Consider the following 144,179-nt stretch of genomic DNA (forward strand, 5'->3'; position numbering starts at 1 on the left):
CGCTTTCATTTCTTTTTTTCTTGAATAGAGAAAAAGAAAAAATCATATTTTTAATTTTTATTAAAAATATTTTTCTTTAATTTTTTTCTACTATAGTATTTACTTTTGTGTATATTTTTTCAAATTCAATTTTACCCCATCATCTCATTTTAGTCTACTTCAGTGTATTCATTTTTTCAAATTCTCATACGATTTCCTTTTTTTTTCTTTCCCCCTTCCCTTTTTTTTTCCTCTAATCTGTCAAACCACTTTCAACACCCAGACCAAAACATACCTAGGATCTAGCATCATCTATTCCATTTGTTTGTGTGTGTTTAATTTTTAATTTAACATTTTTTTATTTTAATTTTTTTAATTTCAATTTTTCTACCTCATTAATTCCTTTTCTCCCTTCAAAATGACAAAACGAAGGAATTCACCCCAAAAGAAAGAGCACGAAGAAACGACAGCCAGGGATTTAAACAACACAGATACAAGCAAGATGTCTGAACCAGAATTTAAAATCACAATAATAAGAATATTAGCTGGAGTCAAAAATAGATTAGAATCCCTTTCTGCAGAGATAAAAGAAGTAAAAAATAGCCAGAATGAAATAAAAAATGCTATAATTGAGCTGCAATCATGGAGGGATGTAGCGGCAGCAAGGATGGACGAGGCAGAACAGAGAATCAGTGATATAGAGGACAATCTTATAGAGAATAATGAAGCAGAAAAAAGGGGGGAGAACAAGGCAAAAGAGCACAATTTAAGAATTAGAGAAATCAGTGACACATAAAAAGGAACATCAGAATCATAGGGGTCCCAGAAGAGGAAGGGAGAGAAATAGGGGTAGAAGGGTTATGTGAGCAAATCATAGTGGAAAACTTTCCTAACCTGGGGAAAGACACAGACATCAAAATCCAGGAAGCACAGAGGACCCTCGTTAGATTCAACAAAAACCGACCATCAACAAGGCATATCATAGTCAAATTCACAAAATTCTGAGGCAAGGAGGGAATCATGAAAGCAGCAAGGGAAAAAAAGTCCCTAACCTACAAGGGAAGACAGATCAGGCTTGCAGCAAACCTATCCAGAAAGGAGTGGTAGGATATATTCAGTGTGCTGAATCAGGAAAATATGCAGCCAAGAATTCTTTATCCAGCAAGGCTGTCATTCAAAATAGAAGGAGAGATAGTTTCCCAGACAAAAATTAAAGGATTGTGTGACCTCTAAACCAGCCCTGCAAGAAATTTTAAGGGGAACTCTCTGAGGGGAGAAAACCAAAAGCAACAAAGATTAGAAAGGACCAGAGAACACCACCAGAAACTCCAACTCACAAGCATCATAATGGCAATAAATTCATATCTTTCAGTACTCACTCTTAATGTCAATGGACTCAATGGTCCACATAGGGTCACAGAATGGATAATAAAACAAGATCCATCTATATGCTGTTTACAAGAGACCCACTTTAGACCTAAAGGTACCTTCAGATTGAAAATCAGGGGATGGAGAACCATCTATCATGCTAATGGTCAACAAAAGAAAGCCAGAGTAGCCATACTTATATCAGACAATCTAGACTTTAAAATAAAGACTGTATCAAGAGATACAGAAGGTCATTATATCATAATCAAGGAGTCTACCCACCAAGAAGACCTAACAATTGTAAACATTTATGCGCCAAATGTGAAGGCACCCAAATATACAAATCAGTTATTTACAAACACAAAGAAACTCATCAATTGTAATACCATAATAGTAGGAGACTTCAACACCCCACTCACAGCAATTGACAGATAATCTAATCGAAAATCAACAAGGAAACAATGGCTTTGAATGACACATTGGACCAGATGGACTTAACAGATATATTCAGAACATTTCATCCTAAAGCACCAGAATATACATTCTTCTCCAGTGCACATGGAACGTTCTCCAGAATAGACCATATACTGGGACACAAATCAGCCCTAAGTAAGTACAAAAAGATCAAGATCCTATCGTGCATATTTTCAGACCACAACGCTATGAAACTCAAAATCAACCACAAGAAAAAATTTGGAAAGGTAACAAATACTTGGAGACGGAAGAACATCCCACTAAAGAATGAATGGGCTAACCAAGCAGTTAAAGAGGAAATTAAAAAGTATATGGAAGCCAATGAAAATGATAACACCACACCCAAAATCTCTGGGATGCAGCAAAGGCAGTCATAAGAGGAAAGTATATAGCAATCCAGGCCTTCCTAAAGAAGGAAGAAAGATCTCAGATACACACCTAACCTTATGCCTTAAGGAGCTGGAAAAAGAACAGCAAATAAAACCCAAAACCAGCAGAAGACAGGAAATAATAAAGATTAGAGCAGAAATTAATGCTATCGAAACCAAAAAAACAGTAGAACAGATCAATCAAACCAGATGCTGGTTCTTTGAAAGAATTAACAAAATTGACAAACAAATTGATAAACAAAATTGATAAACAAAAGCAAAACTGAACTACTGGGACCTCATCAAAATAAAAAGCTTCTGCACAGCGAAGGAAACAATCAGCAAAACTAAAAGGCAGCCAACAGAATGGGAGAAGATATTTGCAAACGACATATCAGATAAAGGGTTAGTATCCAAAGTCTATAAAGAACTTACCAAACTCAACACCCAAAAGAAAAATAATCCAGTGAAGAAATGGGCAAAAGACATGAATAGACACTTCTCCAAAGAAGACATCTAGATGGCCAAATGACACATGAAAAAATGCTCAACATCACTTATCATCAGGGAAATACAAATCAAAAGAACAATGAGATACCACCTGATACCTGTCAGAATGGCTAACATTAACAACTCAGGCAACAATAGCATTTGGTGAGGATACAGAGAAAGAGGATCTCTTTTGCATTGTTGGTGGGAATGCAAGCTGGTGCAGCCACTCTGGAAAACAGTATGGAGGTTCCTCAAAAAACTAAAAATAGAACTACCTTACAACCCAGCAAGTGCACTACTAGGCATTTATCCACGAGATACAGGTGTGCTGTTTCGAAGGGACACATGCACCCCCATGTTTATAGCAGCACTATCAACAATAGCTAAAGTATGGAAAGAGCTCAAATGTCCATCGATGGATGATTGGATAAAGAAAATGCGGCATATATATATATATACAATGGAATATTACTCAGCAATCAAAAAGAATGAAATCTTGCCATTTGCAACTACGTGGATGGAAATGGAGGGTATTATGTTAAGTGAAATTAGTCAAAGACAAATATCATATAACTTCACTCATCTGAGACTTTAAGAGACAAAACAGATGAACATAAGGGAAGGGAAACAAAAATAATATGAAAACAGGGAGGGGGACAAAACAGAAGAGACTCATAAATATGGAGACCAAGCTGAGGGTTACTGGAGGGGTTGTGGGAGGGGGGATGGGCTAAATGGGTAAGGGGCACTAAGGAATCTACTCCTGAAATCATTGTTGCACTATATGCTAATTTGGATATAAATTTTAAAAAATAAAAAATAAAATTAAAAAAAAAAGAATCTACACTATGATGGCTTTTCATGAGCCTTTGCTACCTTATATTTTTTCAGTAACTACCAGGATCCAGGCTAGGTGAGGGTATAAGTAATAAAGTGATTTGAACAACCTCCAGAATAATGGATAGGATGATCTCAGGTAAAACTATGACGTAGAATTTTCAAATAAAAACAGAACACAATTTCATAATACTGCCATTTAGATATGTATTTCTTACACATTGCCACATATACCTCCCAGAAGACTTTTTTTGATCTACACATTTCATTGCTGATGTCAGTGGTTTTCAAACTTCTTTCTCTCAGCATTGTAAGTTCAGTGTGAAAACCACTCAGTCCTGGGCAAACCACAGGGCTTGTCACCCTAATACCAGTGACTGATTCGGACATTGACTCTCAGTATGGAGTGCATTTATAGGGGTGGGGAGGACATAGAACTGTAATACCCATATTTAAGTTTCAGTTTTTGAAAAGAATAAAAAAAGAATTTTAGCACATAAGATTACAAAAACAAAATCCAATACTGTAGTTACCACTATTGTTCAATGAAAGAAATCAGAGTTTAAGGTTTAAATATGGCAAAATAGAAAAATATGATCTCAGAATAAAAGACAATCCTTAAAATTGAGAACACTGTATTTTCTCATTTTATCATAGGTGGCTGAAAATTTCCCCCACTGGAGGGAAGGGGGTGTCTGGGTGGCTCTGTTGGTTGAACCTCCCACTTCATCTCAGGTCATGATCTAAAGGCTTATGAGTTGGAGCCCCACGTCAGGCTCTGTGCTGACAGCTCAGAGCCTGGTGCGTGCTTCGGATTCTGTGTCTCCCTCTCTCTCAGCCCCTCCCCTGCTTGTGCTCTCTCTCTCAAAAATAAATATTAAAAATAAAATTAAAAAAATTCCCCCCTCATGTGACTAATAAGCTTTATCTCTCCTCCTTTCTGTCACATGAGCCTGTCCCTTCCCCTTAAGGATACACATCACATCTATTTTTTTTCTTTTCTTTTTGAAAATACAAGTAATTCTTCTTTAATTTGAAAGAATAAGAACAAGGTAAGTGGTCCTTAATACTTGAGGAAGGGAGAGTACATGGCAGTAATGCTTTAGGGTTTCAAAAGAATCTACTCCTTCTGAAAAAAAAATGCACACATGCACACACACAGAAAATATCGCCTATAATTTCAGGGACTTCACAAAGCCTCTGGAACCCAGGGATCCTGGGATCAGAGCTCTTGTTCAAACACAGCTGACAAATGTTTAATTATCTTCCAGTCAAATACAATCAAATGGCTTCCTTGTGCCTCACAACAGCAGTGATGAGAAAATAATTGTACTTCTCTGAGGCCTCCACTGACACACATCCCCAAGATCAGCCACATCAAATACACCAGCTAGGTGAAACTCATAACACCACGGAATAAGAGTGAATGAGACAACTGGCCTGGATAGATTTTTGTCACCGAGCAGCATGACAACGGAGGGACTTTATAACATTTAAATTTCAAATAAATATTAGTCTCAGGCATACAGAGCCTTTATGGGTTAACAGACTCTTGCTTTCTGGGGAAAAGATTCAGGTAGATGTTTGCTATTGAAATCTTCTCAGGTAATTCGTCCCTAAGGTGCCTTCCCTTTCAGCCTCCAGCTGTTCATGCTAATGAGATGTTACTCGGTGTCAGGAATTCCCATCCTCCAGCATTAAGTGGTTAACCAATAATGGGGTGCTTGAGAAAGCCGGGCACATAAAAGGAGGTGATGAACAACTTAAACTTAGTTACTTCTGCTTTTATCCACCAAAATAATAATAATAAGGCAGATTATATCTATAAAATTAGTATTAGTAGTAAGTCCTTCTCTGATAAAGCACGTATTTTAAAAGAGAAGAAAAGATAAAAGGTTAATATTTCAGCCACAACTGGAGAATATTTCAGCCACAACTTTAGATATATCACCTGATTTCTGAAAATATTAAGCCCGCAAAAGTGATTGAATGTTTCTAAAACATCATGCCTTGTCTCTCATATTGACAATACTTACGTGGAAAATTCTAGCTGGCCCACATAAAGGGCTGTAAAAAGTGAGTTATAAGCTTCACATTGTGTGTGCTGTGCTTTCACAACACTGTTGAGCCTGCCCTGGCCTGGCACTGAGTGCATCACAGTTTGAGAAACTGATCATCTGTGCGAAAAGTCTTGAATTTGATATTTAACTTATAATTTAAAGATAATGCATTGTCACAGAGACACATTTAGTAATTTCTAAATAGTCATATTGCAGAGCACATGCTGATCAAAATGCAATAAAAAAGAAAGTGAAGCTGGACTTAAAGACGTATGAAAAAACTAACATCAATGTTTAAAATACTTAGATGAATGAGTAAAACAAAATTAAAAACACAAAATGAAAGTTTGAAAAATAAAGTGAATTAAATCCAACTTCTGGGTATTGTGAAGGCTATGCTTTTATTACTAAACAGGAAAGTGTAAATAAATTCATTAAATTTTAAATAAAGGAAACAGGAACAAAATGAAAGGTTAAGAAACTATAATATTAAAGGAAAACTAACAAATTACAGTATATAGAAGAAATGTCAAAAAAGACATATAGCAATCCTCTAAGCTGGTTATAAAAAGATAATAGAAATTACACTGAAAATTACTCCTTGGACAGCATGCCCAATAGAAAGGATAGAGAGACAAAGACAGAGAGAGAGAAGGAGAGAGAGAGAAACTGAATTTACATAAGGATAGAGAACGGGATAAAACTAAATATACTGAGAAAAATAAAAGATTTACAAGTGGATAAAAGGAGAAAATTTTGTCAATAAATTTAAAAATATAATAAGTTATAAAAAGATTGCTCTACTGGGACACCTGGGTGGCTCTGTGGGTTGAGAGACTGACCTTGGTTCAGGTTATATCTCACAGTTCATGAGTTTGAGCCCCACATGGGTTTCTGAGCTCACAGTGCAAAGCCTGCTCGGGATTCTCTCTCTCCTTCTCTTTCTGCCGTTCCCCCACTTGTGCTTTCTCTCTCTCTCTCAAAATAAATAAATAAACTTAAAAAAAAAGATTGATCTACAGAGTATGAAAGGATATTTGTCATAAAATTAAAAACAAAGATGTATAGTTCAATCTACTATTAATTAAAATGTATTTTGGGGGGTGCCTGGGTGAGTCAGTCGGTTGAGTGTCCGACTTTGACTCGGGTCATGATCTCACAGTTTGTGAGTTTGAGCCCCATATCGGGCTCTCTGCTGACATCTCAGAGCCTGGAGCCTCCTTCAGATTCTGTGTATCTCTTTCTCTCTCTCTCTCTCTCCCTCCCTCTGCTCTCCCCTGCTTTCACTCTGTCTTTCTCTCTCAAAAAATAAAAATTAAATAATTAAAAAAAATAAAATGCTTTTTTATGTAGACATTGTATATATTTATGTGTGTGTGCAGATACAGATAGAGATGTATAGGCATAATTTTATAGACAGAAGCACAATAAAAAATAATCTTAAATTCCTGACAAGGTTGTAGGTTTTGTATTGTTTTGTTTTGTTTTGTTTTAAGGTGGTAGGTTTTGATATCATTGCCCATCATATTTAATTTTGTATTTTAAGTGGAAAATGTATTTTAAATTTAATCTTTACCTTTTTAATTTTTAATTCATAAAAAAGCCATATTAACAAAAAATAAATCTGAAGAGTTACAGCTATACTAGGTAAATATAAATTGAGTTACAATTTATATGCTTGGAGACATTATTCTAATTATTATTACCATCATTTTTATTGTTACATGGTTCCTATACTACACACAGAGAAGCATTAGCAAAAACCTTTAAAACAAATTAGAAATCTTTACAATAACACAATTTAATTTAAGAAAAAGTATACAGTAAAAATATAGGCATTCTACTCTTTCTTAAATAAAGGAAACCCCATTTCTGAATAATCAACTGTCATTTTTCTCATTGATAGATCTGGCTAATATCATGATGATGTTTGCTATAGAAACCTGTGGTTCATCACAGTAAATTCCACAAAATACCCCTGTTCAAAACTCTTTCAAATGTAAGAAAAATTACCTGTTGGATTTAAGGCCAAGAGAAGATGTAGATTAGACAGAAAGATTTATGTCTTACAGAGAGGAAGAAAAAAAAAAAAAAAGAAAGGAAGGAAAATATTCAGGTGTTAAATGCTGGATAATTGTCTTTTAACTGTCCTTCTATTAAAGAAAAAAAAAAAGTAATAAAATTCTGTCTTTGGGAAGCCCAGCATCACCATTCCATTCACTTCTTTGCTGGTTTTATTCTAACGTGGAGGGTTTCAGTCCTCTTTGGATAATAGAATTCAATGGGTAGAGCATAAGAAATATTTAGTTGAATGATATAAGGATTTTACTATTTCAGAAAAAATGAATACTCATTGTCTGACAGCTGATGTAAAAAATCACTGTTCTCTATTTTTCTTAATGGACTAAGACTAGAAATAATATATTTAATGTAAAAAAACAAATTGGGATGGAAATTTTCAGTCCTGTCTACAGTCATTGTCTACAATAATCTAGGAATTCCCTCCATTCTTTTTTTTAATTTTTTTATTGGCTTTGGATAATTTTGGATAGCCAATGATCTTTCCTTAGCTAATGTACCATCTTCAGCTGGCAAATCACTAACAAGGTAATGCACTACAGCTCTGCAGTTTTAGACACTTTCTGCTCCTTCCTAGCCAATACATTTCTCTGTATTTATGATCCTTTGGTTTGTTTCTATTTCAGAGTCCAGTTTTTTTCTGAAAAGCCATGTTTGCCTTGGTTCTTAGCTTTTCAGTTTTCTAAAGCCTCTGAAAATATTTGTCCTTAAATTAAAGATTGTTCAGGACTGAAAATTCCCATCCCAATTTGTTTTTTTTAAATTAAATATATTATTTCTGGTCTTAGTCCATTAATAAAAATAGAGAACAGTGATTCTTTTACATCAGCTGTCAGGGATACCTCAAAATATATTTTGAAAATATTTTCAAGCCAATCATTAAAATTTAGGTAGCACTCTGCAGAAAATCTTAAATAAAAGGGTGGTTCATATATAGATTTAGGAGAGCATGGAAGGGGAGGCAAGCTATATAAATAGGAGGTAAGATTAAAGTAGGGTATAGGATTTGGAGCAGAGGAAAGACATTTTAGATGATTTCAAGGCTAGTTGTTTCTTTCCTTTGGCCTTTCCAGAATTTCTCTGAGGGAGGAGATGTTGGATTTTAATTTCATGTTAAAGCCTCAGCATAATAATAATAAATAATGATAATAATAATAATAAGGCCAACTATTATTGCTTAATACTTCCCCTCCATTTTTTTTCTATGGCTTCTGTTAGATGTATTATACTTAAGATGCCAAAAGGTTCCCACAATAGCCACCAAAATTCTAAATCATCCCTATGCCATTTGCCAAGTCAATTATTGGAATTTAGATTACAGTGAAAAACATTTTGGAGTAGACATTCTATAGGAATAGGAGAGTGGCTATATCTTAAAAACAAAAAGAATCACTTTCTCTCTCACACACCCATGCACACAAACACATCATGATAGCCAATTTCTACTAATATTTCCTGAAACAGCAACTTGGATTCTTGATTATTTTTGTCAAGACCAGATGACTAATAACCAAAAAACCTATTGGTTCACAATGTATTAGGATGGAGAAGAAAGACCTTCAATGTTAAGGAGAGTAACATTTCTTTGAATGGGCAAGGCAGATAATTTTCTCATATTTTTTTACGGGATGTTTGTTTATAATTCATTATTATATGTATTTGCTAAATTCATAATTAACGATTACATATTTCATAATATTTTGGCATATGAAACCTATTTATTTGAAAAAATAACTTTTTTATTATAAAATGCTCACGAGAGAATATAAAATTATTAAAGTGATAATAAAAGTAATGGGATGATCAGAAATTCCAAGAGATGTTTCTTGAACATACAATAGAAAGTTGGTATAAATGAAAGAGAAAAATGGCTAATTTAGCAACGGCATAAAAAATTGTCTGCATACTCTCCCAGGAATTAAGAAAGGTAATTTGTGGGGCTCAGTCAGTTAAGCAACTGATTTCGGCTCAGGTCATGATCCCATGGTCGGTTCGAACCCGGTGTTGGGCCCTGTGATGACAGTGAGAACCTGGAGTCTGCTTTGGATTCTGTATCTCCCTCTCTCTGTCCCTTCCTAGCTTGTGCTCCCTCTCTCTCTCTCTCTCTCTCTCTCTCAAAAATAAATAAACATTTTTTTTTAAAAAAAGAAAAGGTAATTTGTAAAACTAACAAAATTATTAATCAGAAGAAATAAAAAATTGTGGAAATTGGTAAGAAATATATGATTCGCAAAAGAATTGTCATATGTAGGCTTGTATACCAACATGCCATCTTTCAAAAATTTAGAGTTTTTCCAATATTTCTTCTCATGCTTACCCTTCATAAATGTTTATGCCTAGCTATGAATAAATATTGATCAGATGTTGTGGTCATCTTTCTTTCTTTCTTTCTTTCTTTCTATCTTTCTTTTTTGTGGATACAGTAGAAAGTAACAATGTTAAACATACTATCCACACAGGGCAAAAATATTTGATCCTACCACTAAGAAACCAGAATTATGGTTAAAATATGGCAATTTGTGGGAACACAATATAGGAAATAAATAATATAATATTCCTTTATATATAATCTAATAAATCTATGTGATAGTGCCTTCTCAATCAGTGAAATACACAATAATCACATTATGTTTTCCCTGAATTTGTCCTTTGGGAACAACTCTGTCAACATGATATATTGTATCAATGAGAGTACAGTCAAGATATAAACCACAAAGTAATTCAAAAAGGGAGTGTAACTATAGAGCTTCTATAGGGGTCTAATGAATAGCCTGGAGATACCCTAGAGTACTTAAGGAAGAAACAAACTTGGAAAGGCATTATTCCCAAGGCTAGGATTCAGACCTCATTGGAGAAGTGTGGCTTTAACCACAGTTTAACTGGAAGACAGAAAAGCTTTCTGAGTTTCTCCTGGTAAGAGCTGGTGTGCAGTCATCAAGGAAGCAAGAAATATTTCTCTAGAGTGCAGTTGGGCTAAGGCCAGTGGGCATGAAACTAATTGGAAAATAGAAGACACCTTTTCAGGGTAGAGGTGGGCTGATCTAGGATACACTTCTGGGAGCAAGGGGGTCAGGAAATTATGGTGAGAGTGGCAAGGAGAAAACAGCCGTCCAGGCTGAGGTAGGCCGAGGTTGGAGGGCAAGTGTAAGAAAGAAACAGAAGCATCGAGAGATCATGAGCTGGCTGGATAGTGCACAGTTCAGATGTGTGGCATTGGTGTAGGAATGGCTTCACTGAGGTGGTCACTGAGCCAGAGCTGTAAGCTTATTGAGAGGCTAGTTTCTCTGCATATATAGCTGGGCTGTCCCACACCAACACATAATACTGTCAACAGTAAGAGCAGAAAAAAATAAAAAATAGAAGTACATTAGAACCAGAAGGAGATGACCTTTTCTCCAAGCCTGTACTTAACATCATCCTATACTGACAAAAATTAACATCTTGCTCTCTACAAAGGAGAAATCTTAGAGTCCAGATCCATTATTGCAGAACAGGAAAGAAAATAGTGGATTTGGAGTTGAGAGGTAATAAATTGATAGTTGATATACACGTGGTCCTTTTGGGATTCCAAACATCATGCTTCACCTCCTACCTCACTGGGATAAAAGCAAAAAAACCCTGAATATGGTTTTTGGGCCCCTGACTCTAGTCAAGCTGAATGTAAACTTGGCCTTGGGACGTCCACTCATACGAGTAATATTAGTCTTTGGCTCCGGCTAAACTGAGTCGTCTATTTGTCGTTTGTACCTGAAGAACTCCTAGTTGGTACAAAAACAATTTTCTAAACAGAGGGAAAGATGGTACTGAAGAAAGCAAGTCAATTTTAGGTCTAAGATTTTTTTCCTAGTGTTTCACTTAGAGACTTTCATTCCTTACGGGGAATTTCTTCATGAACAATTGAATAGAGTTTCATTATTCAGAATCATACTTAACAGATGTTAAAAAATCCTTTCACAGACTTCTCTGTTATCATATAAAGAGTTGGGAATTCATTATCCCCATCTTCACAAGAAGATAAAATTGAGAAAACCAAAAATTTTGGCCTTTTTTTAGATCCTCCAGAGAATTGAGACCATAGGACAACAGCCCCTCAGAAATCTGGAGAGACAGGCAAGTAAAGATGAGTACAGACATGAATAACTTACCTGGAGCTGAATTGGCTGGAGCCAGTAACTGGTAAAAACACTTAACCGGTAACTTTGATGAATTTCTGCAGGCTGAATGTGCACTGGCTTGACAGATAGAGACTCCTGGGGTCCAGTCCTAGTGGTGGTCCTAAATTTCTATGGGTTTTATCTTTAGTAACCTTACAAGGTACTCACTGAGAGTTGCAGAAATATCTCCCTAGTATTTAGTACAGGCAGAGGAGAGAAGTTCCCATTTTGAAATATACTTAGAATATAAGTAACCATTTTGAAATATGCCCAGAGCTGTCTCCATAATGAAAGTTTACCATCCAGGGGAGCCAATATTATCAGAGCATTATGTGACCTGCGGAAGGGCAGTTAGACAACTCCTTACCCCTCTATCCATTCTGTCTTATGTAAAGAGAGAAAAAAAGGTGGCGGTGGGGGGAAGGTATGAAGTGCTTCTGAGCCACAGCCCAGTGATTCAAGCTAACTAAAAACTGAGGTTTAACTCTTGGATTTTAGAATGTTTCTACTTCCCAAATTCTTAACACCATATCAACAAGGTTCTAGAAAAATAATGGTGGATTATAACTGAGCTGTAAGGCACAGACTCTGTTTAAGAACTTGTTATGGAAATCCACAGCCAAGAAAGAGAAAAAGTGACTGTGAGGACCCTGAAGCCTCTGGCACCCACAACTACAGCAAATATTAAACACAGTCCAGCACTTGGCCAAGTTGACATAAATCCTCACATGAGATGCCTAATTATTTCAGTTTCTATTACCCAACATAGCATGTCCAGTTTTCAACAATGACAACAAAATACAAGACATACTAAAAGACAGGCAATAACATGGTCTTAAGAGGCAAAGTAAGCATTAAAACAAGGCTGAGAGACAAATCAAATTTTAGAATAATTAGGTAGGAAATTCAAAATCACCACAATTAATATCTTCAAGGTGCTAATGCAAAATGTAGGCAGCGTGCATGAACAGATGCATAATGTAAGCAGAGAGATGTAAACTCAAAGCAAGTTTGAGAAGGACATGCTAAAAACCAAAGACTAACAGAAGTGAAGGATATGGATATGGACAAAGAGAGTATCAGTGAGCTTGAAACATGTCAATAGAAAATTTACAACCTGAATGCAAACAGATAAAAGTTTAAGAAGAAGAAAAGAAAGAAAAAATCCAAGAACTATGGGACAATCATTAAAAACCTATGGGTAATATCATACTTAAGGTAAGAACTTATATGTTTTTCCCCTAAGATCAGAAAAAAGGCAAAGATACCCCTCTTATTCAACATTGTACTGGAAGTCCTAGTTAATACAACGTGAAAATATACTGAGATATGAAGAATGGAAACGAAGAAATAAAACTTTTTGTTTGCAGATGACATTATTGCCTATGTAGAAAATCCTAAACTATCAACCAAAACATTTTTTTTAAATGTTTATTTATTTTTGAGACAGAGCATGAGCAGGGGAGGGGCAGAGAGAGATAGGGAGACACAGAACCCAAAGCAGGTTCCAGCCTCTGAGTGGTCAGCACAGAGACTGATGCGGGGCTCAAACTCACAAACTGTGAGATCATGATCTGAGCTGCAGTCAGACACTTAAACGACTGAGCCACCCAGGCCCCCAAAACGTTCCTGATTGTAAGTGATTTTTTAAATTTTTATTTACTTATTTATTTTAATTTCTTTTTTGAGAGAGAGAGAGCAGGAATAAGAGGGGAAGGGAAAGAGAGACGGAGAGGGAGAATCCCAAGCAGGCTCCATGCTCATTGCAGAGCCGGATGGAGGTCTCGATCCCACGACCATGATACCATGACTTGAGCTGAAATCAAAAGTCGGCTCAACCCACTAAGCTACTCAGGTGCCCCTCTAAGTGATTATGCATACAGGGTCACAGTACGCAAGGTTAATACACAAAAGTCAATTGCTTTTCTAAATGCCAGCAATGAATAATTCAAATCTGAAATTAAAAACACCACTGTATCACACTGCTCAGGCTACCATAACAAAATACCACAGACTAAGTAACTTAAACAACAGAATTTTATTTTCTCACAGTGTGGGGAGCTGAAAGTCCAAAATCAAAGTGCTGAGTAGGATTGGTTTCTGGTGAGAAGTCTCTCCGTGGTTTGCACACACTGTTTTCTCATTGTGTGTTCACGATACCTTTTCTTTGAGTGTACACAGTCCCGGTACTTCTTCATCTTTTGATAAGACATTAGTTCTATTGAATTAGGCCCACATCCTTATAACCTCATTTAGCCTTAGTTGCCTTCTTAAAGGCCCTGTATCCAAATACAGTCATGCGGGGAGTTAGGACTTCAACCTATGAGTCTGGGTGGGGGGTGGGGGGAGGGAGCTACAGTTTAGTCTATAAAACAACTTACATTAGGACAACAAAAAATGAAGTATGTGTAAATAAATGTAGGATTTATAGGTGGAAATTATAAAAACCCAATTGAAATAAATCAAAGATGGTCTAAATAAGTGGAGAAATATTTCACTTTCATGAGTAGAAAGACACAATATTATTAAGATGTCAATTTCCCCACCCCCAAAAAGATGTTAATTTTCCCAATTTGAGCTATAGATTCAACACATTCCAGCAAAATCTTGGCAAACTATTTTGTGAATATTGAGAAACTGATTCTATATTTCTATGGAAAGAATAGCCAACATAATCTTAAAGAAGGAAAGAGCTGGAATACTGACAACATTCAACTGTAAGATTTACTATAAAGCTATAGTAATGAAGATAATGTGGTACTGCTGAAAGAAGAGATAAATAGGTCAGTAGAACAGAATAAAGAACCCGGAAATAAAATAGAAGAACCCAGAAACAACATAAAAACCTACACATGAATGTTTACAATTCACAATTACCAAAAATTGGAAATCACTAATATGCCCTTCAATATGTGAATGAACTATGATATATCTGTGTAAAGGCATACAATGGAGTGTTTAAAAGAATGAGCTATCAAGTCATGGAAATACACTAATAAAACTTAAATGCACATTGTTATGTGAAGAAGCCAATAATGAAAAGCCACATACTGTATGATCCCAACTGTATGACATTCTGGAAAAGCAAAACTGTAGAGAAAGTAAAAAGATCAGTGATTGTTAGCAGTTCAGGGGAGGGAGGAAGGGATCAGTAGATGTATACATCTTATGTATCTTATTAACTCTGTCAAGGAGGATTTCAGCCAACTGAAATTTGCCAAAAATAAAAAGTTCAATTTCATAAGATACAAACAAGGAAGATTTATTATTTTATCTATCAGGGGTTATATGAATAAAGAGTGGCCACTTGAATAAAAATATTTTATAATAATTTATATTTTATTGTGACATTATGTGAAATATAGCCTTTTCACTCTAATTTCTTTTAAAACTACCTCAATCATAAATATATATTTGTCTCTTCCTTGACAAATTTGTACAGTTACAATGTCTATAATGTCCTTTATAGTAATCTCCTTATTTATTTTTGCCTCCAGAGAATGAACAGTGTTTTTGTTGACACACAGTTGTACCTGGTTTTCAGTCATGTTATTTCTGCAGTATATCTCAGTTGGGAGTGCCAGAGATTTATGGCAAAGGCATAACACGATTATTAAATCCATTCTACTTTTCTAAGAGTGTCGTGAGACTGCAGCCAAAAGGAGTAAAGTCTACATTGCTCTTCATATAAACATTTCTTTTTTTAAAGGCTATGACCAATGCTATTATTCCCCTTCATTCACAATATATTTTTATGCCCAGACTCTCAGGATAAAAATTGCTTCAGGTTAATAAATTAGAATTTTGGAAAACATTTCTATATTTCAGGTGAATAAAACCACAGTTAACTTCTATTTTTAAAATTTATAAGTTATAAAGATCAACAGAAAATCACTTAAAATCTACTTGTGTGAGTAATTAGTTTATAGAGCAACTATGATACCCTATCTTTTGAATCCAGAGGGTACCAGAATGCAATATGTATTATATACTAGTTACTATTCCAGACATATGTTCTCTTTTAAAAGACTTGAGCCAATTATTTTAAATTGAGTGCTATTTTAAGAATTATTATAATTTCTTATTAAGGTTTCCTGGGCCAGAACATAGATAGATCCAGTGATAGATAAAGGTGTAATTTAGAACAAATAATGTAATTTCTTACAAAATATGGTCATCAAATCACGAAGCATCATTTAATTTGGATCCCTAATTATAATGGGGGAAATCCCTAAATCACAGGAAGATTCCCTTATTAAAGATTATATTCCTCGCTATTATAATAGCTATAAAATAAAAATTATGTTTCTGACCCATTTTCAGGTTAATACCCTACCACCCCCCACAAGAGGAGAGTCTACCATACCGCCAAAAGAATACAGAAAACATATTGGTTTATGGCCTATAAGGGAATTTTCCAAACATTTAAACCGTCTTTGTTCATTGGTTGAGAAAATTCTAACTTACAAGGCTTTAGCCATATGTTTCATCATTTTTATGTGCTATTTCCTTTTCTTTTTTTTTTATTTTTTTTAATATTTATTTATTATTTTGAGAGAAAGACAGCAAAAATAGGGGGAGGGACAGAAAGGGAGACACAGAATCTGAAACAGGCTCCAGGCTCTGAGCTGCCAGCACAGAGCTCGACACGGCTCAAACCCACAAACCTTGAGATCATGACCCGAGCCGAAGTCAGACACTTAGCTGACTGAGCCACCCAGGTGCCCCACCTATTTCCTTTTCTATCTGCCTATCTCTGTTTTAATTGTCCTTGTTGGAATTTTGCAAAGGCGGGGTCCCCAGTAAGTTTCAAAAGTGATGTTTATAGAAAGGGATCTGTACACAAGATGTTCTGATATTTCTGGTGTCCTCTCCACAGTACTGGACACTAGAGACTTATTTATCTCTCTGAGGCATTGCCTTTGTGGTGGTCTCAACATCTTGACACCCTAGAATTATTATGCTTATCATCTATAAACATATAAAAACAATGAAAGAAAAAAGTGACATTCAACAGATAAAATTATCTGTAATATTTCTTATGTTGTGAATAATGTATTCTAAGACATAGAAATAATTTTTCTTCTAATAGTTTTAGGCTAAGCATTTCCTTTATTTTAATTGTAATTTATTCATGATAAAGAGAGTCAAGTCTATCAGAGAAAATGACTAAATTAAAAAAAAAAAGAATAAATTTTACCAATAATAAATGATATAAACAATATTATGTGGAATCCTTTCAATCAAAAGCTGTGAAGGGTTTGAGATTCAACCTTCTTGAAAGATAACAAGTTAGCCTGCCACCATTTTTTGGGTTCTAGTAGAAGACAAGACACTAAGGTTAGAGATGAAGGACAACACTTATTATTTGCAGAAAGATCCTGAGTGTCAGCATTTTCATGCAAGTACTCTGAACCCCAATTTCAAACAGTCAATGTGAAAAAGAACCAGATGACATCTGCACACAGTTGGTTGCATTGAATAAGAGGAATTCTGTGTCTAGAGAACCTGATGTGTATGTTTTTAATACCAGACAGTAGGCATGATTACCCTTTTCTCCAGAGAAACTATCATTCTTTTCCAAATTAGTTCACTATTCAAACATTGCTGAAAATAATTCAAAACTAAAAGCAGTCAGTGCCTCCCTTATAAAGCATGTAAAAATGTGTGGGCCAAGAGGAGAATTATCTTTTATCTAATAAATTTTTTTTAGGCTCTCTAAGGTAAAATAATTTTTGGAAACTTTTAGAGATGGATAGTAGAAAAGTCAAATAAGCCCTATTTGAAAATAAAGGAGTGTTATATGATCCTAATGAGGGGAAGTATAAAAGAAAAATAGAAAATAAAGCTCGTCTAGCAGACACTGGAATTTCTTTTACTCTTTATGTGTGGTACTTGTCTGGTTTCTCTGTAATTGTATGTCTAAGGGTCTGTACCAGCAACTCTTTTCAGAAAAACTTCCCTTGGAATACTTGCGCCACTCTGCCTACGCTTGCAGAGAGTTGAAAGAGGCTGAGTTTGTGTTTCCTGAGGGCTACTCTTGGCCAATGATTGATTGGTGATTGAATTGAAAACTCACTGCACTTCTAATCAAGACAAACACTGAAGTGGAGCTTACACTTCCAAGTTCTCCCGAGGCATCAGGCTGCATTTACTCTTGATGGAACTTTCTGGAAATAACGTACTTCTTGATTTATATTTCTTTTCTGTTTTTCCTATTACCTTCTTGCTTTCTCCTGGAAGCACTTTTTAAATAAGTCTTTTTCACAAAAATTCTTATCTCAGATTCTGCTTCTCAGTAACAATCCAAGAAAGGCTAGAAAGATAAAAAGAAAAAAACGATAGCTGCCACTATTGAGTGCTTACTATATGCCAGCATTTTATCCTTATGACAAACACTATGAGATAGGTATTGTCATTCTGTCTTACTTAGGAGAAACAAAGGTGCAGAGAGGTTAACTAAGCTGTCCAAATTCCATAGATAGTAAGTGGCACAGCCCCATGCTGGAGCCATCTCCATCCAAAGACTGTGTTTCTAAATATTATACTATAAGTTGTGAGGAAGGTAATCTCTACCCCCCTCTCTCTTTCTCTTCCCCCCTTCCCTCCCTCACCAGAGTTTAGGAAATTTTGTTCTACTTTTAGTCTTCTGAACTTTACTCTTGAACTAAAAGAGCAGCTCTGAAGATATTTTCATGAATCTTCTGGTTAAAATGTTAACAGTTGAAGAAAATAACCCATGAAGATATTTTAGCAGTGACATATTTATGTGGATAATGCTTCCCAGATGCTACTGATGTCACTCTATTCCATAGTCACATAGTCCATCTAAGAGTAACTTTGTAATCAGTGTTCCTCAAATAATAGGGTGAATAAAAATAGAAGAGTTGTTTCATCCACAGAGGTAGAAGTTACTGAGTCTAGTTATAGAAAATCCAGATCCATTTGGTGTCAACCCTAGAGATTTTGACTCAAGAAGTCTCTAATATAGCTCAGGTAACTTTAGTTGCATTATGGAATTGAATTATGGAAGTCAAAAGAGGTGAATGAGAAAATCAATTAATACTTAAAACATAGACATTAATTAATCCTAAGAGTGATATACTAGAAAATATCTCTAAATTCCTTTTTTAATATTCCAATATTATTATTTTCTTTTTTGTTGTCGTTGTATATTCTCATTGTCTTTTTTCCTTTTTACCTTATTTTCAATATATATAAACTTCAATTGGGGGTACAAGAGCGGATTTTTAGAAAATGTTAGATTATGTAACCTATTATATTCGAAAACTCATAATGAGGTTCCCAGTTTTTCTGCATACAGAGGGAGTAGAGGCAACTGAGATGAGCTACTCTAAATTGTCCAAGAATACAAGCTTTGTAAGGGAATATATATTTCCAGAAGTGTCTAGCTGGATATTTTGCTAAATTCTAACTCACCAGGCTGTTCGACACAGAAACAGATTTCTTGATGTCATATCTTTGTATCATAAGCAACTAATTGAAATGAATCCTGAATGAATGAGTCTTGTAGCCTTCCCCTACTCTCAATATAAGATTGCCTTTATTTGATTATGGTACCTGCGTGGATCAGAAAAGGAATAGAAAGCCTACGATCCAGTCCTGATGCTCCCATTCTACAGACAGGTAGAAAGTTCGAAACGCTGGATTGAATGCCACTTATAACCCAACTTATTTAAAATTAATATCCTTTTTAATAAACAAAACCATTACAAATGGCCTTATAAGTTATAAACATGTCTTAAGTTATAGTTTACTAATTAAAGAAAAAAAGCAAAGTAGCAACAAGGACACAGGAAAGAATTAAAGTCTTACTCTTTTCTAAGAAATAATATATTAAATTATTCCTCAGAAGTTTATCCTATCATTTTGATTGGTCAAAAAAGAATAAAAGGGAACATAAAATTATATTTTTAAATATTTGAGGTTATGTAATTTAAAGTTGAAAATTTTAAAAAATTGACTTTATGAAAATGATAAATTTTGAATAATTTTAATTTAATATGTCATCTTAGTAGAAGCATGTTAAGTGATAAAGAATATGAAATATTTGATCCTCATAGTATGATACTAAGTAAAATATATTCAGTACATTGAAATTTATATTCATTGTGAATTATAAAAGAACAGATATCTCATATAAAGTGAGACCTTTAAAAAAAAAGCTCTGATTTCCTTATGCCTATTTCCTGTATTGTTCAATGAGTGCTTTTGGGCTTATGAGTACCCACAATCATTTTTCATATGGTATAATATGTTAGTCTTATTCAGATTTTCTTATATAGTGATGTTTTGTCACACTGCTCAAATTCAACTGTGCCATAAATGATGATATTAAAAGATTCAATAAATCATATTTGTTTTACCAGAAAACCACCACCTCATCACTTTAATTGGATAATGTCAATTCACAACATGAAACTGTTTTATAGAATTTGATCCCAGCAGATGCCCTACAAATACATTCAAATTTCTAAATTGGTATATGAGAAATAGAAGTAACCCATAATAAATCGACTAACACTTGGTTTCATACCTAGTCAAATTTTCATGTATTTACAGTAGAGTTGGGCATCATTATAAAATTTAAAACTATTTTTCATAGTCTTTACAACCATGGTTCCATCTTTTTTTATTGTCCTTTCATAGAAATTCTAAAAAGTTTTGCTTATATATTCTTGCTAAATTTCTGTCTTACACTCAATGCAATATGGCCTCTAGACCCACCATTCTATTGAAATTACTGTATCAAAATTGACAAACAAAAATGACTTATGTCATTGAATGAAAAATGCAGTTCCTATTTACTTAACCGCTTAACGCTATTGACAACTCTTTCATTCTTTCACTTAAAACTCTCTTGGCATTATTTCCAGGGTACTATAATTCTCTAGTTTATATTCTAGCACTATGGACACTTTGTTTTTCTTAGTTTCTTTCTCCTCTTCTCAAGCTTTAAATGTTGTTTGTTATTTCCAGAATCCATTTCTCCCTTTATACATTCTCCCAGGGGCTAATCTTAAACCTTCTAGCACTTTAATTAAAATGATCAGGGTGATGATTTCTAAGTAAATTTCTTTAGTGTATGTCTCTTTTTAACTTTAAACCTGTGTAGTAATTTTTCCCCCCAAATGTTTCTATCTCAGAGTGATTAAATTCTTCATTTCATATTTTCTTTTTTCCTTTCAATTTTTAATGTTTATTTATTTTTTAGGAAGAGAGACAGAATATGAGCGGGGGAAAGGCAGAGAGAGGGAGAGAGAGAGAATCCCAAGCAGGCTCCGGACTCTGAGCTGTCAGCACAGAGCCCGACTCAGGGCTAGATTTCACAAACCATGCACGATCATGACCTGAGCCGAGGTCAGACGCTTAACTCAGCCACCCAGGCACCCCTTCATTTAATATTTTCTATAAAACTGAAAACCAACACAGAATGTGAAGCTAATAGGCTATTCTGTGGGATGCCATTATACTTACTTTCTTTGCTGTTGATAATTTACTTGCCAAGATTCAGATTTTGTTCTCAAATCTCTTTGTGCATGTTGCATTTATTATTATCACCACATAATTTAATTCAAGTTTATGTAAGATAAAGAAATATGAGTACAAGGAGAGTTTATTCCTGCAACAATGAAGTTTAATGCTTTAGAAATTCTAAATTAAGGTGAGTTGCTAAATAATTGTGTCAACTATGGTATTGGTATGGCAACGGAGTAAGACTGAAGAAAATAAGGAGTTAAAAGATATTTTGATTTGTTTATAGTGCACATTAAATAAACAAGTCTGGAAGTCGTGGATAATTTATTTTAAGTATAGACTTCATAAGAAAAGATAACCAATAACTTCAGTGGGTAAACAAATAGGCCTGGACCTGTAGTACAATATTGGTGAATTTCACATACAGTGAGACAATGTGACTTAATATATGATGTTTAAACTGTCTCAGTGTTTATGTATATCTTAATGTGTACTTTCCCACTTTAATCAAATAACTGACAAGAAACCAGTTCTGAAGTTTCAGATAAGAGAATTTCAACTACATATTAAAGTATCTGTAAAACAACTCTACCTGGATATACTCTGGGTGCTTCAAATATAATGTGTCTGAAAATTGAACATAGCATCTTCCATTCCCCTAAGAATGCTTCCAACTTTTGTGAATTTTCTTCCATTCCTGTCTTCTGTCTTTCCATACTTTGTGAATGACCACATCAACCTAATTGCCCAGGACAGAAGTTTAAATTTCATTTTAAAACTTCTCTCATTTCCTTCCAAAACTCCCCCTCTAAAGTCAACTCCTAAATAGCACTATATTATCTAACCTCTACTTTATCTAACATTGTTTCCATTTGCTTGCTGCATGTTTAAACTCCCTTTATTCTTCTAGTATCCTAAACACTCCCTAACAAATGCATACATACCGATTCATTCTTCCTTGTGTAATCCTCGCGATATTTCTAATCTGCTACTCTGATAAAAAGAGTTTAAAAACTGTTAAGGAGTATCATCCCAACTATAAAGTCCTAATCATGTCTCTGCTTTATTTTTCACCCTTACCTATACAAATTTCCCTTTCACTCCATGTTTCTTTATTGTAATGTCTCTCATAACATATTATTTATTATATTTATTGTATTCCACAACTCATCTTATTAAAATTGCTTATTTAGTAATCTATTTCCTTCTTTTGACTTTAAGCTCATTATTGATAGGCTTACTTCTTTTTCTCTCTCTCCAGAGCCTAAAGGTCCCTGGAACATATTAGATATAAATGATTATAAGAGATAAGTTTGCCTAAATAAGGTACTAGATTAAAAGAGTATCTCAAAGAAGAGAATAGTATAGTCATAGCCGGAAATTCTATTATTAGGCATAAATACTTTATTCCATATTCTCATCACTGATCAAAACTGAGGACAAACAACCTTGACTAAACATCTATTCAATAATTTACTGGAAGAGTTTCATGATATTTTTCATGGAAGAACTAAGGAGAGATGAGAATTATTGATGACATGAAAAAGGAAGCCATCATACAGTTCTCCAAGCAGTTAGGAACTATGTTTTTCCATCTTAGACTATATGTATCTAAGAATATATTCCATGCCTCCTGATTGTGACTGTGGAGAGACAGAGAGTAGCATCCTATTAAGAAGACAACATCTAGGTATTCCAGACAGTGGCCATCAGACAGGCAGGCCTTGGGAGGATGTGTGTGTGCGTGTGTGTGCGTGTATGTGTGTGTTGCACAAAGTATGCCTGGAGAATCCAAAACTTTTTTGTGGATTTGGAATACCAATGCCATGAGCTCTACACTCTTGTGGAATTAGGAGTGGCTACCATCTGAGAACAGTTCTCTCCGTAGATGCTAACGTTAACCGAATGATTTGGATTTTGGAAAATGTATTATTTGCTGAAGCAGGAATGGCAGTTAGTATCTCTTAGAATAAAGATGTGAAGGTGAGAGAAAAACAGCACACTTGAGGGCAAGTGAGACTGGTTGGTTACTAGAACAATAACCTCCCTATGGGTAGCTGAGTTTATTACCAGGGATAGTTGTATTCAGTGCCTGCTTTTAACTTTATAATCCCTCCACCCCTCAGAATGTCCCAAACCTTTAATTCAGAAAGTTCTATATGTAGTCTAGGAAGTCCTTAGGGACCGTGTGACACAGGCATAGTGTGGCCTGCTCCACTCTACCTCTTGACTGTAGTTGTAAGGAGAGAGAGAAGCATCGTCAAAGAATCATGTCCAGGAGTCCCAGGCAGTCACTAGCATGCAGTACAATGTGCACTCATTCCCGGGGAGGGGGGGGGACGGGGGGGGGAGGGAGAAAGCATCTGGTCCCATAAAACATGTTGCTCCTAAGCTTCCAAATAACTACTCAGGAGATTTAAAACCACAACAAAAACACTTCCCTCACTAAGCTCTGAGCTCACAGTGTACAGGTGAATTTAAGTTTATATAGAAAAATATTATAATTTGTTATTTTTCATGTAGACCAATTCACTTTCTGATTCCACCTAAAAGTCTATACTTGAAGCCATTTTTAAAAACATCTTTACTTTTAGTAAACCCATTTCCCAATAAAAATGCATAAGCTATTCTTGACATAGATGTGGACTCCCAACAACTTGACAGTTTTACTATAATGAGCCTTAATAGCTACCTGCAACTGTAGCTACATTTACCAATATGCAAATGAATTTCTGTAGAGTCCTTTCTATGCTGTTACATTTAGGCAAAAATTATCCACGTAAGAAAATAATATTATATGAATACTGGAGAAACATTTTGATTCTCAATTTCACAAATAAATCTTTGTTTAGCAATTAAAAAAGACAATGTCAAAGTAGTATTATATATTAGCACAGGGGAAAGGCAAGTACATTGGCAATCCTTGGGTATACAAAATGCAGTTAAAACCGCTAATATCTAAAATGTATATAAAATACTACATTGTGTTTGACTCTACCTAAGAAATAGTATGGCTTCATAAAGGTCATGGTCAGGACAGTTGCATTTCAGGACAGAAAATAGATTTCTCATATCAGTAGAACATATTTCTATCATTTTTGTTTTAGTACAACTGTTCTGGGGATGCAAGCCATTTAATAAAACCTATAATCAGTTTTGCTTTTACCATTTTAATGTGAAGATTAATGTCTTACCAACTTACATAAGTTAAAGTAGTAGCCTCTTGTAAAATAATTTCGATTAAAAAATACGCTGAAAATGTAAGCAGATTAGTTGAAACTGAAAGCATTAATTTGAAACTTAGTTTTCAAAAGATTGTTATAAATTTAATATAGGTTGCAAAACTGAGGCAGCTAAAATGTTGGGTTTTTTAAAACTCACTCTCTGTGAGTTCAAGAGATATGATGGGAATTTGTTAAAAAGGGGGTAATGGGCAATATAAGTCAATAAGCATTTAAGGCTTACATAATCAACTTAGGTACAGAGGTTAGCTTCAAGTACAATTAGGTGGATAAGACACAGTGTCTAGGTAGCAAGTTCAGGCAATGAAAAGAGGTTGGATCAATTGGGAGCAATACAAAAGGAAACCATACAAAAGCAAAACAATTGGGAGCACTATAAACACCAGGCAGCAGGAAGTGCGGACAGGAGCTTGGAAGGAGCCAAAGAGCTAGTCTTTTTTAAAGTGGATCATGGACTAAGTAGGGTATCCAATGAGCTTGCTTATTCATTGAGAGGGTTTGCCAGTTAGAAGTCCAGTTGTTGAACCAAGGCAGTGAGGCAGGGGGATGTGCTGTTTCATGCATGAACATTAGAATCTTTCTTCTAGGTCACTGAATCTGACTTCCTAGATGACTGTTCAGTTCTGAGAGTAGTTGCTGGTTATAGAAATTGAATATGGAAGAGAATAGGAGAACCTATTTGGAGAAGACTGAAGGCTAAATGTAAGTCCTGTCTTTAAAACTCCTTCATGCAATATATATACCTCTCAAAGAACCTATACTTTCTCCCTATATTACCAATAAACATATTGAAGAATAATTTGTATTCAATGAGGGAATTAAAATAGTCTTAGAGATAATCAGTACAAAAAAGATGGAAACAATATTAAACAGAAATTATGATTAGTTCAATGGCATGTGATGAGATCTATATTTTAAAATCTAAAATATATTTTAAATGCTGTGAAGATACTAAAGATATAGAAAGTATACTCCATAAAAATGTTAGAAAGAAATTTATAAAAAATAAAATGCAGCCATTAAAACCAGAACCCAAAAAAGGAAAATATTAGTAAAATATGTAAACAACATATTCAAAATATTACCACAAAATGGTATAATTGATAAAAATAATTAGGTCAATTAAAAGTAAGATTTTAGGAGATTAAAAAAGGAGAAAAGTCTGTTACATTACTAGTTTTTGTTTGTTTGTTTGTTTGTTTTTGCCCAGAGCTCCCAGGCTCAAGTAGATTCTAAGCTCATGTTCTCAAGTATTGAAGGCTCAGGGCAGGTGCTAGTATACAAGACACATCTATGAATAAATAAAAGGATCTTGCTCTAGGCATTTGGCTTAGTGAGCAATGTTGCCTTTGTGTGAAAAAACAAAAAACAAAAAACAAAAACAAAAACAAAAAACCTTTTCCTCTGTACCAATGCAGAGGATGCTGGGTGGGAGAGGGGGACACAATCCATAGAGCCGGCAGATGGTGGGGTAGATTTCAGTCATATTTGACACCTCAGAACAAATTGCACAGCTTTTTACCGCTAACTCTAAAGCAAACCCTGGGCCTCAACTGATGATATAAGTGAGCCTTAAGCCTTTATCTAATTTTATTTGTGAGAGAAAATAAACAGCTTATTGGAAAGCTTCCCTGATAACAAATTTCACTCCCAAGGACAGTGGCTTAGGTAGGCAAATAAGCAGCGGGTGTGTGTGTGTGTGTGTGTGTGTGTTGTGTGTGTGTGTTGGGGGGGGACGAGAATGAGAAATGGAGACTGACACACAGTGGGGAAAAAAGGGCATCAGTGAATATAAATTCAATCCATTTTGATAGACTAATAACATAGCAAACTGGATGGCTAAATATAAGATTTTGTATGTCTGTTCTTTTTTTTTCCAGACTTGAACATCTGAGTAACATGAGGGGTCCTTTTTGTTTCTTTATCCCCCAAATTTAGTGTCTGACACATCATGTGTTAATTCTTGATGACAAGTACTAAAAGAAATATAAGAAATAAATGATAGATGATGAGAGATAGATAGATAGATAGATAGATGATAGATAGATATAGTGAAGCTTGCGCCTTATTCCCGGGGTGGGGGAAAAGGTTCAAGTCATACTTTGATTATTGATTATAGAATTCTATTTGAAATGATTCTTAATTCCTTTAAAAAGAAGTTAATTCATACTAAATGGTGTCTTGAAGTTCTAGTTTGTGGAAAAAAAATACATTTTCATTTAAACTGTTGTAGGACCAGTTTGGAGTAAAAATGGATAACAGTTCTGGAACTCTGTAATGCAATCTGTATAGGCCTTAATTACATTTTTTCCAACTCATTTTATTCCCTCATTCAACAAACTTTTACTGAGGTTTTATTGAGTCACATGCTACATTGACTCAAGGAAGTCAATCTCATGAGTGTGAAAAACACAATAATATATTCAACACAGTGTTTATAACAAAATTTGTGCACAGCATGCTATGTGAGCCTAGAGAATAAGAAGCTAACTTATCTGGGGGGCAAAGGGAATCTGGCAAAGAAGGAACAAAGAAACTGACACTCAAGTGGAGTGTGACACGGTACTAGTTATTCAAGTAAAGAAAAATACGAGGAAGAAAGCATTCAGGATAACAAAACATGATCACACAAACTCAGAGATGATTGTAACTAAATCAATTAGAATGGATGGTCCAGAGGAGTGCTGGACTGGATGGTCCTGAGTAGAGAGGCTGACATCTAATTCACCATAGATTTCCCACGACATTCTCAGGGCTTTCATGCTTATTCTGAGAATAATTGAGATTCCATAACAGGTTTTAAAATAAGGGAGCATCTTAAAAGGTCTGCATTTTAAAAATGTATTCCTGGCAGCAGTGGAAACAATGCCTAGGAGGAACAGGAAATTGGGCAAAGAGACATTAATTTATAACAGCAAGTCAGCAATTCAGCTTATGGAATACTAGGGCTAGAACTATATAGAGTGTACAGACAGACAAAAAAAAAAAACTTAGAAAGAAAATAATTAAGGAAATAGAGCCAAAATGGTTCATTGGTTGATTTGATGTGGGCATGACACTCTGGCTTCTGATTCAGATAACAAGATTGTGTTTTGCTGCTGCTGTTGCTGCTTCTTCTTTTTTTTCTTCTTCTTTTTCTTCTTCTCTTTTTCTTCTTCTTTTAATGGCATTCACAGAGCTTAGGAATACAAGACAAAGACCAGGTTTCAGTGGGACCAATAATGAAAGATCTTGACTTTGAGTTTTGAGTTCAAAACACTTGGCAGATATTCAGGTTGAGATGTCCTATGGGCAGTTTGATATGCTGTTCAACTCATAAAAGAATTTGGAGATACATCTATATCTGTATCTATATAATTAGACTTAATGAAAGAGAGAGCGATGGTTGTCGAAGTGGTGAATGAGTTCCCTTTCTGTCATCCAATGTGAATCCTTTTGTTACCTGGCTGCAGTTACTTTCCATGTTCAGATTTATTCTATATTCCAAATCATTCATCTTTAAAATAACAAATATAGCAATGCTTGTAACTAGCAGACTAGAGATGGTGGGTAAGAGATAGTGTTGGAATTGTTTAAACCTCCCAATTGTATAGAATGTACAATAATTTGCACCTGTATAGGACTCGGATTTCAGCTCCAGAACCCATGAACAAGCCATCAGCCAGTGACCAAACCTACTTCCAGAGTATGGCTGTTACATATGGCTGATTCCTGCTGCCAACAATATGAGCATGACTGGTGGTCCTCTGACAGCCCCACTGACTATTGAGTCCACCCTAACTTAACCTGTCTGATTGCTTTGCTCATTGTTGATCTTCAGTCCATCAGCCTGATCCCCTTGATTCTGGGATTGGTGTTATCAGAACAGGTAACAAGTGTCTCATCATACATTCATTATGAGTCCTGGATGTATAACAGATGCTCCAACTATGTAAGCAATATCGTATCAAATATACTGAATATTAAATTAATTATTTATAATCAGAATGGCTTTGGTGTGCTTAACTAACATCCACTTCTTCTCCAGCCTTTGATGTACATGAGAACCAATGAATTTATCTGTCAAGTTGAATTTCAGTAGTTTTAACTGAGAACTTCCTTCCTCAAACTTTCTAGAAATCTCTATCACATAGCTAATAACTTGATTGCAAGTCATCAAGTATATTCTGTTACAACTAAATAGTTAAGAAGGCTTAACCAAGTCATTTAACAAAAAGAAATGTAGGAGAGCACCAGAATTGAAGAAAAAAAGTAAAAGGAATAATTAACATGGAGAAAGAAAAATGGGAGACACACATACACACAAATGGTGTCCACAATGAAATTGAGAGGGGAAAGATCAAAGGAAAAAGGAATTAAAGAATAAGAACAAGAGGTAAGAGAAGTACAAGGGGCATATAGGAGATGACAAAAAGAAGAGAGAAAATCTGCATAAAGCTGAACACTCGGTTTGATTTTAAACAGCAAAACAACAATCCTGATCTGACAGATTAAAAATGAACTGGGTCAGCATTCCCCAGTAGATATTCCCATCTATTTTATCTTCAAAGATAGTTTCAAACATTTTGCTTGGGGAAAAAATCATCCGTTCCAATTTTAGTTCCCATTTTTGGAACATGTTATCTCAGAACATTTGAAATGGAATTGCTTCCCTTACTATTTTTATTTTCTTATTTGTCAATCATGAAATGGCATATGCAATCTCTTACAACCATTTTTCAGGAAAACATTTACATCAATGATTATTATGGCAAATACTCAAGAAAGTAAACGACCTAGATCTTCTCCTTTCTCCCACTCTGTTTAAAATAAAATTCAAAACAGATGATTCTGTTATGGGAAGATACCTTTATGCTCAATATCACTTAGGATAACACATTCCTACAGTAGACATAGGAATTAGCATTTTCTCAGTACAGCATGGCATAAATGTTGCTCTCCCTTTGGAAGAACTCAGTTGTCCTCTCTGATGCTGGGATTCATTCCTGGACTGCCATAACCCTTTATCATTTGCACATGGTCACGTGAAACTTCTCTACGAATCACATAGACTTTCTCACCAAGTGGCACGGACCGGGGCACGTACATATTGGAAGAGTGTGATGTTCCCTGGTTTTCTATTGAATAATTATATTCTTTAGTACATGTAGAAGCACTTGAGTGAATAATCATGCAGAGCTCTTTAAAAATAAAGCAGAATCTGGAAGGGTGATGTGAAATTTTTCTAATTGCTCTTTGGTGATTTGGAAATATGATACAAACATGACTACTAGAAAGATGTGCAGAAGGAAGAGCTATTTATTTACTCTCCTTCCCACTTCCAGATTCTCAGTTAAGAGTATATCCAGATACAGATTGTGTTTACGCCATTCTGCCCAAGATGTTATATATGGATAGTGATTTATTAATTAAACCCATTCCTTAATCCATGCCAATATTATTATATACATATATTTCCTGCAACGATTAAAAGTAAACATAATACATTTGAGAACTTTAACATACAAAGATGTTATAAGAATTTATATTGGTTATTTGCTATTTCTTGTCCACTAGTGCTATTTTACAGTTCCTGAAAGAATACTATGTACTTTGCATTTTTTTTTTTGAGTTATCCCTCCCCCCAATACTGACATTACTTTTACAAAAATGGTTTATTGACCAGAGGGCCAATTGTTCAGGAAATATAGTAAACTCTGAGTATAAGCAGCATTAGAACAAACAGAAAAAACAAATGGAGCTGTTATTATTATTCTGAAAGATGATATCACAGTTTAAGTATTGGTGGACTCCGAAGATATTCTCTTGAGCCTCTGAGGTTCAGAGATGCCAATGGACAGAAGAAACAATGTAAATCCAAAACCTACTGTTACTGTACATTCCCAAAACAGCGAAAACGAACTAAAACAAAGTTTGAGTTACTTAAATACTTAACAAAAATTTATTGCAAGAGATATATTTCACTGAATTTACAGTTTCAAGGAACATGGTACAAAACGTAGTGCCATCAGCTTTGTCTAAACATTAAATAGGTGCAAATACACAAAGATTTAAAAAAAACCAAGGAGCATACTTTACAACATAAATTACAGTACTATAAATATATCTTATGTACATTATACATACTCTTAAGACACCATTTTAATGTACAGCGTATATTGTATTGGTTTTCAAACTATTCAGTGCCTTAATAATATTATATATCAGAAACTTAATAATTTATTTGCATCATTACACTTACAGTAAATGATTTCCTATCAACGAGGCCATAGTTTGGCTAGTTTATTTCCACCGTTTCAATAGGCAATTATCCACTTAGATGAGCGTTGACGCAGATTGCAATAGGTTTCACGTGAACATTTTCTCTCCCTTTCATGGCGAGGACTAGAACAGGGGTTGCAGTGGGATGACAGTAGGGTGTGGGGCAAGCAGTGAAGGGAAGAGGGCATGGGGTAAAGGTGGGAAAGCCAGGTGGCTAGGATGAAGAACGGAAGCTGGAATGATTGGCATCTGGGGAGGAGCCACAAAAGTTGGCTGGTTCCCAGGACAAAGCCTTGGTCCGACCGGTCCCACTGAGATCTGAGGTAACGCTGTTCTGGTGAGAGCTGGGGCGTGGGAAAGAAACTGTTGGTGGGGCTGAAGCACTTTGAAGGTTCCTGCGGCCGCGGCGGCGGCGGCGGCCGCAGCGGCGGCCGCGTGCTGCTGCAGAACCGCGTGGTGCAGAGTGGTTACAGAGGTAGAACAGAAGGGCTGCTGCAGAGGCAGAGGCTGCAGAGGCTGCAGAGGCGGGCTGGGCGGGGGGAGGGCGGCCGGAGCAAAAGTAAACTTGACCTTGTTGGCCAGCATGTTGGGCGGGAGGATGTGCTGGTAGACCTCACAAGGCAGATTTCTGAATTTATCGTGGTTTTCTATGGGGATCAGCAGCGCCTGATCCGGCAGAGCTAATGGAGCCAGGATTTGCTCCGTCGTTACGAAGGTGTGACCGCTGACATGTGCTTCCTTGAACGGTAATGGTGGCTGTGTGTTAAGGATTCCCGAATTGAAACGCAGCCACTCGGTCGAGGCCTCGTTCACCTTTCCTTGTGGAAGGGCCTCTGCCAGTTCGTAATGGCAGAGGTACGATTTCGGTTGCGAGTGTCTGAAGTTCCTGTCGGTATTAGGCACCTTGAAAGGAATTTGCTTTTCATGAATATTTATACCCTCACCTCTTTCTTTCTGTTGCAGCAAGGTATTGCCAACTTCTTCTTTTGTTGCGGCACTGGCTACGTGGTAGACAGAGGTGGCGCGTGGGTGGGAGATGTCCCTCGAGTCCCCAGAAGGTGTCTCCAGCACTGATTGCGCAGCCTCACCACCGGCTTCAGGAGGAAGGGGACCGCCCAGGGGCAAAGTCGCCTGGTTTTCTTCTCCCTCTGCTTCTTCTGAGTTCTTCTCAGCATTCGCAACTTCTTGTGGTTTTACATCCCCTGTTTTGTCTTCACTTACTAACTCCTCCTGGTGACATAAGGAAGAATTGCCCTTCTTGGGATGATCTGTGTTCTCTTTGAGTTCCAAAGCTTCAAACCCGATGTGGAATCTGCTTCTTTTTCTCCTCCGTTTCCTTTTAGGCTTGCAGGGAGCGGAAGCACGTGGGGGCCTCAAGAATTCTTCTGGTAAATAATTCTGTCGATTTAAACTTTCATCCGAAGAATAAGAATATGAATGTTGTCTACGTTTTCGATGGAATCTTTCTGATTCATTAATGAGAGAATTATAACCTCTTTTAACAGCCTGGTTCTGGCTCAGGCAGCTCATGTCGTTTTGAAGAACTAGGCATCTGTGATCCTGACTACAGCCGGATATTTTGGCTTTCCAACTACAGTAAGTTCTGGAGTAAGTTAAATTATGTTTTCCAGACTGTATCACTGTTGGATTGGATTGTTCACTGAAAACAACTGAGCTCTTTGTACAGTGGTTTTTAGAACTGTTAGCGTCATTGCTATCATTTTCAGTGTTTTGAGCTTTACACATTTCTTCATTTTCACTTAAGTATATGGATGATGGTTTGGGCCTTTTATCAGGTAATTGTTGTGAGTCTAATAATTGCCCTGCAGCTAAATACTGCTTTTCTGAAATTGTTTCCAGTAGATTCTTCCTAGTTATATCAGTGTAACTGTTTTCCGTTTCCATTGGGAAGTGAATTTCCGACTCTTTGGTTTTCTCCCCATGATGGTGCTGACATAACTTTTTTCTTCTTTTCTTCCTTCTACTTTTATGGAACCAGTGTTCATGAGTATCTTTCAATCTTATTTTGTGATATTTCTCATCTAGAGTGCCCTGTTTCATTTGACATTTAGTAAAATTGTATTTTTTTGTGTTTCTGATCCTACAGGAAATATTTTTATACCTCTGACCCATATTCCCATTTTTTCCAGAATTACAGGTATTGGAAAGAGTACCACCAACCAAAAGAGGAATGACCTGGGTGCATTGATTTCTGCTGCCTCCAGGGTCATAATCAGTGAGTCCTACAATAGGTATCTCCTTGCATTCTGAAACTGGTCTCTTGCAAATGTCTTCTCCCTTCTGCTGAGAAGAAAGACCATTTAAGGGCAGCTTATTCTTATCTAGATTGTTGTTTAATTTAGTGGACTTGAAGTCAAAACAGAGAGGGTTACAGCTATAGGAAATTGATGGTTGAGTCGATGTATAAATCAGCATTTCTGATGGCCACTGAAGAATTGTGGTTCCATCTTTGTTAAGTACGGGTACAAATGGCTCACATGGTCTTTTATATAAATCTTTTTTTTTATGGAAGGTTATATTTTCCTCTTCAGAATTTGAAGGGGCCAACATCTCAGGACCATAATTTTTATTGTCAGCTTCAACTATAGATGTATCATGGTCCTTAACATTTTCCTCTGTGATAGCTTGCAAAGATATGCATTCATTAGCTATATCGAGAACTGTGGATTTATTTCCTAACAATTTGGAACTGTTATCACTCATAGGTATGCCTTCATTAATAATAACATCGCCCAGTGGTATTTGATCTGCTAATGGGATTGAATTTTGGCAATTATCTGCATCAGAAGATAAAGGGAGTTGAAACTGGCAAAATGAAGGTAATAAAAATGTATCTTTTTCACTAGAAACTTCTTTCATTTCTTGAGTTTGAGCAGTTTCTTTCTCAGTGCACATTCCTTCTGGTGGATGAAAAGAGTTAGCTTTCTCCTCAGAACTCAGAAGCACATCTGTTGGTGAAGATAGTTGAAGATGACAAGTACCAGGGACAAATCTACTTTTTCTGCTAAATCCTTTTTCCACAGACGCATCATCATTGTATTCAGAGAAGGCTGCAGCTGAGGACTCCAGCTTCACTGCTGCTTTCTTTGGAAATGCAAAAGAAAAGCCAATTTTGTGTCTGTGAATTCCTTGGGCTTGATCCCCAAGTTGGCTATTTTTTGCTGTATAATTATTTGCACTTTCTGGATCTTCAGCAACAGTGGTAACATCTTTAGTATTCTCTTCACTATGAATCAAAGTATATTTGAAATCTTCCTGGTTATTAACTGAATCCACAGCAACTCTTTGGGAAATTTCATTACAATTTTCTTTCACAGTAACAGTTGTTGACTTGAACATGGGGCCACTTCCAGGAGCACTAGAAACAGAAAAGTACATATTAGATAGGACACTTCTGAGGAAAAATATTCAAACACCCCATTTCAGACACATCATTAAGATTTCTTCTTCAAATTTTAAGATCTGTATAGGAGAATTACTTTCATTTGGTAAGGTTCTCTTTCATAGTGCTACAGTTGCATTTAGTTACTGGTTATTGTTTGGGATAACTTGGAGAAGCTGTCTCGAAGTTATTTCTATAACTATTAACAGCAATGTCAAGGACATTCCTATATTCTCAACCAGTGCTTCCTGACCAAGGTTCTTTATCCCCATGGCCTCTTCAGTGATATTTTGGAATATTGTAGAATCTCTAAAGTTATCTAAATTTACAAATACTTAACATCGTTAATACTACATGGAGAATATGAAGACAGCTTTAAAAAATTATAACTTCAGAAGGGCTGGGAATTCGGTTCAACAATTCAATTCAATCAATGTTCACTAAGAGTCTACACCAGGCCAAGTAGAGTCCTGCCATGCAAAATTAACTGAGATAATACTGGCTTTAGAATTTTATTTAGAATTGCTATTCTTAATATTTAAAAAAATTACCCTGAAGTTGTAAATAATATAATATAATAGTAAGTGTAGGACAAAAGACTATTTAGTTAAGATGCAATTTCTATTTATTTGGCATTGCAGGACACCATAAATAGTGAGTTTTTCATAAAAGAACTGTACTGTGTGGCATATAAACAAGGAGTTACCTAAATATCATCTTTACCCAAAGAGAGTCATGCTGTGCAGAATTTTCCATTCTATTAAATTTAGTTTCTTAGAAGTTATAAGTGTCCCCCAATATTTTTAGTTGAATGTTTTCTTTATTGAATCTCTAACACAATGGATTGTTTCACTGCACATCTTTAGAGGCCTCAAATTAATAGGAAAAGTGTGTGTGTGTGTGTGTGTGTGTGTGTGTGTAATGCGAAATAAGTACTATTACTGAGGAAAGTAATTTAGATAAGAAGTTTTGCTCTTTTTTTTATACATAACTCTAGTTCTCTAAATGTTTCAGAATTTACATTTGCAAATGCTACTTCTAGGACATTTAATTGCATGGGCCCTATGGTTCTCTATAACATTAACTTGAAGTTCTATAATTTTTCACTTACTGCCACACAGAGCAAAAATATCTGTTGGTATGACTGAATAGCAGTTATATTGGTCTTTGACAGTTCCCTAGAGGATTAAAAATACATTAAATTTTGAGTTTTTCAAATTTGACATTCCAAAGAATGTTATGATATACCAATATATTCCCCAACACTATATTCAGCATAAAATAGATTTGCTATGAAATAGTTTTGTTTTAAACAAAAAAAGAGGGACCTATTTGTTTTGGGGTGGAGGGAGAGATCACTCTAAAAAGTTGTCTTCTTTTTATGACAGTTCCCTGTCCTGTATTGTAAATTCTGAATTATAACATTATAACTACACACTGGAGAAGCAGGTCAAAGTGTAAGAGCTTTGAACTTCTAACAGTTATTACTGTTTATTCACAATGAAACTAATTTTGACCTGCCTCTGCAGTTCACAGGGCCTTCATGATCTTTATTTTTTTTAAATAAAAGATACTTTCAAATAAAATCCTCCAAATTTTCAATTATAAATAATTTTCTCTTAAAACTCCTTTTATAATAAAGGTCATGAGATGGTGCTTTGTTCTCTTCTTCAGTCAAATATTTTGAATTTCCACCAAGAAACAGAAGAGGTTTCAACTAAGTGTAAATAGCAGAGCAATGTGAAATTAATTTTCTTGAAAACTAAAGTTATAGGAATGTTGCCTTTTTATTGAAATGTATATTAAACGGGTGTTTGCATAAAATTCAAATTCAAGTTACTGTTTACAGCCCACAGAAAGCCATGAAAATGTGAGTGCCTTATTCTGGGTACAGAAATAAATAGATTTGCGCCCTTTATTTCTATGTCTTTTTTTTTTCCTTTGGTCATCATGTTTTAAGAAAAGTTAAGCTTTTATTGCACACTCACCACACAGTTTCCTTTCTTAGCTCGGCCAGCTTGTGCAGGCGTTGGAGTGCCTTTTCCTGTTTTCTTTCATCTTTCCTGGATTTAGATGCTACATTTCGAGCAAATTCCCTTTGTTTCAGTTCTTTGAGCCTCTATTAAGAAATATGGAAATGATTAATAGTATTTGGCTCTATGGCAATGTTAAAGTTACTATTGTTACTGTTGGAATTTTCCAGTACATTATCTTTTACCTCATCTAAGGAAAAGACATTTGTGACAACTCATTTCTAGCAAAAATATTTTTTGTATCTTTGGCTTGTGAAAATACCAACGCATATTACATTATATCAAAGATATACCTAAGCCTTATATAAATTGGAATTGAAAATTTTCATTTTTGCTTACTATTTTCTGCTAAAGTGCCTAATTCTGTGCCTAATTCACATCAAGTACTAGAGTCTTGTAAACTCCTAATTTTCAAACAAATTTAACTAGATTGTATATTTCAGTTATATATAATAAGTATCATCATTTTGATGTGCTATATATTAGAAAAGTATGTGGTCCTTTCCATATTTTCTAAGAATAAATGTTTTATGTTAATCCATAAGGCAAATAATCTCTACTAATATGCTTTAAAACAATCCCTCCCCTCAAATATCAGGCCTATTTCCCAAATAATTCAAGATTTGGGAAGAAAATAAATAGTGCTCTTTTCGAAATTCTTTTTACATCGGGCATATTTTCATCTGTATTAAAGGGGGTCAGTTTTTGGATTGAAAAGTTTTGGCCAGGAAAAGCATGTCAACTTGAATAGAATCAATAAATAGCCATGTATGTGGCATGATTTAAGAGACACCAAAGTGGTCCTTTGCCCCAAATATTTTCACTATAGTCTTCCACAGAGACAGTGTATGGTTATTAAAAATAATTAAAGTACTGGGGCGCCTGGGTGGCTCAATTGGGTAAGCATCCAGCTCTTGATTTCAGCTCAGGTTATGACCTCATGGTTTGTGAGTTAGAGCTCCATGTCAGGCACTGCGCTGACAGCACAGAACCTGACTGGGATTCTCTATCTCCCTCTCTCTCTCTGCCCCTCCCCTGCTCTCTCTCTCTCTCAAAAATAAATAAATAAACATTTTTTAAAAATAATTAAATTACTATTTTTTCTGGGGCACCTGGGTGGCTCAGTTGGTTAAGTGTCTGACTTCGGCTCAGGTCATGATCTCATGGTTCCTGCATTCAAGTCCTGCATCGGGCTCCATGCTGTGGGGAGGCTGCTTGGGATTCTCTCTCTCTCTCTCTCTCTCTCTCTCAATAAATACACTTAAATTTTTATAAAGTACTATTTTTTCTTATGAATGCTCATGGTGTTATGCATTGTGATATGTCAGAGTCTTCCAGCAGGACACTAAGGGAATAAAATATACACGAATCACATTTTTATTAAGTGATTGAATAAAATCTTAATAAATGCCTTATACATGTACATTGACATATTCCAGGGGCTTGGAACAATGCTTGGTATATACAATACCTGCTCAATAAATATTTGTTAATTTATATGTGAATCAGATTCTCCAAAGTAAGAATTTTTCCACCTCAAAAAAAGTTAGTCATACTGATGAAATAATGTTGGATCCCAAATGATCTTGCATTATGCCTACTTAATTTCACCTACATGGTATGATAGCTTAAGCTTCAGATAGTCTCTACTATTTTAACTGATGAGATTTATATGAGGTATGTATATATACATATATATAAGATTATTCCAGAATAATTCTTTTGAAATAATGTAGATGATATTTTTGAGAATGCTTCTTTGACTGACATATCTGTGAAGAAAACTAGTTAGAGTTAAATTTAGATAAAAGGTAGATCATGTCATAAACATCTAAATTATACAAGTATTTTAAAGAAAATAAAACTTAGATATCATTGTTTTGGTGTGACTATTAAAAGTAGCTACATTTTTATAATATGCATTACATTATTATTGATCATAAAAAAAGATCTAGAATTAAAGTATAATAGGCCAAGGAAGTTTTAGCTCTAAGTTTTAGGTATTTATATTCTTGGACATCTCTATTTCCTAAAACTTTGAAGTCATATCAAGACTTAATCAATAGACAATTATTGAGCAGTAAAAACAGCCATTCTGTTTAAAGTCTGGGGTTTTTAAAAAAGATTAAAGAAAATGTTTTTACCTTTCTCTGGTTTATGTCTGTATGTCTGTAACTGTGTGGGTAAGTGTATTTGAGTGTATGTGTATTTGGATTTTGCAGAAAAAAGAACACAGATAGGAAAAGATAACAGCAGTTATTGGTTGAGTTATTTTATTGTGCAATATAAAGACGGAACAGGGGTGCCCAAAAAATCCCAAGAAGGTTACCTGAGAAAAGTGACATCTGATTTGGGTCTTCAAGGATATTAAAAAGCATGAAGAAGAAAGGATAGATGTTGGAGGTAAGAGAATATTTCAGGAAAGTTTTGTGTAAATGTAGAAATAGGAGCATGCATATTCTAAAAATGAAATGCAGGTAGAGACAAGTACGGTTAGAGCAGATTGTATGTGTGGAAATGATGAAAATTGATGAATTACAAGGTCTAACCAAACCAAACCTGCCTATCATATTGTGAAATGTGATTGGAGGAAACACTGAAGGATTTTAAACAATGCAGTGTTACAATGGAATTTTCATTTTTTCAAGAATCATTTGGCATCAGTATGCATGAGATTTTGCCATGGAACAAGATTAAAGAGAAAGACATGCGTAAGTAGGATATTACAATGGTCTAGGTAAGAAACATTAAGAGTCTTTCCTAAGGCAGTTGCAGTAGGGAGGAAAAAGTCAAATTGGTGACTTATTCGATGTGCAGAATTGAGTGGCCTAAAAGGATATGCATTACCTTTACTGAAAATACTACCTGCCATTGTAAGAAAGAGGCATTCAATCAAGAGGGTTTGGGTGCTAGGAGGTGGATGCTAACAGAGAATTTGAAAGAATATAAAAGTCAAGTTCTCTAAAATAAACATTTAAAAGAATCAAAGTGCCAAAGAAAGCAAAAAAAAAAATGTTGAAATACCAATGTAAGAACTAATGTTCAAATAATTTTTTAATTCTTTTTATAAATAATGGTATTTTAACAAATAGAGCTAATTTTATGTCCTACCAGATCCCTTGGGAAACTAGAGACAATAAACAAGAAAGTTAGACTTGACCATTTTTAACAAAATCTTTAGGATATAAATTCATTTCTATTATACACATTATATATATATGTATATATATATATACATATATATATAATAGTAAGCTAAAAGTACAGTGCTTCTAACAAAAAACAAAGCTCTTCTAAAGCAAGTATATGAAATGTCAAGAATTTCACTATACTGTTTCAAATTAGCCATTATGATTTGAATTAACTTGTTTCCATTGACATAGTTAAATATCAAGGAGTCCATCAATTATCAAATGCCAGTACTGTTATATTTTCTGTGAATAACTGAGTGATTGACATGGCTGGAATCAGACTTCAGATGTGCATTTAGAGAACTGTGTATATTTACAATGTAAATGTTGCTTTAATCTTGTAGAGGTTGTTAAGAAGCACCACGCTACATTCAAGTGTTCCTACTGATGTCAGTCTCTCTCTATGTACACATAATTCTCGCAGTGACACACTTCCTGATATCAAGGTATCAGGAGCTTGATAAGGTAAACGAGCTTGACTAATATTGGTGGTCTGTTTAGCTGCAGAGCTTATAGGCCTGGCCAAATACTTTGGTTAGTTAAACTGGAATTTATCAGCCGTTATATCCTTTCATGTATTTTTCTGCAGCAAAAATGAAGTCCTACATCATATTTTATATCTAGTAGAATAATTTTGAAAGGTAAATAATAGAAACCAAGTAAAATTCTTTTGAGAATGCCAAATGAAAAGAAAACTTAAGTTCAAGTTCCACACAAAGAAATGTACAAGATAATACCTGGGAGACTTATGGAAATAATGCTATTTCAAAAGCTTTCTGAACAATTTATTGGCAGTCATTCAAAACAAATTCTTAGTGTTAAATGTCAAGATAGGGTTGACAGTCAGCAAGAATTAGAAAATTAGAAGAATGTTAAAAAGAATTTGTGGGAAGATATGGTCTAGCTACAGTATTACAAAACAAATTACAGTATATAATGGCATATTATTCAATTTATATTTTGGAAATATACAAGTAGACAATGGAAAAACAAAAAGAATCAACATCATTTGGTTATACTGTCTCAGAGGGTCTACTCTACCTTTCACTGTTTTACTTCTATTAGTCTATTAAGAACCAAAATGTCACAATGACATAGGTCATTGATCCTCAGATATGGTCACAGGAAACTCATGTAGTTGGATGGTTGGGAAAGTTATGATGATCCTGGTCTCAACTTAGTGATGATGTTTTCAGAGACTGGCAAAGCCTTAAACAATGTGAGAAAGCTTGATAGAGAAAGAGAGAGGAGGAGAGAGATAACCATTTAGATAACTCATCAGTTTGTGCTTAGCATTTAGGTAAATTAAACTGTTTTATAATTGCAAACCAAACTTTCATGAATATTCTCATGTTTTGTACATTTGTCTAATTATAGCCAAAAGATACGTTCCCACACAAACAAAACTGCTGGAATAAAAGATATGTATTTGCCCTTTTTGAGGTTTTCCAAACTGCTATTCTTAACTTTAAACCATATTTGTATTCCTCCCAACAGTATATGAGAGTATATATCATATCTAATACTGGGTAGCATCATTCTTAATTTGTTTAATTAATAGGCACTATGTGATATATCATTAATGTTTTGCCTGTAATTCTTTTATTAAGAATGCTAGAATATTTTTGTATACATATTAGCCACCTATATTTTATTTAGAATTAATATTGTTCCTTAAAATTTATTAAGCAATACTGTATATGTTACTTTGTTTAGTTCTGAAAATAAACATATATGCAAACAAGGCTACCATTATGATCCATATTTAGAGAAGACAAAACTGAAGCTAAGCAGAGTTTAGAAACTGGTCCAGAATCACATGAAAGTGGTAGAACCAGGACTGGAATCAGGATTCTGTGGGGAATAAGTTCTGTGGGGAAATTCCTTGAGCTTGCACCAATGGGTTAACAAGGTTTAGTACCAAAGCTTCCGAGATTAAGTAAACAGGGCGAAACACCCCCAGCATAGAATAAAAGCACAGGAATAGGAAGCCACAGGATGAAAGCATCTAAGATTATGTAAACAGGGCAAAAGCACCCCAGCATATTACAAAAGCATAAAGCTGCTTTCATATGGTGGAAGCTTCCAGAATAGGTTAACAGGCAAACAGGGCAATAGACCTCTGCAGCAGGGTGAAATTGCCCAGAGCTAATCAGCAAAAGAAAGGTGCTGCTTTGTTGACCCTGAGGTAGCATCATGCTCTATCTGTCTTATCCCCTAGGCAAGTTAAGATAAACAGCCTGGTGCCTGCTGTAAACAGCCATCTGTTTTTGGCATCAGGATTTTGTTTTGTATTGACCCAAACCCCTAACACCACATAGCTTCAAAACCCCTTTTTTCTCACATACATGAATTAATAATCACTATTTCATTGTCGCTTTCTGCATTCCATCATGTTTGTAACCCTTCTGATCCTAATAAACATGGAGCAAGGACCCTTACTCAGGGCTCTTGTCTCCTCCCAGATGTTAGCCTCTCTTGTATTCAATTCTGCATCTGCTCTCTTGCTGGACAAGAGAGACCTCCAGACTCAAAGTCTGCGACAGATTTTTTGGAACATTACCTAAGATTTATCTCCTATATTTACTTGGCTATATGTTTTTCAAGCTGTCTAACTCTTTGGGTTGGGTTGAGGTACATATATCCATTTATCTCTCAGAAATTATTAATTGAGTGTACATTATGTGTCAGCTGTTATTCTAAGCATGGTCTATACATATGGGACACAGAAGAATGAAATCCTATTTGTTTCTCGATGTTTTCACAATACTTGAGAAAGAGAGACATTACAACAATCAAATAAGTTCGCCTTATGCTTTAGTAGAGCATGAAGATCATGGTGGAGGAAAGTTCAACCAAGAGTGTATGTGGCGAGGGCGAGGATACCGATATCAAATACAGTGATGAAAGCAGGTTTTCTATTAGGTTAGTTTGCTCTTTCTTTCTTTCTTCCTTCCTTTCTTCCTTTCTTTCTTTCTTTTTAAACTTTTAATGTTTTTATTTAATTTTGAGACAGAGACAGAGCATGAGTAGGGGAGGGGCAGAGAGGAAGACACAGAATCTGAAGCAGGCTCCAGGATCTTAGCTGTCAGCACACAGCCCGACACGGGGCTCGAACTCACAGACCATGGGATCATGACCTGAGCTGAAGTCAGATGCCTAACTGACTGAGCCACCAAGGTGCCCCAGTTTGCTATTTCTGTTTAACAATGACCATAAATGTAACAGCTTAAAATGGCACACATTTATCATAGGCCTATGCTTCACTCAACCAGTGTTGGCCAGGCCGTATTCTCAGCTGCAAGCTTGTCTTGGGAAAAATCATCTCCCAAGCTTCTGGAACCTGTTGGTAGAATTCACTTCCTTGTGGAGGTAGGACTACTCGCAGATAGCCAGGGCCACTCCGCAACTGGAGCTGCCAGCAGTTTCTTGCCTGTAACACATGCACAAGCCATTGCAACATTGCAGCAATGCAACATTGCAGTTTCTTCACCATCGGCAGTCTCTCCATTCTGCTAAGATTGAATCTTATATCATACAATGTATATAAAGCAGCTTAATTAATGGAGTGACATCACATCACTTTTTTTTCACATTTTATCAGTTAGAAACAAATCACAGTTTTCATCCATATGCAAGGGAAGACTCACTGGGGTCAACTCAGGGTGTGTTCTCCCCTAGAAGATGCGTCTCCTCATTGAGAAGGTGATATTTGAGTAAAGATTTTTGTTCTTTTCACACAGACAGAATAGTCAGAGTAAAAGTACCAGTGAATTGCAGATTATTTTGTTTCAATTACTGCTCTTAGCTGCATGTTAGTGCTGACATTCCTTAGCTGCAAGTTTATAAAGGGCGGGATAAAGAATAATCGGATCCACAACACTAGGCAAGTGACAGATGATAGAGGAGGAGAAAACTCAGACCCAGTTTCCAGACAGTTCCGCACTGTATGCAGGCACCATCCAAAAGTGGACAGAGCAACACTACAGCTTTCCTCTGGGACATCTCTGAAGTGCAGTGATGAAATCCTCCCAAAAGAGAGAGTTTTGAGCAGTGAATCTGGTTATTCATTTTGGTTGGGAGGAGAAATGGCCAGAAGAGATATACTGATTCATGTGTTGTGGCCCATGGGTTAGCTGGATGGTTAGAAACTTGGAAAGCACATAATTAGAAAATTAGTGACAAGGAGGTCTGGGGAAGAGATATGTGGCTAAATTCCTCTGAATGGACTAAAAAAGATGTTTGTGTCCCACAAGAATGTTCTACAAAGGGTCATCTCAACAGAAGAGGATTTTTATAATTATTTAGATAGGATAACCTGTTCTGTGGATACAAGATAGTCTCTTTCCTCAGCCACCCCTGTCACTGTCCCATGAGCTCAGGAACAGAATGGCCATGGTGGCAGGGATGGTTGTTATGCATGGGCTCAGCAACATGGAACCTTTTCCTCAAGGATGACTCTCTGTAGCTATTGCTGAGTGCCCAATCTGCCAGCAACAAATCAGTACTGAGCCAAAACAAATGGACAAAGAAAACAAAACAGAAACACACTCATTAATACAGAGTACAGACTGGTTGTTACCAGAGGGGAGGTGGATGAGATAATGGGAAAAAATAGATAAAGGAGATTAAGAGGTACAAACTTTCAGTTGTAAAATAAATAAGTCATGAGGATATAAAGTACTACATAGGGAATATTATCAATAATATTGTAATAACTTTGTGGTGACAGATGGTAACTAGACTTATGATGATCATTTTATAATGTCAAATCATTGTTTTCATACCTGAAACTAATATAATATTGTATGTCAACTTTATTTCCATTAAAAAATTTTTAAATACATAAAAAGTTGAAACAAAACAAATAAACAAAAAACACAGAGCCCCCAATATGGCACCATTCCCAGGAGTGATCAGCCAGTTCAATTTAGTCAATTTAAGCCAATTGATCAAATTGGGACAGCTTCCTTCATGAAAATGGCAGTATTTTGTTCTCCCTGGAATACATGCTTACTCTGGATACGGACCTCTCATTCTTCCATGCGATGCTTCTGCCAAGACTATAGGCCATAGACTTATAAGATGCCTTATTCACTATCATGGTATTCCACCCAGCATTGTTTTTGATCAAGGAACTCACCTCACAGCAAATAAAGTGTGACAATGGGCCTATGTTCATGTAATTCTGATTTTATTGTGTTCCCCATCATCCTGAAGTAGCTGGTTTGATAGAGTGGCAGAACGGCCTATTGAATACTCAGTCACAGCTCTAGCTGGATGGCAATACCTTGTGGCACTGGGGCAATATTATCTAGGTGGCTATATATGCTGTGAATCAAGTTCCTGTATATGGTGCTGTTCCCTGCATAACCATATTAAAAGGTTAAAAATGAAGTGGTAGAAATAGGGATGGCACCACTCAATATTACCTCTAGTGACCCACTAGCAAATATATCCTTATGATCCAGGGGAAAACAGACTGCCACCCCACAAAGAGGGTAAGGAAAATTATGTCTGGAATATAGGAGATCCCTTTTGATGTCACTTAAAATTGCCATGTCCTGTGATTAGAGTCAGTGGAAATCTACAACAGCCCCATTCACGCAGGATTACTAATAGCCCTCACCCTTCAGGAATGAAAGTTTGGGTCACTTCACTAGAGAAAGAACCACAACCAGCAGAGGCGATTGCTGAGGGAAAAGGGAATAGGTAGTGGAAGAAGGCAGTTATAAGTACTAACAATATCCATGTGCCTAGTCACAGAAATGAAGGCTATAATTGTGATGGATAGTTCCTCTACACATTATTATGAATATGAATATGTTATGAGTATGAATATTTATGAATACATATAACCCTTCTTTGCTCCTTTATTCATTTTATTATATAACATAAGATATATCAAATTTACACCATACATCATAGTATTAAAATCAAGGAGAAGAGTGAACATCAACCAGCATTCTGCATCCTCTTCTGGGGAGTTAGTGTGTTTTTGGTTGCATGCAGGATAATTGTATCATGTTAGGCAGCATATGACCCGTTATTATCTTTATTTGAAGATTAACTATAGTTTAAGGTGATGTCTATGAGTGACAAGTCAACTAGGAGTGGACTTGTGATGGTTAACTCTATGTGTCAACCTGGCTAAACCATAATATTTGGTCAAATATTTGGTTAATATTTAGTCAAAGTGAAGTACTTGGTCAAATATCTCTGAAATCACCAGGAAAGAACTTTTTGGGTAAGATTAATGTTTCAGATGAGTAATCAGATTTACTCATTAAATCATAGTAAAGCAGATTGCCCTCCATAACCCATTGAATCAGTTGAAGGCCTTAAGGGCTAAGACTGAAGTCTCTCTAGATGAAAGAATTATACCTCCAGACAGACTGTAACATGAACTCTTTCCTGGTTTTCCAGGCCAGTAGTTTGCCCTGTCAATTTTGGACTTGTCAGCTCCCATAATTGTGTGAGCAAATTCTTAATATCTCTCTTTGTCTATCTGTCAACCTATCATCTATCTATCTATCTATCTATCATCTTTTTCTTCTATATATCTCTCCCTCTACATATATAAATGCATACATGGTTCTGTTTCTCTGATTAATACAGTTTTTCACCAGAGTATGGGTAGTCTAGCTGTGATGTCTGTGGTAAACCTTGCAAATTGCCTTCACTTTATCTATTATATATCTTTCTACTTCATTAACAGAATTCCAGTTTGGAGGCTAAGAAAGGTACTCATTAAAATAGTAAAATCCCAGCCTCCCTTGTAAATAAGAATGGTGATGTGACACAGTCTTCACTAACTGAATTGTCAGCAAATTTATCTGAGGAGGATATCCCTGAAAAAACTTTTTTTTTTTAAAGGAAAGTCTTGGGGCACCTAGGTGCCTCTGTCTGTTAAGCATCCAACTTCAGCTCAGGTCATGATCTTGGAGTTCATGAGCCTGGATCCTGCTTCGGATTCTGTGTCTCCCTCTCTCTCTGCCCCTTCCCTACTCACGCTCTGTCTCTCTCTCCTTCAAAAAATAAATAAACATTAAAAAAAATAATTTAAAAAAGGGAAGTCTTATTAAAAGAAAAATCCCCTTTCTGTTTTTTTAACCATGTTGTCTGCTTCCTGCCCCTGTGTACTTGTGAGTCTTAGATGGGCAGCGGCCATCTTTCAATTTTGAGGCTATCAGCTTGGCAGAGAAGATCTAGATGCTAAAGACAGCAGAGCAAATAAATAAATATTCCTGTTTCCTAATAGCATCATTGAATTACTGTATCATCCTTGGACAGATTACCTATGTAGTTTTGGAGAACAAAAAAGAAAAAAAAAATCCAGCTTATTTGAGTTTTCTGTTACTTGCAGCTGAATATAACCTTAACTTACATACCCACTTAGTAGATGTGTGACTGGATAATTCACTTCATATACTCAGACCTTTGTCTCTACAGATGAAGATGCTGATGATATCTAAAATTCTTTCCAATTTTTACATTCTAAGAACAATGCTTTCAGTGTCATCATTTAAGCTGGATTTAGGTGGTACTAAGTAACATATATTTAGAACAATAAGAAGAATTGCCTTGTTAGGTGGTTTCCCTTCTATAAGTAAATCCATTACTGTTTTGAATTACTCTAATACTTCTTTTTCTAGTTTCATATTTCTTAGTAAGTTAATATATCACCCACTATTACTGTTTCCAGTTTCAAATTTCTTTTGAATTGCCAAGAGTAGTTTCTACCAAGAACTATTTTCAATGGCTTTTGAAAAATCTAAGTATGATTTCTATCTTACAGAGAAGTGATACCCTCAAAGAATTACAACTCAATCACTATCTCTATTTCCTGAATCAATTTGGCTCTCTTGGAAGACACAATGCAGTAGGTACTATTAGAATATTAGCAAATATATTTCTTCAGAGGAAGTTAAGATATTCAAGCGAATGGTATCACACTTCATTGTGTAATTTCCTTCCAGTCATTATTTAATCAATGGCATTATGCTGAGTGAACCTGTGGAAGACTCTTTTTAAAATTTCTTTTCCCATTACTATCATGAATGTGTATCATTTGGACATTTCTCATGGAAGCTTTAAAAGCATCTAATCTTTTAATGGCATATCAGATCTGAACAATATCTTTCCCCAAGGCCTCTCATTCTTCAGATTCCATTAACTCAAGTTTCTCTTTGTGGACAAAAAAGTCATTCTAGTTCTAATATAAAAGTCTTTGCAATCTGTATGTGTTATGTCTACAACTGATTTTCCAACTATTCAGTTCATTTTCTTAAGTGCTGAATCAGAAGTGTCTCGTGCATGTAAGTACTCATGAATGCTTGTCAAATTGAATTGGCCCAGGATGGCAATGATTAATTTCCTCATACAATAGGAGGCTTTGGAAATTTACTAACAAAAATCTCAATCAGATCTTTGGTAGTGCAAGGAAAGCCATGTAAACTCGTATAAGAAATATTGACACTTATATTTAAAACTATGCAAACAACTTGAGGGACCCGAAGTTGAAGAATAGTTAAAAATTATGGTTTGATTTTAAAAGGAAATATCATGCAGCTATCACCAATAAGAACTGCAAAATAGTAGGAATATTGATGTATTTTGCTATTTTTAAAAATAACATGCTAATCACTTACAATATAATCAACTATATCTGCATCTAGAGTAAAAATGCCAGAAAACAGGCAACATGTTAATGATGTTTCACTTTGTAACATAAAATCAAAAGAATTGTACTTTTATTTTCCACTATATGGTGTTTTCCCATTTTTTTCTTATTAGTACACTTTACTTTTATTTTGAGGAGAGATTTTTAAAATTATATTTGAAATATTAAAATTATATATATTTCAAAACTGAAACAAAAATTACCATTATGTGGATCCTTTCATCATATGCTCATATTTATGGTCCGATAAATAACTACATTGGTCTAAATATTTCTAAGTTCTCTCAACATGCACAAGTAAATCAATATAACCCAATAAAAATAATAACATCAAACTGGTGATTTTTTACATATGTGATTTTTAACAACATGAAATATTTGTGGATTAATATTTTTATCATCTCTTTGGTATAAATATAGTGGAAAATAATATATAGGTCAATAGTCAAAACTGTGGAAAATACAATATTATTATTATATTATATTATATAATATTATATTATATATATATGTATCCTTTTACTTTTTATTTTTCTTGCACTCAAAAATATTTATATATGTAATTACAAGTGACTGATTACTTAGCATATAATGAAGAAATTATATATGAAGGATTAGCAAACATTTTCTATCCTATAGAGGAATTTACTTTGATGTAACTTTATAGCTGTGCTTTTTAGACATGTAATAAAGGTAGATATCATTGTGTTCTTAGGCAATTTCCTCTGATTGAAAATAATTTCTGTTTGGCAAATTGTGTTTGGGCTGAGAAGAATGTGAAGGAGTTATTAACACTTGGTAAGAAGCCATCAACTGGTGACCTCCCAGACAAAACTAGGTTTGTCTCTTGCCAGAACCATGGTAGTTATACCCATGGAAACTTTTGCAAGACAGAATAATTCCTAATTTGTGAGATGCACATATCTACCCATTTGATCCTCTCTCTCACCAACTAAATTGTAACTTGGAATGCCAAAGGACAGAGCTACAGAACTGCTGTGGGAATATAAAGATCCCAGCTGGGAAGAAAAAACCTGGTGTGAGATGATGGCCTGTATTTTTAAAGTGAATATGTGGTATAACTCCAGGAGGATGGACTTTTAGTATTTAGTTGAGCACATTAATATCCCAAATAAAGTGGAGTTGTAGATTTATCAAGAAATTGCCCAAACTCTACATTTAATTTCTGTGGTGACATCTTGTTAATATTATTCCCCCCCAAACCTATGTTACTAATATCAAGTATCTAGGAAGGCAGTATTTATCATGGAAAAATTATGAGTTTGGGAATATTGCAAGAGATTGAATTAGACCTCACCATTTGTTGTCTGTGTGATCTTTAGTGATTTTGTCTCCATTTGTAAAAAGGAAACAAAAACACCTAGGTAAAGCACATTTACTTCCCACCACTCAATAAATATCAGTTTCTTTCTCTTCCTTGTTCTAACTGTGAAATTAAAAGTAGAATTCTACCTATTGTGTGTAGATCTCATTTGAGACTGAGTTCATTGGACCAAAGCCTACTTTATCTTATAAACTTGGACAAAAACTCTTTCTCAAAAATAGTAATTAACCAACTGACATAATATTTAAAGAAACAAATATCAGAAATATTTTGAATTAGGTTAGCTTAAATGTATAGATTTGTATGTTTTTTTATTAATAAATATGGCATTTCATTTGTGTAACACAGAGATGTTAAGTAAATTTGTAGAGATAGACGACATTTTAGAATGAACTTAGATTTGTTTTAAGTTTATTTATTTATGTTAAGAGAAAGAGAGAGAACGAGCAGGGGAAGGGCAGAGAGAGAGAATCCCAAGCACTGACAGTGTGGAGCCCAATGAAGGGATCAAACTGACAAATCACAAGATCATGACCTGAGACAAAACCAAGAGTTGGATGCTTAACCGACTGAGCCACCCAGGCACCTCTAGATGAACTTAGATCTTTTTTTTTATTTTTTAAAAAATCTTTATTTTTGAGAGAGAGACAGAGTGTGAACAGGGGAGGAGCTGAGGGGAGGGAGACACAGAATCAGAAGCAGGCTCCAGGCCCTGAGCGACTGTCAGCACAGAGCCTGATGCAGGACCCGAAATCATGAGCCATGAGATCATGACCTGAGCTGAAGTCAGATGCTTAACTGACTGAGTCACCCAGGCACCCCTAGATCTTATATTTTAGAAAATCAATATAATATTTCATTTGTCTGAATTTTTCAATTTGATTCATATGTTTGTTTTGCAGCAATGGTTCCTATATGTATGTTTTAAGAAATTAAAAAATAAATTTATAAAGAATGCATGTAATATTTTATTTTGCTCATTGTTGTATAAATTATTATACTCTCAGTATTAATACTCTCAGTAGATAATTATAAAAGAACTGATTTGTTTTAACATGTCAGGTAGTTTTGCTGCATTTTCTTAATGAAACTAATGGGATTAAGTTAATACTACTTCACTATTGCTTTCAGTTGACAATATACTTGTTCCTGATACAACAGTACAACTGTCCTCACAAGGGTTCTAAAAAAGCATAATAAAAAAATAGGCTTGTAACTTAATCACTTTAAAGTTTGAGCAGCTTCTGAAGGAACTATTGTATTAAAGTCTCAAGTTACAGTTATAAGTATGAAGAAGAGTGTTGGTGGTATTTTATCTCCAACACTGAAATTAGTTGTAAACTTGGTCAAAGTAACAGAACAAAAGCAAGTTATATTTTTTGCTTTTATTTTTATTTATCCAGTGCTATTCTGACCTCTTTTACTGGATATCTATTTAAAAATAATTCACTGAACTGATTTCTGGAGAAGATGGTGGTGTAGGAGGACTGGGCTCACCTCGTCCTGCTGATCACTTAGATTCCACCCACATCTGCCTAAATAATCCAGAAAACCACCAGAAGACTAGCAGAACAGACTCTCTGGAGCCAAGCGTAGACAAGAGGCCCACAGAAGAGGGTGGGAAGGGCAGAGAGGAGGTGCTCGCTATATGGACTGGCGGGAGGGAGACGGGGCAGTGGAGGGGCAGCCCGCCTGGCAAGGCAGAGCTCCCGAGTCTGACTTGCAAAGGTGAAGGGGCCAGACTGCGTGAGTTCTGACAGCCAGCAGGACTGAACATCTGGAATGTTAAAAGTGAACAGATCTGCTCTTGGAGAGCGGAGAATGGGGAGAGCGAGAGGACACTGGCAGGGAGAGTTGTTGAGTCAGAAGACAGAACTCAGCTCGGTGGGGAACAAAGGCACTGGCCAGCGCCATCTCCCTCTCCCATCCCTCAGCCGAAATCCCAAAGAGAACCAGTTCCCATCACCGAACTTGCTTGCACCACGCAAACATGCAACACTGTACTTCTGTGGATCTATCCCTCCGACGGGTCTGCCTGCCTCCCTCCCAGTGGTGGAGGGCCCCTCCTGCAGGGGACCACCAACTGCAAAGCAAACTAAGCCTGCCCCTCCCACCCCTGCACACCTTGCGGATCCATCCCAGCTAATATGCCAGATACCATCAAAGCAGCACCACAAGCCTGGCAGTGTGCAAGTATCCCAGACAGGGGACACACCACTTCACATTGAGTCCTGCCCCTGGGAGAGGGGAAGATAAGGTACACACCAGTCTGACTGTGGCCCCAGCAGTGGGCTGGGGACAGACATCAGGGCTGACTGCAGCCCAGCCCACCAACAAAAGTTTCTCTGGACAGTACAGGGGAAGTGCCCTGCAGTTTGGAGCCTCCCAGGAACTACTGAAAATGATGAAACAGAAGAATTCTCCTCAAAAGAAACTCCAGGAAGTAATGACAGCTAACGAATTGATCAAAAACGATATAAGCAATATAACAGAATAAGAATTTAGAATAATAGTCATAAAATTAATCACTAGGCTTGAAAAAAGTATAGAGGACAGCAGAGAATCTATTGCTATGGAGATCAAGATATTAAGAAATAGTCATGAGGAGCTAAAAAATGCTATAAACAATGTGCAAAAATAAAATGAAGGCGACCACAGCTTGGATTGAAGAGGCAGAGGAGAGAATAGGGGAATTAGAAGATAAAATTATGGAAAAAGAGGAAGCTGAGAAAAAGAGATATAAAAAAAAAATCCAGGAGTATGAGGGGAGAATTAGAGAACTAAGTGATGCAATCAAATGGAACAATATCTGTATCATAGGAATTCCAGAAGAGGAAGACAGAGAGAAAGGGGCTGGCTGAAGGTGTACTTGAACAAATCATAGCTGAGAACTTCCCTGAATCTGGGGAAGGAAAAAGGCATGAAATCAAAGAGGCACAGAGAACCCCCTTCAGATGTAACTTGAATCGATCTTCTGCATGACATATCATAGTGAAACTGGCAAAATACAAGGATAAAGAGAAAATTCTGAAAGCAGCTAGGGATAAACAGGCTCTGACCTACAAAGGGAGACTCATAAGACTAGGGGCAGACCTATCTACTGAAACTTGGCAGGCCAGAAAGGAATGGCAGGAAATCTTCAATGTGATGAACAGAAAAAATATACAGCCGAGAATCCTTTATCCAGCAAGTCTGTCATTCAGAATAGAAGGAGAGATAAAGGTCTTCCCAAACAAACAACTGAAGGAATTCATCACCACTAAACCAGCCCTACAAGAGATCCTAAGGGGGATTCTGTGAGTGAAATGTTGTAAGGACCACAAAGTACCAGAGACATCACTACAAGCATGAAACCTACAGATATCACAATGACTCTAAACCCATATCTTTCAATTATAACACTGAATGTAAATGGACTAAATGCTCCAACCAAAAGACATAGGGTATCAAAATGGATAAAAAAAAAACAAGACACATCTATTTCCTGTCTATAAGAGACTCATTTTAGACCTGAGGACACCTTCAGATTGAAAGTGAGGGGATGGGGAACTATCTATCATGCCACTGGAAGTAAAAAGAAAGCTGGAGTAGCCATACTTATATCAGACAAACTAGACTCTAAATTAAAGGCTGTAACAAGAGATGAAGAAGGGCATTATTATATAATAATTACAGGGTCTATCCATCAGCAAGAGCTAACAATTATAAATGTCTATTTGCCAAATACAGGAGCCCCCAAATATATAAAACAATTACTCACAAATGTAAGCAACCTTATTGACAAAAATGTGGTAATTGCAGGGGACTTTAACACTCCACTTACAACAATGGATAGATCATCTAGACACAAGATCAATAAAGAAACAAAGGCCCTGAATGATACATTGGATCAGATGGACTTGACAGATATATTTAGAACTCTGCATCCCAAAGCAACAGAATATACTTTCTTCTCGAGTGCACATGGAACATTCTCTAAGATAGATCACATACTGCGTCACAAAACAACCCTTCATAAGTATAAAAGAATTGAGATCATACCATGCACACTTTCAGACCACAATGCTATGAAGCTTGGAAATCAACCACAGGAAAAAGTCTGGAAAACCTCCAAAAGCATGGAGGTTAAAGAATACCCTACTAAAGAATGAATGGGTCAACCAGGCATTTAGAGAAGAAATTAAAAAATATATGGAAACAAATGAAAATGAAAATACAATAATCCAAATGCTTTGGGATGCAGTGAAGGCAGCCCTAGAGGAAAATACATTGCAATCCAGGCCTATCTCAAAAAACAAGAAAAATCCCAAATACAAAATCTAACAGCACACCTAAAGGAAATAGAAGCAGAATAGCAAAGACACCCAAAACCCAGGAGAAGAAGAGAAATAATAAATATCAGAGCAGAAATAAACAATATAGAATCTAAAAAAAACTGTAGAGCAGATCAATGAAACCAAGAGTTGGTTTTTTGAAAAAAATAAACAAAATTGAGAAACCTCTAGCCAGGCTTCTCAAAAAGAAAAGGGAGATGACCCAAATAGATAAAGTCATGAATGAAAATGGAATTATTACAACCAATCCCTCAGAAATACAAGCAATAATCAGGGAATACTATGAAAAATTATATGCCAACAAATTGGACAACCTGGAAGAAATGGACAAATTCCTAAGCACCCACCAACTTCCAAAACCCAAACAGGAAAAAATAGAAAACTTGGACAGACCCATAACCAATGAAGTAATTGAATCCATTATCAAAAATCTTCCAGCAAATAAGAGTCCAGGACCAGATGGCTTCCCAGGGGAATTCTACCAGAAATTTAAAGCAGAGATAATACCTATCCTTCTCAAGCTGTTCCAAAAAATAGAAAGGGAAGGAAAACTTCCAGACTCATTCTATGAAGCCAGCATTACTTTGATTCCTAAACCAGACAGAGACCAAGCAAAAAAAGAGAACTACAGGCCAATATCCCTGATTACTATGGATGCAAAAATTCTCAATAAGATACTAGCAAATCAAATTCAACAGCATATAAAAAGAATTATACACCATGATCAAGTGGGATTCATTCCTGGGCTGCAGGGCTGGTTCAACATTCGCAAATCAATCAATGTGATACATCGCATTAATATAAGAAAAGATAAGAACCATATGATCCTGTCAATCAATGCAGAAAAAGCATTTGACAAAATTCACCATTCTTTCTTAATAAAAACCTTTGTGAAAATTGGGATAGAAGGAACATACTTAAACATCATAAAAGCCATTTATGAAAAGCCCACAGCTAATATCATCCTCAATAGGGAAAACCTGAGAGCTTTCCCCCTGAGATTAGGAACATGACAGGGATGTCCACTCTCATGCTGTTGTTTAACATAGTGTTGAAAGTTCTAGAATCAGCAGTCAGACAACAAAAGGAAATCAAAGGCATCAAAATTGGCAAAGATGAAGTCAAGCTTTCACTTTTTGCAGATGACATATTATACATGGAAAATAGACTCCACCACAAGTCTGCTAGAACTGATACATGAATTTAGCAAAGTTGCAGGATACAAAATCAATGTACAGAAATCAGTTGCATTCTTATACACTAATAATGAAGCAACAGAAAGACAAATAAAGAAACTGATCCCATTCACAATTGCACCAAGAAGTGTAAAATACCTGGGAATAAACCTAACCAAAGATGTAAAAGATCTGTATGCTGAAAACTATAGAAAGCTTATGAAGGAAATTGAAGAAGATATAAAGAAATGGAAAAACATTCCGTGCTCATGGGTTGGAGGAATAAATATTGTCAAAATGTCAATACGCCCCAAAGCTATCTACACATTCAATGCAGTCCCAATCAAAATTGCACCAGCATTCTTCTCGAGGCTAGACAAATAATCCTAAAATTTGTATGGAACCACAAAAGACCCCGAATAGCCAAAGTAATTTTGAAGAAGGAGACCAAAGTGGGAGGCATCACAATCCCAGACTTTAGCCTCTACTATAAAGCTGTAATCATCAAGACAGCATGGTATTGGCACAAAAACAGACACACAGACCAATGGAATAGAATAGAAACCCCAGAACTAGACCCACAAACGTATGGCCAACTAATCTTTGACAAAGCAGGAAAGAATATCCAACGGAAAAAAGACAGTCTCTTTAACAAATGGTGCTGGGAGAACTGGACAGCAACATGCAGAAGATTGAAACTAGACCACTTTCTCACACCATTCACAAAAATAAACTCGAAATGGATAAAGGACTTGAATGTGAGACAGGAAACCATCAACACCCTAGAGGAGAAAGCAGGAAAAAACCTCTCTGACCTCAGCCATAGCAATTTCTTAGTTGACACATCCCCAAAGGCAAGGGAATTAAAAGCAAAAATGAACTACTGAGACCTCATGAAGATAAAAAGCTTCTGCACTGCAAAGGAAACAATCAACAATACTAAAAGGCGACCAATGGAATGGGAAAAGATACTTGCAAATGACATATTGGACAAAGGGCTAGTACCCAAAATCTATAAAGAACTAACCAAACTCCATACCTGAAAAACAAAGAATCCAGTGAAGAAATGGGCAGAAAACATGAATAGACACTTCTCTAAAGAAGACATCCGGATGGCCAACAGGCACATGAAAAGATGCTCAACATCGCTCCTCATCAGGGAAATACAAATCAAAACCACACTCAGATACCACCTCACGCCAGTCAGAGTGGGAAAAATGAACAAATCAGGAGACTATAGATGCTGGCGAGGATGAGGAGAAACGGAACCCTCTTGCACTGTTGGTGGGAATGCAAACTTGTGCAGCCACTCTGGAAAACAGTGTGGAGGTTCCTCAAAAAATGAAAAATAGACCTACCCTATGACCCAGCAGTAGCACTGCTAGGAAATTACCCAAGAGATACAGGAGTACTGCTGCATAGGGGCACTTGTACCCCAATGTTTATAGCAGCCCTCTCAACAATAGCCAAATTGTGGAAAGAGCCTAAATGTCCATCAACTGATGAATGGATAAAAAATTGTGGTTTATATACACAATGGAGTACTACGTGGCAATGAGAAAGAATGAAATATGGCCCTTTGTAGCAACATGGATTGAACTGGAGAGTGTTATGCTAAGTGAAATAAGCCATGCAGAGAAAGACAGATACCATATGGTTTCACTCTTATGTGGATCCTGAGAAACTTAACAGAAACCCATGGGGGAGGGGAAGGGAAAAAAAAAAGAGGTTAGAGTGGAAGAAAGCCAAAACATAAGAGACTCTTAAAAACTGAGAACAAACTGAGGGTTGATGGGGGGTGGGATGGAGGGGAGGGTGGGTGATGGGTATTGAGGAGGGCACCTGTTGGGATGAGCACTGAGTGTTGTATGGAAACCAATTTGACAATAAATTTCATATTAAAAACATAAGAATAATTCACTGAACTTAAACAGCAGGTGCAACTTGCATTTTGTGTGAACCCAATTTTGTATCATCATGGAAAAATTATAAATAGCTGTTTACTGAAAATATGTATTATAGTAGGTAAACAAAGTATATTCAATAAAGCAAAGCTTCTATACTAATTTTCTACTGAGTTTCACATTTCTTAAGTTTAATATGTGGGGATACCTGAGTGGCTCAGTCACTTAATGTCCAATTCTTGATTTGGGCTCAGGTCATGATCTCATGCTCATGAGATAGAGCTCTGCATTGGACTCTGTGCTGGGATTGGAGCCCACTTAATGATTCTCTTTCTGCGTCTCCTCTGCCCCTCCCCTTCTTAGGCTCTGTCTCTCAAAAAAACAAAAACAAAAATAAAAGTTTAATATATTAATATATGGAACTGTTTAAGTGTAGTGGTTTTAATGAGTTGTCTTTCTAAAGTCAGCTAGTCCTAATACCTATTGATGTAGCTGTCCTAGAGCTCTAATCATGGATATCTGTCTGTGGTAGACATAATAATGGTCCCCCTAAGACTTTACCACAATAACAACCAATACTTGCAAATAGGTTACCTTGAATAGCAAAAAGACTTTTTAGATATGTTTAACTTAAGGACCTTGAAAGAGGGGATATTTTCCTTGATTATCCAGGTGGCCAGATATAATCACAAACATTATTATAAATGAAAGGGGGATAAAAAGAGTCACTCAGAGAAAGTGATGTGATAACAGAAGCACAAGTGAAAGAGAGAGAGATGTGAATATGTTATGCTGCTGCTACTGACTTTGAAAATGGACGAAAGAGGTTACAACCTAAGGAATGAAGGTGGCCTCTTAAGGCTGGAAAGACAAGGAAGTGGTTTCTCCTCTAACTCCTCCAGAAGGATCCCAATCCTGCCGACACCTTGCTTTTAGGACTTCTGACATCCAGAATGTAAGATGAATTTACGTTGTTTTAAACCACTACATTTGTAGTAATTTGTTGCAGCAACAATGGGAAACTAATAAAGTACCTGAGATATAGTTATTTTCTAGCACAAACTTACCAAAATATAACACAATAGTATGTTGGGGGAAAGATTAAATTCAAGCCACAAGATTGATTAACATTTATTTGTATGACTTTATAAATAATATTATAAAGAAATTTTTGCCCTCATATATTACATGTAAACTTCCTACTTTTTAGAATTTTTTTGGAAAATCAAAATAAAACAATATATATGATAATGCTTCTCAAACTATAAAATGTTGTGTACCTATGACATAACTTCTACCATTTTTATTGTTTACATGATAAAGCCTTTCATAATCTGAATCTTCAAGCCTAAATTTCTGTCAGCATTCCTCTTAGAGTCAGCAATGTGATTATTTTATTTTAGACTCAGTAAAGTCTATCCTCTATGTGTTTAACTTGTTTATCCCTGCAATGTCATGATTTAATTCAACAGTATGATTTATTTCCTAGGTAGAAGACACCATTGAAGGTGCTACAGAAGCAAAGAGGTGGATAAAGGAATGCTTCCTAATTTCAGCAACAAAAAATTTGGCAAAATAAAGTATATTATATGTGGGATACAGAGTCATATTTTTTTCAGAAGAGGAAGGTATCATATTTCTCAGAAAGCATTTTTAAGAAATCGTAAATGAGCTTTGGGTAATTGTCAAAAACAAAACAAAACAACAACAAAAACAGAAAGGAAAGATAGAAAAACAGGCGTCACAGGTAGTTTTAAAGTCAGAAACAATGACGGCAGGATGTACAAAAGAATGTTTAGAGTTTAGCATAACAGATGTAGAATGGTGAGATAATGTATAAGTTTTCTACTTCTGCCTAAAATAATCATTGGCTAAATGATTAAAATTTAGCCAAACTAAATGGCTTAAAATGACACACATGTATTAGCCACAGGTCCTTCAGTCAAAAGTTAGGCACAGAGTGTCTGTTTTCTGCTCAGTATACAGAGCTGAAATCAGAGTGAGTTTTCATCTGGAAACTCTAGGGAAAAATCCACGTCCAAGTTAATTCTTATTGTTGGCAGAATTCAGTTCTTTGTGATTGTAGGACTGAGACATCTGTCTCCTTGTTGGCTGTCAGCTAGAGACCTCTCCTGGCTACTAGAAGCTGCAGTATTCCTTGTCCTATAGTGTCTGCCATCTTCAAAGCCATCAACTGAGAAGTTTTCATGTGTCAAATTTCCCTCATTTTCCAAATGTCTGAATTCTTCTTAGACAAGCCAGAGAAAACTGTTTTTAAAGGGCTTATGGGATTAGGTCAAGCCCCAATGAGATAATCTTAAAGTAAACTAATTTGGGATCTTAATTGCATCTGCAAATTCACTGCACAGTAGAACGTAGATTAATGCATAACTGAATAACTGGGAGACGATGAGTGTACATAAGGGGCCAGGCATCTTGAGGGTCATATAGAATCCTACCTACCACAGGAATAAAGCAAAGATGATATTGAAAAAGGAAATGCATTACTCATAGGATAGAAAATCTTGAATATTATGTTAAAATGTTTGGATTCTGTTCTATAATTACACAACATTGGAGCAATAATCCCCCTATATATATTTTTTGAAGCTTTTGGAAAACCAGCTATTTCAAGTGAGTTGAAAAATGGGTGACTCAGCAAATATTTTCTTTCCCTTCCTTTGTAGTGATTGAATAAGATAAAATATAATTAAGAAAAATAAAAATAACAGTTCTTTAAACCAAGAAAATGAGATGGAAGTGGACCTAACTAAATGTTTGAAGAAATCTGGATTACAGATTGCCAGTGAGATGGCATGGATAGGAAATACAGATAAGGAACATGGCATCCCAGAACACTGAGGTTGAGTGTGGTAATTCCAGAAGAGAAAACCAGGGAATCCACAAGCTGGATTGATAAATATAAAAATAATGAGTGTGGTTTGATGTTATTATCAACCTAATTTTAAAACTGGACTGTGAAACACCTAGACTACTAGGTCTCTTCCAGCAAAATAAAGACCTTCTACTTTAGCAATGAAAAAGCGGCACATCTCTTCTAGCTAGATATTCACCATAAAATCACTCCAGATGGGAACATGCCTCTAAACACACCACCTATAAACACAAAGCCCAGAATCTGCACTACACTGGAATGATAAGGTACATTGGAATTAGATTTATAGACTCCATGTTATTAATCATGTTAGCCCTGCTGGAGAAAAAAACCCAAAAAACAAAAAACAAATCACCTATAAAGAAATAAAGAAATGAGAATGACACTGAGATAATCAGTCCACTGAATGACAGGAAAAAAATGACTAACAATTCAAATTTCTGAGGAAAAATATTTGAATCCACAATTCTATAATCCAGCAAATTTTGAGAGCAGAGAAAAATTTACCAGAGCAAAAAAAAAAAAAAATGTTCCTATCTGATTCCCATAAATATGATTTTTTTTTTTTTGGTCAGAATATACCACAGTAAAAGAAAAAAGAAGTACATAAGAAAGGACAACATGAAATACAAGAATCAATGGCAGGTGAGTATTACCAAAAATAATGAAAGAAAGCTTGCAAGAAGTTGAAAGGAAGCTCTTTGAATCTTGAAGGTAAGGATAGACTCTTTTAAGCAAGAGAAGTTAGTAACAAAGGGTTACAGTTCCCTCTTTATGTGTTCAGTCGCCAAATTGCTTCTGTGAAAACAATGACTTATCATAATAACATGTATATTGATGTCGGGCAAAAAATGATTCAGTGTAAAACAGCACATTAAAGGATTACTTATAGTTGTAGAACAGACCAGTTTAATAGTATTCTTTTAACGTCTTCGCAGTATCTAACTTAAAGAACCATGAAGTAAGGGAAAAGTTAAAATGTAGGCATACTAAATTTTTTATCTTTTATGTCAGTGGGTCAGTATTTAATCTTTAATGTTGATGGTTCAATAAATTAAGAAGAAAACTTTCAAAGTATAAAGGAAGCTAGCAGGTACCATATGGATAATAGTATACTTAATAAAAATCATTGGTGGATGGAGAAAATAAAGAAAAATACCATATTTTTTTTATCGTTCATAAAGGTACATCAGGTATCAGGGTAAAATTCAAAAACAAAAAATATGATAATATATAATTTTAATAAGAAAGACTTTGAAAAATGGTTAAATTTAGTTACCTTTTACATCCAAGAATGAGATGGAGAGATAAAAACAGTATTTCTACATATAATTCTGGACCATTCTATATGTTGTAATATAAGTATTTGTATATATTTTATTAAAAACTTTAAACCTGTTTTACATAAAAAAACTCAAATATTTAAATTGTCATGAGAAGACATTTAAAATATAATAACAATATGGGGCACCTGGTTGGCTCAGTCGGTTAAGCATCCAACTCTTGACTTCAGTTTAGGTCATGATTGCATGGTTCATGAGATCTAGCCCCACATCAGGCTCTGTGCTGACAGCATGGAGCCTACTTAGGATTTTCTCTGTCTCCCTCTCTCAGCCCTTCCCCCACTCATGCTTCCTCTCTCCTCAAAATAAATTAAATAATAAATAAATAAATAAATAAATAAATAAAATATAATAATAAATTGGAAGATTTTATATGGACAGAATTTAATTACCCCTACATAATACTGTCTTTACTGCCTTTAACATATAATGGTTCTATTTTAAAACCTGGTAAAGATAGATGGAGTTCCATTTCTAAGTGTCACAAATACTAATGAACTAATACTATAAACAAGCTCTCCATCAGTCCTTGCTTTGAAATAGTGCTAAGACTAAGTCATGACTTAATTAAAATTATTAATGATGGATTAATAAGAAACACAGGACTTAATGTTTTACCCTTTTGGAGATGAGACTATTATACATGATTAAAATATTTTAACTCCTTCTAAGCTAATAAAACAATTCCTCATTGACTCAAAGAAATAGATTTTACACCCTTAGAAAATATAATGCTGTAGTCATGATTGTAAATTTCAACACATATTGACTTTCAAATGCCAAACCATGGTAAAAAAACAAAAAAATTAACCAACTGGTTAGCTGGTGTCTGTACCTCTAAATTATGTAATTAGACAATGATTGACAATAAAGCACTGGATTCTAACAAAGTTTTTTTTCTAATTCCCCATTCTATCATTTTTTAACTGTTGAATTCATTTCCTTATTTGTAAGATGGAGACAATAATTATATATACTTGATACAATTGTAAAAATTAAATGAACAAAATGGTTAAAAACATTTAGCACTATTTCTGGTTTAGAGTAGGAGTTCTGAAATGTTACAAACTTTTATAATATATATATATACATATATGTACACATGCGTATTATATATATATGTATATATACATACATAAATACATACGTGTAAATATATGTATGTATATGTACATTATAGTGACCTTAATGTAATAAAGGGTGGGTTTCTACTGATTTGTATTTAATGAGCATTAAATCAGATACACACATTCCCAAGGATAGTTGAGAATAAGAGACATAGATGGGGCTGATAAAGCCAGAGTAACATGAATCTACATGAGAAAACTGACCTACTATGGCATTGAAACTTGGCCAAGCTACAGCTGGAGACAATTCATAATTCTTTTAAGAAAATAAGTTCTTATGGCAGGAATTCCTTCTTTGTTTTTCCTGAATAATATTCCATTGTAAATATATAAACGCTACATCTTTTTATCCTTTCATTCATCAGTAGACACTTAGGTTGTTTCCCTATCTTGGCTATTGTGAATAATGTTGCAATAAACATGTGGGTGCAGATATCTCTTCAAGATATTGACTTAATTTCCTTTGGATATATACCCACAGGAGGGATTTCTGTATCATATGGTAGTTCTATTCTTATTTTTTGAGTAATCTCCACACTGTTTTCCATAGTTGCTGCACCAGTTTACACTGCAGTCAACAGAGGACAAGGGTTCCTTTTACTCCACAACCGTGACAACACTTGTCATCTCTTGTCTTTAACAAGACATCTTTTACAGCCATTCTAACAGATGTAATTGTGATTTTCATCCCTTTATGGTAGTGCTATTTGCAACACCATGGATGAATCTGGGGGATATCATGCATAGTGAGGTAAGTCACATACAGAAAGACAAATACTGTATGTTCTCACTAATAGGTGGGATTTAAAAAGTGTAACTCATAAAATCAGAGAATAGAATGGCGATTTCCAGGGGCTGGGGGTTGGAGAAATGGGGAGATGTTGGTCAAAGGGTACAAAGATTCAGTTATGCAAGATGAATAAATTCCAGAGACCTAATGTACAGCATGGTGACTATAGTTAATAATATTGTAATACCGTATTGTATACTTGAAGTTTGATAAGAAAGTAGATATTAATGTTCTCACCACACACACACACACACACACACACACACACACACACACACAAAGGTAACTATGTGAGATGATGGATATGAAAATTAACTTGATTTGGTAATCATTTCATGATATATATGTATCCACATACAATCATCGTGTTGCTCACCTTAAAAGCATCATGTTGCACAATCTAAACATGCACAATTCTTGTCAATCATACTTCAGTAAACTAGGAAAAGTGCCTCTGACGTTTTATTTCTAAGATATACTGCTCACTGCATGGGGAGCAATTAAGGCATAGTCTTTTTTTTATCTGATCTGATTTGGTACAATGGTTTTAAAAACGGCAATTGTGCATTTCTTAGCTAAGATTCCTGGTCAGAGTAAAAGGCAGAGTGTTCACACAAAAACAACAATGAATATTATGCCAAATAAATTTCATTTACCTCAGAAAATTGGATCTAAGCTTATAGCATAACTAATGATAAAGGAAATAAGATCAGTTACAAATGCCATGGTTTCTATAATGTAAAAATAAGAAGAGACCACTCAGAAGTACAACTCAGCTGAACTGTGACCAATACACATTTCCCATTTGAACTGTCATGAAGGCTCTAAGGAAAACGAGCAATATCCTAGATACAAGAACAAGAACAAAACAATATACTTTCAGACACTAGGTGACCTAATTTGTAGAAGTTTCATTTTGATATGTTTTTAAGCACATCTCAGGGGAAAAGAGAGCCAAATGTGTATGCAATTTGGGGATTTTTAAAAAGTCAAATGAGGGGCGCCTGGGTGGCTCAGTTGGTTAAGCGTCCGACTTCGGCTCAGGTCATGATCTCGCGGTTCGTGAGTTCGAGCACCGCGTCGGGCTCTGTGCTGACGGCTCAGAACCTGGAGCCTGTTTCAGATTCTGTGTCTCCCTCTCTCTCTCTGACCCTCCCCCATTCATGCTCTGTCTCTCTCTGTCTCAAAAAAAATAAATAAACGTTAAAAAAATTAAAAAAAAGTCAAATGAAAAATAAGAAAATGTCCTGCAGGGGTGCCTGGGTGACTCAGTCGGTTGAGCGTCTGACTTCAGCTCAGGTCATGATCTCACAGCTCGTGAGTTTGAGCCCCGCATCGGGCTCTGTGCTGACAACCTAGAGCCTGGAGCCTGCTTCGGATTCTGTGTCTTCCTCTCTCTCTCTGCCCCTAACCCACTCGCATTCTGTCTCTGTGTCTCTCAAAAATAAATAAACATTAAAAAAAAAAAAAGAAAGTGTCATGCAATATTGCAAATACATACACATATGGGTAAATTATCTCAAATCTCACTTCTATTTTGAAAATACACCCATTAGTACATAACAAGCTCTAAGATAAAAGTTTTCAGTTAACAAAGCATAAAAAAGAAAAAAAATAATAAGACCATAAAGTCCATCATCTTGATAGGTCTGAACAGTTTTTGAGAGTTTATGATAATATTTAAAGAAAAAAAATATTTATTGATAGTTTATTAAATCACAAAAGTCTTTCATACCATCACAACCTATTCATGCCCATAAGAATCAATACCCAGAGTGATAAGCATGAACATTCACCATTCAGCTCTCCAGTTGAGGACAGTGTAATTGAACTATGGACTCTACTGGTTGACTTGAAGAGCAATCACCATGTTTGTACAGAGGCTATGCTTCCCACCAGCTTCTTTCAGTGTGACTGAGCATGGCATCAGTATGCATTCAGACCCATTCCTGTAAGACCTGGGGTTTCTGTAATGCTGAAATTGACTTAAAGATCCCACATAAGCCAGCCAAAGGTCTCATATTCTGCTCCGGTCTTAGACTCCATCTACTTCAGTCTCCTTTTTTATCATCTCCATCCTTAATAGTTTTCACATTTTCACTGTAGTCTGAAGTTTCCTCCTACTTTTTCTGGTTCCTTTTTCTTTATCATTTATAGTCATTTGCTCCAATAAATATCTTAAATGCCCAATCTAGTCTTACGGTGAGCTTCATGGAAAACCCTAACAAACACAAGTTATGCCAGGAATAATCTGAGAAAATAGGTGGCAAGATGGAGTTTTATAACTGGCTCAAAGACTGCTTGTTGGGTAACTAGTGTGGGGGGTATGGATACTTCTTGGCGTAAGGTGGGAGCTTCATTGCTAATGGTCTCCTTCCTGGTTAAGTGGACTGCTCTTGCCCCTACATTGACTGCAACATTTGAAGATACGGAGTGAAAAATCCCTATAAGAACTCATCATTGGCTATTTACAGCTAAGTTATATGTAAGTTCCACCGACGGATAAAGAAAAACTGAGATCCGTAAACAGCTAGTTAAAGGCAAAACATTAAGAGCCAGAAAACCTCACTGGTGCTGAACAAACAGGCCTTTATCTCTTGCAGTGGAAGAGCTGACAAGGCTGAACAACATAAGATCCAATGGACTCTTCTAACCCAATCTTCTTTCCTTTTGTTCCTGTTTCTTTCACATGTGCCAGACTTGTATTACAGTCTGGAAGGCTTTCTCAGCCTTCTCCGGCTCCATGCTCTTTATCATTCCTGGCATTTCCCTGTCTCCCAGTAAATATTCATTTATTTCCCTGTGTTAAACATTTATTTTCATTTGACCTCCATGTTTGAGGACCCAAATTAATACACCTATGATTTGACAAAACAGCAAGTAATTATTTAAAAAGGAGGAAAAAGTATTTGTTATTGGGTGAACATTTCTGAAGGCTTATCTAGAATCTACTTTTTTTCCTGCTAAATTGTATGGCAGGTAGGAGGCTTTGAAGGGTCTGCCAGAGCCCCTACACTGAGAGTATGCCCTGAATGGCCTCCCCACACCTCTTCATTAATGGGTTAAATAAGTCATGACTTACAGTATTCCCACAATATAATGCCCAGAGTGGGCACTGGGCCTAAATATATCCAATAATGTGAAACATGTTTTTTTTTCAAAGAGGAAAGAAATAATATTTCCATCAGCTATGAATAAGAAAACACCCTGCAGATATGGGAAGAACTAGCAGGACAAACTAGCCGCAATGAAAAGACAGAGATTGGGAAAGATTCGGAGCTGGTGTCCCAAGCAAAGTGAACTTCAAGTTCACCCACCCCCTTTGACGTTTTCTCTCATGTAGAAGTTTTTTCTCACATTCTATTTTTTAAAATTACGTATATTTTTCTCTCAATTGTCCCCAAAAGTTTTCTAAATGACCCAAATACATTTTTGTATTTGCTGCCTTTATTTAAGCACAGGTTAAATAGCAAATATAAATTAAAAAAAGAAAAACAGTTCTATTTATCTTATAAAAATGTGTCTAGGTTTCTTTTATTTAAAGAAAAATCCAATTTAACCACACTGCAACGCTATTACAATATCAGTGTGTAGCTATACACGTTTGTAATATCTTGAGGCAATATTTGCAGTTGACTCTCATCACAATATACTATGATTTCTTTATATTTACTTTAAATGGTAAAAGATACAAAATTTTTTTAAAAAAAGTAATAAGTATCAGAAAATATTTATGTTTTAAATATTACTCTTACCTTTGAAGTTATTATTTTTCTTAATGTATTTTTGAATGAACTAGATTGAAATTAGAAAAAGGATTCAATACTCAAATACATTTTTCCTTCTACTTTCTCATTGCAGAACATGGCTTCATCTTAAGTGCTCCAATAAATATTCCCTACTTTAAAATCTATCTATATCTATATCCATATCCATATCCATATCCATATCCATATTTATATCTTTTTAAAAAAGCCTCCAGGACCTGTCTATCTGCATTAGGACACCATGTTTTTAGAAAATAAGTGGGACTATTCCATTCACAAATTCCTTGCTTGGATTTATCAAGAAAAATAAATCAGAATTCTATCTTTATTTTCTCTACCGTATAAACACAAAATTTTAGAAATAATAAATATGCTTATATGCCTTTAAAATCTGTGGGACTCATATTGACCTCAATTAACAATATCTGTGTATTATATCAGTTGAAAAGCCAACACTTGATTCTACAAATAGTCACACATACATACACACATTTAATATTTCAATGTAAATAAGAAGGGGCACCTGAGTGTCTCCATTGGTTAAGCACCTGACTGTTGATTTGGCTCAGGTAATGATCCCAGGGTTGTAGGATCAAGCCTTGCACCAGGCTTCTTGCTGAATGTGGAGCCTACTTAAAGATTCTCTCTCTCTTTCCCTCTGCCCCACTACTCTGCTCATGTGATCTCTCTTTCTCTCTCTCTCCAAAATAAAAAAAAAATAATGTACATAAAAATATAGTTAAGTAGTTAGAGTTGCAAGTAGATTAATTAGAATATAAATTGGAACTCCATTTTTTTTGAAACGTCCTTTTTAATTTTTTTTAAAGTTTATTTATTTTTGAGAGAAAGAGAGAGCAGGGGAGGGCAGAGAGAGAGAGTGACAGAGAATCTTAAGCTGGCTCCACGCCCAGTGGGGCTCGATCTCAAGAACCATCAAATCATGACCTGAACCCGAATCGAGAGCAAGACACTTCATAGACTGAGCCACTCAGGTGCCCTTCTATTTTTTTTGGAACTTCTTTTAAAATAATAAGTATTGGATGGCAACATGCAGAAGATTGAAACTAGACCACTTTCTCACACCATTCACAAAAATAAACTCAAAATGGATAAAGGACCTGAATGTGAGACAGGAAACCATCAAAACCCTAGAGGAGAAAGCAGGAAAAAAACCTCTCTGACCTCAGCCGTAGCAATTTCTTACTTGAAACATCCCCAAAGGCAAGGGAATTAAAAGCAAAAATGAATTACTGGGACCTCATGAAGATAAAAAGCTTCTGCACAGCAAAGGAAGCAACCAACAAAACTAAAAGCAACCAACGGAATGGGAAAAGATATTTGCAAATGACATATCGGACAAAGGGCTAGTATCCAAAATCTATAAAAAACTCACCAAACTCCACACCTGAAAAACAAATAATCCAGTGAAGAAATGGGCAGAAAACATGAATAGACCCTTCTCTACAGAAGACATCCAGATGGCCAACAGGCTCATGAAAAGATGTTCAACGTCGCTCCTCATCAGGGAAATACAAATCAAAACCACACTCAGATATCACCTCACGCCAGCCAGAGTGGCCAAAATGAACAAATCAGGAGACTAGATGCTGGGAGAATGTGGAGAAACGGGAACCCTCTTGCACTTTTGGTGGGAATGCAAATTGGTGCAGCCACTCTGGAAAACAGTGTGGAAGTTCCTCAAAAAATTAAAAATAGATCTACCCTATGACCCAGCAATAGCACTGCTAGGAATTTACCCAAGGGATACAGGAGTACTGATGCATAGGGGCACTTGTACCCCAATGTTTATAGCAGCACTCTCAACAATAGCCAAATTATGGAAAGAGCCTAAATGTCCATCAACTGATGAATGGATAAAAAAAAATGTGGTTTATATACACAATGGAATACTACGTGGCAATGAGAAAGAATGAAATATGGCCCTTTGTAGCAACAGGGATGGAACTGGAGAGTGTTATGCTAAGTGAAATAAGCCATACAGAGAAAGACAGATACCATATGGTTTCACTCTTATGTGGATCCTGAGAAACTTAACAGAAACCCATGGGGGAGGGGAAGGAAAAAAAAATGAGGTCAGAGTGGAAGAGAGCCAAAGCATAAGAGGCCCTTAAAAACTGAGAACAAACTGAGGGTTGATGGGGGGTGGGAGGGAGGGGAGGGTGGGTGATGGGTACTGAGGAGGGCACCTTTTGAGATGAGCACTGGGTGTTGTATGGAAACCAATTTGACAATAAACTTCATATATTGAAAAAAAATAAATAAAATTTAAAAAATAAAATAAAATAAAATAAAATAAAATAATAAATATTAACAATATATTAAATAAACACCTTTGACATGATTTTTCTTATATAAAAATCTTGAATAATATTACTTTCACCATCATAATCAATAATTTGTTAAAAATAAAATTAAACACCAATTTATATATTTTTTAAAAAGTGTCATGTTTAACCACATTTATATACACAAGTGTAATTAATAGCATTACAATTACTGGTAATCATAGCCATTATTGTAAAATAGGTATCTGGTGAGAACTTCAATGCCTTTACATATATATAAATTGAATAATGGAGTTAACAAAAATTTTACATTTATAAACCTGGAAATAACTCAACACTGGAGTATTTTCCATAAGTATTTCTTCCTCTGGGAGAAATAAGAGCTGGGTTATGAGAAAATAATAAAAATTAAGTGCTCTTTCTATACTTAAGAAGTTTATTTATAATCCGTATAAAGGTAAACTATCAATTATTTTCAAATTCTATCTTTACAAGCCACTTAAATTCAATCTGGGACAAGGTGAAATAAAACAGATCGAATAATTTTTTCCAGTGCTTCTTTGGTCCCTTTATGCTATCTTTTACTATCTATAAAGATTTCTTGCACTATGTGAGAAATTTCCTATTGAATATGAATCCTTTATCATCTCTCCAGGCCCAGTTTGGGTATGAACTGGAAAGACAGAGTTTCGATAAGAAAAACTGTTACTTTGTAGCTGGTATTTTATATTCCTTGAAGAGGTGATGAGCGAATTTTCAGCACAGACTTTAACAAGCTTTTGAATGGGAAAACAAAGTAAAAACACAAAAGTTCTTCTTTATTCATTGCTGTTATATCCACTATTACTGCAGCTTCATATTTCTTTGCAAATTATGCAAAGTGGAAGAATAGAACTCACCTATAATCAAATATCATTGTAATGCATTTCCAAACCAAAATTGGGTGACTTTCTAATGCTCTCTTTCTTTATTATCTGTTTGTCACTAATGCTTATGAACCATAGAATAACACGGGGTTAAGTATTTTCAAATAAAAACATAAATTTTTGTATTAAATTAAAATAATAAAACATTTAAATGGCTTATGATTTGTATCTAAAATATAAAACGGATTCTTGAATGTCTACATTAAGAAAATAATTGAATTTAGAAATGGGCAAAAGATCTGAAAACACATCTCACCAAGGAAGAATACAGAAGGAAATAAACGTATGCAATATGCTCAACATTTGTCATTAGAATATTAGAAAATAAAACAACAGTGAGATATCAAAAAATGACAATACCAAATATTGATGAGGAAGAGGAGTAACAAAACCTCTTTCTCAGGGCGCCTGGCTGGCTCAGTCGGTTAAGCATCCTACTATTGGTTTCTGCTCATGTCATGATCTCACAGTTTGTGAGTTGGAGCCCCACATCAGAGTCTGTGCTGACAGTGCAGAGCCTGCTTGGAATTCTCTCTCTTCCTTTCTCTCTGCCCCTCCCCTCCTCACTCTCTCTGTCCCTCTCTCAAAAATAAATTAATAAACTTAAAAAATTAAAAAATAAAACCTTATCTTTAAAACAAAACAAAACAAAACCTCTTCCTCACTGTTGGTGGGATTTCAGTTTGGTGGGTGGATAGTTCAGTGGTTTCTTATAAAAGCATACATACTCTTAACGTATGATCCAGCAATCATTCTCCTTGGAATTTACCCAAAGGAGCTGGAACTCTCAATTATTGTTGGTGGGAATGCTTAATGGTGCAGCCACTTTGGAACACAGTTTACAATTTCTTAAAGAGCTAAAACATAGTCTTACCATACAATCCAGTAATCACACTCCTAAATATTTACCAATTCAGTTGAAATATATGTCCACTCAAACATTTCCACGCAGATATTTATAAGGAGCATTACTCATAATTGCCCCAAACTAGAAGCAACCAAACACCCTTCTATAGCTGAATGGATGAAGAATTTTATTACGTCTGCACAATAGAATATTATTTCACAATAAAAAGAAATGAGCCATCATGCCACTAGAAGATATAGAGATAATTTAAACACATATTGATAAATAAAAGAAGTCAACCTGAAAGGACTACATATTCTATGATTTCAATTATATGACATTGTATAAAGGACAAAACTATAGAGGCAGTTAAAAAGGTTAGTGGTCACCAGGCATTCAAGGAGAGGAAGAGAGAAATGAATAGATGAAGCATAGGAGACTTTTAGTGCAGTGAAACTATTGTGTGATACTGTAGTGATAAATACATGAAGTTATATATTTTAAAACCCATAACTTCACAATACAAAGAATAAGCCTTATGCAAATTTAAAAAATCACTTAGGAAGTTGGGATCTTGCAGACTGCAACAAGAAAATCTAACTTTGTCATAAATGCACAAACCAATCTCATCAAAGCGGTTTGGGGAAAGGTGCTGACATAAATTTTCTCACACTGCTAAAAGGGCTAAGAACATTGGCACCCAAGTGCAAGGAGCAGAACTAGAGTCCAGATCTCAGCCTGTAATACCATTCTCCAATTAAAGTAATCAGGGCCCCTTGGAACAACGAATGATTCTAAGTCTGGAGAAGAAAATATAAAAGAAGAGCATGGATCATCAGAAAGGAAATGCTAAAAACAAAGAAAGAAACACACAAAACAACAATTGGAGTATGGAAGTGTGTCAAAGGGACACAAGAGCCAACTGAAAGAGTTCCTAAAAGCTAACGCTGGAATAATTTCAACAAGAACATAGGTAGTCTTATATTACCACCCAAAGTATAAAACAAATAAACATACCAATATGAATGAATGAATGAATGTGGAAGAAAGGGCAAGTGTCCCATACAGAAAAATTCCAGAATGATGTATATAGATACTTTCTTTCAAGGAAGTGGATTGTAACACCTCATTCATTAAGTGTGGCCTGCACAATGATTCCATCCAAAAAATTACAGCATAGAAAGGGGAAAAAGAAGAGTAAATTTACACTGGAGAAACCTGATATTTATTACTTTACCGAGGTGGTGAAGTTAAAATCAATTCATAATAATTCATTGTGATAGTTCGATACCTGAAATGATGTGACAAAAATGTCAATTTCCTTTGGTGTTTTCCTTACACCCAAAACATAACCCAGTCTAATGGAAAAAGAAAAAAAAAAACAAACCTCCATTGAGGGGGCATTGTACAAAATACCTGATCAGTATTCTTCAAAACTGTAAAGGTCATCAAAAACAAGGAAAATCTAAGATAATTTCACAGCCAAGAGATGCCTAAAAAGACAAAGCAATTGCATGTATTGTGGGATCTTGGATGGGATCACAGAACAGAAAAATAATATTTGGTAAAAACTAAGGAAATATGAATCAACTAGGACATACAGTGCCCAGATTTTTAGTTACCGATAATATGTCAACATTGGTTCATTTGTAGCACATATACCACACGGAGGTAAGATGTTACTGAAAGGGTAAATTTTCAGAAGAGTGCACGTATAGGAGAATACTTTGTACAATCTGCTCAACTGTGTGTAAATCTAAAACTGTGCTGTAAATAAAGTCTATTAATAATAGATGAGGGAAAAGATAACCAGAAAAAAATATGTTCAGAAATTATAAAACATATAAATGACTTGTGGGTTAAAATAGTTTTCTTAGAAAATATTTAGAAATGAAATAAAAATGCTGCACAGAAAGTAGAAAAACCTACATTATAAAACAAAACCTGGAAGGTAATTAAAAAAAAATTACTGTTTATTTTCAAGAGAGAGAGAGAGAGAGAGTGGGGGAGGGGCAAAGAGAGAGGGAGACACAGAATCTGAAGCAGGCTCCAGGCTCTGAGCTGTCAGCACAGAGGCTGATGCTGGGCTCAAACTCATGAACTGCAAGATCATAACCTGAGCCGAAGTCAAACGCTTAACTGACTGAGCTACCCAGGTGGCCCTGGAAGGTATTTTTTTTTTCTAAATATAATTTATTGTCAAGTTAGCTAACATACAGTATATACAGTGTGATCATGGTTTCCAAAGTAGATTACCACAATTCATCACTTATACACAACACCCAGTGTTCATCCCAAAAGTTCCCTCCTCACTGCCCATCACCCATTCCCCCCACCTCAAGCTTTCAGTTTGTTCTCAATATTTAAGAGTCTCTTATGGTTTGCCTCCCTGTCTGAAACCATTTTTTTTTTTTTTTTGGCTTCAAGAGTAGATTCCCACAATTCATCACTTACATACAACACCCAGTGCTCATCCCCACAAGTGCCCTCCTCAATGCCCATCACCCATTTCCCTCTCCCCCACCTTACCCTTCAGCCCTCAGTTTGTTCTCAGTATTTAAGAGTCTCTTATGGTTTGCCTCCCTCTTTGAAGCCATTTTTTCCCACTTCCCTTCCTCCCATGATCTTCTGTTAAGTTTCTCAAATTCCACATATGAGTGAAAACATATATCTGCCTTTCTCTGACTAACTTAGTTCACTTAGCATAATACCCTCCAGTTCCAGCCACGTTGCTGCAAATGGCAAGATTTCATTCTTTCTTATTGTCAAGTAGTATTCCATTGTATAAATATTAACCACATCTTCTTTATCCATTCATCAGTTGATGGACACTTGGGGAAGGTAATTTTGAACTTAAATGTCTATGTTAGAAACTGACAAAGGCTAAAATTTGATGTTACTAAGAAATTTCTAAGAAAGTGATTAAAAATTAGAAGAGTAAATTTAAGAAAATAGAAGTAAACAATAAGCGTGTAAGAAGAAATTAAAAATACAGAAAACAATTATACAGTTGTTTTGTAGACGGTTTGTCACTGAAGCCATAAATCGTTTTTTTTTTGAAAAGACTAATAAATTGGCAAACAGGGCAAGCCTGCCAAAGAGACTGAGAATGATAATACATAAGAAAACTTTATGAAGACCCTTATTCTAAAAAATGTAAACTTTGTGTGAAATGGACAAATTTTAGACGATTGCTACTTACTCAAACTTACTTGAGGGTAAATAGATGCTTGAACAGATCTATTATTATTAAATGTATTGAGTAGGTAATTAAAATTTCCTTCCTGCCACTCATAAAAATTAAAAAGCACAAGCAAATAAAACAAAGAAGTTAATGAACAAACAGTATATTTAAGGTCCAAATATGAAGGAAAAAATAATTCCAATCTTGCACAATTATTTCAGAGTAACGAATATGAGGAAATATTCCCTATCCCCATCCTAAAACCTGTCTAGATCAGTTTGAGGAAGCAAAATTATAGGCTAATAATATGCATATACATAACTGCAAACATTCTAAAAATGTTTACTAGTATATATTAAAAAATAATACAACCTGAACAATTTTAGTTATTCTAGAAATTTGTTAGAATTTACATCAAGAAATCAATTTAAAAAACTCAACATATTTAGAAGTTAAGATAAAAAATAATCACTTCGGCAAATATGAAGTTCAGATAAAATTTATTAGCCATTCCTCATAAAACTCCTAGAAAAATTAATCAGGGAAAATTTCCTAAGTTTGATAAAAGGTATCAAATGCAAATCCATAGCATATATCTCTTGTAATGGTGAATTTAGATGTTTCTCCTGTGCTTTATGAGTGAGGATTACTTTTATTCCATATTATACTGTATTGACTAGCTAATCTAGTAAGAAAGAAAGCAAAAATACAGATCTTCCTTGACTTACAATAAGATTATGTCTCCATAAATCCATGATTAGCTAAAAATATCATAAGTCAAAAATGCTTTTAAGACACGTAACCTATTAAACACTATAGCTTAGCCTAGCCTACCTTAAACATGCTCAAAGCCCTAACAGTTGGGTAAAATCATCTGACACAAAGCCTATTTTATAATACACTGTTGAATAGCTCATGTAATTTACTGAATACCATACTGAAAGTGGAAATCAGAATGGCTCTATAGGTACAGACAAGTTGTAAGTGTATTGCTGTTTACCCTTGTGATCACGTGGCTGACTGGGAATCGTGGCTTGCTGTCTCTAATCAGCATCACAAGACAGTAGCTTACTGAATATTGCTAGCCCAGGAAAAGATCAAAATTCAAAATTCGAAGTATGGTGTCTATTGAACATATATCACTTTAGTACCCTTTAAAGTCAAAAACTCGTAAGTTGAATCATCATTAAGTCTGGAACCATCTACACATTTTTTTTGTAGAGAAAAATGGATCAGTGACGTTTTGTCTATGTGATAAAAAATGGCTAAGTGGCAGGATGAAGAATAAAAGAGCACAGGGGACCCAGTCAAATCTCCTTACAAACATGCTAACGGCATAGTTCTAGTAAACAAGTGCCTAGTATTTACTAGCAATAGAGTTGTTATTTACGGAATGCTTTCAGCAGGATACACCTGATTATCTAATTCATAACAACAAACAATGAAGAGATCTATTGATCTATGTATGGGTAATGACTCTCTAGAAAATGTCAGGTAAGCTCTGCCTCTATCAGAGCATAACATGAATGGCCCTTTATATGTAAATGATAAGAATCACATATATTACTTAGGACCTCATATGTAACTTTAGGACATCCCAATAGGGAAACAGACAACCTGCATTTGAGTCCTCAGACCTCTGTCTGCTTTACTAATTATTCACGAATGCTTGTGTCCTGAAATTATTAGCAGTGTTGTATACTAGGCAAGACCTCTGTTTTGTGCCAATCTGATTTGATAATCCAATTATTTTATTATCTCATATTTACTTAATACTCAAAATCAGCAGAAAATTATGGAAATTAATAATATATTGCAAATAGCATTGCACAATGATATAGTTTTGCAGTATTTAATCATATATGTTTATATGTCCATCTTAATTTTACCATAATGCATATTTACAATCTACTTTTACTACCTACTTAAAGAGTAGAGATTCAAAGATTCAAAAAAAAGGGGAGGGTTTAATGTCCACATACACTAAAGGGCACAACAAAAACAAATACGTTTTGGGAAGAAGATGCTTATTCAGTAGTGAACTGAAGACAGCATTTTAGATTTACTTGTTTTTTCATAATGAGATCACTGAACACATTAAATTGGACATAGAAAAAAATTAAAGTGTAAGTTAAGTCCCATGGTGTTTCTTTGCTAGAGTTGAGAACTTCAAGCACATTTCCTTCTCCTAGTTCAGAATCATTTTAATTAAATGACCCGGGAGCCTTTCGGGAAAGATGAGGCACAGAATTAAAACTGTGTTTTAGACTAGTATTGAGTGAGAAAACAGTACAATTCCCTTTGAATGAATATATCTTGCTGTTTATTTCTGTTTCTGTTTTAATGAGCACTTAGCTGCATGATTCTTTTGGCAGAGGACGAGTGATCTCTCTGCTTTTGTTAATGAGTCAGTATGAAGAGCTCACTGGGATATTCAAACTTCACAGACTTCTGCAAATGATTTAATAGTATTTTCAGCTCATCATTATTGCTCTGTGTCAAAACAGAGTATCTAGAAAGATCACTTAACTCCAATTTTAATCATGTTTCTGTTTAGTTTCATGTTCTTTTTAAAATTCAAAAGAAATAATATTTTATCTACATTAAGAAGCTACAAAAGGAAAGGGGGGAATCAGGGTGGAAGAGACTCTGTATGAATAGGATATTAGCTAAATCTAAAATATATTTACATGGCATCCTTTTATTTTAAAAGGTCAGAAGTGCTCTGATAAGGCAGAGAAGAACAAATAATTATCTGAATTCAGAATGCCATATTATTAAGATTGGAAGAAACTGGTGTGTTTTTGTTTGTTTGTTTTGTTTTTTAATAGTCACCATGCTGGACATTATATCCCCAGGACTTATTTACCTTACAACTGGAAGAAACTTTTGAGATATTTATGCTCACATAAATTAATGAAGAATAAGAACTAATTAAAAACTACATTTAAAAATTGCAAAAATAATGTTTTCACTCATATGTGGATCTTGAGAAACTTAACAGGAGACCATGGGGTGAGGGAAGGGGAAAAAATAGTTACAAACAGAGAGGGAGGGAGGCAAACCATAAGAGCCTTTAAATACAGAGAACAAACTGAGGTTTGGCGGGGGATGGGGGGTGGGGGAGAGGGGAAAATGGGTGATGGGCATTGAGGAGGGCACTTGTTGGGATGAACACTGGGTGTTGTATGTAAGCGATGAACCACGGGAATCTACCCCCAAAACCAAGAGCACACATTGCACACTAAATGTTAGCCAATTTGACAATAAATTATATTAAAAAAGTAATAAATTTAAAAAAATGAAAGGGTTGATTTCAAAGGTTTGCAGACATATTTTGACTAATTAATAGGTCAGAGAAAGATAAACAGTTAATCTTATCCAAAATTCTGAGTCCAGGCCATGTGATACCATTTCAATGAGAACTTCTTTAATGTAAGTCTTAGTAATTTGTATGCTTTTCAACTTCTAAGGCTCATGATAGATTGCTCAGGTTAAAACCTGTCCTTATAAACCTTAGAATGTAATTTTTCATTTTTATAATTATTTCCAATCAAATCTTAAAACTGGAGGACATAAGTCTTTACTAGTTCCTTCATAGTCAATTAAAAGTGCTCGAATAAATGAATGACTACATGAATGAAACAAACAAAAAACCCCAAAGTTAATTCCTTCTATGGTAAACATTTGAACATATTTGAGTTACTACTTTAAAAATTCCAAATGTTTTTAGTATCTTTAGAAAAGATGATTTCTTTTAGAATAAGTGTTCTTAACAGGATTAATAATCATAATAAGTAACGTGCAGATGGAGCAAATAAAATTTTTTTCAGCCTTTAATATAGTTTAGGGTTCATCTTATTATGCAAGTCATGAAAGTAAGAGAATGAATGGTATCTTTTATATGATCTCTAGAATTCCTGCTCAAAGACTAATGATTATGTAGTTAAAGCAAATACACTAGGAGATATGAATTCTGATATTATTATTCTAATTTTATGTATATTTTTATTCATATGTATACATTTCATAATTTTCTTGAAGTACATTGTAAATAATGGGGATCTTGTTAATGTAAAGCCTTCATCCCATTTATTCATACATAAAGTGATGGATAAAATGAAAGAAAAATTACATCCCAGGTGATAGTGTTTATAGCAAATGATGCATAATTAAAAACATTTTTTTGCTACTCACATTATCATTTGATGAAATGGCCTCATTTTAATGAGGGAGGGTATAACTAAGTCCTATAATCAGAGGTTTTGCTGTGATCTCAACTATGAATTGATGTGTATAAAAACAATCTGTCCAACTTCAAGCTTTGGAATATTTATATTAGCTTCAGCAAAATTCTATACAGGGTAGTTTTTGAACATTAACATTTCTACTAAATAGACAAATACAAAGATGAGTAGCTTAATATATTATTCTCACTTAATAAGTAAAGAATGAAATAGTTTTGTCTAATAAGTGACTGGAAATGATAAATCTTAGATGATGGTTTTATTTGTATAAGTAAAATTTGTATATTTGAAATATATTTAAGATATTCTCTCTAAAATTTTGATTAAAAGAAATTCTCTTCAATCTTTACTCCTTATTCTATTTTTTAGCTAATTGTTCAAACTGAATGAAACCATCCAATGATATTAGATTTTAGTTTATTATTACATTTTTTGTTTTTTAAAGAGAGAGAGAGAGTGTGTGAGCATGGGATAGAGGCAAAGTGAGAGAGAAAGAGAATCTTAAGCAGGCTCCGTGTTTAGTGCAGAACCTGACATGGGGCCTCTATCCTACTACTCTAAGATCATGACCTGAGCCAAAATTGAGTCGGATGCTCAACAGAGCCACCGAAGCACTCCAGTTTTAAGACTTTAAAATGACAAATATCATCTTTTATAAATTAGCTTTATAAAGCAAACTCTAAAATTAGTTAACTAACCCATAATACAATGAAAGGCTTTGCAAATATCTACTCTAAATCTGTATTTCATTTATTTGTCTTCTCTAAAGCACCTTTCATGGTATGCATTGTAGATACTAAATATTTTTCTCTCTAAATGAATAAAATAATGAATCTAGATTCTAAAATATTTTGAACTAATTTTTTTCTGAAGTAAATTAATAACTCCTTTAATTAAAGAAATTTTGTTTGATGTTTATTTTTGATAGAGTGACAGAGCATGTGTGGGGGATGGGCAGAGAGAAAGGAAGACACAGAATCCGAAGCAGGCTCCAGGCTCTGAGCTGTCAGCACAGAGCCCGACGCAGGGCTCGAACCCACGAGCTGTGAAATCATGACCTGAGCCAAAGTCAGATGCTTAACTGACTTAGCCACCTAGGCACCCCTCTATGATATACTTCTATACCAAAAGAAATGAATCTTATAAGCACATAAAGTCAGTGTTTGAAAATTTAGGATATGAATTAAGAAATGATTTCAAATGATCTAAACATTCAAACCATAACAACTGAGTACGTACACAAGTACCAAGTAACTGAGTATCTTATTTCCAATGTTAAACCTTGTTACTCTTTGTCAAATTTTTTATATATTCTGGAACAAACACTCATTATCATCAGACATATATGTTTATTTTCTGCTTAATGTTATGTTCTTAAGTCTTTAGAATGTATAGTATTACAGTGGATACTTTTAAGATATAATCGTGGATAATATCCCTTACATATTAAATTGAAAATAAATAAATAAATAATGAAATTTATCTTCAACTGACTATTGAAGCATTTTTAAAGAATATTTCTGAACTTTCAAATAGGTATGAAAAATTATTTTTTATTTGGCTATGGTAATAAAACAGGATGGTATTGATGAAAGAATAAACACATAGATGAATGGAACATAAGAGAGAACCTAGAAATAGACCTCCATAAACATAGACAAATGATCTTTGACAAAGGAGCAAAGGCAACACAATGGAGAAAGACAGTCTCTTCAACAAATGTTGTTGGAATACCTGAACATACACATGCAAAATAATGAATCTAGTCACAGACCTTACACTTTCACAAAAATTAACTCAAAATGGATGATAGATCTAAATATAAAACTCCTAGAAGGCAACACAGAAAGCCTAGGTGACATTGGGTATGGTGATACCTTTTTAGATACAACACCAAAGACATGATCCATGAAAGAAATAAATGACAAGCTGGGTTTTATTAAAATTAAAATACCTCTGCTCTGCAAAAGACAAATTTTGAGAATTAGGAAACAAGCCAAAGATTGGGAAAAAATATTCACCAACAAGACATCTGATAAAGGATTGTTTTCCAAATATACAAAATATTCGTAAAACTTAACAATAAGAAAATAAACATCCCAATTAAAAAAATGGGCCAAAGACTTTAACAGACAACTCGACAAAGAAGATATGCAGTGATAAATGAACATATGAAAGGATACTTCATATTATATGTTATCAGGGAAATGTGAATTAAAACAACAATGAGATAGCACTCATATCTGTTAGAATGTCCAAGAGCCAGAGTACTGACAACACCAAATGCTGGTGAGCAACAGAAACTCTCACACATTGCTGGTGAGAATGCAAAATGGAATGGCCACTCTGGAAAAAAGTTTGGTGCTTTCTTACAAAACTTAAATCTTACATATAATCCAGCAATCACACTCTTTGGTATTTACTCAAAGGAGTTGAAAACATCTTCATCAAAACTGCATACAGATATTTATAGCCACTTTACCACAATTGTAAACATTTGAAAGTAACCAAGAAAGAAATTAGCTATCAAGCCATGAAAAGACATGAAGGAAACTTTATTGCATATTACTAAGTAGAAGTCAATCTAAAAAGTCTACATAATGTATGATTACAACTACACGAAAAGACAAAATGGAGACATGGAGACAGTAAAAAGATCAGTGGTTTCTAAAAATGAAGTTGGGAGAGATGAACAGGCAGGGCACAGGATTTTTAGGACAGTGGACATACTCTATATGATATTGTAATGACGGATATGCCATTATACTTTTTTTCCCAAACCCATGGCATATATAACACCAAGAGTAAACCCTAAAATATATTACAGACTTAGGTGATGATAATGTATCCATGTAGGTTCATTGCTGGTAAAAAATGTACTGTTCTGGGGTGCCTGGGTTGCTCAGTTGGTTGAGCACATGACTCTTGATTTTGGCTCAGGTCACGATCTCATGGTTCCTGGGATAGAATCCTGTGTTAGTCTGTGCACTGGCAGAATAGAGGCTGCTTGGGATTCTCTCTCTCTCCCTCTCTCTCTGCCCTTCCCCCGCTCACACACGTGCTCTCTCTCTCTCTCTCAAAATAAATAAACTTTATACATACACACACACACCATTCTGATGAGTGATATTGACAACAGGTAAAGCTATGCATGTAAGGGGGCAGAGTATATGGGAAAACTCTTCCTTTCTCTAAATTTTGTTGTAAACCTAAAACTTCTTTACAAATAAAGTCTTAAAAATTATATTTATTCAGGGGGTGCCTGGGTGGCTAAGTCAATTAAGCATCTGACTTCAGCTCAGGTCATGATCTCACAGTTGGTGAGTTTGAGCCCCAGTCAGGCTCTGTGCTGACAGCTCAGAGCCTGGAGCCTGCTACAGATTCTGTGTCTCCCTGTCTCTCTGCCCCTCTCTTGCTCATGCTCTGTCTCTCTGTCTCTCTCTTACAAAAATAAAATAAACATTAAAAAAATAATATTTTAAAAAGTATATTCAGGGAAAAGGAAAAAATAAAACTATGTTCAATAAGTTTGTTTCTATCTTTCCTGCTAAATATTTTTACTTTACAAATAAACAATGAAACCACCAATATTAATTATGACAGGTAATAGTGAACAAAAATCTAATCAGAAATATAACTAGATAGAATTAAAGTGCTCTTTTGTAGGCAGATATATGAGAATAGAATTTCAGGTTTGCATATCTGTTTGTATTCAGAGAAAGACAATACAAGGAACAGAAGGTGGAGAAAAAGAAGTCAGGACATCTTTGCTCTTCCATCATTTCTCATCCTCTCTCATTCAATCCACACAGCCTTTTCATCAACAAAGAGCTGTATATTAACCTGTCTTTCTCAGACTCTTTTACTATTGGCACAACATGTGGCCTGGATTCACTAAAATTACTGAACAAAGATTTGCACTTTAGGAACACCTTTCCCACTAAACAATTAGAATGTGATAGAAAGTTGAGAGAAAATGCCCTTACGTGTCAAACATCAATTTTTCTTTGCAGTAGAACCTTATTTAAAAAATAACAAATTTATGTGGAAATGTTGCTTTGATTTCCAGAAATAATAGTTATGAAATAAATTTTGATGAATAGAAGCAAGAAATTCCTGCAGAGGCTGACCTTCAGAAAGTTCAATCATAACCTGTCAAATAGTTTTTATTCCTCATTGTAATTTCTTTCTGTTATTTCCACACACAATGAGCAAAATTTTCAACTGTTAGCAGTTTGGGTTTTCCTAGAAGTATTGACTTCAAGTCATTTTTTGTTTTAGAAAAAAACACTGCAATGTGACTAAGATTTTGTCAAGGTCATACCAACTTACAATTTTGAATTAGTGAGCTGAAAACCAAAAGGACACTCACTATTCTACATAACAATTTTTAAAAATTTTTTTTCAATGTTTATTTATTTTTGAATGACAGAGAGAGTGTGAGAGGGGAAGGGACAGAAACAGAGGGAGGCATAGAATCTGAAGCAGGCTCCAGACTCTGAGCTGTCAGCACAGAGTCTGATGCAGGGCTCAAACCCATGAACCATGAGATCATGACCTGAGGTGAAGTTGGATGCTTAACTGACTGAGCCACCTAGGCACCCCTTCAATATGTATTGTTAATCCTGGGTAAAGTTACATTTTGCAGACTATTAGGCATATGTACAATCTAGACAGAACTAATAAATAGGAACAAATTTTCCCATCCATTTAATTTCAATACCCTAGATTTTGGTTAAAAAAACATAGGAAAATGCCTTTGAAATTAGAGAAACAAGTGGACCCTTTTCCTGAAAGTAAAATAAACCCAAGAAAAAAAGAATAACAATTGGAGTTTCCCTACAGAGGACAATGACTTAGAGACATCAGAAATAATATGTTAAATAGACATAAGAGAACTCACTCAATTTGCTGGATATCTTAAATTAATTTTTGTTTTAGTTTATGAACTAAACTGACATGGTTTTAGAATAGATTTTCCTTGAACCTCAGAAGAAAAAAGTGGAGATATTTAAATTGGGCTTTAACTAAGCCATAATGAAGTATCTTTGATAGCTATAACTGAAAATATAAGCTTAAAAATAAATATTTTGAAGATTTATAATTGAACAAAAATGGCTTCTTGCACTCTAACCAAGGCTAGTTAACAAAAAATCTAAAACCACACTAAAACTTTTAAAATATTTATGCTTTTATTCACTCTCTCTACTGTTAATGTATTCTCCAGCGCCATTAAGTTTTAAGAAGCATTTGTTTCTAAGTAGCAGAGATTGAACTCACTTCTCTTTTTACATTACTACTTAAACCTATTATTGTCAGGCATTGGTCTCCAACCATTCCGAAAAACCTCTCATGTCAAGTTGTCCACCTTTCCAAATCCAAAATCAGGAAATCCTCTCTTTGTGACTCAGTTGTTCACTACTACTCCTTGACTATCTTGTTTGTCTCTATCCTCATGGCTACGCTTGTTCAAGCCCCATAGTTAGGTCCTTTACATTTTCCCAACTTCTAGTTGTATGCTAAGGGTTTATTCCTTTTCTCATACCTCTTCTCTATCTCTACTTACTCCCTAGATGACTATCAGCTTCATGGTTAACTCCGTGGTTACACTACATTTAACTGCATAATTACCATCTCCATTTAGATGCTTAGTAGGCACCTCAAATCTGACATGGCCACAAATGCCTCACTCTTGCCCCACAAACATTTATTTTTGTTAGTTTTCTTCAGCACACAATATCTGATTTATCTACGTACCTGTTGGCATTTCCATGCCGTTCAAACATCAGATTCTCACCAATTTTCACAGTGGGTACAATTATTTCTTAACTCAAGCAACTGTCATGAATGTAGCATTAATCTCCCACTGTCTTCTTTTTGCCATTATTACTTCCTTCCTTCCAATTCACTCTCTTCATAACAACTAGAGTGATTTTTTCAAAACAGCAAGTCACATGATCTTACTTTCCAGATGGAAATCTTTTAATCATCCTACAGCATTTAGAATAAATCCTATAATCTTTATCATGGCCTACAAAAATCTACCTAATCTGGCCCCAAATTTCTTTTCCGAATTTATCTCCTATAGATTTCCCTAGCCTATGCTTTCTGGTAGTCTCATTGGCTTTCCTTTGTTCTTTAAAGAATCTAATTACAATCTTGTCCCTGCGTATTTTAGGAAGTATTCCTCCTAAAGTATTCCTTTAGCACTTGTTGGCTCACTTTAAAGTTTTGCTTAACTGTCACCTCATCAGAGAGGTTTTCACTTCTCTCCTTATGTAAAATGACAGCTATCTACCATTTAGCAACTCTCTTTTTATTTTTCCTCAAAGTTGTAAATATCTAGATTTAAAAATTGAGTTGTTAGTTTGCTTCTTGACTTACCAAAATTAAATTTCTGTGAAAATAAAATTTTGTTTTTTTCACCATTACTCACCTAGATTAGTTCTTCATTTGTATATTTGTAAATATACACATTTGCTGACTAAATGTGTGTATAGTATGCATCTGTGTATGTGTGCCTATATATGTGTGTGCACAAGTACACACATACACACACACACATATATAAAGAGAGAATTCTGCCTGGTTTCTTTCTCCTTTCCTCCCCATCCTCCTCCTCCTCCTCCTCCTCCTCCTCCTTCTTCTTTTTTTGTTTCGTTTTGTTTTGTTTTGTGGTTTTGGTTTCTTTCTTTTCTAGTTTGCTCAATGAGCTTTGGAAAGATGAAATGAGTCAAAGATGACAATAGTTAGTTGGAAAGTTTATATTTCCTATTTCCTTCATTGTAACAAAATTGAATCATCTCAGTAAATATATTCCTTGTGTTAAAACTATGTATTAGAAAGTATATACTATTTACAATAGCCAAGACATGGAAACAACCTACATGTCTATTGACAGATGAACGGATAAAGAAAATGTGATATATATACATATATACATATATATATATATATATATATATATATGTATATTGAAAAATTATTTGGGCATAGAAATGAAAGAAATTCTGCCATTTGCAACAACACAGATAGAACTTCAGGGAATTATGCTAAGTGGATTAAGTCAGACAGAGAAAGAAATACTGTTATGCTCTGACTTATAGGGTCTTAAATAAATGAACTCTGAAGCAGAGAACACATTGGTGGTTGCTATAAGCAGGGGGTGGGGTGGGGAACATGGGTGAAAGTGGTGAAAAGGTTCAGATTTCCAGTTATAAGATAAATAAGTTCTGGGTAATGTGCAGCATGGCAGCTATTATTAAAAATACTGTATTTTATATTTGAAACTTGTTAAAAGAGTAGATCTTAAAAGTTTTCATCAGAAAGCTTTTTCTCATGGTAACTATATGAGGTGATGGATATTAACTAAACTTATTGTGGTAATCATTTCACAATATACACATACAATAAATAATTATGTTGTACACTTTAAAAAAAGAAAGAAAATATTAAATACATCCATGTCCATCTTTCTTGAATACATTCATAATCTGAAAATTTCTGATGAAGTCATTGCATAGTTCCCTTTTGTCCTGCCAGTTCTCTTTATGATTTCAGGAAATGCATATAATTATAATAAATGTATTAGAAACATGCATTGTATTTACCATAAAATAACATCTTTCGTAAAGATATAAAGTATCTTTTCCTCTCTCAGCCACCAGTGACGGTCTTAATATTATTATTCTTCCATGAAAGAAAGAAACAATTTCCTGAAGGTTTTTCACAGTATAAAATTACAAAAGCTCAGCTTCAAGATGAAGTTCCCTGAGTTACATAGCACAATTTTCACTACACTGGTGCCTTGTGATTTAATATGCTACTGATCTGACAGATATTGGACATACCATGAGGGAGGAACGTTGCTTGAACTCACAGTGAATTTTTTCTTCAGGTGCTTGAAAAGCCCACAATGTGGATGTTAATGTCAGTCACTCTTGCACTCAAAATTATAATAAGGGATTTCTAGGGCTTGGAAATAGTCCACAAAGTGTATTTTCAGTGAAGTGGTGGTCTTTGTATACAGAACCCTCCAAGGATAATCTGAAACTACAAGGATGGCCATCTTTGTGTTTCCATTGACTAGGCAATTTTAGAATTTAGTAAGTTAAGTTGTAGAAAGTGGAGAGTAATGCGCATGATTATTGACTATTGCAATACAAATATACTTTGCCCAATAGAGATACAATTGATTTTGCGCTTTACAAAAGATGACCCGAAATATTACATTTTATTGTCCTATATGGTATCAACCAGCTTTTATGCATTAAAATATTAATACCAGCATTCCTTACTGACTATATAGCATATATATGCTATAGCATATGTATTATGAAACTATATAGTTGGTTCTTTAAATGACCCTTTGAATAAGCTTAGTGTCTTATTGCTTTCCTAATTAAAGAGCTGAATAAAATGTTTGAACATGTTATTTTACATTTTATGAAGGTCATGATTTTACCTTTTGAGGGAAAAGAGGTAAGAAATATAAACCATGCATATGTATACATATATGTGCATGTGTTAATTTATGTGTGTGACACTTCCAAAATAAAACTTTAATCATTTCATTTGCTATATTTCTTTGTTTTACTGTATAAAAACATTGTGGCCAGAGATAAGCTAAATAAACACTGTGTGGTATATTCTTTGAAACATTTTGTCTTGACACTTTTTTTTTTTTTAATTTTTTTTTTCAACGTTTTTTATTTATTTTGGGGACAGAGAGAGACAGAGCATGAACGGGGGAGGGGCAGAGAGAGAGGGAGACACAGAATCGGAAACAGGCTCCAGGCTCCGAGCCATCAGCCCAGAGCCTGACGCGGGGCTCACGGACCGCGAGATCGTGACCTGGCTGAAGTCGGACGCTTAACCGACTGCGCCACCCAGGCGCCCCCTGTCTTGACACTTTTTAAAACAATGCTATATATATATATATATGTATATATATATATATATATATATATAATTTTCCCCCTTATTTCAACCACAGTTGGATTACAACATTGATAGTAACATTTCTTATGCACTCAAGGGCAAAAAAGCTGGTAGCCCATAGTAATATTTGGGGTGAAAATAGAGTTGGGGTTAACATCCAGCACATTTTCTTTTTATCAAATATGTCACTTAAGCTTTTAGCACACATCTTTGTTGATACAAAATGACATATTTTGTAAATTAAAAATTTCACTGGGGCGCCTGGGTGGCTCAATGGGTTAAGCATCCAACTTTGGCTCAGGTCAGATCTCACAGTGGGTTTGGGCCCCACTTTGGGCTCTGGGCTAACAGCTCAGAGCCTGGCGCCTGCTTCAGATTCTGTGTCTCCCTCTCTCTGCCCCTCCCCTGCTTGTGCTCCACCTATTTTTCTCCCAAAAATAAATAAACAGTAAAAAAACCTTTTTAAATTTCACTGATCTGCTAACAAAAGCAGTTTTTAGTATTGTGGAGAGAATTTTTGTCAGATTTTGTGACATGAATCATGCTTCCTTAGTTGGAAACATCATGCTGATGATTTGAACTTTACTTTTGATGCATTGGGAGTGTCAATAAAGAGGTGTCAACTGTTTCCCTATTAATATCCTACAAATAATAAAAATAGTTGTCCCCAACTGAGTCACAGGCAGCATTTTCCAAATTGCTACAAATAAACTGAGATAAAATTTGAGCAGGATGAGGGAGTATTGCACCATATCATATCAGAATTTCCTAAAGAGCAAAATCTGTATGAAGACAATAATTTGGGAGTTGATATATTTATTTAGACAGATTTTTTAATTGAATGTATTTTGTATGTATTATAGTGCCTATTGGATCCAAGATATTTAGGTAAGCAAGTAATTGATAAGAAGTAACATTAAATAACAGTGACAATGGTTTCCCCAAAAAACAAAAACATAGACACAGACATATGTATTTGTGTGTGCACCTTACGTATATATTGACATATTATTTATGTCTATATTTCAATGTACAAATACACATGCACATTAACACACATCTTTAATACATGAAGCTAATATACTATGGTATGTCAACTATACTTCAATTAAAAATAAAACAAACAAATAAAGATATACCACTTTGGCTTAAAATGATTTTTGTTGTTTTACAAAATAAAATTTTTACTGGTAACAAACACAAAGGGGTGGAGGGACATTCTTTTTGTGGTTTACAATTCATAACTGACAATTATAAAATGAAATCTCTAATACTAGTTGTATTTTTCTACTGTAGTCTAGTTCTTTAACGGTTTTTCTCATAATTATATTTAGATAACATAGAGCAGAAACATTTAGTATTTTCACACCCTCAACAATGACTACTCAACAGACAGCCACCATCAGCCTAATAGATGGTGGAAGCTGGAAAGGAAAGACTTGAACTTCGCTGGGAAAGGTTTATGAAAATGGCTTCAGATCAGATACTGGAAATGATTATTTTATCCAGAGTATGCCTCAAACTCAATAATGGACAAGATTTCCAGTTTAATTCTATTCAAATCGTGTCCTTGAATAGGAAATGTCAAAGCAATACAGTTCCATGATTAGCTAGACACATACGTGTACTTCTGTTGGGGCAGGCACTTTTTGACAGTGGGAAGGCTCTGCAGGAGGAAATTCTATGTCCTTTTGTTGTTCTTAACCTCAAAATGATTAAACAAAATAATAATGGTACAATTAGACTGAAGCACACACCACAAGAAAAACCCCAGGGAAGGTGTTTGAAATGAATTGAATCATGCATTGCTTTACGCATACCTCATATTTTCTTATTAACTTTTAAATATTATTTTGCAGGTGAAAACTTGGACCCAAATATCAAGAAGTGATTCTTTTCTCAAGTATCAGATTAGTGAACAGAAGTTTAAATTACTAGGAATGTTCACATTTGAGAATAAGTCTGCTCCATTTTTATAGCAATACAAGTCCCTGCAGGACCAGCAAATTCCAACAACCTGGCCTGACCGTGACTTCCTCTGGAGCAGAGATCAAAACAGCATGCTGTAAAGCACCGAATCTTGACTTGCTGGGGAAGGTCACTTCAGTGCCTTTTGGGAGATACTTCAGCCATACTGAAGCCGCTAAAGCAAAAATCAAAATGTTTGTGGGGCAGCAGCAATAAGGCAATCATTCCCTTTCCTATCTCTTCATGGCATCAGTGTGACAAATCTCTTACAGTGAAAATAACTCTGAATTGCCCATAGGCTGCCGGGTGAGAAGACAGACACAGTGTGGCTTTAGTTTAAAGGCAGATGAATAGGTCAAGGGTTTAGAGGAAAACTTTTTCTTTTTACCAGATGCTGAATTTCCCACTTAAAAAATTTTTTTTGTTTTAATCTCACTGACTAGAATTCAGAATGACATAACTTCACTGGCAACTATTCTAATCATTATTTTTAACAGTATGATTAACATACTGTTATATTTGTTTCCAGTGTGCAGAATAAAGATTCAACAATGCTATGTACTACTCAGTGCTTCTCTATCTCGAAACTGTGGCTTATTACAAAATCTTCAATGCGATTCTGACTGTAGCCCTTTTATATTCATATGGGAAGCACTAATTAGGTGTCTAAACTGTGCAAGATGTTGCACTAGATGCTGTGAGGAATGAAGACATAAAGAAATAATCCTTGCCATTAAAGGGTTATGATCCAATGGCTTTTAAGTTTCAAAGTTAAAAAGAAAATATTCTAAAAATGAACCCTGAATTGTGAACTATGGTGATCACCTCTGTACACCTGTGCCTCTTCCTCTTTTTTAATTCTCTGTTAGCAAGTCTTAGCGATGAGAGCTTGAGAGAGAGTTTGAAGTTATCCAAAGAGCATGGGGATGAGAGAAACAGATTTTCCTTTGAAGCTTAGAGTTCAAATGCAACACATAGTCTGTCATAACACAGATTTGCAAAGCTACATGAGGCAGGCACACTGCTCTTAGGTCAAGATTACCTGGATATGTTTTAGACTTTATTAGCCTTTTTGAAGCAAAAATAGATCCTTATTGGGAAGCCTAAATAAAGGCAGTCTCAAAGGCAAAGTGTTAGTGTCCCAAACACTCTAGGAGAAAAGAAATTTTAGTAAGTAGTAATAATGAAACTAGTTAAATCTTAAGCTTTTACTATTTTCCAAGTACTCTGCAAAGTGTGGTCATGGTCATTCTTTCATTCATTGTCCCTAACAATGAATATTTGAGTTAATCGAGCCTTTGCATATTTTACCCAAGGCTGGTAATGGTAGGGCTAGGACTCATTCCACCAATAACTCCTCCATTTTTCTCTGAATGTGGTGGCCCTTGGAATCACATCTGTATAGCAATGCATCGATTGTGGTCTCTTTGTCTTTTTTAATTCCATTCAGGAAGTATCCAAATCACATGTAGGTTTTCCTACCTGAAAGTTAAGTGCTGGTAATATGGACTTTGTTTCTTGTGGAGGTTTTTTTTCTATTGCAAACCAAAGTGATTGCTTTTTTCCTCAGATAGGTTAATGTGTTTTTGTTTTGTTTTGTTTTGTTTTGTTTTGGTTTGGTTGCAAGTAATAAGTATTAATCCAGGGTTTGTTATGTTTTTCCTTTAAGTTCATTTATATGCAGCAAGGTGAACTATCTCTCAGAATCCCAGGAAAGGGTCTATACATAAGTTGTTGGAAGGATTACTTTTATCTGAAAGCTACTCAAAATCAGTATTGCCATTTCCATACGCTCCTTCACTTGTCACATGGCCACTTACATCTCATTCTTTGTGTATTGTTTTTGTTCTTTTTGCAAACCAGCTTTCTCAGCTTTTCAATGTACTTAGCCACAACTCCATTATATTTTCAAGTGTTAGATCTAACCATTGTCAGACAGTAGACAGATTTTTTTTTGTATCTCAACCTTAAGTTCTCAGGAAAAAGATCTGAATTATTTACCTACAAATTTCATTTCTCCTACTTCATTCAAAGTAGCCAAGGTGTGGAATCATGTGGTAGCACCACTGGTAGCAGTCATGAGGGTGAGGCTGTTGCTCAGAAAAGGAAGAATATATTTTTGGAAGACATGCCAGAAGATTTGTCACTATCCTACGGAGAGGGGTTATGATGATCATATAGATTTTAAATATTTTCAGCTACTACAACATTGATTCATGCTAAATTAATCAAAATGGTCTATCAGAGTTCATGGCCATTCAGATAGATACCCTGTCTCTAGGCCCTGATCCCTCTGCACATTATCAAAAGTGACTCTTTGGACTTCCAAAATAACAATGCAGACCCAGCCTGAATTTCCTTAGCTTATCTGTGTACAGTATATAGTATCCTAACTACACTAAGAATTTGGAACTAGAAAGGTCTTCATGATAATTTTTGTGAGTTTGATCTTCCAGGAAATCTATGATCAAATAAAACATTCTTTGGTAAAGGATATTAATAACTGGTAAGATATTCTTAAAATATATATACACATATTTCCCAATACACAAGGAAACATATATGTAATAATATATCTTGTGCTTTTAGATGCTTAGGAAAAATCAGAAGAACAACTTTCTCAGATTTACCTCAGAGTTACATGCAGACAGGCATTCCAGAATCTTTTTATAAAATATATGCCACTAACTGTAAAATTAAGTCAATACTATTTCCTGATGGATTTTAATGTTCAAATCAAGTATCAATATGTGAATATTGATATATTATGCATACATACATATATATTATGCATTATTATGTAAGAAAAAGAATGATATTCCCATCAAAAACTTTCCCTTAACTAGTGTGTAAGTGGACCTGGAAAAAAAAAAAGGCAATGGCAGGTCATTGAGTTTAGTATGCATTAGTTAGTGATACATGTAAATGAAGGCTAATATACTCCATACAACAGCCTTTTCAAGCATAGTTTTGTTGGCATGAAAGAACAGAAGGAATAAAAACAAAAAAGAAACAAAAGAAACAGCAAAAGAAAACACATCTACCATTGATTAATAAGCCCTCAACATGATCACTTCTCCCTTTTCTTTCTTATGCTAAGTAACTCTAATGTTAATGGAAAGTTAGTGCAAATTCATGGGTTAAAAATGTACCTTTTATGGGATGCCTGGGTGGCTCAGTTGGTTAAGCATCCGACCAGCTCAGGTCATGATCTCGTGGTTGGTGAGTTCAAGCCCCACATCGGGCTCTGTGCTGACAGCTCAGAGCCTGGAGCCTACTTGGATTCTGTGTCTCCCTCTCTCTATTTGCTCCTTCCCCACTCACACTGTCTCTCTCTCTCTCTCTCTCAAAAATAAATAAACATTAAAAAAGTTAAAAAAATGTACCTTTTATTAATACCCAAATGATATGTAGATGACATTTCTGAGTGATGAGTCAAAAAGGAAAATATTTATAAATTAGTGATAAGTAAAACTGCTATATCATATCAAGTTACCTAAATATATGAAGTTGCACTGATAAATGTAAAACATATGAGAAAATTGAATCTGTACTATTCACTTCGGACATCACCATTTTAAACACATCTTTATATAGAGTGTTGAAAAAATCAATCTTGGATTTACAAATGATAGGGAAATGAAAATAATATTAAAATGAACTATATTATACACATATTAAGTACTTGTTTCACCAGTAAGCATGGATTATTTTTACCATGTTAAATTAGCTGTTTTTCATATTGTAATGGTAGTTCAAATGGGAAATGGTTTCTCTAGAGAATAATGAATAAATTTACTTACATTTAATAAATATCATTAGTTGTTTAAAACACTTAAAAATTAATAAATGTGAAGACATTTAGAGGATCACCACCTGTAGAATATAATTTTAAAATTACTATCAATTATTAAAAGGCAACTCACTGGTATTTTTTCGTGCTGGTTATTTATTTCAGACTTTACCTTTGGTGCTTTTTTTTTTGTTTTTAATTGTCTTAAGTCATCAAATTATCATTCCAGAATGACATCTATAAAAATTATATAACAAAAAATAATAAAAGTATCATATTTAAATAGTTTATACCATTTAAATTATTATAAAAGTACAGAAATATCAGATTTTTTTGGACACTTCTTTCTTACCTGCTTGTGAGCATGGTCATAGGAATTAATGTGATTGTCAAACTCTTGATGCTTATAGTACTGCTTGTCACAGAGTTCACAGTAAAAGTTGGCCTTCAGATCTTCCAGAGCTTTTGCTATGGTGTTCTCCTTCTCAGCATAATCCTAAAAATTAAAATTGCAAGGAAGGCAGCAATTAGTTCTTCCCTAAATTGACTTTGTTCTGACAGTTGTCAACTTTAGCATAATAATTAGAGTTAGAAACAGAATATAACAAAGAAAAATAAAGCAAATGCCAGCAGACTAAGTCAGAAGAAATTATGAGCTGAAGAGCATAAAAGATTAACACAAGAAGCCAAGATAAATGGTGGGAAGAGTAGCAAAAATGTGCAGAAGCAAATCAGACGGAGAAATAGAAGCCCCTTGTTTGAACAATTTCCTGTGCTGTGTTGGCAAAGAAGAAACTAAAAATCATATAGTTATGTTGATTCAACCGCTGACTTCTGGCAATGGCTTAGTTAATATAAAACTTGTAAATTCTAAACAACATCTAAAATGTGTCCTGCATGAAGAAGTCCATATTGGTGCAGAAATATTCAAGTTTGGTATTTTTGTTTGCTTGTTTCTTTAAATATCTAAATAGTAGCATACTCATCCCAAGTAGATTTCATTTGACTAATGTTTTCATCTTGACCCATATCATTTTAAGTCGAACTTTAAAAAATTCTCTAGTCTTTAGAAAATAGGATTCTTTTCTGCAAGTTATTTGCCTAAACTGAAAAGGATTAAACTGTATAAGCAGATTGCTTTCATCATTGCTCACAGTAAATAAAGATGGCTATATAATCAAACCACTGAAAAAATGAAAAATGTAGTCAGTTATTAGCTTTCATTTATGAAGCATAAAATAGCAAAATGTTTGTGGTTTTTAGGTTTTCTCAACTCTAAATTTACTTGCTGTTTCACTGAACCTTAAATGTCAATGTTGTTAGACATAAATAAATTTTACATGTTGAAACATTGTTCAAGTCTTTTGCTGAAGTGCTGATATGAAGATCTAAACTTCAGTTCTTGCCAGAGAATATATTATGTTTCTAACTTAAAGACTCTCTCATACTCAACTCCTTTACAATTCAAATTAAGGACATATTCAGGCCTTTTATGTGCTGGTATAAGAAACTAACTGTCTCAGCCAGTGGGATATGGAGATGAAATGACATAGTCCTCTCTATATCAATGGCCATTGTCCTCTCTAAATACACAAGCTAAAAAGGACTCACAGTTTGAATGTTTAAATTGCTTCTATAAAATACAAAAGTGGTTTACTAATTGTAATTTAATGAATGACTAATACTTCCCTTACTTTATTGTACTATGTGTGCACATCACATATCAAAATTCACCCTACTTTTGTATATTTATCTTCTGAAATACATTATAGTAACTGATAAATATATTTGCCATAGTCTATAAATACATAACTCAGTTTCTCACTATAAAGACAACGATCTATTGTTCTATTAGTTTTATCAACTGCACAGAGGTGGTAAATTGCAAAATCATTCAAATTGTTTATTTATAATTTATCAATTCAATAATTAATTTACCATTTCTCATCAGGTTTGTGAAATATTTCCTATTACGCTTTTTGATTACTTAAGATATGTTTTTTTTAAAAAAAAACAGCTAGTTTAAAAACATGAAAATGAGTCATATATAACTAAACTCGTTACTGAAAATTTACAAAACCTTTAAAATAATACATTGTGGATTAGCCAATTTAAATGAAACAAAAATTAAGTACTATGATTTCATGGCTAAAGTGTGTGAAGCAGAGATAAAATTCCAATCAATATGAGTTATATTATAATGGCAATAGATTTTGGCTCAAAGCTGAATTAGCCTTCAAAATAATATTCTTGAACAGCAATTTCTTTGCAAACTAGTTGATTCTCCCCATTAATTATAATTACAGTTAAGCTACTTCATCTCTCAAAATATTTCATTATTTCTTATTATTGTGTAGGTTTATTTTGTTCTTCCTAAGATTGATATTCCCTCAGAGAAGCAATAATTGTTTCTTACTTATTATTTCCACAAAAATTGGAAAATTTTTGACTAAAGTAAACTGAAATTCTCAGGTAAATTGCATTCTTCCAAAATACTAGCCTTAGCCTAAGTTTGAAGAGAAAAACAAATCTGAAAACAATGAAACATTTGAAAAACAATGAAACATTTGAAAACAATGAAACAATGAAAACATTTACTCAGTGCTTGTTTAGGATCAGTCCCGATTAAGAATGTACATGTATTAACTCCCTTAATCCTGATTAAAATTATAGAGATGTGTATTTTAGACATTTTCTCATTTTATGGTGAAGGTACCAAGAAGTGAAATAATTAGCTCAAGGATATATAGTGAATAAATGTGCAGCCCATATTTGAACCCAAATAATCTGGTTCATAGAATTTCATTACGTTTAAACTTTTCAGCACATAAAAAAAGTAGAAATGGTACAATAACCTGCACATACCCATCAACTGAATTCAATTATCAACTCAAGGCCAACCTTGTTTCAATGTACCTATCCTATCTCATACCCTTTCCTCTGCCTCAGATAATTTATAAGGAAATTCCCAAGTTCCTATATTACCTGAAAATTTTTCAAAATGTATTTCTAAAACAGGACTTTTTAGAAATATCATCACAAAATCAATATTAGGCCTAAATAAACAGAAACAATGAAGAAACCACAATCATTCCTTACTATCATCAAATACCCAGTGTGTTCAAACAACTACAATCATCTAATAGTTTAAACTAGTTTGATCAAAACAGATTTCAAGTAAAGCTCATACATTCCCATCATTTAATATATTTTCCAATCTCTTTTATCATAAGTCTTCCTTCTGTTTTTTAATCATTACAATTTATTTCTTAGAAAAACTTTTAAGTGATATTTCACATTTTGAAAATATCTTGAGAACTATAGAAATGTTCAAAAAATATGATAACAAACTCATATGATTTTTACTTAATTAAAATCATTGCTAATATTTTTATATACATTGGTTCTATTATCTATCTATCTATCTATTTATCTATCTACCTGTCTGTCATTTATCTATCTATTATCTATCTATCTATCTATCTATCATCTATCATTTATCTTCCTCTAAGACATTAAAAGAAATATAGCAAAGTGGAACGGGGCACCCGGGTAGCTCAGTTGGTTAAGTGGTCGACTCTTGATTCTGGCTCAGGTCATGATCATGGTTTGTGGGTTTGAGCCCCACATTGGACTCTCTACTTTCAGCATGGAGCCCACTTTGGATCATCTGTCCCCCTTTCGCTCTGCTCCTTCCCCTCGTGCACCCTCTCTTTCTTCCTTTCTCTCCGTGTCTCAAAAATGAATAAATATTAAAAAAAAAAAAAAGAAATATACAAAACTGAAGGTAAGGTTGCAACAGATTGCACGGTAAGAAATATTTTTGTGCTAGAACTTTCCATTTGAAATGAGCTACACTAGAGTCAGGGTCGTGTTCTAGAAAATGTTAGACAATAGAAGAATCGGTTATTGTATGTGTGTCATAAGGGAAAGGAATCATATGTTTTATCTTTGATTATACATGTTTTCAAATGTATACAGACAAAATCAGCCCTCATTAGGTGACATGCCCAATGCCCCATAACCCTTCTCCTTCATTGTGGGTGATACTGAAAGAGGCATTGACTGAGATTATAAAGCACAGTGACAAATATTCACACAACCATTCCACTGCAGAAGTATGAAACACATTTGACTGAGGTGAAAAAGGAACACAACTGTTCATATAACCTCAACCTCAAAATTTCCCCTTCCATCTGACAAACCCATTCTATTCAACTACATGTGCAATGTCTGTAATGTCCCACTAAATGTGATGGTAGAGTGAAGAAGGGATAAGTTTCTTGTAGCTAGTCAGGTCATCCAAACCCATCGCATTTTATTTATTTATTTTTATTTTATTTTATTATTATTTTTTTAATGTTTATTTATTTTTGAGAGAGAGAGAAAGAGTATGAATGGGGGTGGAGCAGAGAGAGTGGAAGACACAAAATCTTAAGCAGGGTCCAGACTCTGAGTTGTCAGCACAGAGCCTGGTGTGGGGTTCGGGCCCAGGAACCATGATATCATGACCTGAGTCAAAGTTGGAAGTTTAACTGACTGAGCCACCTAGGCGCCCCAACATTTTAGACCTATCTAAAAAGAGTAAAGGTTGAATCCCTAATTTCAGGAAAGTGGCATATAATTCTAAAGTTATAAAGTTAAGAATCTTTTATTATGCAACATTAGCAATTGCACCTCGCAATATTTTTTACAGCTCAGCAAATTGAAACATAGAAGTTAATGGTTTGTCCACAGTCCTGGGGCTACTCCATCCACCATGTATTTAAAAATGAATAGTACTTGGGGCGCATGGGTGGCTCAGTTGGTTGAGCGTCTGACTTTGGCTCAGGTCATGATCTTGCGGTCTGTGAGTTCGAGCCCCGCGTTGGGCTCTGTGCTGACAGCTCAGAGCCTGGAGCCTGTTTTGGATTCTGTGTCTCCCTCTCTCTCTGACCCTCCCCCGTTCATGCTCTGTCTCTCTCTGTCTCAAAAATAAATAAACATTAAAAAAAATTTTTAAAGAAATGAATAGTACTGAAGTGGGACTTTGAAGGGAGAAAAGTTTGTTTTCCAAGATAACACATTTTGTGGTGGCTTCAGCATAACATATGGTGTCAAATAATATTCAGCCTCCCTTAAAAAGGCATCGATAATTCAGTACACTCAAGTAGTTTTCCCTGAGGATGTGAGGTCCATGAGGGAAGGGATTTGTGTTAGTTTTGTTTACTTCTCTACCTCCAGTACTTTTAACAGACCCGGCATTGGCAGACATTCAACATACATAAACACTTTTGCACACGTATAAAAAAGCAAACAAAACAGAAACTAGCAGCACTAGATATGTAATATTATTAAAATAATTGTGCTCATGCTTGGGTTTGTGGTATCCAGTTATTTCCAGTTATTTGGGGAATGCTTTCAGAGCTAATACCAAATTATACTGTATATAAATTATCATTGCTAATAGTAGTTGTAATCATATATTACATCCTAATATTTCTGCTAGGATACTCTTTTTTAAAGACGTTAAAATTTTGAAGATACAAATAGATTCAGCACAGTTAATACATAATTATTTTCAATGCCACAAAGGAACATTTGTATGTAATTAACACTTAAAATACCTAGGAAACACACACACTGTCTCTCTCTACTATTACCTCATCAAGAATAAAAGCAGCATGTGATTTGTATCCAGGATAAATTTTATCATAAGTCCTTTTAAAAGAGGAAGCAAAAACAACTCTTTGTTAAATTTTAATTGTAATGAAAAAAATTAATCAAAGAGATAGCAAAACTATTCTTTCCTAGAAGAATATCCAGACAGAAGATGTATTATTTGGAAATCCATAGTCCATAATCTATATTTCCTATAAAATAGTGCACATCTTCCAGGCCATGTCTCTTGGTCTAGTCATTACTTAAGTGACTCATTCTGAGTGGTCCAGCAGTTTCACAGAGTACTACCCTGACTGCATTTTGCCCTAGCCTATGTTGAGACATCTTCCTGTCCAGGGGCTTCTCTACACACGAGATGGAAGTTTGCAGGAAATTACTCACTACTAAAAAAATGCAAAACCCAGGAGTGCTGAGGAATTAATACAATATAGATCCACTCTTGACCATTGTGGAAGGTAAGAACTCCAGGATAAATTATATCCTTTTTTACCTATCAGGCAATCCATTTCTGAGATTCATTTCTATGATCCCACAGAAGGTCCCAGCAAGACAGAGTGCCAGTACCTGTAATAGTACTTGTAAGGCAAACAGTACAGCTTCATATTAGTTTTCTTAGCTTACCTGTTTTATTTTTCTGAAACTTCATTTCTGCCTCCTGAAATAATTTCCCTACTAATTAACTGAATAGAAGCCTTTGTCTTAAGCTTTCCTTTCAAGAAGAAAGTGAAGCTAAGATTATAAGTTTTGTTTTAGTGTTTCCTCTGAATGCCTTGCTTACAAACTACATTACCTAGAATAATTTAAGATGATATCATTCTTCAGTTCAACACTCTCTACTAGTCTCCCATCATTATTAGAATAAGTATTTTTACAATGACCTACATACAATTCCTACTCTACCTGATTCCTGGCTACATCTCTGCTATCATCTTCTAGCATTCTCTCTCTCACTGTGCTTTAGCCACACTTATTTCCTTAATGTTTCTGAAACTTTCTCAACCATACACCCACTTCCATACTTAAATTTGGTATTTATTCTCCATGGAATGTTTTTACAGCAAATGTTAGTATGAAACGCTCATTAACTTCCAGTGGATCTCTGCTAAAATGCTATTTCCTTGATGATGAATTACTTTGTCACCCTTCTAGAAGAAAAACATTTTTTATTCTCTGTCTTCTTTCCCTTTTTGTAATTATATATGTTGCAGGTGCACAGCTTTATGATTTAATATCTGTACACACTACAGGGAGATAAGCAAAGTCCAGTTACCATCTATCCCCATACAGTTGACCTCCTTCACTCATTCTGCATACTCCAACCCCCTTCTCCTCTGGTTACCATTAGTCTGTTCTATATACCTGTGAATTTTGTGAATTTATTTTTGCTTTGTATTGTTTGTTCATTTGTTTTAGATTCCACATGAGTGAAATCATATAGTATTTGTCTTTCTCCATCTGACTTAATTCACTCAGCATAGTACCTTCAAGGTCCATCCATGTTGTCACTAATAGTAGGGTTGCATTCTTTTTATGGTTTTCCCTCTTTTATCTCCCCCTTTAATATGAAGAAGAGAAAGTTTATTCAGGAAGAAAACAGTTATAGAGCACCTCTGGGTATTGGAGTCTGAAAGCTGTATTAACAACAAGGAGAGATTGAGTAGAAAAGAAGGCATGCAGAAAAACTGATGTTAGTCTTTTTCTGATTTAAATCCCTTCCCTATTAGACAGGAGGGCAACCATTTCTGGGTGACAAAAGCTGTGTCACTGTCTCAAAAATATATGCCATTCTCTTCTTAAAGGCTGGGTTCTATTATTTCAAGTGCTGAAAAATGGATAACAAGATAATTTTGAAGCATATAGAATGGACAACTAAAAGTTGAGTCAGAAAGTTACGATTTTATCAAAAGTCACAGATGTATTCAATGGAAATATAATAAAATATATGCATTTAAATGTGAGTTTATTTTTAAACTGTTCCACAGAAACGCAAACTCATCTATACCACCATGGAAGGTGAAGGCTGAGGTAGAATACAGAAAACAACTGAGTATTGAATACCATATTTCTATGGGCACCCCTGGTGAGCAAAATTGAGTGCAACCTAACAGAAAGGACAAAGAATAATTATGTCCACATTTATGACAATTGGAGAAGGTAAACTTGTTTCTCAAAATTGGTAACTCCTTTCCAAGTTAGTTTCGAAGCAAGAGTATTCACTCATAAGGTTTTACCTATTTTTTTCCCTGTTGTTTAGCTGACAACAACCATTGGATAATCAGCATAGTTTCTAACCACAGAACCTGTTCATGTAAAAAGAGAATGGATTCCCAAGCTTTAGCTATCAGAGTACACTCTTATCCACCTCAACTGGCTTGCCTCTTTGAAGGCATCTGTTTCTTTTTCATCCATGGGTCCTAGAGGAAGCTCTATCCTATGACTAGGGATTGTTAGACCCTCTGGTTAATTAAGCCAGTATTTAGTCTAATTTGAGAACGTAATAGAAAATTGAGTTACACTTTTCCCTTCATGTTGGCAAGACCTGAGGGACAGCATGTTCTAAGAATTGGCTGAAATTTAACATTACTCTGCAGTCTCCCTGTGCATAAAGCAAGGCGGTAGGGGATCTCATTTTCAAGGCAAATTACAAAAAAGTATATCAGGTTTTCTGAAGCTGAATGTTAGCTGAGGTGTGTAGAATTCTAGTTCATATTTATAAAACCACATATAGAGATTAATGGTACCAACATGGAAATTGTATATAAATAGATTCTGCAAAGAGTCCAATGTAGAATATGAATAATAATAATTTAGAGTACTTGTTTCAGCTTAGACATCTCTTAACCTTATAGGCAGCAGCCATTTTCTCTGAAAGGTATTGGAAAGGGGTGTAATGATCTGATGCATATCTGTTACTGTCTCAGTTGTAACAGTCACCTAGGGTAAGACAGAACAATTTCTCTAGTAAAATGTCTCACTGGTTATCCTAGCTTGAGGTCTCCCAGAAATAGACAGTGAGACAAGGAGCTGAGATTAAGTGGTTTACTTGAGATCTCAGGAAAAACTGGCAGAACAGTGGCAAAATGTAAGAGAGTAGGAATGAAGGAAAGATTTCTGGCTTCAGCTCTGAACATGTACAGACCTTGGAAGTCATTGCTCTTGTCCTTACGACAAGAACAATCTATGAAAAGTGAAAATCAATTCTTTCTCTCAGAACTGTGAGAGAACTGAGGTTATATGGTGAAACACCACTTGAAAATCTGGAGAGACAAGCACATCCAGGGATGTAGTGACAAATAGCCGCTTACTTGGATGTGAAATTGCTGGAGCCACGAACTGGTAGGAACTCTCAAATGTTAACTGATGAATGCTATGGCCTGATTACAGTCTATGAGACAGAAACTCCCGGTGGCTGAAATCTTGGAGGGACCCCAAACACTTCTGTAGCTTTTCATGAATTCCACCAGGTTCTCATGAGGATAATCTGAGAAAGTCTCTTGTGTCCCCGAAAGGGATTTGGGAGTTAAAACTGTTGTGAAATAAGCCAAGAGTCCTATATATAACTAAAACCCACTCCCGAGGGATAGTGCACTTCCATGTCACAATTCAAAGACCTTACTCTAACCAGGAAAAGGAATTTACTTTCTCTATAGTCTTCCTGCCTCATTAAAGTTGTGGAGTCAACATGGTCAACAAGGGTCATGGCTTCAAAAAAGTAGACTAGGGATTTTATAGCCAAAAAATGGAGTAGGGACTTGGGAGACAGAGAGATACAGGAGTTATGTCACAGGAGAAACAAATATGGCAGTCATAGCCCTGATACAGAGACACATTAGAAGCTGAATATTGAAAGGTTATAAAATTCTCCTTCTCCCCACACCTTCCTGACACAGCTACAGGGTTCCAGTATCATAGTGAATTAGAGCTGAAGGAGTTGTACAATACACACTTTCTTTGAGGAGATGTACATAGGGGGAACACAGGCTAAAAAAGCACACGCAGTCAAGGACACTAGGGGACCTCAGTTCCTACTCCCGAATCATGTCCAGCTTTTAATGGAAAATTACAAAGCATTCTAAAAGGTAAGAAAGAGAAACAGTCTGAAGAGAAAAGATAAATACAAGAACAAAGTTCAGAATTTAGATATTATGTAGATGTTGGTGTTATCAGAGAGGGAATTTACAACAATTATGATAAATGTGTTAAAGTCTCTAACAAGAAAGGTAGGCAAAATGCAAGAATAGGTGGGTCATGTGAACAAAGAAATGAAAATTAAAAAAAAAATCATATGAAAATGATATAAATTAAAAAGAAGTTTAACTAAAATGAAGAACGATGTGTCAATTGAATCTTTACCAAATTGAAATGCAGATAGGAATGAAAGAAGGAAGAAAACAGAACAGAACATCCAAGAACTATAGGATAACATCTAACAGTATAACATATGTGTATTTGGAGTAGCAGAAGAGAGACAATGGAGCAGAAGGAATATTTATGAAGAATGGCTGAATTTTTTTCCAGTGAATAACACATATCAAACTACAGATTTAGGAAGCTCAAAGAACACCAAAAGAATATAAATAAAAGTACAACAGCAACAATCACCTAGATATATCATATTTGTCTACATCCCTTAAAAGTATACAACTAGAAGTGAAAAGTATAGTACTAAAAGTAAAAGAACTAGACTTGGATAAACAAAAACTGAATTCATTGTCAACACATATGACCTGCAAGAAATGTAAAAAGAAGTTCTTCAGAGAGAAAATTATATAGGAAAAGTGTTAGAGGAAAAAAAAATCAAGGTATATCAATTAAGGTATATCTCTATCATCTATCTATCTACCTACCTACCTACCTACCTATGTATACATACATACATGTATATTTTTAACTGATCAAAAAGTTAACTATTTGAAACAATAATACTAAAAATGAATTGGTTGATTATTGCATATAGATAAGTAAAATGAATCACAACAATGTCAAAAAGGACTGGGGAAAGAATTAGGAATGCTCTGGTAAAAGATACCTGTACTGTATGTGAAATGGTACAGGGCTATATGAAGGTGGACTTAGATTAATAAATACATATGTTGTAAACTCTAGATCAACCACTAAAAAGTATTAAAAAGAAGTGTAATCTATACTCTAAGAGAGATGATACAGTTAAATTATGAATTGTTCAGTTAGAACCAGAGAAAGTAGAAACAATTAGGGGGGAAAACAAGTAACAAATTCAACAAATTGAAGTAATTACAAAAATGGTAATTATTACAACTATATCAACAATTGCTTTTAATGTGAATGGTCTAAGTACAAGTAAAAGACATAGATTTTCAGAGTAGTTAAAAAAACAAAAAGCAGACTAACTATATGTTGCCTACAAGAAACCCACTTTTAATATATAGCCTCAGGTTAAAAGCAGAGAAATGGAAGCCAGTAAAGAGTATATTTTGAATGGTTACTACAGAAGCAAAGGAAGCTTGCTTATGCTAGAAACTCTGGAAACTAGTGCAGAATACAAACCTCAGAGCTTCTGTAGCCGTGAATCAAGGAAGCTATACTATTTGTCCAATAAATCCCCTTAAGAATTTGTTGATAGCAGTTTCCAGAGGGCATTTACACTTGGAACTTTGGGGCTTCTCATGTCCAAGAATGGAGTGGTCTCTGGTGCCTCAGGAAAAGAATTCATGTGCTAGCAGTCAGAAGCCAGGACTATGTGCATGAAAATGATAACTGTTGACAGATTATGGATGAGACACAAAGAACATATATATGTATTTCACTACTATAAGTTCTATGCAGTTAGGATCTTTAATTGCTTTGTTCATTGCCATATCCCCAATGCCTAAAAGAGTATTAGAAAAAACAAGTGTTTAAAAAAATATTTGTTCTATAAATGAATTAATAAAATGTAACTATATTTTTAGAGGTTTTACATATCATTTGTTATTTCCAATCTTGAACCATGTTTTTGTGATATGCACTATTTAGTTGGGTGAAAAAACATTTGCAGTACCCCAAATGCACATTTTTTTTTTCTACTGAGACTTAGGCTTAATACTTATAATCCTTGCTAAGAATCTGTGCTAAATTTAAAGCATAAAATACAGTAATATCTTAAAGAATTATTTTAAATATTCTAATATAAATCGACACTGGCAATTCTACATGAAGTTATGGTTTAGTTTGCAGTGTAAGAATAAATGATTTACCCAGATGTACAAATATCTGCCCATTATGATCAGCAAAAACCATGTTCATCATAAAGTGTAAAACATAAATCTATTCACAGAATTAAAATTAAAATAATAAAAATGATAAAAACCACAAACCCATTCATTCAGCAATTATTAATGGAGCGACTGTGGGTATTATCTACACTCAGAGACACTAATATGTATAAAATAATCTCTTTTATATTAATACCATTATGTTCTAGATGCAAAAGAAAGACATCTTTTGCTCATTATGCTATACATAAAGGTTATAATAATTTAGATCCCTAAAGAAGACTATGATGGCCACACAATGGTGAGAAAAATGCTTCCAGTTGAGGGAATCAGTGCAGTCTTTCAATATAATGCTTAATCCATTCAAAACTCAATAGGTGTCAGCAGGTAAAAGAAGGGAGAAGTGGATTTTATACTCCAGGAAAATTAATTATATATAGAACCATGTAATATTACACTTTCGAAAAAGATCACAAGTCTTGTGGTATAGCTGGATAATTTGGTGTATGCTGTGGAATAAGGTGAGGGACTGTTATTGGTGGCAATTGTAGAAAGGGAAGGCCAAGGCCAGATTATGAAGATATTTCTATGTATAATAAGGATTCTGAATGTTTATAAAAGCTGATGGGGGAGGGCGCCCTGGGTGGCTCAGTCGATTAATTGCCCAACTCTGGATTTTGACTCAGGTCATGATCCCACGGTTCCTGAGATAGAGCTTAATCTCAGTAAAGAGTATTAAGCAAGGACTTTAGCTAATCGGGTTTGCATTTAAAAAACAAATATGACCACAAGGTAGAGAATGAAATAGAGATGGAACTAAGACTGGAAGCAAAGAGACTAGTTAGGATCATATTTTTCAGGTAAAATAAGCAAAGTCCTTAATAAAAAAGAGCAGCAACCAGTGCATAGGTAATAGGAAGGCATGGAAGATTTGAAACGGTGCCACAAGAAGTTGTGAATGACAGGGACGCCGGGGTGGCTCAGTCGGTTAAGCGTCGGACTTCGGCTCAGGCCATGTTCTCCCGGTCCGTGGGTTCCAGCCCCGTGTCGGGCTCTGTGCTGACAGCTCAGAGCCTGGAGCCTGTTTCAGATTCTGTGTCTCCCTCTCTCTGACCCTCCCCTGTTCATGCTCTCTCTGTGTCCCAAAAATAAATAAATGTTAAAAAAAATTAAAAAAAAAGAAGTTGTGAATGACAAAATGAAGGATACAAAGAGCAGTTCCAGTTGAGTGACGGGGACAGAGGCCAAATTGTTCCACAATGCTGAGTGGGTGGAAAGTAAGAAGGTACATATTCTGAGTATCTTCCTTTTAAAGTCAAAAATATTAGCTACTCATTTCTAGGGTTCCTGTTCTGTTGAATATGTGGAAGTGTTCTTTAGCTTTTTAAGAAGATAAATTTTCTACAGATTAGATATAAGTTATTTAATATTTTCTGACTGTTGAATTTAATTTCATTTAATTTCATTTATTTATAATGTCCTATACAATAGTTCTTATTCTTTGCTTTTACTGTTAGATATTATAACATAGCATAATACAATGAATTAAAAGTTTATAACTATTTTATTATTACATAATAACAAAATTTAAAAGATATAATAAACATTTCAAAAGTCAAAGTACTCTGAAGCTTGTTATACCTATTCAGTAAAGTTATTTTCTCTCAAAAGAGGGAGCTAGTCATTCTCCCTCTAATAACTTGAGCTGGGATGGTCCACGACTAAATTAAATAAGGACTACTTGGAGGCCAAGATGGTATTATGGATTCTTTTGGATTAGATAAGAAATTCGTATATTTTCAATGCTGCACTGTAGGAATATCTAAGAAGTGTTGCATATTTGTTAGAAGATACAGTACTCATGGGACGCCTGGGTGGCTCAGTTGGTTGAGCACCAACTTCGGCTCAGGACATAATCTCATGGTTCACGAGTGCGAGCCCCGGCTTGGGCTCTGTGGTGACAGCTCAGAGCCTGAAGCCTGAGCTTCAGATTCTGTGTCTCCCTCCCCTTTGGTCCCTCCCCAGATCTTGCTCTATCTCTCAAAACTAAATAAAAACTTAAAAAAAAAGCAGATACATTACTCAAAAAGATGACCATAAAAAGAGGTACAAGAATCTGAGAGAGAGAGAGAAAGATAGAGATTTCAAAAAAAAAGGAAAAGATGACATTGATTCTTAATATTAGACTAGTTCTACTACATCCTAAAGTCATACGTTTCTTTTGTTTTCTTTCTTTTCTTTCCTTTTTTCTTTTTTAAATTTCCTGACTACAAAAGGAAATTGTCTTGCTGAGAACAAAATAAAGTAAAATAATAGTCCTCAAAACTTTTAGCTTCATGTATTTTTAGAAAATATTTTCTGAAAAAGCAAGCATGACATTGTAGGTGTCACATCATAGGAGCTCCACAGATGCCTTGCAAAACTCATAATACAACCATGGCTTCCATAATAAGAGGAACAATATATGGAGACCTGCTGTCCATCCCATTAGTGCCTGCTGGATCTGCCCCTGTGGTTAATTCTGCTTTGTCTTGAACTCCAAATGGAATGATAGTCTGTGCATTTGATACATGGTTAGCACAGCAGGGAAAGCCCATTTTGAAATAATCATATGTTTCAGGTATCCAAAGAAAAAGGATATTTTGCAAAGAGAAGCATTTTAACTTGAAAAACTTCAAACTAAAATTTGGGTGCAGAAGACATAATAAGAAGGGAAAGACATTAACATTTATTATTGCTGCAAATGAGCAGTTGGCTCAAATTATCTCACCCCTGGTGATATTAATCCTCATGTGAACATTATCAGCCCCATTTTACATAAGATGAAAACAAAACTAAAGCGTAGTGATAATAGCCCTGGGATCTTGTACCAAGCAATGGTGAGTCTGACTTTTAGTTGCTTTTGCTGAGTTACCTGCTAACCCTTCATCTATGCCTGACTCTGTTCTATATCAGTAGGAATCACTAGTGGCCTAAGAGAATTCATACAACAGGGGTTCCTGGGTGGCTGAGTTGGTTAAGCATCTGATTCTTGAACCACCTCAGGTATGATCTCACAGTTGGTGAGACTGAGCCCCACGTTGGGCTCTGTTCTAACGAAGTGCCCCCCCCCAACACTTGCTTTCTCTCTCTCTCTTAAAATAAATAAACTTAAAAAAAGAATTTATGCAGCAAAAAGGTAAATGTGAAACACAGATTTTAAGAGAAATAAACTGTTTCAACATAAAGTAACTTTTCTTAAAATATAATTAAAAAAAATTTGAACACATGATAATGAAAACTTTGAAACCTGTCTTTTCATTTAAATGTATGACTGCTGGTGGGTCAGCATATTTTAGGAAGATGTCATTTTATTTTTTTAAATTTTTTTTAATGTTTATTATTTTTGAGACAGAGAGAGACAGAGCATGAATGGGGGAGGGTCAGAGAGAGAAGGAGACACAGAATTCGAAGCAGGTTCCAGGCTCTGAGCTGTCGGCACAGAGCCCTATGCAGGGCTTGAACTCACGGACCGTGAGATCATGCCCTGAGTCGAAGTCGGACGCTTAACTGACAGAGCCACGCAGGTGCCCCAGGAAGATGTCATTTTAAATACTAATGTTTATATAAGCCTCAACAAACGTTACAACAAAACTAAACCAAGGTTAAGGAGTAGATCGGTGAATTTTGTTAATTTTTAATTGAAGTATCAATGTTGACATATAGTATCAATGATGTACTTTTACCTAACAATTGTTAAGTTGTTAAAATCCATTAAAAATACAAATGGTCATGGTATTAATTAGGTAATGGAAACAGTATGATGAATTAAAAACATTTATAAAATTTAGCTGTAATTAAACACAAATCAAAGTGTAGTAAGAAAATATTTTAAAATATGGAATTAAAATTCTGTTTAGTAAAAGAACAGTGTTTACTGAGAAGATCCTTTGATAGATTCTCTCGGGTGAAAGCAGATGAGTCTTCTATCACCACTCCTTTCCATTGCGTTCCTAGAATGGGCTAGAGGGAGGAAAAGTAAGAAAATGCTTTACCTGAAGAAGCTGAGAGATTTCATATTTCTATGGCTCTTGGAAAGAAACATTCAGAGATAAATGGAAAAACAAGCAAACAACATAAAAGATAGGGTAGTAATTCCACCAAGATGATTAGGTGACAGGCTTCAAAGGGAAAACAGAGAAAAAAAATCTGTACAAAAGGGAAAAACTCATATTGCATTTTCAGTTGTTCACTTGCAGCATTATGGCAAAGCTCTTCTCAATTTCCTCTAATCTTTAATACAATTCAGATAGAGACATGGTCTAGAAATGATTCTATTACAAGGGTAAAGTAAAAGAGTAGATAACTATGATGTATGTTGGAATAGAGACAGAAGGTTAGAAAAGAGAGCAGTCAGTGTTAGGCAAAAAGTTAAAAATGATAATTAAGAAGGCAGGAAGCAAAATAAGACATAACCAGGAGAAATAAATTTTCCTTGAAGACAATGGTTTATGAGATGGGGTGTGTGTGTGTGTGTGTGTGTGTGTGTGTGTGTGTTATGAAGGGGGAATTGGTTGCTAGATTTCCTGCTATGTAGGAAGGGTAAGTAAAGGTTTTTGTGTTTTGTTGTTGTTGTTGTTGTTGTTGTTGTTATTTTTGTTTTGCTAAAAGAAATAAATCTTCTGTGACACTAGAGGACTTAGAGGACACGCAGAATTTGATAACTTAATTAGAAATGATGTTTCTAATTTTCTAACTTAGAGTATCAATTTCAATTCAATTTTAAATGTTATTTCCTGAGATTTGCAAACAAAAAGTTTGATTTTAAGCTAATTTATGCAGAGAATAAGAGGAAAATGGTTGAAACCTGAGTGTCACTTACTCTTTTCAATTTCTTATGACCTAGCTTAATTCATAGATTAGGCAAATAGGTTTAAATAGATTTATGCAGAGAGTACATCGTAACATTACAAAGGCTCAAACCAGAGTGTTTTAGCAACCGCACAGGCAGACCCAGAGATGAGTCCCTGGGACTCTCAATCTGGTGAAGGGGTTGGTCAGGATTCCTCACATTTTTTTTTCCTTTCAACAAATAACTCAGGTCAGATAATTTTTCTTAAAAGATTTTTTTTGTTGTTGAAAACTGGGAAAGGATAATTATTCCAAGATGGAAAAACTTCAAAATTCTCCAACTTTCATGAGTAAACTTTTTACTTCTTACATGTTTTGCTCTAGAATTCTTTATGTGTATTGAACATCCTATGCTAGAATACATACGACTCATTGATATCATGAATTAGTTTTCCAGGACATTAGATACTACTACATGATATTTAAAGTATGTATTCAATTCTAGGTACAGTGTTCTTTCTTTTGGTATGGCAAAAAATTATCCTAGATATGGTAATTTTTAGAAACATAAATCAACCTATTTCTAGCTTCTCTGTTCTGCGAAACAGTTATAAGTCAGCTATCAGTATTCTTTTGATAAAGAAATATGATAATTGTAGATACAGATTAATATTTTACTTCAGAAAATACATTTTAAATCAATAATAATATTTTAAATGTGGATATATGTAACTTAGCAGAGGGGCCCAGATTTTAAATTATACATGTGTCACTAAAAATTAATTTTAAAGTAATGACATTATACCGCAATTTAATAAATTACTATTAGCTATTAAAATGATGGTGTGTATTTATTTATTGGCACGTACAGATGTAGCATGAATTTATTTATTGAAATTACAAGCATATATGCATAGGTGCCCATAGCAATTTGTTTAGAGCATTTCTGCGTTTTGTTGAGGCAATTTAAGTTACATTTACAATTTTCTTTGTCTTTTAAAATACTATTTAAATTATTCAGCAAACATATATACTTTAAAAATATGAGAACACTAGTTTGGATAATAAAATGAGACTAATATGATACTTCAGTGATTGATTCTCTTAACGCTATAAGGACTGAGGAAGGAAATGATCATGAAACACTTAATCTTTTAGTCTAAGTAGATTCATCACATCACTGCATAAAATTTTGTACTCTAGCCTTTTAATATAGGAAAAAAACTATGAAAACAATGTTTACTATATATTCAATTTCTAGGAAATATAATATGCATGCATTTTAGGAACAAATAGTAAGCTGCCTAGTCAATATTGAAACTTTTCTATAATGGAAACAATGCTTTTGTTTTACATTTTAAAAAAAATCCCAGACTGCTAGTGTTTATGGCTGTATTTTGATAAAGGTGTCTATAGGCTTTATATTTATGCTAGGACAAACCATTTAAATAAATTTGGCATACACAGAAACAATATCAAATGTTACAAATTACATTTAGGGGCACCTGGGTGGCTCAGTCAGTTAAGCATCTGACTCTTGATTTTGGCTCAGGTCATGATCTCACGATTGGTGGGGTCGAGCCCTGCATTGGGCTCCACATTGATGGAGTGGAGCCTGGTTGGTATTCTCTCTCTTTCTCTCTCTCTCTCTGCCCTTTCCCCACTGTGTTGCTCTCTCTCTCTCCTTCTTTCTCAAAATAAGTAAATAAACTTAAAAAAATGTTACAAATTACATTTAATGAGCATATGAACTTCTAATGTCTTACATACTCTGGAATGTTCTATCCTGTGATATGACTTTCTTGAAGAAAAAAATCTATTTGCAGAATAGAGAAACTCCCTGGAAATTTCTGTAGAATAAATGATAACTACTAATAACAGTGAATATATAACACTGCATGCCAGATTCACTTCAGAGCACTTCACGTATGAATTATCATGTAATTCTCATAACAGCTTCATGGGGTTGGTCCTGTTATCACTGCCAATTTATAGATGAGGGCCCTGGGGCAGAGTTAAATTTTTTTTATATTTATTTATATTTGAGAGACAGAGACAGAGTGTGAGCAGGGAGGGACAGAGAGAGAGGAAGACACAGAATCCGAAGCAGGCTCCAGGATCTGAGCTGTCAGCACAGAGCCCATTATGGGGTTTGAATTCATGAACTGTGAGATCATGACCTGAGCTGAAGCTGGACGCTTAACTGACTGAGCCACCCAGGTGCCCCAGAGTTTAAATAACCCACCCAATGTTACACAGAAACTTGCCCAAGGTCATGCATCTGGATCTAAGCATAGGCAGTCTGGCTTCAATCGCTAGAATGATGAAAGCTGACGCCAATGAGTTAGAATAACAAAAATCATCACCATTCATGATTTCCCACACTACCGTGCTCTAGAGCTAAAAATGAAATCATAAGGACAATAATAAGTATTTTTCTGTGTTAAACTCTTACCTGTTATTTTAGTAGCCCTGACTCCCTGCAAATGTCTACCATGGAGAATCTCATGTGTGCTCATACATGCTCTCTTTCTCAGCTCTCAGGTCCCACCTCCAGAAATGTCTACTGCCAAGGCTCTTCTGCCCACCAAATTGTATGAGCAGCTTTTTTCTGCTCTTCCTCCTGGAATATGCTTCCATCGACCTTGGCTATCACCCTAAGGCTAATAACTCCAGTCATGAGTAAAGCCACTATGGAGGCCTCTGCTGATATGGATGAGAGCAAAGCCAGGTGTACCAGGCACTCCATCAATGCGTAAATGCTTTTACATCTTATAAAGTATGCTCAGTGAGCTTTCTTATGCAGCCTTTTAAAAAAATGCGGAGATGACATTCAAAGAAAATTAAGTACTTAAAAGTAAATACTGAATGAAAAGCACAGAACATAAAATTTTTCTTTAGCCATTTTGTTTTTCTAATTTACAACCTTTTAGAACATTAAATCTTTCTGTAGAAACTCGCTATCATTCTCCCCAATGCCCCCATCTTTAGGGACCCATCACTACTAGGATTATAGCTTGTATCACTGAGCGCCACAAATGATTTTAACTTCCTCTTTTTAAATGCCAAGACATAACAGACTGAAAATTCAGAGAAGTCTGAAAAATATATGAGAGATGTAGAGTAAATACTGTTTATAAGAGAAAATAAACTAGCACATCTGCTGTAGCCATAAAAAACAATACAAGAAGTCAAACTAAAACCAGAGAATATGTTATAATTGGGGGACTAAAGTGGGTAATTGTTTTACCTCAGAGGCTATATTATTCAGGACACAGAGATGACCAGCCAGTTCTGTGATTGACTTGCTGTTCACCAAGCGTTATGCTAGATTCTAGGTTAACAAAGCATAAGCAGTATTCCTAGAATTGAGCAACATAAGAGCTAGTGAGATAGTAATGTAAATAGATGTTGTCAACCTAGTAATGTAAGTGCTGTGGTAAAGATTTCCCAAGATTCTCTGAAACACTTAAGGGTCAAGGGAAGCTTCTGAAGGGACAACCGAACTGAGCTATGAAGAATCAGTGGTGCCTAGGTGGCTCAGTCAGTGGAGAGTCCGATGCTTGGTTTTGGTTCAGGTCATGATCTCATTATTTGTGGGTTTGAGACCTGAGTCTGGCTCTGTGCTCACAGTGTGGAGCCTGCTTGGGATTCTCTCTCTCCCTTCCTCTTTCTGCCCCTCCCCTCCTTCTCTCCCTCTCCCTCTCAAAATATATAAACTTAATTAAAAAAAAAAAAAGAATTAGTAGTAATTATCCAAGAAAAGAAATTTCTGGCCAGGTTTCTAGCAAGGAGAGATACCATGTATATAGTCACAGAAGCTTGAAAAAATCTTAATGAGGTCAGAGAACCAAAGCTGCGTGGTATTATTAAGGTTTAAGGTATTAAGTACATTGTGTAACAGATAAAGATGGAGAGATCACAAAGTATATGTCACACCAAAGAGTTTGCAGTTTTTAGATTAGTTATTACAACTAACAAAAAGAGAATGGAGATAGGGAGGTTTGCTAAAACCCTTTAAAGGGGTGCCTGGGTGGCTCAGTCAGTTAAATGCCTGACTTCAGCTCGCTGTTCATGAGTTCTAGTCCAGCCTGGAGCCTGCTTTGGATTCTGTGTCTCCCTCTCTCTGCCTCTCCCCGGCTCGTGCTCTGTCTCCCTCTCTCTCAAAAATAAGTAAACATTAAACAAAAACACTTTTAAAATTTCTCAAATAAGAGATGTTGAGAGTCTGTATCATAAGACCTACATGTAAAAAAAAAGTTCCATTTCTAATCAAAAGTCACATTGATTATAATAACACGATTCTGTGATATTTTTATATTTAAATAATTTATAAAGAATGAGTTTATAAAATCTTACTTTGAGGACTCCGCTTTAAGAGTTCCATAGAATTAATGCTTATAATCACTTAATTTAATTATATAGCCTCATTATAATTCAACTCACTTATTACTTTTATCTCTACATCCTAGCTGTCATGAGTTATCTCCAGTGTCTGTAACCCTGCAGGAGCCAAATCCCTCAGGTTTGTGAACACAGATAGATTTCAGGCCTGATTGGCTGTCCCTGCTTAGGAACCTCCTTGTTCTCAGGAACAGAAATCCATGAAGAACAGAGTCTGACACACTGTCATTCATTGTCCATCCCTGGTTTCTTTCCTCAGGAGACACCCCACTATTATCAGACAATGTAATTTTAAATGACAGCAGCAGCAGCATACGAAGTGCCAAGATAGGTGTTTCTGATAAATCCTTACAATAACCCTCAAGATAGGTATTATAAACCCTAATTTATAGGTTAGGGAAAAGAGGCATAAAGAGCCTAAGGAGTTTTTGTAAATTTCAGAAGTAATAAGAGACAGGATTTAAATTCACACCTGTTTGCTTCAGCTTTGAAGCTGTGGCCAATAATTTAGATTTCTGAAGTTATGCAGTCCCACTTAACACCAAAAACAACTGAATACAATGTGCCAGGCATAGAACTAGGTTCTAGGAATGCAAACATGAAAACCAAATTATTCCTCAACAAAGTAATAGGATAGGAGAAGACCTGGGAGATGGTTACACTGCCATGTTGTAAGTATACTAAGAACACAAATGAGAGGCAAATAACTCACTTAATTCAAACAGGAAAAGAAAATCACGGAAAGACTAAAAGCAGATGGCATCAAGTGGAACTCTAAAGAATGAAAAGACTCCAACGCAAGTGAGAACATTTATCGGAAGGAAGAGCAAGGATGAAAACACAAGTTGAAGGTTCATGGAGTCTTCTGGGAACAACTTGTCTGGTGTTGCCTAAGAGTTTGTGAAATATTCAGAAAATAAAATTGGGAAGGGACACTGGCCTGAGGCTAGGAAAGCTTATACATCATGATAATACATGAGATCTTTGTTCTGTAGAAAATGGGGCGACATCATAAACTGGAGAAAAATTGATTAGATTCATCTGGGTAGGTATTATGACTCCCTCAACACTTCTTCCTATAAAGCAGTATTTTAATGAAAATGTACCCTTAAGATAATTAATTATATATGTGAAAATCATTCATGGAAGGTGGTTCCATATTTAATTCATTTCTATAGTCAATGAACAGAAATATATCATTAGAATTGTGGTTCAGAGGGAGAGGAAGTAACAGAGAGGAATAAGCTGCTTCCTCATGTTCAAGTACATCCAATTTATTCTGCAAGCAGAATAAATGAACAGCTCATATGTTTATTTTTATATCAATGCATCATCTAAAAAATTCATTATATGTCTGCCTCAATACAACATGATTTTATAGTTTTATGTTTAATTTTTTCCCATTTTATTTATTTATTCTTTATTTTTTATAGTTTCAAGTTTTCATTTAAAATCCAGTTACTTAACATACACTGTAACATTAGTTTCAGGAGTAGAATTTAGTGACTTATCACTTACCTACAACACCAAGTGCTCATCCCAACAAGTGTCCTCCTTAATCCCATTCATCCATTTGGCCCATCCCCCACCCATCTCCTTCCAGCAATTCTCAGTTGTTCTCTATAATTAAGAGTCTCTTCTGGTTTGCTTCCCTCTCTGTTATTTTCCCCTTCCCCTATGTTCATCTGTTTTGTTTCTAAAATTCCACACATGAGTGAAATCACAAAGTTCCATTTTAATGAGTTGTTATGCAATCTAATCAAATCGGTCATTTGACAATCTAAACACAACAGGATGAGCTCCAAAATAATCACCTTTCCAGGGCCAAACTCAAGTCTTTCTTCTCCTGTAAATATTTTTTAGAGTAAAGCTCTGCACTGAAGTTATTTTTTGTGTTCTTTTAAAAATTTTTTTACAATGTATATTTTTTTCTCTATTTTTCTAAAATTTTATGTAAATTCTAGTTAGTTAACTTACAGTGTAATATTTGTTTCAGGAGTAGAATTCAGTGATTCATCACTTATATACAACACCCAGTTGTCAAGACAAGAGCCCTCTGCTTATATTGTAAATTTTATTTACTTACTTTGACAGAGAGAGAGAGAGAGAGAGAGAGAGCACGAGAGTGAGCACAAGCAGAGGAGGGGAAGAAAGAGGGAGAGAGATAATCCCAAGCAGCCTCCCTGCTGTCAGCACAGAGCCCAACATGGGGATGGATCTCATGAACTCTGAGATCAGGACCTGAGCCAAAATCTGTATGCTCAGCATGGAACCTGACACTGGACTCCATCCCACAACCCTGGGATTATGACCCAAATTGAAATCAATAGTCAGACACTCAAATGATAGAGCCAGCCAGGATTTCAGCTCAGGTCATGATCTCATGGTTGTGAGATTGAGCCCTGCATCAGACTCTGCACTGAGGCATGGAGCCTGCTTAAGATTCTCTCTCTCTCCTCTCTGCCTCTCCCTTGCTCATGCTCTCTCTCTCTCTCTCTCAAAAAAAAAAAAAAAAAAAGGAAGAATGGATGCTGTACTTTGTCAAATGCTTTTCCTGCATCTGTTGAGAGGATCACATGGTTCTTATCCTTTCTTTTATTAATGTGATATACCACATTGATTGATATTGAACCAATCCTGTAGCCCAGGAATAAGTCCCACTTGATCATGGTGAATAATTCTTTTAGTGTATTGGAAATTTGCCTGTAATTCTCCTTTTTAGTAGGGTCTTTGGTTTTGGAATCATTTGTAGAATGTGTTTGGAAGTTTTCCTTCCATATTTTTTCTTTTTCTTTTTGGAATAGTTTGAGAAGAATAGATATTAACTCTTTAAATGTTTGGCAGCATTTCCCTGGGAAGCCAAATGGCTCAGGACTTTCATTTGTTAGGAGACTTTCGATTACTGATTCAATTTCTGTGTTGGTTATGGGTCTATTTCTTCCTGTTTCAGATTTGATAGTTTGTATATTTCTTCCAGATTTCCCAGTTTGTTGGCATATAATTTTTTTAGAATATTCTCTTATAATTGTTTGTAGTTCTGTGGTATTGGTTGTGATCTCTCCTCTTTCATTCATGATTTTATTTATTTGGGTCTTTTCTCTTTCCTTTTTGATAAGATTGTCTAGGGGTTTATCAATTTTTATTATTTTTTTCATAGAACCAGCTCTTAGGTTCATTGATGTTTACTGATTTTTGTTTGTTTGTTTCTATGTCATTTATTTCTGCTCTAATCATTATTATTTCCCTTCTTCTGCTGGCTTTAGTCTCTACTTGCCATTCCTTTTCTATCTTCTTTAGGTATAAAGTTAGGTTGCGTATTCAAGATTTTTTCTTGCTTCTTGAAGTAGACCTGTATTCCTATTTATGTCCCTCTTATGACCCCCATTGCTGCCTTCCAAATGTTCTAGATTGTCATGGTTTCATTTTTATTTCCTTCCATGTAGTTTTTAATTTCTTCTTTAATTTACTGGTTAACCTATTCATTCTTCAGTAGGATGTTCTTTAATCTCCATGTATTTGTGGTCTTTCCAAATTTTTTTCTTGTGGTTGACTTCAATTTTCATAGTGTTGTATTCTGAAAATATACATGGTATGATCTCAATCTTTCTGTATTTGTTGGGGCCTAATTTGTGACCTAGTATGTGATTTATTCTGGGGAATATTCCATGTGCACTCAAAAAGAATGTGTATGCTGATGCTTTAGGGTGAAATGTTCTGAATATATCTGTTATGTCTATCTGGCCAATGTGTTATCCAAAGCCATTGTTTCCTTGTTGACTTTCTGCTTAGATGATCTATCCATTGTTGTAAGTGGGGCGTTAAAGTTCCCTACTAATATTGTATTATTATCAATGAGTTCCTTTATGTTCATTTTTAAATGATTTATTTATTGTGTGCTCCCCATTTGGGAGTATATGTAAATATTTACTATTGTAGGATTTTCTTTTGTATAGACCCCTTTGTTATGATATACTGCCTTTTTTATCTCTTATTACAATCTTTGTTTTAAAATCTAGTTTCTCTGATATAAGTATGTCTACTCTGGCTTTCTTTTGATGTCCATTATCATGATAGATAGTTCTGTATCCCCTCATCTTCTTTCTTTCTTTCTTTCTTTCTTTCTTCCTTCCTTCCTTCCTTCCTTCCTTCCTTCCTTTCAAGTTTATTTATTTTGAGACAGAGAGAAAGCATGAGTGAGGGAGGGGCAGAGAGAAAAGGAGAGAAAGAGAATCTCAAGCAGGCTCCACATTATCAGCACAGAGCCCACTGTGGGGCTTGAACCTACAAACTGTGAGATCATGACCTGAGCTGAAGTCAAACACTTAACTGACTGAACCACCCAGGTGCCCTCATCCCCTCACTTTCTATCTAGAGGTGTCTTCAGGTTAAAAATGAGTCTCTTGTAGGCAACATATAGATGGATTTTGTTTTTTAAACCATTCTTATATCCTATGTCTTTTGATTGGAGTAATTAGTCTATTTGCATTCAGAGTGATGGTAAATATAAATTTAGTACCAGTGTATTACCTGTAAAGTCACTGTTTCTGGAGATTTGCTCTGTTCCTTTTTAGTTTTTGTTGCTTTTGGTCTTTCTTCCCCACTCAAAGAGTCTCCTTTCCTATTTCTTCTAGGGTTGGGTTAGTGGTCACAAACTCCTTTAGTTTTCTGTTTGTGTGGGAAAATCTTTTATCTCTCCTTCTAGTGTAAATGACAGCCTTGCTGGATAAAGTATTCTTGGCTGCATTTTTTCCCATTCAGTACATTAAATATATCATGCCACTCTCTTCTTGCCTCCCAAGTTTCTGAGGGGAGACCTGCCACTAATCTGATTTTTCTTCCTTTGTTGGTTAAGGACTTCTTTTCCCTTGCTGCTCCTGAGATTCTTTCCTTATCTCAGTATTTTGCCAATTTTACCATGGTATGTCTTAATGATGGCCAGCCTTTGTTGATTTTGATGGCAGTTATTACATATTATGCAGTCACTGAGTTCCATAAGTCTACATTCATCATTTCTTTCCCTCTTCTTTTCAGCTTCATTATTTTTCTTAATTTTATCGTCTATATCACTTATCCATTATTCTGCTTCTTCCTTCCTTATGGTCATTATGGTCAGTTTTGCATCTTGGTTATAGCAGTTTATATTTCAGCCTGATTAGTTTTTCAGTCTTTCATCTCTGTGGTAAGGATCTTTCTGGTTGTTCTATGGTTTTCTCAAGCCTAGCTAGTTTCCTTATGATTGTTGTTTTAAATTCTTATTTAGGCATATTATTTATATCTTTTTTTATTAGCTCCCTGGCCATGACCTCTTCTTGTTCTTTCTTTTAGGATGAATTCCTTTGTCTTAGCATTTTGTCTGGGTCTGTTTCTTGTGTGTTAGGAAAGCCTGTGCCTAGTCCCATTTTCACTAGAGCTGAAGTTCTGCAGCACTCTATAATGAGTAGGCTTGGTGCATGTAGAGAGTTTGTGCTGGACTGCTGGGTAAGGGGCTTGCTGCTCTGGGTCTCAATTACAACTACCCTATTAAAAAAGGCTTTTGCAGAGCACAGGGGGGCAGGGCTTGGTCTCAAGGCTCAGTTTCAAGCCTCCACTGTGTGCTCTGGACTGCTTGCTGAAGTCTGTCCATGCTGATGTGTGTGTGGGGGGCTGGTGGCATGAAAAATGGCATTGGCCCACTCTCTTCCCCAGAAAGGGGAGTTCACACTCTACACTGTTCAGGAAGTGTTCACAGAAGAGTGAACAATCTCCCATCTTACATCCCAGGCTTCCTTCAGATCCCTGCCTTCACCCTGTCTGTGTCCATGCTGTCTACCCACTCAGAAGCAGCACAGTGCTCCTGTGGTTTTACTCAGACACACAGCTCAGTTTCAAAACTCCCAATTTTAGGGGCCCAGTGTGCTGCAAATTCATTATAATCCTCTGGGAAGGGTCTCACTGCACTGTGTCTGGTACCACTTTGTACCAGAAGGGCAGTTGCATGACTGCACAGGAGTTTATGATAAAACACAACAAAAAGTGGGTGTCCAGGTTAGCTGCCCTCAGCTATTGTCTCTGCTCCAGGGCAGTGGAATGGTACCCATTGGTTCTTTTATCCTCTGAGGGGCAGTGCTCCCTCTCATAAATGCACTCCAAAAAAAGGGAATTGTCTCTCCCAGTGCTACCCAAGGGATCCTCAGAGCATGCTATTCACTCTCAGGGTTCTGTTCTCCTTCTCCACAAGAGCACCACTATTCTTGCCAGGCTTCACCTGGCAATTGTGTGGACTTCTAAAACTTTAGTCTTTGAGTTCTGTTGCTTATAAAAACTTTCAATAATCAGCCCCTCTCATTTTCCCAGACACTGGTTTAAGAGAAGTGTTTTTCTTGTGAAATCTCCTCCATGCTGCTTGATCTCTTGCTCTCTCTCTCTCTTTACTCTCTCTGTGATCGGATCTCCCTTACCTCCAGAGCATCCGTGATTATTATCTCTCCCACATTACATCACTGCACCTCCTACCTTCCATAATGTGGCCTCTTTCCTCTCTCTAGTTGTGCAGTTTTTTTTTCTCAGTTCTAAGAATGATTTCCTGGGTGTTCAGAATGATTTCATATTTATCAAGTTGTGTTAGAGGGATGAAGCAAACATAAGGTCCTCCTACTACTCCACCATCTTAATTCCTCTCTAGTTTTGTTTTTAAATTTGAAAGAAAAATAATGAAAGCAATTTTTTGACAATTAATTGCATATGTGTTATTACTATTATTTGAATCAATCTTTTTATTTTAAAGTGGAGGATACCAAATCTCAAAATTTAAAAGGAGTTTTCCAAGAGCATATGTCTCCTTAGTTACCTAGTCAGAAACAGGTCTCAATTATTTATTCAATAAATGAATATTTACTAAATGCCTACCTTATGAGATGTTCTCCATCTCAATAGCATCCCTGAAAATTGCCAAACAATTACATGTAATAATTTCTCCTTTTAATGTGAGGCAGAGAAAACCAATACACTTTGCTTTTTGTCAGTTTGCAAGAAATATAAACAATACTGCCATTTTCAAAGAAATACACTACATAACAATAGTATGTAGGAATTATAGGAATTCCTAAAGAAGAAAAAATACTTATAAAGAAGAAGGAAGATAAGAAATGTCTGAAAACTTCTCGATAAAAGTAACTTTTGTTTTAAAGTTCTGCTAGCTTATTTGCTAGGTTCCCATTTTAGAAAAATAGAACACTTGCCCCAGAACGTTCCCAGTGAGTTAAGACATCTATGATTGTGGACCCCAAAAGTCACAATTTCTAACCCATGTAATGGAAGCATCAGAACTTCTCCCTATTTTCACAGAGTGCAAGGACTGAATTGCAAGGCATAGGTAACCTTTTCTTTTTGTAAGCTCTTGGTTACAAAGCAGCAATGAGAGCTTCAGGTCCCAAACTATTAGAGATCTGAGAGCAGTATAGATGTTACTAAATATTGCTTAGTATTACATTTGTTGTGAAGAGAACAATGAATTTTTTGGTCCAGTCTTTTCCTCAGTATTTTGAATCTTCTCATTGAAATGATGAATAATGGAGGAAAAGTTATACATGGTCTCTGTCTTAATGAAGTTTACAATCTAGTGGGCTTGGGTGAACAATGAAGAAAATAAGCACATAATTACAAGGATATGAAATAATAACAAGTCAAGTTATGTTTCCTGAAGAAAAAAAAAAGGTTGCAAAGGAAAAAAATGATAAACCAGACAGAAAAGAGGAAACAGTAAAGAATAGAGCAGAATTCAGTGAATAGAAAATAGATACAGGTGCCTGGGTGGCTTAGTCAGAAGCACTTGATTCTTGATTTCGGTTCAGGTCATGATCTCATGGTTCATGAGATTGAGTCCCGCATCTGCCTCTGTGCTGACAGCATGGAGTCTACTTGGTATTCTCTCTCTCCCTCTATCTCTGTCCCTCCCCACCCCTTGCTCTCTCTCACAACATAAATAAATAAACATAAAAAAAAAGAAAATAGAAAAATAGACAAAAATCAAAACAAAAGTGCTGGTGCTTTGAAAAAAATCAACAAAATTGGCAAACTTTTCACAAGACTTACCATCAAAATAGAGAAGAGAGTCAAATTACTAAAATCAGGAATGAAAGTGAGACATCACTACTGATCTTTCAGAAATAGTTAGGATTACAAAGTAATACTATAAACAACTATATACCAACATATTAGGTAACTGGTGAAGTGGACAAATCCTGTGAAGACACAAACCACTACAACTCATTCAAGAAAATAAATAGAAAATTTGGGTATATATAAAACACGTAAAAAGGTCACTTAGTACTTTAAAAACTACCAGCAAAGGAAATCGCAGACTCAGACAGTTCCATTGTTGAATTCTACCAAATATTGAAAGAATTAACACCAATTATTCATACATTCTTCCAGAAAATTAATGAATTCCCAACTTATTCCATGAGGTCAATATTACTCTGATCTTATACCAGACAAAGATATCCAAGAAATGTATAGACATACGTATAGGAATAAAGACTCAAAATTCCCCCAACAAACTGTAAGTAAACAGAATCAAGGGACGCCTGGGTGGCTCAGTCAGTTGCGCATCTGCCTTTGGCTCAGGTCATGATCTTATGGTTTCTGGGTTCAAGGCCCACATTGGGCTTTCTGCTGTCAGTGCAAAACCTGCTTCACATTCCCTGTCCCTTCTCTCTCTGCTGCTGTCCCACTCACTCTCTATCTCTCTCTCTCTCAAAAAATAAATGAATATATATATATATATATATACATATATAGAGACAACACTTAAAAAAAAAAAGAAACAGACTCAAGTAGCATTTAAAATGTATTTGACACCATGACCAAGTGGGATATATCTCAAAAATGCAAGATCAGTTTAAAATCTTAAACCAATGTTATACAACATATTAACAAAATAAATAACAAAGCCCCCACAAGATCTTCTCAATAAATGCAGAAAGAGCAGTTGAAAAAAATTCAATACTTTTTCAGCATAAGTACACTGCACAAGCTTTGAATAGAAGGATACTTTCTCAACTTGACAAAATATATTTATATGGATTTCACTGTCAACATTTTACCAATTGGTGAAATGCTGAATGCCTTCCTCCAAGATAATGAACAAACAAAGATTACTATATTGCCTCTTCCATTCAATATTGTGCTGGAAGTTTTAGCCAAGGCAATAAGATAATTACCAAAAATTAAATGCATGCAGATTGGAAAAGAAGTAAGACCATCTGTATTCTCAGATGTAACATGATCTTGTATAAAGAAAATTTAAAGAAATCCACTAAAAAAAATCTATTGGAACTAATGCACAAGTCAGCAAGTTTGTAATATATAAGATATAAATACAAAAATCAGCTGTCTTTCTAAATACTACTTAGAAATGCTTCAAAAATGAATTTAAAAAGCAATTACATCTATGATAGCATTAAAAAATAGAATATTTATACTTTAATTTTGCAAAAGAAATGGAAGAATATAGTTAATTATATTAATAATTATAAAAATTACTGTAATAAATTAAGGAAGATCTAAATAGCTGAAAATACTTTACATGCTTATGGATTGAAATACTTATTTGTTAAAATGGAAAAATTCCTCAAATTCATCTACATATTCAGCACAACCTCTTTTATAATTTTCCTTGTATGTATTTTGAAGAAATTGATGAGCCAGTCCTAAGATTCATATGGAAAGGCAAGCAACCATAAAGATAAAAAAAAATCTTGAAAAAGAAGAGTAAAGTTGGAGGAACGCTATGTCCCTGTTTCAAAACTTCCTACAAAGTTACAGTAATGAAAACCTGGTCCTACCATAAGAATAGACATATATATTTGTGTAATAACATGGTTAGTTCAAAAATAAACCCTTACACGACGATTATTTTCTACAAGGGTGCAAAGACAATTCAGTGGAGGGAAAAAAAAAAAAAAACTCCTTTCAAGAAGATGTGGAACCAGCAGATATTCACATGCAAATGGGTAAAGTAGTACTCTTTTGTTACATCATACACAATAATGAATCAAAATGGATCACAGACAACAATGTAAGAGCTACAATTATAAAAGATAAGAAGTAAACATAGGAATAAATCTTTGTGACCTTGATTAGACACAGCTTTCTTAAACACAATGCCAAAAACTCAAATAATGATAATCATCATCATAATAATAATAAAAAAAAAACAGGCTGGACATCATCAAAACTTAAAAAAAATACTTTTATTACACAAATGACACCATAAATAAAAATGTGAGTAGAGAACCCACAGAATGGAAGAAAATATTTGCAAATTCTGTATCTGATAAGGAGTTTACATCTGAAATATATGAAGAACTTCTACAACCAAATAATTAAAAAAGTAATCCAATTAAAATGGGCAAAAAATCTAAATTCACATTTCTCCAAAGAGGATATACAAATGACTGATAAACATATGAAAAGATACCCCAAATCATCATCCACTTAGATTATTCACGTCAAAACCAAAATGAGATACCACTTCATATCCAGTCTGATGGTTATAATTTTAAAAACCAACCAATCAAACAACTAATCAGCCCACCAACCAAGCAAACAAATAACACTTGTTGGAAAGGATGTGAAGAAACTGGAAACCATATATTTCTGATATAAATGTGAAATGGTGTAATGACTTTGGAAAACAATTTGGCTGTGCTTTACATGTTAAATATAATTATTACATGACACAGCAGTTTCACCCAAGAGAAATGAAAACATATGTCCATATCAAAACAGAGATGTTCATAGCAGTGTTATTTATAGTAGTCCAAAGTGGTGACAACCCAAATGTCGGTTGATTGATGAATAGAGAAACAAAATGTGGTAAACTCAAACAATGGAATATTATTTAGCAATAAAAATGGATGAAGTAATGATTCATGCAACATGGGTAAACCTTGAAAACATTATGTGAAGCAAAATAAGCCAGGAACAAAAAAACAATGCATTGTATAAATATATTTATATAAAAAGTCCAGGATAGGCAAATTCATACTGAAAGAAAGTGGGTTGCAGTTGCTTAGGGCTGGGTAAGTGGTAGGAGGAAATGAATGCTAATATTTTTTTGGAGGTGAATCAAAAGTTTTAAAATTTGTTTGGGGTGATAGTTGTACAACTCTGTGGATATACTAAAAACCATTCCATGTAAACTATAAATGTATGGATTATATAAAATGTATATCTCAATGAAACTTAAAGATGACGATAAAGCTTAAAATATCATTTTGGTTCTCCTCATAGAAACTTTATCATATAAAATAAAAATTAAAGTACAAATATTTTCTTGGATTGTGTATGAATCTAGAATGTAGAATCTACATTCTGAAGTAGTTTATAATTTCATGTAAATAGAATATGTTTCTGTAAATAAAATTTCTTATAAGAAAAATAAATTACTGGACAATTACAACCAGAACCCATATTTCTGTGAATAAGATGGTCACATTATTGGGGGCAATGCTCCCACTGGAAATGCATACAATGCTGGATAAAATATCAAAACCTCCTCTCAAAAGCATTGCAGAGGTAAAAAGATGGTAAGAAATATCCAGAAAAATAAGAAGTAGAACCGAGAGGGTAAGCAAATGCACAAAAGCTACTTTTGCCCTGAGTGCATTCGCAGTATCTCAGGAACACGGTCTTAGTTCCTGACCCTTAGCAAAGTACTGAGACGAAGGCAGAGAGGACAACTTGGGGCCTGCCTACCTGGACATCTCACAGAATACCTACAATGACTGAATTGAAAAAAGTTTGACCACTGGGGTCAGAGCAAACCAGAAGTAATTTCAGCCTTACCATCAACTCAAGGATAATTAGAAGGAAAACATTTCCTAACCAAAGAGCATAACAAAAATTCCAAGGGAAATTTTAATGACCAACCTACTTTCAGAGATCCTAGATTATCAGTACCACTAGGCTCTTCACAAAAGCAAACAAATTTTCTTCGGATATCACTAACTTCACCTTGAGACTCAAATAAATTCTACAGATTATTTTCAAAGGAAATGGAGAAGCTTACATAAGAAAAAAAATAAGAAAATGGGGAAAACTAAACCTTCTTTTGCTGGATATTAGACTAGAATTGAATATATTTACATGAACTCAGAATGAAATACAGATAGAGAGATAAAAACGATAGAGACAGAGACCTAGATAGAGGGAGACAGAGAGAACATTCTGTTCTCTGTTCTAGTTCTGTTCACTGAGAACAAAGGCTTTTAAGCAATGACGTTTCCAGTAGGAAACAGCATACTTAGCTCCCAGGTATTTGTTTCTATATCAAGCACCAGGGCATCTTGAATTAATGGCTAGTTCTAGGGCTAGGAGAAAAAAAAAAAAAAAAGAAAAAATGAACTTGAAATATCATTTTGTGCCAGCCAGTAAGAAAATGTCTGAAGAATAATGGGATGTGCCAGAAATAAATAGAAGCCAGCTTGAAGAGTCATTCTCTAGCCAAATACAGGTCATGTTTAGCATCAAATAAATAATGATATTTAACAGTATAAAGCATTGGATAAAATAGGAATCAATAAATATATATTAATATAAATAGGTAAATGAATAAATGGTGAAGAAAAGATTTATTTATTTATTTTTTAATCTTTACTTGTTTTTGAGAAAGAGAGAGAGACAGAGTGTGAGCAGGGGAGGAACAGAAAGAGGAGACACAGAATCCGAAGCAGGTTCCCGGCTCTGAGCTGTCAGCACAGAGCCCGACGCTTTGAACTCACAAACCGTGAGATCATGACCTGAGCTGAAGTCGGACGCTCAGCCAACTGAGCCACCCAGGCGCCCGAGAGAAGATCTTTTTTATAACATGATGTAAACTACAAAAAGAAAAAACATTTTTGGAACAAAGAAAATCATCATTTCACAATCATTGCAGTAATAATTGGTTTAGCCCAGAATCATTAATAGATACTGAAATGAGTGGGTGAAACTTTAATGGAAAACAGGATATTATGTGATATCAAAGTATTTCCCCCACAAAATATTACTTTCAAAGGGAACCACACACAGTTTACAGTATAGAAGTTTGGCATACATCATACTGACTATGTAATTGAAGTTAACATAAGATGTGATAGGATAACTGACATCATGTGCCTCCTGATACGCATTGAGAAAGATGCAGTTCATCCCTTTCATGACTCTTGTGAGTCAGGAATATACCAAAATAGGAATTTCTGTTTAAAAGAAAATGATTTAAAGTTAACAGATGATAAATAGAAAAAAACATTCTCTAAAAACAAGGCATTTATATCTAGAGCAGCATGTTAAATATTGTAGGCCAATAGCCACATGTGGCTATATAAATTTTAATCTGAATTAATTAAAATATATTAAGGTGAACACTTCAAGTGTTCAAAAGCCACATGTGGTTAGCAATGAGGTTAGTAGTTGGTGGTGTAGATATATAACATTTTCCGTACTGCAAAACTTTTTGCAATTGGACAGAACTGATATACAGTCCTAGATATCACAAAGAATCCCTCGAGCAAGAAAATACTAGGGAACCTAATGGAGAACAAAACAAAACAAAACAATGGATAAAACATAATCTGAAAAAAAAAAAAGGATATCTCAATGACTATCTGGAAGTCCAATAAGTGCAAAGTAAGACAAGAATAATACAACATAGAAAGAGAAAATGTAAAAAAAAAAAAAAAAAGAAAAAAAAATGGATTGTGCCAGCGCCGGGGAAAATGTATAGGAGGACAAAATTCTTGAACACTACTGATGTGATTATAAACTGAGCCACTCACTAGAAAACAACATTCCAAGAGTACTTAGTAAAATTATGTATGTAAATGCTTACAACTTAGAAATTCCACTGGTATGATAATATTTCAGATCAATTCCTGCAAAAGTCCTTCCAATAAAATTTGGATTGTTTGTGGTAGCATGAATTAGGAGGGATTCTAAATGTCTGCATGCCTGGTGGAATGGATAAGTAATATATGGATGGATGCTATTTATAATATGCAGCAGGAAGAAACATCAGCTAGATTTATAGAAACATTGAAAAAATATAAAACAATAAAATTTTGGACAATATAATTTATATACACTTAAAACCTTAAAAACATGTACATAGTGTACAACATTCATGAATATTTAAAAACATTTCTTAAAAGAGTTAGAATAGATGTCTTTTTGGAGTGAAGATCAAGGATAAGAAATAGAACAAAATAAGAGAAAGATCTTGCATAAGTGAGTGATAACAATGTGCTATGAATTGGGAGTATGATTAACTCATCTATTACATCTATGTCTCAAAATAAAACAGGAAAATAACTGGATCCAATATTTAGGCTAGAGCAGTTTTATTTATTTTTTTATTTTATTTTATTTATTTTTTTTAACTTTTTTTTAAATTTATTTTTGAGACAGGGAGAGACAGAGCATGAATAGGGGAGGGTCAGAGAGAGGGAGACACAGAATATGAAACAGGCTCCAGGCTCTGAGCTGTCAGCACAGAGCCCGACGTGGGGCTCGAACTCACGGACCGCGAGATCATGACCTGAGCTAAAGTCAGACGCTTAACCGACTGAGCCACCCAGGCACCCCAGGGCAGTTTTAAAGATTAAACAACTTTTTGTGTGTGTTAACTGATTTTATTGTAATTTGTGATCATATGAAAACAAACACACAAAAAAGTATTTGTTTTCCTGAGAGAAATGTGCATTAAAAATAAGCATTTAAGTAACATGGTAACACACCTTTTGGAAATAACTTGACATTTCTCTAAACTAAGTTCTAATTATAGTTTTCCTAATGATCTTTTGTACTGTATAGACTTAAAATAGGGTTGAATCCTAAAGGAGTCATATGTCTGCATTATTTAAGCACACAGCAAAGTCCTGCTGTGTCAATAATTGCCAAACCAGGAGATCTTTGGATATCTAGGACCACCCACTGGCCAAAGTACCAAGTTGTGATAGACTCTCAATAATTTCTTTCAGACTGGGAGAATGGATGTATCATTATGATGTAGATAACAGAGAGGGACAAATTGCATAATTAATTGGCAAAGCCCAGTATACTTTGATGAATTTTTAGGTCATTGAAATTAGAGAGGCTGCATAAAAGCCCTAAGAGCATAATGAATCCTTGATTGACTTTGTATCCTTGAGACTGCTTATTTTTCTATATATGGTAAGACTGAAAAATTGAGGTTTCTTTCCAGCCAACTGTAGCTGTCAGTGTTAAAAGTTTAGAAGGAATTATTGACTTCTACAACAAGAAATTCAAGGTTTTACTTATGTTCATGGCATTATCCAGGAATCTGAAACTGATGGAATATTTTCAGTGGGAAGTGAAACTGTTACCAAAATTGTATTTTCACTATCACTTTCAACGTCTTGCTGTTGTAGTGGTTGTTTTGTTGTTTTGCAATTAGTGAAGGCAACATCACACATGAGTATGTTCCTTTTCTTCAGATGTAAGTGCTATTAAATCAACTGGGAACTATTTAAGTCAGTGTTTTTCAAATATGAATGTGCATTTGAATCACTTGTCAAGGTGCGGATTCTGATTTTAGTAAGTCTGGGCTGGAGCCTGAGATTCTGAATTTCCAAGAAGTACTCAAGCAACAGTAATGTTACTGGCACGTAATTTGAGTGGAAAATTTGAATCACTCAAATATCTAATGTTTCAAATATTTTAATTTTTTTCAAAAGGTCTTGGAAATAAAAACATCAGTTTATTCTTTGCTCGAAAACTCTGATGGCATAACCAATAATCAGCTCCATTCAGAGAAAGAACAATTAAACCAAATAGGTGATATTTATTCTAAAATTTTAAAAGTGTGGCACAGCAAAAAAATAAAATGAAAAAGCTCATTTAATATTAGTTCTCAAAATCAAAAAGAAGGGGTTACCACAACTAACACCGACCATTAAATTAAACATGTTTATTTGTCAATAATATGCATACACAAGTAGGGAGGTATATAAACAGGTAATGCTATGCATAGCTTTAAAAGAAAATCTGGATTTTCTCCCCTCAACTTTTAAAATCAAATATCCTTGGGGCACCTGGGTGGATCAGTCAGCTGAGCATACCACTTTGGCTCAGGTCGTGATCTCACAGTACATGGGTTCGAGCCCTGCTTCTGGCTCTGTACTGACAGCTCAGAGCCCTGAGCCTGCTTCAGATCTCGAGTCTCCCCCTTCCTCTGTCCCTCCCCCACTAGCACTCTGTCTCTATCAAAAATGAATAAACGTTAAAACCAAATATCCTCTGTAGTTCCTTTTCATTCTGAAAGTAGCTCTCAAAAACCTATGAAATATACCAGTTTTTTTTTTCTATCAGTATATTCTGGAGATTATAAAACATACTTTGTAGCAGAGCTTTATTCTAGCAGAGTAACTATATTTTTGCTTCTTTACCTTCTAACTTACTCTTAAAAATTGAGGCTACAGTTAAAGAGAATTTATATTTTACTGTGTCATGTAAGTTTTTCAGAAGTATCTGGTAAAAATTACAGCCATTTGTCCACCCAAATTGGTTTCTATCATCTAGTAAAATGCTTTATTCGGATGGAAATCTTTACAGTTCTTCAGAGAACCAATTTAGTTCCTTAGGAAAGGATGGAAGGTGACTCACCATGAAATTCTGATATTAAAGTTTTGGTGACTAGATACTTCAAGGTGTTCTCAATTGTGTGCTAACAGTTTTCTTGTTAAATTCAGTTCAGCACTCATGAATTGCCAAATGGATGTTTTTCAGCTATACTAAAACGCCAGTCCTGTTTAGCTTTCCGCATCCTCACTGCACACAAATTCCTTACTTTAATGACCTCACAAGGAAAGGAATCTGTCTCAAATGACAAAATGTTCAGGTAAACATCTTTGTAATTGTTTCTATTTTTAATCATAGTAACAGTTAAAACTTGGAACCAACACTATGTCAAAAGAATCCTCAGGCTTTGCCCCTAGAGAAAACCTCTCTGTGAGGAAACCTGGGACTTCTGAGTGAAGCAAAGAGATCAGATATTTCTATAGCTAAACAATTAGTTTATAATATTTTAAAACTTGTTTCAAGATAGACTTCTCACAGTAAATAAATCAGGTAGATTTCAAAACTTATGTATTAAATAGACACAAATCATTAACTGTCACATTTTATCAATAAGTGGAATCTGAAGATATATATTTGTTCCACACTACATACAATTATACTTTACATAATTAATATTTACAAAATATAAAATTTTTGTCAAGTGTATTAAAAAAGAAGTATCTTTACTTACTTTGTAAGTTTAAAAATGAGAAAAATTCGAATCGATTGGTGCTCCACAGACTAAAAGACAGTCTATGAATTACCTAATTAAATGAATAATTTCAGTAAAATAATGTATGTCCCCTATACCTCGTTTGTCTACATATTATTATTCTAGATTTTTAACTTGGAAGTTGAATGGTAGCTAACTGAAATTCTCTTGGAAGCAAACCAGAAATAAGTATTCTCTCTGAAGGTAGAGGACACATTTTGTAAGGCACTGTCCTAAATGTCTCATGAAATGTCTTCTGATAAGCAGAATAATATGTTCCTTGAAGAATCCAATATGACAGTTCTTATTCTTTCTTTTAATGACAGTGACCAGGTCAGTAGGAAATTCAAAAATATGATTTAATATCTCTATGTCTACTAACATGAGATTTTTATGGCATTTAAATCCTTAAAAATGCCTCCTTTTAAATTTTTAAAAAATATTTAAAATACTATCATTTAAAATAATTACAAAAAGGATTTTAATTTTATGGTAGCTACTTAAGTGATATCATAAGTCATGGATATACACACATATAATTTAAAACTAAATACAAAATTATGTTATATATAGAACTTATATAGATTCAATATATATTTTATATAGAATTATAGCCTATTTTGTGTATGTAATTTTATATATAATTTCTTAAAATTATGTGTTCAAGTTTTATCCTCATTAATTTTACATTCAAATATCTCTTTATGAAAAAACTGCTATCACTAAATGTTGTTTTAAAGGTAGTATATAAAGTATATTGTTATGGTTAAGTATATAGGATATACATTGATAAAATTTAAGAAAGGCAATTTTATTTGAGTCTAATATTTGCATGATTCTCCTTTAAGAAACATAGCTTTAGTGACTTAAGACTGTATTTCCTACTTTGCAGCTTCATTACTTGATTCAGTAATAAAATATTTTCATAGTAATAATAATAGATGCTATTTATTGATAATCAACTTTTAGACTCAGATTGTAAGCAACAGATTTGTTTTAATGCCAAATAGAGACATGGATTGGTGTGACAGAATACAAGAATAAATAATCACAGCAGGATTTGATAATATAATTTTTTACAGGTTTTTCTGAACTTCAGTTTATAGGAAAAGCTCCAAATAAACAATCAATTGGAATCCTAAGTGCCTATTAATAAAGTTTCAAGGACCTATTACAAATAAAACTAGAATTCCCACCCTGGATGAAGTCAATTACATGAAAAACAATGTCACAATTATCCCCTTTTTCTGTGTGTTTGTGGTTTAAAAATTAGATGGTAGGGAAGTCATGAAAACACAATAATTCAATAATTTTTTAATGATATTCCACAAATATAAAGAAAAGAGTATTTTGGTTCACTACTTTCCATATACTGTAAGGAGAAAATGCACTCTTTCACAAAGAAACAACAGGCTCACAAATCAACATAGCAGGCCATCTTAAAGTCCAGCTTTAGAAAGTCTTTTCTTATAAGAAAACAGGACACATTAAGTATGCATATTTAAATCTGTAATATTTAGCTTTGTCTATTTTCCAAAGTTATACAAGTTTTCAAAAAAGAAACTGTTGTATATGTTTAAATAAATGTATTGTTTGAAAATGTATTAAATCAGATGCACTCAGTTATTAAAGAAACAAATAAGGCAAGAATCCACACAGACACATACACATGTACATACATATGGGTCCATATACATAATGTCTATCCCATTCATTAATTCACTTTGAAAATACAAATCTCAGCTTCCCCTCCTGACACTTTATTCTTCCTCTCATAACCATGGCCTTTTAATATAATATCCTCTGGGTCTTAAATGCCAGTTGAAACTCCCCTTTGCCTGACTTGGCTGGTCAAGAGTCTTTTGCTCAAAGAAAGACTTTCTATGACAACTTTGACCATTTTGAGATATGATTTTTTGTGTTTTGTTTTGTTTTAGAGATAGAGAGGGAGAGTGTGAGTAGGGGAGAGGGGGAGAGAGAGAGAGAGAGAGAGAGAGAGAGAGAATGAATCTTAAGCAGGCTCCAGGTACAGCAGGGAGTCTGATGTGGGCTTGATCCTATGACCCTGGATAATGATCTGAGCTGAAATCAAGTGTCGGCTGCTCAACCGACTGAGCTACCCAGGTTCCATGAGATATATACATATTTTTCTCTTAGAGCCCTGACATCAAATCTGTTCAACAAATACATTAATTTTTGTATTTGAGAAAGTCTGTATTCTTCAAAGGACTACAAGGCACAAGAAAGTAGAAAGTATGACATTTTTGTTACTATTAACCAATAGATCCTTTGTGGCTAGCAAGAAAAAAATAATGAAAAACAATCATAGTGACATTCTGATCTCTAAACTGCTCTCTGTTGTCGTTGTAGGCTTATCAAACTGCCTATTTCTGGTATTTTTATCAGGAATATTTTATATATCACCATTTTTTCATCACATATAAAGGTTGAATAAACTATCAATGTACACTTTTAAATTCAGCTTAACTTGGGGCGCCTGGGTGGCTCAGTCAGTTAGGCGTCTGACTTCCGCTCGGGTCATGATCTCACGGTCTGTGGGGTCGGGCTCTGTGCTGACAGCTCGGAGCCTGGAGCCCATTTCAGATTCTGTGTCTCCCTCTCTCTCTGCCCCTCCCCTGTTCATGCTCTGTCTCTCTCTGTCTCATAAATAAATAAACATTAAAAAAAATTAAAAAAAATAAATTCAGCTTGACTGCCTCACTTTACATTTTAGTAACCATAAAAAAATAAGCCCTTTAATTTAAAGAGTCAACATTGCGACATAAATGTGAGGTGAAGTATCTATTGTCACTGATGCATTCAAAATGCAAACACGTTGTGAATTTGTCCTCATTTGATGAGATTTTTACTCAGAATTCATTTGCACTGTGGCAATGGATATAACCAGATGTGTTTCATCTCTGCCTGTTTTTTGAGTTATAGGCTGCTACATGTTTGAAAAGAAGACAGCCACAATATGGGGGACATATTTTTTCAAACTGGGAGAACATTCCAGGTATGTCTGTCAATCTTCATCAAGAGTTCATTAAAAATGAAATCTTGAAATGGGGGGCAACTTTTCACATTTAAATTAAAGCTCTTTTATAGTTCACTTGTAAAATATACATGTAAAGGAATAAAATGTGTTTTGTTTTTTTAATATTTTATGTATTTGAACAACAATCCAAACGCTTTGGGATGCAGCGAAGGCAGTCCTGAGAGGAAAATACATTGCAATCCAGGCCTATCTCAAGAAACAAGAAAAATCCCAAATACAAAATCTAACAGCACACCTAAAGGAAATAGAAGCAGAACAGCAAAGGCAGCCTAAACCCAGCAGAAGAAGAGAAATAATAAAGATCAGAGCAGAAATAAACAATATAGAATCTAAAAAAACTGTAGAGCAGATCAACGAAACCAAGAGTTGGTTTTTTGAAAAAATAAACAAAATTGACAAACCTCTAGCCAGGCTTCTCAAAAAGAAAAGGGAGATGACCCAAATAGATAAAATCATGAATGAAAATGGAATGATTACAACCAATCCCTCAGAGATACAAACAATTATCAGGGAATACTATGAAAAATTATATGCCAGCAAATTGGACAACCTGGAAGAAATGGACAAATTTCTAAACACCCACACTCTTCCAAAACTCAATCAGGAGGAAATAGAAAGCTTGAACAGACCCATAACCAGCGAAGAAATTGAATCTGTTATCAAAAATCTCCCAACAAATAAGAGTCCAGGACCAGATGGCTTCCCAGGGGAGTTCTACCAGACGTTTAAAGCAGAGATAATACCTATCCTTCTCAAGCTATTCCAAGAAATAGAAAGGGAAGGAAAACTTCCAGACTCATTCTATGAAGCCAGTATTACTTTGATTCCTAAACCAGACAGAGACCCAGTAAAAAAAGAGAACTACAGGCCAATATCCCTGATGAATATGGATGCAAAAATTCTTAATAAGATACTAGCAAATCGAATTCAACAGCATATAAAAAGAATTATTCACCATGATCAAGTGGGATTCATTCCTGGGATGCAGGGCTGGTTCAACATTCGCAAATCGATCAACGTGATATATCACATTAACAAAAAAAAAGAGAAGAACCATATGATCCTGTCAATCGATGCAGAAAAGGCCTTTGACAAAATCCAGCACCCTTTCTTAATAAAAACCCTTGAGAAAGTCGGGATAGAAGGAACATACTTGAAGATCATAAAGGCCATTTATGAAAAGCCCACAGCTAACATCATCCTCAACGGGGAAAAACTGAGAGCTTTTTCCCTGAGATCAGGAACACGACAGGGATGCCCACTGTCACCGCTGTTGTTTAATATAGTGCTGGAAGTTCTAGCATCAGCAATCAGACAACAAAAGGAAATCAAAGGCATCAAAATTGGCAAAGATGAAGTCAAGCTTTCGCTTTTTGCAGATGACATGATATTATACATGGAAAATCCGATAGACTCCACCAAAAGTCTGCTAGAACTGATACATGAATTCAGCAAAGTTGCAGGATACAAAATCAATGTGCAGAAATCAGTTGCATTCTTATACACTAACAATGAAGCAACAGAAAGACAAATGAAGAAACTGATCCCATTCACAATTGCACCAAGAAGCATAAAATACCTAGGAATAAATCTAACCAAAGATGTAAAAGATCTGTATGCTGAAAACTATAGAAAGCTTATGCAGGTAATTGAAGAAGATATAAAGAAATGGAAAGACATTCCCTGCTCATGGATTGGAAGAATAAATATTGTCAAAATGTCAATACTACCCAAAGCTATCTACACATTCAATGCAATCCCAATCAAAATTGCACCAGCATTCTTCTCGAAACTAGAACAAGCAATCCTAAAATTCATATGGAACCACAAAAGGCCCCGAATAGCCAAAGTAATTTTGAAGAAGAAGACCAAAGCAGGAGGCATCACAATCCCAGACTTTAGCCTCTACTACAAAGCTGTCATCATCAAGTCAGCATGGTATTGGCATAAAAACAGACACATAGACCAATGGAATAGAATAGAAACCCCAGAACTAGACCCACAAACGTATGGCCAACTCATCTTTGACAAAGCAGGAAAGAACATCCAATGGAAAAAAGACAGTCTCTTTAACAAATGGTGCTGGGAGAACTGGACAGCAACATGCAGAAGGTTGAAACTAGACCACTTTCTCACGCCATTCACAAAAATAAACTCAAAATGGATAAAGGACCTGAATGTGAGACAGGAAACCATCAAAACCTTAGAGGAGAAAGCAGGAAAAGACCTCTCTGACCTCAGCCGTAGCAATCTCTTACTTGGCACATCCCCAAAGGCAAGGGAATTAAAAGCAAAAGTGAATTACTGGGACCTTATGAAGATAAAAAGCTTCTGCACAGCAAAGGAAACAACCAACAAAACTAAAAGGCAACCAACGGAATGGGAAAAGATATTTGCAAATGACACATCGGACAAAGGGCTAGTATCCAAAATCTATAAAGAGCTCATCAAACTCCACACCCGAAAAACAAATAACCCAGTGAAGAAATGGGCAGAAAACATGAATAGACACTTCTCTAAAGAAGACATCCGGATGGCCAACAGGCACATGAAAAGATGTTCAACGTCGCTCCTTATCAGGGAAATACAAATCAAAACCACACTCAGATATCACCTCACGCCAGTCAGAGTGGCCAAAATGAAGAAATCAGGAGACTATAGATGCTGGAGAGGATGTGGAGAAACAGGAACCCTCTTGCACTGTTGGTGGGAATGCAAATTGGTGCAGCCGCTCTGGAAAGCAGTGTGGAGGTTCCTCAGAAAATTAAAAATAGACCTACCCTATGACCCAGCAATAGCACTGCTAGGAATTTATCCAAGGGATACAGGAGTACTGATGCATAGGGGCACCTGTACCCCAATGTTTATAGCGGCACTCTCAACAATAGCCAAATTATGGAAAGAGCCTAAATGTCCATCAACTGATGAATGGATAAAGAAATTGTGGTTTATATACACAATGGAATACTACGTGGCAATGAGAAAAAATGAAATATGGCCTTTTGTAGCAACATGGATGGAACTGGAGAGTGTGATGCTAAGTGAAATAAGCCATACAGAGAAAGACAGATACCATATGGTTTCACTCTTATGTGGATCCTGAGAAACATAACAGAAACCCATGGGGGAGGGGAAGGAAAAAAAAAAAAAAAAAAAAAGAGGTTAGAGTGGGAGAGAGCCAAAGCATAAGAGACTGTTAAAAAACTGAGAACAAATTGAGGGTTGATGGGGGGTGGGAGGGAGGGTAGGGTGGGAGGGAGGGCAGGGTGGGTGATGGGTATTGAGGAGGGCACCTTTTGGGATGAGCACTGGGTGTTGTATGGAAACCAATTTGACAGTAAATTTCATATATTAAAAAAAAATGTTTAAACAGTTAAAAAAAATATTTTATGTATTTGAAAGGTAGTTTATATGAATTTTTCTCAGCAGGATGCAATGAAGACCATAAATTTCAACTTAATACACTCTTTGCATTGTTTTAAATTTTTCTTTTCTTTTTTTAAAAAAATTTTTATTGTTTATTTTTGAAAGAGAGACAGAACAGGAGTGGGGGAAGGGCAGAGAGAGAGGGAGACACACAATCTGAAGCAGGCTCCAGGCTCTGAGATGTCAGCACAGAGCCTGATGCAGGGTTCGAACCCACGAACTGTGAGATCATAACCTGAGCTGAAGTTGACATTTAACTGACTAAGGTACCCAGGTGCCCTCAATTTTTTTTCTTTTTTTATTGTGGATAATGGTTTTTAAAACACAGGGAAAATTTTTATTACATTGGCAGTTATTAATGAAGCATTAATTATAACAGTATCATAAATGCATTTATTGAACATGATATTCTAACAGGTAGTTCATAATTAATCTCTCTGCTTCTTTATGATAGCACTTAGAATTTGCCAATTTTTTTCATTAATAATATAATAAATAGATATATCCATATATCTTCCCCATTGTATAGGATTTGATAAAACAGTAGAAATCTCTTTAAAAGAAAAAGACAAGCAAATTTTTTTCTAGGTGTGCTTTTAATAAGCACTCACTTGCATAATGAAAAAAACACAAATGCTTATTTGTTAATGCCATACTCTAGCATACTCTGGGTAAGGTCCTGGGACCACTAACATCGGTATTACATGATCAGAAACTCCTAATCTTTGAGAATCCTGGCTCTCTCATCAGAGGACTTTTATGATTATTTCCATTATATTACTCTTTAAAAATACAGGTACCCTTCTGATATGTACTATAGAATACACACACACACACACACACACACACACACACACACACTCTCCATACCACACACAATCACAACCATACTTTCTTTGGATCAAGTTGAATTATCTCAAACAATCTTTATGAATAGAGCTACAACAAGGCTTTTGGATAATCTTAAATACAATGGTTTTTTGAATTACCAATGAATTTATGATTAAATGCACAAATGTATCTAGTTGCTAGCTAAATATTTAGATTTGTGTGTTCTACAGGATTATTAAATAGAAATTCTACTAACTATAGTTTGTAGACCTTCCTTCATTCAAAATTCTATCCCCTTTTCTAAAATAGGTTTTTAAAAAGAAATCCATAAAATCTGCCACAGAGTTTAAGTAGGAATTAAAAGTTAATCTAGCTACTTCTCTTTCAATCTTCTCTTAAGTATGATTTCATGTATTCAACCGACTTAATATCTCTCCATTAAACATCCTACTCTCAGGGTGCCTGGGTGGCTCAGTCGGTTAAGCGGCCGACTTCGGCTCAGGTCACGATCTCGCGGTCCTTGAGTTCGAGCCCCGCGTCAGGCTCTGTGCTGACAGCTCAGAGCCTGGAGCCTGTTTCGGATTCTGTGTCTCCCTCTCTCTGACCTTCCCCCATTCATGCTCTGCCTCTCTCTGTCTCAAAAATAAATAAAGGTTAAACATCCTACTCTCCCCCACTAGTTTTATGGTGACTTTTCCACTTCTCTCTTGGATTAATTGGCTTTTTTAACTTCTCCTTTCCCTTCCAAATACAATATTTACTGTCTTGACAGTGTCTTTTCTTAACTGCAAACTTATTCCCTGTTCTGCTATAGTTTTTTAATTATCCAGAGTATTTAAAATAAATTTCAAGATCATTAGTTTATCATAAAGATCATTTCTATCTCATCTGTTTTGGTCTCAACCTCCCCTTTCTAAATACTAACAACGTAAAATCCAGACAAGAAAGTATTTGTAGTTACTCAAGTTGATTCAAGCACCCATGCTATTCCTCATTTGAGTAGAAGACTAAGGGAATGATTTTGAAAACAAAACCAAAGCAAACAACTAAAACCCAAAAACACAGTAGTACACTGATGGGAAGGCAACATTTTCAAAAGTTGAATAGTAAAGGACAAGTATGGAAATCTAAGGAGGGCTTAACTGATAATTGAGACAGATTTGTTCACATTTAAAACTGGTATAAATAAATCAATTCATAGATCAAATTCTAAAGAAGTCATGAAGAATGTAAAAAAGAGCTTGTTTGCCAATATACAACTGTGTTAAGGACTGTTGCATTGGAAATTAGATAATTAGAAAGTAAATAGCCAGGAAAGGAGAAATTTCCAAACATAATTCATGGGATGGGACATTATATTATTATGCTTTCACAATCTTATAAGTACATAAAAAGCAATATGAAATCACTTCTCTTAAGACTGGAAATTCTCTGATGGAGGAATTGCCAAACAATAGTTGCTGCCCCTCTAAAGGAAGGACCATAGGGCCAGGCTGATAGCCCAGTTCCCTTTGTAAAAGGCAATTTGGTATTAAGAGAGATTTCAAAGAGTCACTTGGGAGAATTAGGTATCATCCCTGCTTAGTGACTTCCTGAATCCATCTGGGAATAATTTGCCCTGTTCTTAGTTTAAGCTAATAAAGTTGTGGCCTAAAGTTGCATTCCATTAAGGAATCTCCAGAGTCTTTTATTGCCTGAGGGGACCTAGCATCAGCAGTGAGGAAAATGCGATGGTGAAAGATGTTACGTTCCTGGCTCTATGTTCACAGTGTATTTGTCAAATGACGACTTATGTACTATAGTTGTGTATTTTAAAATGACATTTTAGAGATTTAAGGCACTCGGTGTTTGTATGTATCAAAACAAGAAAAATTGACAAGGCACTATAAACTAGCATGCTATAGTGACACAACAACAAAGTCTTTGCCTTTCTTTTATATGTACTCAGATCTCATTTCCTCACCTTGGTAAAGTCAGTGTGACAGCAATTCATTCATTGTAAAATGGTGCCTATCTATATTAAATGGTATGATAACTTTGAAGATGAGTAGGTTAATTCTAAATAAAAGAACCTGTATGGTTTCTGTCCATGAAAAAAAAAAATAATGTATGTGGAAATTCTGGGCACTAACAATTTAAAATACATGAGTAAATTCATAACTGCTTTAAATATATAAGTAAATTAATAATTGCTTTTAAATTAGATATTAATAAGCTACCATACACACTAAATTTAAAGTTATCTCTATTTTAGAAATATTTTTTCAAAATATAAATTGTGAAAATAAAATCAAGTAGCAGTATATTATTGTTTTTATTTTGATAATGTTTTTTGAACATGTTACTGCCATTATATCATAATTTATTTTACTCTAACACATTTACTCTAATAATGTTTTACTCTAACACATAAGAAAATGCGTACAATTGTAAACATAGCACTATTTCTTGGTCTTTTGATTAAGATCAAGTGTATAATTGTAAATATAGCAAGATACTCCCACAATTTACCTTTCTTATGAACTCAATATTTTAAAATATGGACTACTTAGGAATATCACACATTTTGTGTATTCCATATGAGGATTTTATTTTTAGCATATATTACTTGAGAAACTATAAGATAACAAAATCTATTTTGGATTTAATAATTATGAGTTAATTTGCTGTTCTTCAACAACATCGATACATATTTTAAAAAAGATGAAAGCAGATAACTTCTTAGTCTGTGGGTAATATTGATTTCTGAAATTCTATAACAAACTGCATTGTGTCACTTTCAAATTCTACAAATTGGTCACTACTTAGAACACTAACATTTTGCCAAAATACTTAAAAATTTTAAATATTTTGGATCAAGGAATTTCTTGCCCAAGCATAACTTTAATTTGCTAAAAAGAAGTTCCTGTACAGGCCAAAGTAGCACTCAGAGTTGAGACTAATAAATGTCTATTCTTGATAGAAACGATCTGGTGTAGACAGGACTTAGAGGACGTTAAAAATGTCAGGTCCTTAATAGAAGACATTATCCCTTATACTCAAAATTCTACCTAAACAAAGGAAATGTTCAAAGCCATACCTATTAAACCAATAGATATGCAAGAGCAACTACCCAGGTGAAGGGGATCTCATTTACATATGTCAAATTAAGTTCCTGTGTTTCAAAAAAGATGCCAGAAATGTAAGTGGGTTTTAAATAGGTCAGGAAAATCTACTCAAGTTTAGAAGGGCCTCTCCGCTGCTAGACAAGTGATTATATCCCAGGCAGCACTTGAAAGCCAGAAACTGCCACGCTGTGCTGAATAAATTCTCCTCAATGACCTTTCCATGACAACTTTCTCATTTCCTATAATGTGGATACAATTAGGTGTTAAATTACGTGTTTGTGGAGCAAAGAAGCAACCTTTGAAGCAGAGGTTTTGCTGAAGAATGTATTGGGTGAACATGTAAAAATAGCTCCTAACAAGTAATATAGTTGTACAATGTCCAGCTCCTTCATTTAACAAATGAGAAAACTGACATCCAAATAACTTCACTGACTTGATGAATGTCAAACACAGCAATTTTGAATCAGAATAGCACTAGAACTCACAATTAAATTTTCAAGCGAGTGATCTTTCTATTAAAATGTTAGTTTTGTATTTTGAAATGACTCAAGTTAGCCATTTGCTTTCCAATCATTCATTCACTTAATAGCAAATTATTGATGCTTATGGGGCGAACGCCAAAGAAATTTGCAGCGCTGTGTGGCAGTTTCTTGATTTTAAGAGATTACTAAAACACTCTCCCTACCCTCAAAGAGGTCATAGGTTTCAGTCAAAACATTATATTTTGAGAAATTTCTGTGTCATGTACTGTTTTAGGTGCTGGGCATAAAGCAGTGGACAAACACCAAAAGCCTACCTTTCTTATTGAACACAACCAATAATTACAGGGCATAAAATATGCTATATTTAAAGTGTATACAAGTATTATAAGTACACAGAGGCAAAGAACCTAATGGCACATTCTGAAAGCATCTAGAAGGGTCAGAAACAAGCTTCATCTTGACAGAACCAGTAGTAGAGGGTAAAAGAGGAAAATAACCTAAACAAAGGCCCAGACAGAAGGAAGATCAGAGTATGTTTTGTGACCCATAACATAATTTGGGTGATTAGCATAGGAATAAGTGCAATTATGGGAGATGGACCTGTAGAGTTAAACAGGTGTCATATAACATTAATCCGTGTTTTAAAAATTCCTGACAAGGGGTGCCTGTCTGTCTTAGTCAGTTAGAACATGTGACTCTTGATCTTGGGACTGTGAGTTTGAGCCCCACATTGGGTGTAAAGTCTACTGAAGAAAATTAAAAAATACAAAATTAAAAAAATCCTGACAAATGGTTTAAATGAATAAATGACAAAGTAAAACTGCTGGAAGCCGAGCTATCCCAGCCTGAGTGGCAGGACCCGGGCTGTGGACGGATTGGTGACTGCAGGGCGGCCCACGGACAGTGAAGCTTCTTATACTCCCGCTTTTAGTAATTTGGTCTTAATAAAGTACCTGGGGTATTGTCTGTTGGGGAATTGCCCTCGACAGACCCCCTGGGAAAAGAACCATTAGGGAAGAAAATAAGGTTTCACAAGAAATCGTGCGGCCTTACGTTTAGCCCTTGCCATCCTCTATGGAGACTCTCTACTTACAGGAAGGATAGCCTCATACCTTTGCCAGCAAAGAAGGCCTGTAAAGGAGAGACATATGGATTTGAAAGCCTCACTCTGGCAACTAAGGAGTGTATCTCTGGGCACAGGTGACTTCAACCCTTAGGCCCACCTGGCCCTCCGGAGGCATTCCAGATGATGACTGAACCTAGTCGGTTAAGGTACAGAATGGTTCATTGGTTCCTAGGTGCACTGTCTCTCTGAGAATGTATGAGGCATGAGTTTCTAAGGCTTTTTTCGGCCCCTTCCTGGCACCTCGGACCGAGGCAAACACACTGTTCTTCTGGCCTCATGTGGTTAGGAGGTCAAGTCCTTGTAACTGCTCCACTTGAGGTGTTAAGAAATGGAGGGTCTTTCGTGAGAACAGCAAAGCAAATGCTTTGTAGATTATAGATAAACGCAGATGCATAATGGAATAATGTAAGAAATTAATCAATAATCAAAGGGTATGCAGGAAAATTAAGGGAAAATCACCATGTTATTTCTTAAAGGTTGTTTACACATAGGAACATTTTCAAAATTAGTGTTAGAAAAACATAGATAACGTATGCTACAAGGAAATCACTAGCATGTATAATGCCACTTTACTACAATAAATCTGCCAGTTCAGCACACTGCTGTTTTCTCTGTCCATTTTTATTTTTAGTTTTTTTAGTTTTTTATTCTAGTTTTTTTATTTTACTTTTGTTTTATTTTCACTTTTTCGCCGAC

General features: G+C 35.0%; 1 protein-coding gene and 1 long non-coding RNA gene across 3 annotated transcripts in view; both read right to left on the reverse strand.

Moving 5' to 3' along the window:
• The window catches only part of LOC125911499 (uncharacterized), a 105,906-nt gene extending 93,616 nt beyond the window's left edge, over positions 1–12,290 (reverse strand). For both annotated transcript variants that reach the window (XR_007454338.1, XR_007454339.1), the window contains exon 1: positions 11,803–12,290. This is a non-coding gene — a long non-coding RNA (uncharacterized LOC125911499). The remainder of the gene's footprint in view (positions 1–11,802) is intronic.
• Positions 12,291–30,551: 18,261 nt separating this feature from the next.
• On the reverse strand, positions 30,552–112,487 carry ZNF804A (zinc finger protein 804A). The gene is made up of 5 exons (XM_049615255.1): positions 112,327–112,487; positions 95,947–96,070; positions 93,367–93,510; positions 36,204–36,334; positions 30,552–34,191 (listed from the first exon to the last, which is right to left on the reverse strand). The coding sequence occupies exons 1-5, from the start codon at positions 112,485–112,487 to the stop codon at positions 30,936–30,938; spliced, it is 3,816 nt and encodes a 1,271-aa protein (XP_049471212.1). The 3' UTR covers positions 30,552–30,935.
• Positions 112,488–144,179: the final 31,692 nt, after the last annotated feature.

This window comes from Panthera uncia, assembly GCF_023721935.1.
Source record: "Panthera uncia isolate 11264 chromosome C1 unlocalized genomic scaffold, Puncia_PCG_1.0 HiC_scaffold_3, whole genome shotgun sequence".
Classification (NCBI taxonomy): domain Eukaryota; kingdom Metazoa; phylum Chordata; class Mammalia; order Carnivora; family Felidae; genus Panthera; species Panthera uncia.

Coding starts and splice junctions, on each gene's coding strand:
- ZNF804A (XM_049615255.1), bottom strand. CDS start 112,487: ATGGAGTGCCTGGTACACCTGGCTTTGCTCTCATCCATATCAGCAGAG. Junction 96,071..112,326: donor AAAGCTGCTCATACAATTTG/GTGGGCAGAAGA, acceptor CTGTTTATTTAG/GCCTAATATTGATTTTGTGA. Junction 34,192..36,203: donor CTAAGAAAGGAAACTGTGTG/GTGAGTGTGCAA, acceptor TTCTGTTTCTAG/TGCTCCTGGAAGTGGCCCCA.